Raw genomic sequence first — 111,881 nt, forward strand, 5'->3', positions numbered from 1 at the left:
AAACTCAAAGTTTGCGGCAATATACCCATCAGCCCCCTGTACTTCATTACCATACCTTTTGTCCTCAGGTACCGAAAGCATATAACCTTTTACCCTTAAACCGGCTGGTTTTCACCCGATCTTTTTCCCATGGATTTTTCAAAACTCCATGGACATGCAGAAGAGAAATGCTATCCACGCTCGGACCAAGACAGGTCAAAGTGTTAAAAAACACATTTTGGCTACCCGAGGGCTGAAAACGTATGCTATTAAACTTCAGGGTTTTACGAGTACACTGATGCAAACTTTGAGCCTGAAAAGGTCATTAAGCTTAAAATATGTGTAACTGAAAAGAATGTAAAACCTTTTGGAGCTGATTATAGCTAACATCATTAGACAAGAATTCAACCGACTCATTTCTCTGTGTTAACTCTGGCATGTTTTGATAAACTCTGAGTGTGATTTTTAGATGCAGAGAGGAGGGAGAAATACAAAGAGAAGAAAATTGTTTATGATTGATACTACATGTTACATAGTGTGTGTGAATGAAACAGACAGTTGACGGGAATACTACGTGTTGTGATTATGTTGACACTATGGTTTCATCAAATTTGAGGTACATGATATCATTCTGACAAATGTTGTTAGTTATCCAGGGTTTCCTAAAGCAGTCATTTGTTCCAACTTAAGTGTTGTGTTGTACACAGAATATTATAGTACGACTTGCATGTATTTCGGGAAAGGGTTTCTCCCTCCCTCCCTCACTCTAAATTGATGCTGTAAAAATTAACTGATTAATCGAAGTTCTAACAAGATCCGTCTTCATTAATTGAAAATGGTGATACGGTTTATTTTTTAGAAAGACTGATCAAAAATTGATTATTTCGGTCAAAAATTGCAGAGTTGGTCAAAAAATCGACCGATTCGATCGAGGGATGATAATTAATAAAAAAAAATAAGAAAATTTGAAATTCAAAATATTTAGTTAATATTTAATAATTAATACATTAACTTATGTTGACTGCCGTATGTACTTAAATTCCCATTTAATTAGGCAAATTCCTCCTAATAATTGTTCGTATGTACTTAAATTCCCATCTAATTAGGCAAATTCCTCCTAATAATTGTTAGTAGGGCCGCATAAGAGTGAAGCAAATTGATCAAACCGATCTAACCAACTCTTTTTTAACCGGAAAAACATAAACCCAACACAAATCGAATAATAGACGGATCATTATTTGGTTAACCTCACATAAATGGCTTGGTTACGAGTTACAAATTTTTTTACCCTAACCCAACCCAACACTAATATATCATTCATAATTTTTTATAATTTTTAAGTTTAACATGTATTTACACCTTTTTCATATATTTTTATGCAACTATTACAATATATTAAATGGATTGTGTATTATCTTTACACCATTTTTATATATTTCCATGCAACTATTACAATATCTTAAATGAATTGTGTATTAGCTTTTTTCTCACCTTAAAAATTTATATTGAAAAGGGCATAACCTTGTGCACAACATCAGGCCCGATTTTCTCTTTAATAAATAACGGGCAAAATATTATTAAATATTGTGTTGGCGAGTTAATATTTTTATGATCAATTCCAAAACTTGATATTGGTCTTTTGATATGAGTAGTGTTAGATGTATTAAATTGGCTATTAAAATTTGATATCAACTGATGGGCATTGATGATTTGATCATTTAAGATATTTTAATTAGTCAAATTCCCGTGAATACAAAGTATTCATTATTATTAATTAATTTATAACTAATTAAATCGCAACACATCATGATATTTAAGATTTATTTTGAATACAAATTTGGGACATGTAGAATTATTGATATTTATTTTAAATTTATTGATATTTCCCGCCGATAAATATAATATAATTTTAAATTTTAGTGGACATTCCAAACTGTATTCCCAACCGATTTGCTTGACGTGCTAGAGAAACCTTTTTAGTTTCTAAGAATTAAAAAATCACAATTAAACTGTCAAATCAGGTTAATAATTAATAAAAACTAGATTTACAGCCAGCATCCAGTCTTACAGATTTCGGAAATCGGAATTATTCGGTTGAGGTACCGATTTACGATTTATCGGACGATTTTTTAAAAATCGGATGATTTATCGGCGATTTATCGGAAATCGGTCAAATCGGACAAATATTTTTGACCGATTTTCGAGCGATTTATCGACGATTTTTGAAAAATCGGCCGATTTTTATAACAGAGCCAGCATCACGCCATTATTCCCAAAATCCGAATAAACCTATATATAAAACATACGATACAATAATAATATTTGTCATAAGAATGTGAACATCGTAACATATTGACTTTTTTGGACACTTGTTTAGTCCTTCAAGTGCTGCAAGAGGTACTTCTCTTAACTGTATTATTAATTTTCAGACGGACTAAAAATCAACTTTTCCAGTTTTGGGCCCTACAAACCCAGCCCAAACTTCTACCCAAGCCCAACAACCATAATTTATTTAATCCAAATTAAAAACTCCAATCTCAAACCATCATTGATTTATGACTTCGATAAAACAAAACCAATTGTAATCAGGTTAATTATTAAAATGGCAACTATTGCGTTCAAATATATAAAACGAGTCACTTATTACAAAATTGACTGAAATGAGTTTTTTATTTAAAAATTTGTATCAAAAATATCACTATATCGTTAGTCGAAATTATATTGAGTTTCACACATTTTTTATGAATGATACTACATCCAAATGAAAGATTTTGAGCTCGAGTATTTTAAATAATATTTTTAGATTTTTAAAAATTTATCTACTATATTTTTTTATTTAAATCAAATAAAACAATCAAAAAATTTAAAAATAAATAGTTGATAAAATTTTAAAAATCCAACAATATTATCTAAAATAGTAGAACTCGGAACCTTTAATTTGGATATAATATCATTCATAAAAAATGTGTAAAATATAATATATAATATTTTTAAGAATCTCGACTAATGATTAAGTAATATTTTTTATATAAATATTAAGATAAATGGTATATTTGAGTTAATTTTGTAATCAGTGACTTATTTGAACGTTCAATTTGATAATTTACCGATTGTTAATCATATCTCTATCATCACCCACACACAGCGATCGAGACTGAGAGAGTGGGAGAGATCGAGAGAGATTGGGGGAGAGAGAGAGATCGAGAGAGAGTGGGAGAGAGAGAGAGAGAGGAGAGAGATCGAGAGAGAGAGAGGAGAGAGATGGCTTCAAACATATTCACACAATTCAAATACTCAGACAGCTTAACAGTAGTAGGCATCTCAATCTGCACAGCAATCGTCTGCGAAGCCATCTCCTGGCTCTTAATCTACCGAACCACCTCTTACAAATCACTCAAATCCTCAATCGACAAAGCCTCCAAAAAACTCGAAACCATGAAAACCGACCCGACCGCCCCCAAAATCTCGACCAAAAAATCAAAAACCAAAAAAATCGACCGAGTCGAAACGAGTCTCAAAGAGTCGAGTCGCGATTTATCGTTATTCAAGTTCAAATCAGGCGCGGTTGTGGCGCTTGTTTTGTTCGTTGTTTTCGGGTTTCTAAATAATTTGTTTGAAGGCAAAGCGGTTGCGAAATTGCCGTTTGTGCCGATTAAATTAGTGCAGAAAATGAGTCATAGAGGATTGCAGGGAGAGGATTATACGGATTGTTCGATGGCGTTTTTGTATTTCTTGTGTTCGATTAGTATTCGGACGAATTTGCAGAAGTTTTTGGGGTTTTCGCCTCCTCGTGGAGCTGCGGGAGCTGGACTGTTTCCGATGCCTGATGCAAAGACTAATTGAGGTGGATGATGTGAGTGTGTGTTGAATTTGTCTGTTTTTGTTGTCGAGAAGTTGTGGTAGTTTGGTTTGTAGTTTGTGTTGATCGGATTGTAGTTTTGGAATAATTGAATAATGTAGTTAAATTGTTGATGTTATTAGGCTTTAAATGAGCTTCCTGTTGTTAAATTCGAGTAGTTTTGGATTTATCAGTTTCCTTTGCGTTTTTCTGTTGTAATGTTCTTGCTTGCTTCTGACTGACTTGAACTGAAATGTTGTCGATGAGTATAGGTGAAGTATCCATTGTGGTTGTTGATTATTGCAATGTACCTAGTCGATAAGTATAGGTAAAGTATCCATTGTTGTTATGTTTTTGTTGTTGAGAAACTTGCAGCAGTTTGATTCGTAGTATTATAGACTGTGATTGTAGAATTTGTAGTTTTGGATGAATGCAATAGAATTTCTAATGTAGTTGTCGTATTATTGATATTTTCGGGCTTCAAATGAGGTTCGGGTTTAATTGAGTATTTTGCGTTTATCGTTTCCTTTCTCTTTTGTTGGTATTTTTCTTACTTGGTTTTCTGATTGACTTGAATTCAAATGTACTGGGATGATATACCAAAGTTTTTGTGGTCGATTTGTGAAATGTACACCTTGGGTGATATAGCAAGTCAGAGGTTCTTTTGTTAGACGAGGAGGTTTCACAGTAACAGTTTATCTTGCAATCTTATCACTGTAGTTGAAGTGTTGATGGAGAGAAGAAGTCTTCGATTTGCTCAATTTATTTCAGCTGCACAGAGGAATATGTACAGGGTTGGTTCTTGAAAAACTTTGTTCAACGTTTGTATCTCCTATGCTCAGATTAGTTCCCTACTTCTCTTCTTTCTCTATGAATTTCTTATTTCTTAATTAGCAAAAAAAAATCTCTTACTACTTTCGTATCTGGGCAGAGTTATGTTACATATGTGAATATGCAGTTTTAGGATGATTGTCACACCGTTAAATATAGTGTTGTCTTGATATATTAACCTGCATTTCAAGAAATGGTTATTATGCGGCCCTGCAAAGTATGCGAGCATGCTATGTTTTGCAGAGGGAGTGAAAGAGGGTTCTTCTCGACTAGGGTTGTTTGAGAAAGTTAGAGTACATACGCATTATGGCCATTTACAAATCCCCTGTACTTGTACGATGATTATGTAAAATTAGCAAATGTGTTCAATCATTTGAACTTTGAAGGGTCATGGCACATTTAAAAAATATATTTTATACATTTTACAATCGAAGAATAATGAAACTTGTTCTACTTGGTCTCCCTATGCGATTGATGATTTACTGAAGGCGTTTGTTATGCCAGTGAGTTAGACTCTTTAGCTTAAACTTGGTTTTAATAAGAACACTTTATACTGTTACAGAATACTTAATTCATATATGAATATTATTGATAGTACTTAGCTTCCCTAAAATTTTCACAACTTTAAAATTTATACTAGAATATGACCCGTATCTTGCACAAGTTTTTATGTTAATAAATTATAAAATATTATTACTCTAAATTTATAAAAGTAAAATCCAACCATAGATCTATTCAGTAATCAGATTTTATAAAAGAATAAAATCTGATAAAGATTTTTGAACGAGCATGCACTCTCCAAGACTTTTTATTGGTACTCGGTTAAAGATTTCTGATAAGATATCGGTAGAGTTCGGAAAACAGCTTCTGGTTGATTTTTGAACGCGCATACACTGTCCAAAACATTTTATGGGTAGTCGGTTAAAGATTTTTGATAAAATATCGGTGAATTTCTCAATAGAGTTCTTGGTTGATTTATTTTTCCTCATCGCCTCTATAAAGGACTGTGACAACGAAATTGAATGGTTTTCTGGTGTCAATGAATCTGCATGGGTTATATTTATAGGATGACAAACCTGAATTTTTTTATCCTGGATAGGATATAGATTCTGTTTGTAATTATAATCAATATGGGTTAATATTTTAGGCGTATCAACTCCAAAATTCAAAATCAATCCAAATTACAAACAATGTGAAGAATACTACAAGCTGCAATTTCCATCTAGTTGTGGAACATGGTACGGGATGTCGAATGGTGTACTATGTTTGTCAAGGTTAGCGTTGCAACCTGATAGCAAGATATATCTTTGGAATCCTATCATTCAAAAAACTAAAACTCTTCCAGATTCCCCGTTGCACTTTGTTAAGAGATCCAACCTTATCATAAATGGTACGGTAAACATGGCTTTTGAATACATTGCCAGTTATTGCAGGGTAAATTTGGGTTTTGGATATTCCAAGGAGTTGGATGATTTTCAAGTTGTTAAAATTTTGATGTGTCATGAGAGGTTGATAGAGTGGTCAATCATTGTTGATGTTTATAGTCTTGGCTCTAATTCATGGGAGACTGTCCGATTTAACGATGATGATCTCTCTCGCTATGAGTTGAGAAATAATTCCGTGTTTGTAAATAGTTCTGCATATTGGCTAGGGAAGAAACAAAGTGACAGGGAAGCAGTTTTCCGTTTTAATTTGAAGAGCAAAAATATTTCAGAGATCAAGTTACCCGAAGAGTGTTCCTCGGGGAATATTTATATTCAAGCATACGGTAAATCACTTTCTCTTTTTGATTTTAACTGCAAGTCGGATATGCTTGAGCTGTGGATACTTACAAAAACGGGGAACGAGTATGTGGTTTGGAATAGGAAAATGAGTATTAATCTTCAAGGAGTATACGATTGGTTGCCGATGGGTTTTAGGAACAACGGTGAGATAATACTAAGAAAAAAGAATGCGAATAGGAAAATGAATTAGCTGTACATTCTGATCAACTGTATCAAGCTTCAGATTAACAGTACATGAGCATAATCCACAAGTACATCTAGGCTTAGTGGACAGACAATCAAGTTCATCATTAATTGTCCGAAACTTGGTAAAATAAGACGATATAGACAAAGAGCCTTGAGTGAGATGAGCTAATTCTTTCTTCAGATGAAAAAGTTTGGGTACATTGCTCTGAGAATATCGCACTTCAAGATCAAGCCAGATCTCACGAGCAGATTGAATATAGATTATACTGTTTCGTATTTCCGTTGAGACTGAATTTAAGATCCATGAAGTTATCATATTATTACATCTCATCCAATGAATCATTAATGGAGAATCTATAGCAGGCTTAAGATATGATCCATCAATAAATCCTGATTTTAGTTTTGAGGATAATGCAATTTCCATGGATCTACGCCATTGATTATAGTTACCTTCATTCAGCACAACAGTTGTAACAAGCATACCAGGATTATCAGATGGATGCAAATAATATGGATGATTAGCATCTAAGGTGTTCGATAAAACACCTGAACCAAGCGTTGATGTTGAAGATGATGCAATCGTTGCCATGAACAAACAGTTTTGAAGATAAGAAGATTTCAATCAGCTAAAATTATACTCTGCTATAAGAGAGAACACTAAAGACTTACAGATCTGTAGAGCTCAAGAAAACAACAATGATGATCAATCGTTAACAGTTCTCGTAACTTTAAGATCAACCCGTACACTGTAGAATCGCTGATTAGGCTCTGATACCATGTTACAAACTGAGCTCATTTCATCAAGTATGCAACTGCTTGATTATGATTAATTCAATAAGCAGAACAAAGATAAACATACACAGAAAGTGAGAGAGAGAGAGTGAAGGAGAGAGAGAGAGAAATAAAGCAAATAGTTTTTCTAACAATTAATTTGAAGAATACACTCTGATGGTAATTTGTACAAAGTTTGTTACAAAAGTCAAAGTCACTGTTGTCTAGCTGGCTGAGCTGAGTTGGCAGTCAACCCTTCTTTAACAGTCTCGTATAATAATGAGAACAGGGTGGTGAGGGAATTTGCTGATTTGGAAAAGTTACGGCCTTTTAAACGTATCGACATCTATAAGAAGTTACATGTGCCGACGTTTTCTACTTTTGTGGAGAGGTTGCTTTTACTTGATGATGCGAGTTTGGGTTTACTTGGTGATGCTGATGCAAGTGACATGCCGGAAAAATCAAGAAGAGAGGCGAAAGTAATCTTTAAAGAGTCATGTTTTGCTTGTTATAGTTGACCCTTTGGATGTATGATTGGTCTGTGTTTGAAAATCACTATCTATGTTTGAACTTGTTTAATCATATGACAGACAAGTTTATTAATCTTTAAATCGTTTTGTTTTGCTTGTTTTAGTTAAGTCTTTGGATGTGTATTGATCTTTGTGTTCTGTTTTGCTCGTTTTAGTTGAATCTTTCGATGTACGAAACGAAGAAATAACATGCAGATAATACTGAGAAGAAGATGAAAAAATGTTGTCTTGGTCTCGTATAATTACGAGCTTAGGGTCATGGCGACGAGGTTGTTATGGTCCTTTTGTAATTCACAGGGGATAGAATTCGAAAATCTGTGGGGAATGGGACAGGAATATGCAAAGTGTTATCTCGTTATCCTGACCAGAAGGATGTAGCACAAGTTCCTTTATGTTTTTTAGTTATATAGTTATTCCTGTGTCTGCGTGGGAGTATAACTTTTGAGAGCAGTAATGTGGGGATATAAACAATCCACGCGGCTACGAGCAATCTCTGGCTTGAAATTATAACGGGTTGGGGATGCGTTTTAACGACCTAAAATTAAACAAAACAAAGAACGAACTTACTGCAACTGAAAAACTTTGAAGAGGACAAAAATAACTATCCGCAATTCGAGACCAACAATAAAATATTACATAAACGAAAGAAACAAATAAGAATGACTTAGTACCTCAATAACATGGCCCGCCGAGTATCTCTAGAAACTCATCTTCTTATGCGCACATCAGCTTTTATGTTACAAAATGAGCATTTGCTCATAGAATCTGTCTCATACATATATATTTATATAATTTCAATACTAATTTTCTACATTTTGTATTCGAGTCTCATGATCTAGGGTTTTGTGAGATATTTTTAGATACACACCTATATATATATATGTTAAGTATTTATTTATCATATTTAATGGCATCAAAAAATTTCTCCATTTATATTTAATGAGGTATCAAGAAAAAAGTCTACATGAGAGAGAAGCTTGGGAAGAAGAAAGAGAAACATGATAAAAAAAATTAAGGAGAAACTTGAGCAGTGAGAATAATGAGAGAAATATCATGGCACAAGTGGTTGTAAAAGAAATTTTGTTTTATAAGTGTGAGTGATTATGTGCACCAGGAGAGAAGTGCTCCAGCAAACAAAAATGACGTTGATAAGAAATGCATCAACAAAAATTGTTTTTGATGAGAAGTGCATCAAACTTGATAGTGGTGAGAAGTGCATCACAAAATGAAGAGATAGTGGTGAGAAGTGCATCACAAAAAATGAAGAGAAGTGATTTATAAATTTAAGATTAAGGGGGTGATTGTTGGAATAATCTTAAATTTAGTTATTAATTATTTGGGTTATTTATTTAAGTTATGTTTTAAATAAGATGTGTTTTGTTTTATCTGTATCAAGACTAGGTCAGCTGTCACGCAGTATTAGGAGTATTTGAATAAGTCTGGAGTGATGGAGATAATGTTCAGCTCTGTTAGTTAGTTTTATCACTTCTATATATTTTGTAAGGCGTAGCATGAAAAAACTATCAGTTTCAATATATTGACAAAATGAGCATTTGCTCACAGAAACTGTCTCATACTTATATATTTATATAGTTTCAGAATTAATTTTCTACAGTTATTACTCTTTTCAAACACTTAACAGTAGTTGTTTGACTGAGAAAGACAAGGATGATATCTTAAACTGGGGAGTTCCTAACAAGATTGACATAATTGCTTTGTCATTTGTACGCAAAGGTTCTGACCTTAAAGAGGTTAGGAAATTGCTCGGTGAACATGGCAAGACTATTGTGCTGATGTCAAAGGTATGACCCAAGCTACGATTATGTCTTTTTTTATATTTATGATTTTTTACCAAGTACTAATTGGCATTTGGCATCTGTTTTGGTGACTCTTGTAGGTTGAGAATCAAGAAGCCTGTGGTGACAGCAACTCAGATGTCAGAGTCAATGACCAAATCCCCACGACCTACTCGAGCTGAAGCAACCGATGTTGCCAATGCAGTTATTGATGGAACTGATTGTGTGATGCTTAGTGGTGAAACAGCTGCTGGATATTACCCAGAACTTGCTGTTCAAACAATGGCTAATATTTGCTTAGAGGCCGAGAACTCCCTGGATTACAGTGACATTTTAAAAAGGGTCATGGAAACTGCAGCAAAGCCCATGACTCCTTTAGGGAGTTTGGCTAGTTCTGCTGTGCACACTGCGACTTCCTCACAGGCAGTTCTGCAGAAGTTTTGAGGCTGATATTTGACTTGAATTGCTGTCATGTATGTTAAATTACTTGTTTTGATCTGTTGCATATGTTCCTGATACGCAAAATGTATTTGCTTTTATCTATTGAATCTGTTCCTGATATGCAGAATGTATTTGCTTGTGAATGTTTAGGCCTGAATTTCTTCTAAAAAGTAATTTCAAACTTTACAGTTAATTAAAAGATATCATCACAATGTGCTGCAAAATGCAAATGATCTTTACCAGTTATTAACAGAGATTCAACCATCACCATACAAAACTCGAAATTTTATAGATAAACCATGAAGAAAATAACTGCAGAAATTTGTACAAATAAGTATATTTTTTAAGAAAATTTCAGAATTATCAAGATTCGAACTCAGAATTTGAGACTAAAAAAAAAATCTTTTCTTTTTGTGATATCTAGTCACATGTGAACAATGTAAATAAACCATGTGTGCTTATTCAAATGAGGAATGCTATATTCTTTTGAAATTTATTTTCAAACAATACATGACAAATTTCAATTTCAGTGCATAATGCATACACCAACTCTATTTATCTATCAAGGAGACTCTTTGAAAATTCTTTTTACTAATTTTTCTGCTGGAGAATGATGCAGAGGCAGTCCAATTGGGGACCCACAAGTTTACAATTCCCTCCCAGAGAAGATTTCATGCTTTGGCAATGGTGAAGACAACCCTGGGGTCCACCGTACTTTGAACATGGTCCCACATCCATCACCCAAGGAGACAGTTGAGCATTTACAAGTCCTGCGTCACCTAAAAATCGAACAAAAATTAAAACCGAAATCAAAATCGTTTTAAAAAAATCATACATTACATCAACATATAATGAGTACAATCGAACAAAAATCAAATCGAAATTGAAATCGTAAAAAAAGTTATAAAATAGATTACAAATGAAAATTATGAATTATGATCAGTGATCCTGATAAATTATGATTTCCGATTTCTGATAATCGACGACACTAATCAAAATTGACGTGAAATTTTTCACAGCATATAATTTGTCAACTATCGTATCTTAAAAATGAGTTGTCAAGAAATATATACGAGATTACAATTTTAACCTGGAGATAAAAGAGTTCCCGAATTGAAGATCAAAACAATACAAAAGAAAATTAAGAACGAGTTATTTGAAGATACAGAGATGCTCTTTCCGGCCATTATATCAACTTTCCGGTATGATATATATTATACTTATAGTCAAAAGTTAGCAGTAAATTTGTTTACGTTGTATATATTGCAATTTGCATTATATCTTTTATTTCCCTTTTGGATTATTCTGAATTTTCAAAAAAAGAAGTTTACTTACTTTTTAGTAATAGAAATAATCTTTTTTTATGAGAAGTTTTCTTTCCTAATATATGAATATGTGAGTTTTTATCCCAAAATTACTTTTTCTGAAAATTATATTATATTTAGAGAAATTATCAAAAATATCACTTATTATAAGTTTATTTGTGATTTTACTGTTTTTTGAAAATTATTGGAAAAACGATTCGCAAGCACACATGCAACTTCTTTTACGTTTTTTTTAAAAATGCCTGAATTTTTTTTCGTTGCATTTGAGATTGCATCAGGTTACATTTGAGGTTGTAACTATTTGCAAAATCGTAATTCTGCAAAAAAAAAATTAAAATCTTATTTTTACAATTTAAAATTCAAAAAAATCGTATTTTTTAAAAAAAACTTAAAAAACTTAAACCCTGATAAATACTGCGACTATCACAGGGACAAGGGGCATAACACCGATGAGTGCTATCACCTCAAAAAGCTCATTGAGCGTATGATCAAAGACGGCGAACTTAATCAATTTGTCCGAGATCTGAGAGATAGGCTGGGGCCGAAGGAGAATCAGGAGGAGGAGATGGAGGCCGAGGAGCCAGAGCGAAGGGATAGAATAAGGAGCGAAGTAAAAACTATATTCAGGGGCAGCATCCTGGACAAGGATAGTAAGACAGCCAAGAAGAAATATGTCCGACCAGTGTATAATCAATATCAGTTTGATTAGGTGAAGCCCCATATGCCCATGACCTTTAGCACAGAGGACTATGATGATGTCATTCGCCCACACGAGGACCCTCTTATCATCAATCCTATCATCGGTCAGAATAAAATATGGAAGGTGATGGTAGATACAGGAAGTTCGGCCAACACATTGTTCCACAAAACCTACTGCAAGATGAACTTGGACGGAGAACAGTTAGAGCCCTGCAATGAGGCTCCCCTTTACGCCATTGGAGGACATCCATTCAGTTTGAAGGAACAATCACTCTCCCAGTCCTCCTGGGCAAACTTCCATATACTGTTGAGAAGCCAGTGAAGTTCTACGTAGTTCGGATCGAAAGCCCGCACAATGCAATATTTGGGAGGCCCTTCTTGTCAACATTTGAAGCGGTGGAGTCTATACCCCATCTTAAGCTCAAGTTCCTAACTGAGAAAGGGGTAGGGGAAATGAGAGGAGATCGGATAACCGCCCGAATCATAATGCTGGAGGATCTCGAGAAGGATCAGGAGTACGACGGGTCGGACGGAACTGGAAAGAGAAAGCGGGCTGTATCCGAGCACAGTGGAAGTCGAGAGACATTAAATATTGAGTTGGAGAAATTTGGGGCGGATCTCTCGAGCCCGATAGCCGAACCCGCAGTGGAAACCGAAGAAGTGGAGTTGTATGCAGGCCATTCGGGAAAGATAGTTTGGATTGGGAAAAATATGGGCGCTAAGGAGAAATTGGGGGTTTTTCAAAAAAAATACACGTGGCACTCTGTGTTTGGATTTGCATGTTGAACTTTTATTAAGTTGTTCTTTAAAAATGAAAAGTAAATGATCAATTTCTCTAAAAAAATGTGTAAATGATCATTTTATTCTAGGCATTTTTTTATTGGACGTTATGAAAACAAGAGTAAAATGCATGTATAAATATTTTCATCTTCTTTTTTAAAAAAAAGTGTAAAATTTATATATTTTTCCGAGATATATTTTGTAACTTATTATTGTCAAAATTATGTAAATACCATATCCAAATTTCAAAATAAGATGTAATTAGAGATTTCTCTTGTTTGTTCTTGAAGAAATTTTTTACCCTTTGTTCTTGAAGAATTGTAATAGAGAGATGTTGGCTTATTAAATAAAGGCACATTATTTTGCATCATTTACTACTTATTTATGTCTATAGTGGATATTCAAGCATGTAGCCGAATAACATAAGCATCATCACAAACTGGAGTACAATTATGAACAAATGGGATGAATCCTTTTATTACTATAGTATTTAAGTTCTTTGTTCATCTGAACAAAGAAACAAAGCACCGGTAGACACAAAACGAGTCACTCTGTGCAGAGATGATGGAGATGTATATACAAAAATACAAATTTCAATTGCAGAGAGGCTAGACTTGTACCGAACTTGTAAAACCACATCTACAGAGTCAGCACAAGGTAAGACTATGTTTAAATAAGTTTAAGCATCACAGGCATTTGTTATTGAACCTAAGAACTACAGGTCAGAAACCTTCATCTTCAGAATTCAACCTTCTGCGTAAGGTTGTTAGGTCAACCAAGTGCCGCATTGTTGGTCTGCCATGTGGACAGTTCCACGGAGACTTTAGGTCAGCCAAATGTTTAGTTATCTGAAAAGTGCATGGATTTACAAACATATAAATGCATATAACAACTAATTGCTGCTTGCTGTGTAAGGATTGCCTTTTGTAATTGAAACAAATTTAAAAAACGAATTAAATGTAGTACAATTACAATCATCACCTTTTGCATCTCAATTCTAGAAAGTGAAACTCCAACCATAATTTATGATATACAGGCACGTGAAGCTAGCATTGAACGAACTCTTGGTGGACATACTGAATCAGCAGTCTCCGTCCTGTAACTACCAGTCATCGAACATTCACCTTGACTATCGGCAAGAAAAGAGATCAGCTCCAGAATGACAAATAATTTTTAAATGCACATAAAAATTATTTTAAACAAATATCACAAAGCCTGTGTGTGCCTATACATACACTGTTTGCATATGTTTATAGAGGAGGGGAACAAATGGAAGGAAGAGAAACCCTAGCTGTGATTGTTTCTAAATAGCTTAGCAAAAAAATAAATCAAATGCCGGTCCAGTCTTGTCTGTGTTGACTGGTGTCTGCAAGTGTGGTGACTGGTGACTCGACCCTAAGGAGAAATAAATCAAGGTCTAGTCAGGCACATCTTAGGATGTGCTCTTATCACAAATATATTTTTGGTAATTAATGTGCTCTAATTAATGGTTATAAAGACAACAATGACCCGAAAAAAAGTTATAACAAGGGAAGGCTGAAAGAAAATAACAACACTCTTGCAGGGCAATAGGTGGACTGTGGACATATTGTTATAATAGTTTCACATCCATTTGCTTTAATAGTTTCTAATTCTAAAGAATCAGGTCAGGTTAGATTATCAAGGCAATTATCTGGAAATTTACCCCTTGCGCTAGGAAGTATTAAGCAAACATGACGCCCTACTGATAATTTCTAACAATGGAAAGTAGACCTAAAACTCCCTGGAACCATGCAAAGGATTACTATTGGTTCACCAAACACATTATGTCAACATACTAAAAGGAACAGCTCTTAGTTTATAATTGTTTCCCTAAAGGAGCATGCAAGTCCTCTTCCAAAGCATATCAATTTTTCCTAAAAAGTGTTAAAGATAGTTCATACCAGAACCTGTTAAAAACCACCTCGATATTTAAACCAAAAAAATATCATCACGGTCGAAGAGAAAAACCAAAAGAAAGAAAAAGATACACTTATGTTTGGACCAGATATTTAAACGACAATCAAATTATGTGTTAACAGGTTCTATTAATTAATAAGACAAATATGCCCTTGAAAGACATAATCAGTAACATACATACTTAATTATCCCGTGTCTGCCCTCAAGTAACTTTAAATGGCAAAATATACGTTAATGAGTCGCCACCAGTATGCAAACCTGTAGTGAGTTGAATGCATGCAGTTATTCAGCAGAGAGCAGAGATGGACATCAACCAATATGAAAAAGGTAGTACAGAATGAAGTCTTAATATGCCTAGTACATAAGAAACAAGGAGTATAAACATGACGCCCTACTATTCCCTAAAAGAACAGAGTGACCTGAGGGCCTCCCCTAAAGCCAAATGTCGTCAACAATTGAAGATCATGAAACTCTGCTAATATTGAAGTATGATGCCTAAGTGCCAAAACCTACAAGATAATACCACCATCAATCATATACATTCAAAAAAAATACATCAAATAGGTTCTAAAACACATGTGTATACAGTTAACCTGTATTGATTAATACAGTTAACCTTCATGGTCCCTCAATCAAAATAGTTTTACTAATTGATAGAGGTTATCAATTTGCCTAATTATAGTTCAACCAACAAAATGTATTATACAGCATAATCAAGGTTATTATTAAATATATCATAACTGGATCGACAAATTGATGTTTTTTTCATAATCGGAGTTGTTAAGTAATCAAATACTAAATCTCCTCATTCTACTATATTTAGTTCAGAGCAAGGAGTAATACATTAAAATAAAACATCCTTAAGCCACAACAGAACTCGTAAATTTTCAATAATTCAGAAAACCATAAAAACATTACAAAAACATATAAAATCAATTAGAAATGCTAATAAGAGGAACAAATGGCATCGAGTAACAGGGTTACGGGCCCCAAAATTTGTTCCCAGATACGGCAGTCTGCCATTATGTTTACATGAATCCAGATAGGTTCATCTTATTTGAATGTGCTATAACCAATCAAGAAACTCCACAAGGTTCGTATTATTCAATCAAGTCTATTAATGAGTCCAGTGAGACAGGTATCAACTTATTGATACTATAAAAACAAACATAACATTATATTAATATTACGTAAACTAACATTGCTAATAGGAACTAAAAGTATTTTGTAAACTAGCAATGCTAATACAACTAAAAATATTACATAAACTAACAATGCTAATATGATTAGATATATTACATGAACTGACATAAATTGAGGTAGACTAACAATGCCAATAAGACAAAAAATGCTAATACGACTAAAAATATTACGTTAACTAACCATGCTTACAAGACTAAGACATGCCTTGAAGTTCTTTGGTAAATGCCGCAACCTTTATCGAAAACTTGAAACGACTCTTCGCAGTAATCTTTCAAGGAAGCATGTTGTCTGTACTAAGGTTCCTAACAATGGCAACAAGTGTTGGCATGGCCAGCTCCAATGAGTATAAACACAATGATATTAGAAATTGTATTTTCAACTACTGTCTAGTTCAGTGCGCAAGCACACACACATACATGATAGCAAATTTGTAGCATATAGAAGCTGAAAAAAAATTGCAGCAACCTAAATCTAAAGTCAGCATCTTAATTTTTTTCTCAAAGAATAGATTGTAGTAAATTTGGTTCATAACTATCGGTGCATGACATAAAAATAATAATAAGGACCAAGTCGCAGACTTAGCTTCAGGCCGGTAAGACCAATTTATCACATGCTGTTAAAGAGTCAACCAATACTTTTAGACATAAAAGCTTACATTCGATTAAGAGACAAGCTTTCCATATTCTTTGCAGATGTGACGGAATTATTTGCCTTGCACCGTGACAGTAGGCCGTCTTTTCTTCTTTTATCAACAAACCTGACCGATTAAAAGGTCAAGAGAGTAGCCACTGCTTCATTTTTCGTCCTAGTTTCAACTGTCAAATTCCCTAAAAAACAAAATGAACTGAGTGCCTCCATCCTAAAGCCAAACGTCATCAACGACTGAATATCGTAAAAGTCGGCTAATTTTGACGTATGATGCCTATGCGCGAAAACCTAAGAAATAGTAAAACACAAAACACTGTATCAACTATACATAACCGAGAAGCACCTTCAATCAGATTATAAAAAAAACAAGACATCAAATAAACTATGAATTTAAAGGCAGGCAGCTGAATCTCTACAAATAATAGGCTCGCGCACAAAATTCTTTACTACGTAACTAATAGTGATTATTAATTTGCCTCATATAATCAAATTACACAAAATGGCTAAAAGTCATCAATAAATACAATATAATTGGATTGACAAAATGTAATACTAAATCGAGGATATCAAAGAATCAAGTTATCGAGAATCTACTACATTTAGTTCTAAATCAATCAATTTACTAACAAGATCACGCAAAAAACTGAAAAAAGCAGTCATAAACCCCAATAAAACTCGTCAATTTTCAATAATAAAGACAAACATGATAATATTACATAAAACACGTACAAACTACTAGAGCTAACAAGACTAACTAATTACACATACACATATGCGTATGTATAGATGGGTCAACTAAATGTGTCACTCAATCGAGGGCATTGACGTATCGAGTAATGCTAGTAATGCTAATAACACCACCAACACATCACATATGACTTAAATCGAGGCTAACAATTCGAGTATCAAATTATGGATAACAAAGACAAACTAAACAAAATCACATAAACATGTAAAACTAGTAATGCTAATAACACCACCAACACATCACATATGACTTAAATCGAAGCTAACAATTCGAGTATCAAATTATGGATAACAAAGACAAACTAAACAAAATCACATAAACACGCAAAACTAGTAATGCTAATAACACCACCAACACATCACATATGACTTAAATCGAGGCTAAAAATATGAGTATCAAATTATGGATAACAAAGACAAACTAAACAAAATCACATAAACACGCAAAACTAGTAATGCTAATAACACCACCAACACATCACATATGACTTAAATCGAGGCTAAAAATATGAGTATCAAATTATGGATAACAAAGACAAACTAAACAAAATCACATAAACACGCAAAACTAGTAATGCTAGTAACTAGGGCTGAGCAGAAAACCGAAAAAATCTGAATCCGAAACCGAAACCGTTAAAAACCGTTAAAAACCGAACCGTAAAAATCCGATCCGAAACCGAAACCGCAAAAATAAAAACCGAAACCGATTATTCGGGTTCGGTTATAGGTGAAAACCGAACCATAAAAATCCGATCCGAACCGATAATTAAAAATAAATAAATAAATTATATTTAATATATATGTTTTAAAAATTAATAAATACATATAATTTTTAACAGAAATTAATAATTTTTAACAGAACACGGGTTGGTCTACTTGTGTTGAAAATAGCATGGATTGGGCTCTGATTTCTAAACACGGGCTTCATCCTTACTTAGGCCTTCAACTAGGGTCTCTCAAACATATATGATGATACTTGTAGATTACAGCGTAAGACAACTGAAAATGTGTCTGATAATTGAACTAAGTGGCGTATCTTGTAAAAATTAATTGTGTGGAAGTTTTCTTTTGTAGAGTTTAAGTCTAACACACCTGAAACGATTTTGAGTTTTTATTTTAACTCTCAGTTTTATAAACTATGTTGATCTTTAACTGTTTTCCTCATGGCATGTGTAAGAATAATTAGTTTATCATGGGTCATATAAGGTCATGGTCTGAAACCAAGTTTCTATAACCAGAAATTGATTTACGAAAGAAACCATCTGATAGTGAGAACTGAGAACTCACTACAAGAAAAACGGCTAAATACAACCGGTAAAAAAACGGTTGTATTTAGCTAAATATAACTGAATCCGGTTGTATTTAGCTAAATACAACCGGTTTTTGGACCGGTTGTAAATGCTCGAGTAATATTTAGTAAGGCGGTTGTATTTATACTAAATACGACCGCTTAAATACAACCGCATAAATACAACCGCTTAAATACAACCGTATTCAGTCAAATTTAATTTTTCAATTCAAATTTGAAAATCCCCCAAAAATTTGAATTTTTGTAAAAATTCAAAACGCCCGCCTAAAATATAAACTCGACCGTATATGGTAGAAGATATGGTTCTAAATTCGACCGTATATGATTAAAAATAATGTTCTAAATTTGACCGAATGCGGTAGAATTAAGAAGCATCAGTTTTTTTTAAAAAAAAGCTCGCCGGAAAATTCTCAGATTCCGGTGAGCTTCAAAAATTCCGGCAACCAAAAATTTATAAAATGTAAATGTTCCCAGGATTAAACCCCACCACCACGGTGAGCCTAATATGTTAGTCAGAATGCAAAACGAAGATGCAGGGATTTTATAAAACTAATCAAACATCGACCATGAAACTTGCAAACCCCCATTTCTCGATACTTATTCGATAACGGATTTCTTCCGAGAAAGCTGAGGGTACTACCATTGTACTTGCCAGTAGTAAACACAAAAGTGAGGGACATGATTAGAGAGGCCTCCTCCATGGAGGAAGAACCCGTCAATCCTTGGGCTCGACCCACAATCTGAGAATCAGGTGCGTTATATTAGTTTAGGTTCCAAGAATTAAGTTCTATTCTGGAGCCCGGAAGACCGCCCAAAATGGACAAGTGCGTTATATTGAGGGATGCTGTAAGAATGGTAAATCAGTTGAGGGATGAAGCTAAGAAACTGAAGGAGTCACATGAAGATTTACAGGATAAGATAAATGAACTAAAGGTATGCTAGTTTACATCCTTCTTCACCTCTATATGATAATAAAAGTCCTCCCTCTTGTAGAAATAATCTGGATGTGTTGATTTTTTTTTGAAAATAACAATTGCGAGTACATCATATTTGTACCCTGACTGTAACTGACCTCACTTGTGTAGGCTGAGAAGAAGGAACTTAGAGACGAGAAGTAGAAACTGAAGGTAGAGAAAGAGAAACTTGAACAGCAACTAAAAGGCTTGCACCCTCAGCCAGGCTTCTTACCTTCTCCAGTCCCTTCTCCATATCCAGGCCCTGGCCAATTTTTTGGAGGCAAGATGGTGCCCTTTATGGGTTATCCTGGAGTTCCCATATGGCAATTCACACCCCCTGCTGCAGTGGACACAACACAGGATCATGTACTCCATTCTCCAGTTGCCTAAGTTTTCAGGGAGAGAGGGGGAGGGGGGAGGTGGACGGCGGTAGCAGGGAGGACAGGGGGTGGGGGTTGGGTGGTTTTAAGTTAAAATAATATTGTTTTTTAGTTTGTTTATAAAATATAAGATCAACCGTTGGATTACTTTTTAGCACTTAAATTTGGCACGTTGTATCTGAATGACACGGATCACTGACGTGGCGAGACTAAATACGACCGCAGTCAGTTGAGTTTAGGAATGTCGATTTATAAATTCACTTCACATATTACATATTTTATGTTATGAAAATTAAGATCCGGATAATTTCTATGAAAAAATATTGTAATTTGTTAAACTGTTTCTTAATATATTTTAATTTTATAATTTATTTTAATAACTCATTATTTTAATAAAAAATTTGAAATTGTGAATTTGATCAATTTGATCGGTATTAGACTAACACTAAGTAAGAAGTAATGGTCAAAATACTAGTTGACCGTTAAAATAGCAAACCAAATAGATTTATATTTTACTAAATTTTTTTCATATCACAAAAATATATAGATATTGACATTTGTAAGATTGGATCATTCATAATTTTTTTTAAAAAAAATCGAAACATCGGTATAGAACTAAACACTAGTAAGAAATACTGATCAAACTACTAGTTGAATGTTAAAATAGCAAACTAAATACATTTATATTTTTCCAAACTTTTTACCATATCACTAAAATATATAGATAATGACATCTATATGTTGGATCATTCATAAATATTTTTTCAAAAATCGAAACATCGGTATGGGATTAAACACTAGTAAGAAGTACTAGTCAAACTACTAGTTGACTGTTAAAATAGCAAATCAAATACATTTATTTTTTTCAAATTTTTTTATCATATCACAAAATATATAGATCTTGACATCTGTAAGGTTAGATCATTCATAAACATTTTTTAAAAAATTGAAACATTAGTAGGGGACTAGACACTAGTAAGTAGTACTGGTCAAAGTACTAGTTGACTGTTAAAATATCAAACCAAATACATTTATTTTTTTCTAATTTTTTATCATATCACTAAAATATATAGATCTTGACATCTGTAAGGTTTGATCATTCATAAACGTTTTAAAAAAAATCGAAACATTAGTATGAGACGAGACACTAGTAAGTAGTACTGGTCAAAGTACTAGTTGACTGTTAAAATAGGAAACCAAATGCATTATTTTTTTTTAAAATTTTTTAACATATCACTAAAATATATAGATATTGACATCCTTATGGTTGGATCATTCATAAATATTTTTTAAAAAATCGAAACATCGGTATGGGACTGAACACTATTAAGAAGTACTGGTCAAACTACTAGTTGACTATTAAAATAGCAAAACAAATACATTTATTTTTTTCTAATTTTTTTATCATATCACTAAAATATATAGATATTGACATCCTTACGGTTGAATCATTCATAAATATTTTTTAAAAAATCGAAACATCACTATGGAACTAAACACTATTAAGAAATACCGGTCAAACTACTAGTTGATTGTTAAAAAAGGAAACCAAATACATTTATTTTTTTCTAAATTTTTTATCATATCACTAAAATATATAGATTTTGACATATGTAAGATTGGATCATTATTAAATATTTTTAAAAAAATTGAAACATCAGTATGAAACTAAACACTAGTAAGAAGTACTGGTCAAAGTACTAGTTCACTTTTAAAATAGCAAACCAAATGCATTTACTTTTTTCTAAAATTTTTATCATATCACTAAAATATATAGATATTGACATCCTTACGGTTGGATCATTCATAAATATTTTTTCAAAAATCGAAACATCGGTATGGGATTAAACACTAGTAAGAAGTACTAGTCAAACTACTAGTTGACTGTTAAAATAGCAAATCAAATACATTTATTTTTTTCAAATTTTTTTATCATATCACAAAATATATAGATCTTGACATCTGTAAGATAGATCATTCATAAACATTTTTTAAAAAATTGAAACATTAATAGGGGACTAGACACTAGTAAGTAGTACTGGTCAAAGTACTAGTTGACTGTTAAAATACCATACCAAATACATTTATTTTTTTCTAATTTTTTATCATATCACTAAAATATATAGATCTTGACATCTGTAAGGTTTGATCATTCATAAATATTTTAAAAAAAATCGAAACATTAGTATGAGACGAGACACTAGTAAATAGTACTGGTCAAAGTACTAGTTGACTGTTAAAATAGGAAACCAAATGCATTATTTTTTTTAAAATTTTTTAACATATCACTAAAATATATAGATATTGACATCCTTATGGTTGGATCATTCATAAATATTTTTTAAAAAATCGAAACATCGGTATGGGACTGAACACTATTAAGAAGTACTAGTCAAACTACTAGTTGACTATTAAAATAGCAAAACAAATACATTTATTTTTTTCTAATTTTTTTATCATATCACTAAAATATATAGATATTGACATCCTTACGGTTGAATCATTCATAAATATTTTTTAAAAAATCGAAACATCACTATGGGACTAAACACTATTAAGAAGTACTGGTCAAACTACTAGTTGATTGTTAAAAAAGGAAACCAAATACATTTATTTTTTTCTAAATTTTTTATCATATCACTAAAATATATAGATTTTGACATATGTAAGATTGGATCATTATTAAATATTTTTAAAAAAATTGAAACATCAGTATGAAACTAAACACTAGTAAGAAGTACTGGTCAAAGTACTAGTTCACTTTTAAAATAGCAAACCAAATGCATTTACTTTTTTCTAAAATTTTTATCATATCACTAAAATATATAGATATTGACATCCTTACGGTTGGATCATTCATAAATATTTTTTCAAAAATCGAAACATCGGTATGGGATTAAACACTAGTAAGAAGTACTGGTCAAACTGCTAGTTGACTGTTAAAATAGCAAACAAAATACATTTATTTTTTTCTAAATTTTTTATCATATCACTAAAATATATAGATCTTGACATCTGTAAAGTTGGATCATTCATAAACATTTTTTAAAAAATTGAAACATTAATAGGGGACTAGACACTAGTAAGTAGTACTGGTCAAAGTACTAGTTGACTGTTAAAATACCAAACCAAATACATTTATTTTTTTCTAATTTTTTATCATATCACTAAAATATATAGATCTTGACATCTGTAAGGTTTGATCATTCATAAACATTTTAAAAAAAATCGAAACATTAGTATGAGACGAGACACTAGTAAGTAGTACTGGTCAAAGTACTAGTTGACTGTTAAAATAGGAAACCAAATGCATTATTTTTTTTTAAAATTTTTTAACATATCACTAAAATATATAGATATTGACATCCTTATGGTTGGATCATTCATAAATATTTTTTAAAAAATCGAAACATCGGTATGGGACTGAACACTATTAAGAAGTACTGGTCAAACTACTAGTTGACTATTAAAATAGCAAAATAAATACATTTATTTTTTTCTAATTTTTTTATCATATCACTAAAATATATAGATATTGACATCCTTACGGTTGAATCATTCATAAATATTTTTTAAAAAATCGAAACATCACTATGGGACTAAACACTATTAAGAAGTACCGGTCAAACTACTAGTTGATTGTTAAAAAAGGAAACCAAATACATTTATTTTTTTCTAAATTTTTTATCATATCACTAAAATATATAGATTTTGACATATGTAAGATTGGATCATTATTAAATATTTTTAAAAAAATTGAAACATCAGTATGAAACTAAACACTAGTAAGAAGTACTGGTCAAAGTACTAGTTCACTTTTAAAATAGCAAACCAAATGCATTTACTTTTTTCTAAAATTTTTATCATATCACTAAAATATATATATATTGACATCCTTACGGTTGGATCATTCATAAATATTTTTTTAAAAATTGAAACATCAGTATGAGACTAAACACTATTAAGAAGTACTGGTCAAACTGCTAATTGACTATTAAAATAGCAAACAAAATACATTTATTTTTTTCTAAATTTTTTATCATATCACTAAAATATATAGATCTTGACATCTGTAAAGTTGGATCATTCATAAACATTTTTTACAAACCCGAAACATCAGTATGAGACTTAACACTATTAAGAATTAAAGGTTAAACTACTAGTCGACTGTTAAAATAACAAACCAAATAAATTTATTTTTTTCTAAATTTTTTATCATATCACTAATATATATAGATATTCATATCACTAAAATTTAAATATTCAAATTACTTACAATTTTCCGTAAACTTTTTGTTTTGACAATTTTCATATCCGTATGGTTGGATTATAATTTAAAACAAATACTAAAAAAATTGAAACTCAACCTATAATTATTAATTGAACCATAAATATCTAACTACCATAATAATCTTTTTTGCAAGAACTAAAATATAAATTTCGTGTAAGTTTCATTCTATATATTTTTTTAGAAATTTTCCGCCATTTTTAAACATTGAATTTGACCGAAATCGGTTGAATTTAGTACAAAATTCGTTGGCGGGAAAATTCCCTCCATTTTTTGGCAAGGCTAAATTCGACCGAATAAGGTTGAATTTAGGAGCACGGCTAAACTCAACCGTATATGGTTGCATATAAATACGGTTGTATTTATTCGGTTGTAATTAGTAAGGCTAAATTCGACCGAATACGGTTGAATTTAGGAGCACGACTAAACTCAACCGTATATGGTTGCATATAAATACGATTCATTGACATAATAAAATCATTCAGTTTCGTTGACACGATTGGTGATGGGGAAAAATAAATCAACCAAGAACTCTTTTGAGAAATCCACCGATATTTTATCAAAAATCTTTAACCGACTGCCAATAAAATGTTTTGGACAGTGTATGCTCGTTCAAAAATCAACCGGAAGCTATTTTCCAGATTCCACCGATATCTTATCAGAAATCTTTAACCGAGTACCAATAAAAAGTCTTGGAGAGTGCATGCTCGTTTAAAAATCATGGTATTCTTATATAAAATCTCCTGACTTCATTAAACTCCACTTAAAGGATCAAAAGAGTTCTAGTAATTTATATCTATGTTTTAGAGCACAATGTGAAGAATACTACAAGCTGCAATTTCCATCTGGTTGTGGAACATGGTACGGGATGTCGAATGGTGTAGTATGTTTGTCTAGGTTTGCGTTAGAACCTGATAGCAAGATATATCTTTGGAATCCTATCATTCAAAAAACTAAAACTCTTCCAGATTCCCCGTTGCACTTTGGTAAGAGGTCCAACTCTATCATTAATGGTACGGTTACATGGCTTTATTGTAGGGTATATTTGGGTTTTGGATATTTCAAGGAGTTGGATGATTTTCAAGTTGTTAAAATTTTGATGTGTCCTGAGAGGTTGATAGACGGGTCAATCATTGTTGATGTTTATAGTCTTGGCTCTAATTCATGGGAGACTGTCCGATTTAACGATGATGATCTCTCTCTATGAGTTGAGAAATAATTCCGTGTTTGTAAATAGTTCTGCATATTGGATAGGGAAGAAACAAAGTGACAGGGAAGCAGTTTTCCGTTTTAATTTGAAGAACAAAAATATTTCAGAGATCAAGTTACCCGAAGAGTGTTCCTCGGGGAAAATTTATATTCAAGCATACGGTGAATCACTTTCTCTTTTTGATTTTAACTGCAAGTCCGATATGCTTGAGTTGTGGATACTTACAAAAACGGGGAACGAGTATATGGTTTGGAATAGAAAGATGAGTATTAATCTTCAAGGAGTATACGATTGGTTGCCGTTGGGTTTTAGGAACAACGGTGAGATAATACTAAGAAAAAAGAATGCGTCTAGATTGGTCTCGTATAACAATGAGAACAGGAAGGTGAGGAAATTTGCTGATTTGAAAAAGTTACGGCCTTGTAAACGTATCGACATCTATGAGAAGTTACATGTGCCGCCGTTTTCTGTTTCTGTGGAGAGGTTGCTTTTACTTGGTGATGCGAGTTTAGGTTTACTTGGTGATGTGATGCAAGTGACATGCCGAAAAAATCAAGAAGAGAGGCTAAAGTAATCTTTAAAGAGTCATGTTTTGCTTGTTATATTTGAGCCTTTGAATGTATGATTGGTCTTTGTGTTTAAAAATCACTATCTTCTATGTTTGAATTTGTTTAATTAGATAACAGACAAGTTTATTAATCTTTAAAGTGTTTTGTTTTGCTTGTTTTAGTTGAGTCTTTGGATGTGTATTGATCTTTGTGTTCTGTTTTGCTCGTTTTAGTTGAATCTTTCGATTATGAAACGAAGATATATCCCATGCAGATAATACTGAGAAGAAAAAAATGTTGTCTTGGTCTCGTATAATAACGAGCTTAGGGTCATGGAGACGAGGTTGATATGGTCCTTTTGTAATTCACAGGGGACACGTCTACAAGATATTTTTCGTCGAATAAAATTGATTCGTAACATGCTCTGTTACAAAGTTCAGCTTGAGCTTCCATAGGACTACAGCTTTCAGTTATGATGAATCAGATTTAGTACTTCAGTCCATTGAATCACCTTGTGTTTAGTTCATTTCTCCCTGTTTCTTAAGTAAATGGACCATTCTGTACTCCCTCTCATTTTCATGAGCTATTCCATTTTTTTTATATTTATTGATAGTTGAAAACACGAACATGTGTCGAACTCTTAACCTCTCAACGACTAATGTCAAGAGTCGAACTTTTGACTTCACTACCACCGCATAAATCCTTTACTGTCAACTACTGCTTATTTGCTCTGTTTGGTATTGTTGTTAACAATTGCTGTGTTGTTAGAAAAAGTGCTGCTGAAAAAATTGCTGTTGTAAAAATTAGATGACTGTTTGGTAATTTTTTTGATATGTATATGTTTTGATACGAAAAATTAAAATAATGATGATTTTGATAAGGTTTAATGGTGAAATCAGCATCTGCTTCCCGCAACAGCTAAAAGCAGCTTTTTCTAAAAGCATAGGGGGCCTATTTTTCCTAACAGCAGCTTTTAAATTTTACCAAACAATTTTTTAACTGTATTTCAGCAAAAAGGGTTGTTGTCTCCCACAGCAATACCAAACACACCTCTCGACTTAAACAAATACAAAGCATGAATAATATTCACAAAAAATAAATAATAACAAACACAAGTAATTAAGCATGCATGCTGTAAACTGAACTAAACACGAGATAAATATTTGATCATTTTATAAACAAACATACACATGCAGGCCGGAAACTTAGCACAACAAGCATATACATATAACATCTCTTCTAAAAATTATCGATTTTACCGACCGATTAATTACCCAATTAATCGTTTTAACATACTCAGTCGATTCAATTTCATAATCCGATTATTCACTCCACTTTTTTCTTAAATTAGTATATTTTAGTTTAATAAATTAATTATTTTTATATCTTAAACACACCCGATTATGGCCGGATCTGTTGTACATTGACTGCAGTCCCCGAACTAGGGTTTAACGATGCCACGGAGAATTGGTGCAAAGAGGAAAAAGCTGACCATGGAGGAGCTGCTTCGTGTTGGTGGAGAAAAAAGAAGAAGATTGACTAGGGATCATCATCAGCTGCCTGAAGAAATAATAATCGATGAGATACTCACACTACTGCCCATCAAATCGGTTGTACGTTTTAAATCTGTATCTAAATCATGGCTATCTCTAATCTCCTCTTCACGCTTTATTAAGAAACACAACATCTGCAGTTCCCTGCAAAACCCTAATGACTATGACTGTTTTGTAGCTGATAAAGAGGCTAGTAGAGAAAGTCATATCGCCATTGTTTCCCGCTACAAAGAGATTTTTAAACTCCCTAGAGATTGTTACTTTTTGATTGGTTCCGTTAATGGCTTAGTTTGTCTCCTTCGTCTCCCTAAAAGAGTGTCGCTATGGAACCCCGCAATTCATCAATCTATAGAATTTAATCTTCCACAAGACAAACAAGGCGCTTATAGTCGTCCTACTCTAATTGGACTCGGTTTTGATCCTGTAAGTAATGATTACAAGGTCGTAGTCTGCAATCCGTCCTCAGACTCATGTGATGTTTACTCCTCTAATTCCAATTCATGGATTCAACTATCTGTTCCTCATCATGAGTTTATTATTAATAAATTTAAGGAATCATCATCCGTTCCAACTACTTATGTGAAGGATTGTCCTTATTGGACATATTCTACATATTCAGCTGATGAGATCAAGTATTTTACATTTTTGAGTTATAATTCTTCTTATGGGACATATCGATCGGTTAAGAATAACTTTGTTATATCTTTGACTGCACTCAAGTTCGACGCTACAAGTAACAAGTTCAAGTTGCTGCCCGAGTTTTTCCCTGATGCAAGAAGTTGCGAAAGTGAAAAGATATTTAAGTTCATGAATATGAGAGATCTCCTTACTTTGTTGGCATTTGAACTGTCTCCAACCGGTAAGCTCGATGTATATTCTTTGGACGAGGAAAAGGGATGTGGTGTTTGGATAAAGATGCTTCAAGTCGGCCCATTCCAACAATTTGAAAATTTTCAGAACCTTCAACAGGGTTTCAGGTACGGTGATGAAATTGTATTCTTTGAATCAGATAAGATCTGCTACTATGATCACAAAAGAGATATAGTCAAGTGTCTTCCCGGAAAAGAAGCTTTCACCTTAAAGAATTGTTTTACATATACGCCAAGTATGGTTTTCCTTCATGGAATGAAGTCCATATATGCAGACGACCAAACTCGTCCACTTGGTCACCCTATTCGATTGATGAATTCGTTGAAGGGGTAAGCATTTTCTTTTCGGTGTCGTCTGGGATTTGACTCAACTCAACTATTCAAATGTTTTGGTGTTAGAGCAAGCCCAATGCAAGATGCAAAATAGCTATAGCTATTGCTATAATTTGGCACCAAAAAGTGTCTTTTGATGCTTAAATAAAATTTTAACTCCAATGCTAGAGGTATTTTGAAACCAAATATTTCTTAATTTACCTAAATTTTGTCACTTTCCCCTAAGTTTTATTTAAAACACAACAACATTCATCTCATTTATAGTAGTTTGATGATGTGGTTAGATGCATAAATGCATCCTTGACAAGTATAGAACTCTTTTGGAGTTGAAATTTTTGACATTGGGTTTCAAATTATAGAACTTGCTCTTAAGGTTTGAATTGCTGATATATAGACAGGCAGTCTTGGTTTTCTACAATCATTTTATTGTATCTGCACGGAGGAATATTTACAGGGCTAGGAATATTTTGCCTCCCAAGTCTCAGCTTCTAGGAAACTTGTTTTTGTTAAACGTACCGTCATTTAACTTGTGATGATTTTTGAGATGATCTGTGTGCATGACAATAGTATCATTACTGCTAAAACTTTTGTTTCAATGGAATGTTGTAATCTGCTATGCGTATCAATAAACAAAGTGGTTTGCTTCACTTTTAACCTCTCGTCGTGCTGCTGGTGCTGGATTGTTTCTGATGCTTGATGCAAGGACTAGTTGACGAGGATGATGTGATTGCATTGTGAATTTGGTTGTCTTTTGTTGTTAATTGTATTCCGATGTTAGGTTTTTGTTGTCGAGAAGTTAAGGTAGTTTGGTTTGTAATTTTAATCGACTGGATTGTAGTTTTGGAAGATGAATGCAAGTCTGAATTTGTTGAATTATTGATCTTGGATGATATAGGAAGTCCAAGGTTCTGGTGTTAGATGAAGAGAGAGGTTCATCTTCTACATAAATCGTATTCCCTCGGTCTCATTTTTCAAAGAGTGTTCGGCACGCATTTTAAGATGAATATAAAGAATAGTTCTATAATTTTTTTTAAAATTTTTATTTTTCTGAATATAAATAGAATGTTTAAACTTTTATTTAGAAAAAGAAATTTTTTTAAAAAAATTATAGAAAATGTTTTTAATATTTATACACCAGGGGTACATCTATAATTATATAACTTTATTAAAAAAAATTAATTTCATTTTGCAACCCCTACTTTTTATTGAATAACAATATTATATATTTACTTTCAAAAATACAGTTTGCAACCCCTAACTTTCGACATCAAATATAATATGCATCATTTTAACCATTTTGTCAAATATTTTTATATGTTGGAGGGTAAAATTGAAATCCATCAAAATATTGAAATATTAAACATAACATGCATCCTTTGACAATTTTCAATTATAAAATTTGATATGAGATGTTTAATATTAATAACTAAAATTTTAAATCAATAAAAATATTGATTATAATGTATTTTTTACATTTAAAAAAATATAGCTATTTTTTATTAGTAATGCTCTAAATTAATCATAGTGCTAAATACTTAAAATATATTTATCAAGCAAAATATATGTTTATGTATATAATAATAAAGTTTCTAAATATATTTATATTTTAAATTTTTAAAAATTATATTGAGTAAAATATAAAATAATTGATATTAATATCATTTTTATAATTTGAAATTCTAACTTTTAGTATTATTTAAAAATATTTAAAATTATTATTTCAATATTTTGATGGATTTCAATTTTACCCTCCAAAATATAAATATATTTAACAAAAATGGTTAAATGGATGTATATTGTATTTGATGTCGAAAGTTAGGGATTACAAACTGTATTTTTCAAAATAAATATATAATTTTATTATTTAATTAAAGAGAGGGATTATAAAATATAATTAACTCTAAAAAAAACTAGTAACACTGTCACTAGAAATACACTAGGTACTCGTCTACCTCTTATATACCCAAAGCTATAAAAAAGGGCGTGTCTTCCCTTTAGAGATAAGATACCCATGAAGCTCAGTCATAAAAATTAAAAAAAAAAAAACCCTTGTTGTACTATATATAAGTCCTCTTCAAATTGGTTCCACCCATGTTTTAACGATGCCACGGAGAATTGGTGCAAAGAGAAAAAAACTGAGCATGGAGGAGCTGCTTCGTGTTGGTTGAGAAAAAAGAAGAAGAAGATTGAGTCGGGATCATCAGCTGCCTGAAGAAGCAATAATCGACGAGATACTCACACTACTACCCATCAAATCGGTTGTGCGTTTTAAATCTGTATCTAAATCATGGCTATCTCTAATCTCCTCTTCACGCTTTATCAAGAAACACAACATCTGCAGTTCCATGCAAAACCCTATTGACTATGACTGTTTTGTAGCTAATAAAAATGCCGGTAACAAAAGCAATATCACCATTGTTTCTCGAGACCAAGAGACTTTTGTACTCCCTAGACATGGTTACTCTTTGATTGGTTCCGTTAATGGCTTAGTCTGTCTACTTGTTTGCCCTAAAAGAGTGTCTCTATGGAACCCCGCAATTCGCCAGTCTATGGAATTTAATCTTCCACCAGAACGTGGTTATAGTCGTTATCCAACTCTAATTGGAGCCGGTTTTGATCCTGTCAGTAACGATTACAAGGTCGTAGTCTGCTATTCGTTGTTAGACTTTTGTGCTGTTTACTCCTCTAATTCCACTTCATGGATTCAACTATCCGTTCCTCATCATGAGCTTCTTATGGAGAAAAATGAGAAATCAATATTTGTTCCGGCTACTTATGTGAAGGATTGTCCTTATTGGACATATTCTACATACTCAGACGATGAGATCAAGCTTTTGACATTTGGGACGACTTGTTTCTTTGGGACGTATCCATCCGTTAAGAAAAACTTTGTTAAATCTTTGATTGCGCTCAAGTTTGATGCTACAAGTAACAAGTTCAAGTGGTTGCCCGAGTTTATCCCTGATGCACAAAGTCGTGAACATAGAATGTATTTCAAATTCGTGAATATGAGAGATCTTCTTGCTTTGTTGGCATACCGACCATCTGCAACCGGTAAGCTCGATGTGTATTGTTTGGACGAGGAAACGGGATGTGATGCTTGGATTAAGATGCATCAGGTTGGCCCCTTTGAACAATTTGAACGGTTTCAGTACCTGCAACAAGGTTTCAAGTACGGTGAGGAGATTGTATTCTTTGAAAATCATAAGATCCGCTACTACGATCACAAAACAAAAACGTTCAAGTGTCTTCTCGGTGAAGATGCCTTTCAATTGTCAAATCTTTTTACATACACACCACCATATGGTTTGGCTTCGAGGAATGAAGTCCGTTTATACAGACAACCAAACCCGTCCACTTGGTAAGCCTATGCGATTGATCACTTCATTAAAGGAGTAAACATATGTTTTTGTATCATTTGGGATGTGAATTTTCTACTGTCACAAACATCATTCCAACACGCCTCACCAGATGCAACAACTAGTGCAGAGAACTGAAGGACTAAACCTAAAATACGAACCCTGGAAGAAAATGGACAACAAAGTGACCTGTACACTATTTGATATTCTTGCCAGCATCTGGAAAGCACACACCCTAAAAACAGAACAAGCACAGTCTCTCTGTATTATATTTACACATCATAGAAAGTTCTTTGTTTATTTTGTACCGTTCCAAATTTTATAATCATCATCAACTATCGGGCTTTCTCTAGTTGACTCGGAAGCATTTAGTCCAGATCCTTGTGATTTTTTCAGTTTCGCTACAAGGACCCACATGTTTGCAAGCTCGTTCTCAAGATAAGCCTCTTTTTGTTTTGATTCCTCGACTCTTCTTTGAAGCTCAGCCTCTCTTTGATCCTTTTCTGCTAAAGCAGCTTCATATGAATGCTCTCTTTCCCGTAATAAAGCCAGTTCTCTCTTGATTTCTGGATTTACCGTGCCTTGGTCATGTCGTTTGGTGTTGACATCCCTTCTGCCGTTTCTATTGCCGACAAAAGTTTTTCGTTGCGTCTGGGAACTCTTTTGTGCTGCCAGCTCTGCAGTTAGTCTCTCATTATGGTTCATCAGCTTTGCAACTTCTTCCGATAGTGCCTTCAGCTCCACTGCTGCAGCAGAGGCTAACCCTTTTGCATATGAACTTTCTTCTGCAAGTTGCTGATTCTCTATCTCCAGCTTCTCTCTTGATACAGTTAGCTCAGTCACTTTCTCATTGAGTTCCCTAATCTCCATCTAATCAAGGTAATAGTACGAAATCAGTCAGAACATTGTACAAACAATTAAATGGCATGCCAAGCTCAATATATGCATAGACACTGCAAGCATAGGAAACATAATTTTCTCTGGTCTAATTTCTTCTCTCTTGTTTTTTCTCAAGTAATCTCACACACACACACATGAGTCAAACCCTTTACCTCCTCAGGAGAAGGCATAATTTCTTCTATTTTATTGTTTGAGGTTTCATCTTTCTAAATACACTCCCACACCTAAAATCTACTGAGCAGTAACAACACTAATCTATCTACCATCTTGGTTGAGGAAAAGACTACCTGACATGAAGAGTTCCTCTTGCTCTTGTTTTATAGCACAATATCTGAGAATTACTAAATCTCAACCCTCTATTTACTTTTTTTACTGTAATAGGAAAGTGTTTTTCATTCAAATACATAGATGACCGCCTCATCGATGATTTGAATTTCACATAATCATATTCCAAAAAAAAGTTACATTCCAGATTGGTGATAGTAATACTGGAAAGTAGAAGAAAAAGTTACAACAGAACACTACATTTATCATCTAAGATTAGTGGAAACAAGGAGGTAAACTTTAATTTGTAATCGGAGTGGCAAGTTAGAAGTTTGGTTTAATCTCAAGCTATTGTCTGGCTTTACATGCATGCTAAATAATTAATACATCCAGTCCTGAAATTTCACTTAAATGTCTTAAAATAATTTTTCTAGCTACCATCATTTAGTTACGTTATAAAATGAGGAAATATGTATGAGGTAACATACTCTTACAAAAGTAAAAGTATAGTGATAAAAATGTAAACCTTAGCTTTCAGAAATGACCCTTCGCACATATCTTTCGACACTGTAGGCTCATTCTCCGAGGAAATTTCCATCTTAAAGCTTTCTGTTTCACTGTACCGTTTTGAATTACCATTCATTTGGCTGAGATTTTTATACTCTTGTGCCTCAGAGAGCTGTCCTTTCAATGATAAAACTGTTTGTTGCAAATTTTCACATTCATCAATCTGACAGAAAGTTGACCACTTGTCAGTTGGCCTTGAACAAGGATCAATAACAAATTTATAAAAAATATTAGAAGGATATGATACCTTTTGGTTGAGCTGCTCTTGAATTATTCTGTTGTCCGCAACTTTAACCTGGAAAAGAATGAAACATTATTAGTTTCTCAATAAAATCCTAATTTCACATGACATGGACTAAAAAACAGAACTTATCAACACATGAATAATAGTAATGAAATTTAAACAATGCCTCAACTGTCCTGAAAGATTCATTATTCAACTTCAACTTTTTATAATTTTTATTGCAGTGAGGCAGCATCTATTTTTTTGTAAATACATTTACAAAACAAATCCACACAAAACAGAATTATTAATTTAGTGACCACAAAACTCTTTCACATGTGCAGAGCTATATGAATATAATAAGTTTAAATATACATCACCTCCAGTTCAAAAGATTTCTCGTTTAAGCGTGTCTCTAGATCAGCCACAGACTGCACCATTAAACGACATTTAGAATAAAAAGCAAGTCAAGAAAATTAACAGAATTAACAATGAAACAGAAGACGTTGTTCATACTTCTGAAAGTTCCAACTTATCCAGATTGTCATGCGAAGAAATAACAAAACAAGCAATTCGCTTTTCTAGGAGGGCTATTTGTTCATTTTTCCTTTTGATTTCGCCATTCAACTTTGCCATCTCATCCTGCATTTAGTAGAGAGTTTCATAAGATTGAATTCAGATATGATACTAGCAATTAAACAAGCGGGTAAAGCAAGCTTTTACTTGAATATATTTTTTTTCAGGATATCTAATGGCCTCATCTGACAACCTCTTCAGCACACTTGAATGAAAAGCTACCTCTCCAGACAAGATCTTTTGCTGCTCCCTCAGAAGATCTATTTGGTCCAATGTATGCATGCTAGTCTAGCATCAAAAAGGAGATAACACTTCAAAACCACATCTTGTCATGAATAGACATTTCTGATTTCAAAGCAGTTTAATATTCAATTCACCCATGATCCACAAGAACTAGAATACACTAAAAATATGTGAATATTTTGGTGCTTCTGAGAAGTCCAAATCATATTAGTAAGAAACAAGTGATGTAACCCACTTAAATTGCAAAAAAGAGTAGAACTTCATATTAGTAAAAGACACCTCACGATACGGAATGTTCAATTGGTTAATATGTGGATGCATTTGCTGTCTTCTATTGAGAAAAAAATCAAAAAGGTTGGATAAAAGCGCACCCACACCCTGCATTTGTTGTTTTCTACTGAAAATAAAGTTCACAAGGTTTTGCTGTAGTACTACAACAAGAACTGAAACATAATTGCCAACCCCATCTACACAAGATAGTTACAATTTTAGATAATTAATTTCATTTTGATCCACAAATTTGGACATTGTTTATTTTGCCTTGTGTGGGTGTGCGAACAGCAATTTAAAAGCTGGCATGCGAAGAAGCCAGCCTAATTCATCGTCCTCGATTATTAAAACCATGACAAGTTAAACTAATACATACTGAATACACACACTAAGAATTGGAATTGAAAAAGTAGCAGTCTGACATATAACCAGCCTCTATATAACACTAACAAGTACTATAAACAAAAATATAACAACCTCTATTCACCTTCCGAATACAGACTTAAAGTCTTTGTTAGCATTAAATCCATTATATTGGTTAATTAGAAGAAGAGCAAATTAGCAACAAAAAAAAAAGACTAGTAGTCTGGGAACAATTTAATTTACGATGCACACATATAAGTATAACTGAATTTTCTTGAAGTTCCCAACAGCAAATGTTGAAAGAGAAATAAAACCATTACACTGAATCAAAAGGTGATAAGAATCAGTGCTCAAACAACTGGTAGAAACAAAAAATTCAGATTCCATACCAGAGGGGTCTCATGTTGCAAAGATTCTTCGAGAGTTTCACTGTCATGCCTGACCTCTAAAAGAAGATCAGCAGATGGAGCATTTTCTGTAGGTATGGCATGTGAAAGCCTAGATTCGACAAGAAGATTACTACTTTCTGCTTTAGGGGTTGAGGGTGTGCTCAAAGACTTTGTCCCACTTGATTTATCAATAGTGCTTGTAAAAGTTCTTGAGCCATTTTCTCGTTTCTGCAAAACATTACCATCATGAGAAGTCTTACATAGTAATACATGTATTACAAACTATGCAACAATACTACTGCAGCATCGCTTACTATAACTTCTAAAATTTTCTTGAAATTCATCATATCATGATTAGGTGGAGTAAGAAGTAGCAGGAACTCTATATTAAATCCAAACAAAAGATAAAACATATTAAAACAAGGGATGTATTGTAACACGTATATGAAAGGGAGTATGAGTAGGTTACAAAAACTCATGTACAAAACAATACATACACACACAAACAACATATATGAGTACACTGTAACACAAATATTGTGAATGTTTATGACGCTGATTCTTTCAAAGTGGAACTAGACATGCCGAAGCCTTTAGAGAACTTAGAAGACAAAGAAAAATTCTATGGGCAATTATATTAAATATATTACTAAAGCATAGGGTGGCAGGTGTATTGAAAAGCAAGAAATAGGAAAAAGACAAAGCAGATGAATTAACTTCAGTAGTGCATTACGGTTCATAGTAACCTGGTGGAAGGAGAAAAAGATTTTGCCACATAAGCCTTATCAAGTTCCCCAAATTTCAATTATAAGGATGAAAGGAACTATTTAAACAAATCATTATCGGATTCGAGTATCTACTAAGTGGAACCTGCCTGACTCCGGTACTTGTTACATTTGTCTTATCCATGTTAAAAAAAAAAAGGAAACATAATATACCAAACAGAATTAACTAACTTAAGATAAATTCTAGGGAGACTTCGGACATCCCCCTATCTAAGGATGAAGTTCCTCCAAACCAAAAACTGTACACATGTTCCGTATAGTAATTGAATAGACCCAAAAAACCAATTAGAACGAGCCAAAGAAAATTCTGAGCCATTTAAAAATGTAAAGCAATTTTTCAACTAAATAAAGAACAGGATGGAATTATTTTTAGTAACCTGTAACCAAACCCATTGCAATATGGGTCGATTTTCATCACGACACATCAAGCCAAACTAATAAAATAATTTAATCAAGCATGAAATTTATATTCCATGAGCAGGAGTAAATATAGTAAAGATATAGGTACTAGGTTGGCTAGCCAATTAATCATCAAGTGCAGCAAGGGGAAATAGTCACAATGACAATATACAAGTATAAAGCAAAGTGCAAAGGATTCTATGTAACTTGCCCGTGGCTTTAACCAGTTTAACAATCCATTCTTTCGAGTCTTCTTCTCCTCCTTCAGTGTCTCATCTTCAGCTTCAAAAGTTCCATCAACAGAAGTATATGTATCAATGTTTTGGTCATCCAAATTCAAATCCCGCCTTCTTAGTGGAAGATATGCAAGCTGCAGATTGTTTGGTTAAGAAAAAAAATAGTCAGGCTGTGCACTTTAATTACTATAACTACAATTAATAAGTATATGAAGAATACTTCGTTCTGTTGAAAACAAACTACCTCTTCTTCTCCAAAAGAATGTCGTCTTCTTGGACCAGGCCGATGAGAAAATCTAGACGCCTGTGAGGTTTTTGTGGAGACCAAAATCAACTTTGTCAATCTCTGTATTCTGCTTAATAAAGCAGCTTTGGCATCTTCTTCTTGCTCCAGCCTCGATTGCAACTTGACTTGATCATCTTCTAACTATATAAATAAGAGGAAGAAGCCGGGTTCTAAGGTCGCAGTAAAACACTTCGTGGATGTACAATATATGTATATGGAATATCATAAAAACACTAATGCATGATAATTGTCAATGAAAGAGACATCCAAAGCATTTAAACTTGTATGACTGCCTTTAATTGGTCTCAATGATTGTACTCCTGAAGAGAAAAGGAAAAGTAACCAACATGTGAATGACTTTATAAGCAGCAATACAGAATGATGACTTAGCTACAAGTAAGGCTTAGATGCACTTGGCAAAAATATATAATTAAGTGATATAGTATGCAGGTCGTGCAATATTACATACAGATACATGTATCGACACACGTAAATTATATACAATTTCATATAGAAATCCAAATTGGGCTCGATCGAAAAATTGGGAAAAGATCTGCATCTAAAGAAGCAATGATGCAGCGGGACTTTATAGCCTGATATATGAAAATGGGACATTCAAAGCGGAAAATACGCATGAAGACAAAAAGTTGGTCCAGATTGCATTCATGAATCATGATTCATGATTCATTTTAAGATTCATAATATAGCCTGATATATGATTCATTATTCATGTTCGACCAAATAAGTTAGTGTTATAAATATAACTGATGAAAAACGGAGGAAAATTTAAGAAATTATTTTAGGACCTGAAAGGAACCGGCAACACCTACATGCATCCCAACTATTTGTTTGTTGACTAGACTACTGATTATCTACTGGAAAGAAGAACAGGAGCTATAACATCATTTTCTGCAATGCAAATAAGCTCAGAGTCTAGGCGTACACACTAAACCTCGGAAAAAAATAATTCCAGGACCATTCATCGTTCCTGACCAAAGCTTCGTATACATACTTTTTTTTGACTAATTTTATCCAAGTCGAATTTGTCGGCAGGCATTATATTGTAGAGAAACATAATTGTTGTTTTGTAATTTGCAGGGGGTTGGGATCAGTGCCCCTTTTAAGAGTCAAAACAACAAAAGTTAAGAGAGGACGAGTGAAGAGAGTGGGGGGAGGATGAATCAGGATTAGCACTTCATCCTTATCATAATGTAGTTGTCTGTCGGTTAATAGGATTTCTAAATATTTATTGATGTTGTCAATATATAATTTGAGAAAGTTCATGTTTTTTCCAACCATTTAACTGATAGAGATAGAATTGTAATCCAGACATATTTACAACTTGCTTATGTATGTATTTTATTCGTAGGCAAGATACTAAAGTTAAGTTACATTACTACCCTCACACAATGCCTTCAAGTCTACAACTTTCCACAAAAAAATGAAAATTAAATTTTTAAACATACATTGACATCATGCCTACAACAAGTGGCAAAGAAGCGAAGTAGAAAAGCTTCCATTGTTACAAAGACACAAAAAACAATGATGCAAATCTTGAGGAGAAAAACGGGACAATCAATATTATACCCCAAAGCAGGGTGAGACGGGTGACAAAGGGTACCTTTTGTTTGAGGATTACAATGTCATCTCCTTCTGTGTGCTTCAGCTTAGGGATTGTAACTATACCTCTCTTTATTTGTTCCAGTTCTTCCTTTAGGGTACGAATCTCATGTTGATACTTCTTAATTAGTGATTTTTCATCGATTATCTGCAGGTTGACAAGCTTAAAGTTTTACAGAAATGTAAACAAAGGCAATATGCAAGATGCGGATAACCTAAACAAAAAAGTATACCTTGTTTTGTGCTGCTTGAATTTCAATATGTTTTGCACGGTGGGCAAATTTCAATGTGTTGTGTGTCTCTTCCGAATTGCTTGAAGAGGGGGTAACAGTGCAAATGAGCTGAGAATTACAAAACATACGTAAAATTTATAAAAATTGCCAGACAATAGCAGTAATTATCTGCATGCTCTAGTAGCTTCGTAGAGTGCATCATAAATCAAATACTGATGGATTGTAAAAAATTTAGATATTTTAAAACTTACTGATACTCTGCCGTGACCACTTAATGAAGACTGGAGAAGCCTAGTTAACTTTGAGTCTCTGTACGGTACATGTGAAGTCTTCCCATCTCCTAATTTTGCAATAACCTGTAAACAACGTCGAATTAACATTCTACAAACCCAAATACCTACACCCGCACACATACAAGCAACCCATTTCAATGGAAAGGAAAACAATATGTTTAATGCAAAAACATGGCCTGCCAAATCAATCATAAAACATTTAAAGGGGAAGGAACCTAATCATCCCCTTAACATTTTTAACAAAACAAATCAAAATCATCGAATACATAATAATTCCTTACACCTTGAGTACTTCAATTAAGTGTACTCGGAATCACCTAAAGTTCCGATAGAAGAATAGAACAATGAGGCATTCCAGTATTTTCAACAGATATCTTTGTGCATGTAAGTATGCAACCAGAACTTAAAACTTGCTAATTGTTTTAGTAAATCTGAATATAGAAAGAAAAAAAAAAGGACTACAAAGTTTTGGGGATTTTATTGGAATAACAATAATAGAGTAAAAATTTCGGGATTTGTACTTTGTATTTAATCAATTAGTAGCTTACATTTCCTCTTATGAGTTTGCCTAATCCCGAGCAATGAATAAAATATAAGAAGCTTTACATAGAATAAACTGTTACACTAATAAAATAACAGCAATAGAAGAGGCCTCACAGTTCCAAGAGTCAGAAGGCTTTTATTAATATAAGATCCTTCTTTTCGACGAACACCAGTTGTTTCAGCCTTAGAACTCTCTGAACCTGCCAGGTCAATAAGGTTCTGCAAGGATAGAACGTTACAAGCAAAACAAATTGAGCAATTAAAGGAATAATAAATATGATCACAGCTGAATAAAGTGAAATTTCAATTAAAGCATAACAAAAAAATTGATTAAAGAAACAACCAAATATAAATAGAACCTATAAAACACTAGTGGAAAGAAAGATGCTTAAGCATTGAGAAATCTATAAAATATACCAGCTGCGACAAATTGACCGCTTCACCTTCACAGTGTTCACCACATGGACTACTCTCTATTGTCTGTAAAGAAGGTAAGATAAAAAGGTATAATTAGAACACCAATACTAAAACAAAAAGGTCGAGACTAACTTAATAAAGATAATGTTGGTAGCTGTATCAGGGAAGCAGCCGCCAAGAAAATGACTAACAAGTAGCAAACAAACACTCGAGGGTATAGTAATAGCTTCTTTTCAGTGTCATCTAGCAAGCATATAATACTATAGTTGCACCATATGCAGAATTCCCGCACATGACATCTCTATGTTTCATTTTGTTAAACTGTTACAACCTTCCTTTTAATTTGAGTTGTTGTCATGAAACTCAACAAAAACATGCTGAAGATCCTCCAGAAGATATATTCATAGTCATATTGTTAGCAACCTTTATGAACTTAGCTTCACTCAGATCAGCGGAAACTCAAGCTACCAACACCATGCATACCAAAAATCAAATCAATTGGTTTAGAGAAAGGGAGCAAGTATAAAAAGACATTTATAATGGAAACCCAAATGTGAGATAGAGTAAATTACACATGCTGCATTTAAGAGTTTAATACATGCATCGCAGCATAGGTAATTGTTATAGGGAGAATTTCGTATAACAGTGTTTTGGAGGTTGGAAATCGGAATAAGGATCTAAGATGGTGGTTTCGGGCGGAGGAAAGGTTTTGTATGGTGGTGGCTGAACTTGTATGATGACTCCTCAAGAAAGAATAGGGTTTTCTTTATTCTTTATCAAGTGTCGACTCATATCTCATACAAGTGTCTACGTACCCTATTTATAGGGATCAAGCCTCACATAGTTTTTGGGGAACAAGTCATCTAGGCTAGGGTTAGGGTTTCTCTACCCTTGCAGCCCAAGCCCAGACTTAAATCAGGCCTTCAGCCAATTAGTCACGTAAACCTCGACCGGCCTCACACGTTTCTTACAATCTCGCGGCATCTCCACATTTCTTCCCGTGATTGTAGGAATGTCCCATGTCGGCCCCGAAATTTACGAACAACTTAATCATCTATGAGTCATTTTCCATTATTTCAAATAAATCCTCTAAGTGCGATCCGGCCTGATCACCTCGGCCCACACCTACTCTTCTTTAATCCACAAGTGGGCCTTCGGCCTTCCTCCTTGTTATTCCATTAGATGCTAGCACACGAGCCCAACTCGCATTTTGTAAGCCCAGCTCACACATCAACTCATGAGCCCAACTCACACATCAGCTCATGAGGCCAACACGCATGTGCTAGCCCGAAATATCCAATTTTCTCCAGTCGACAAGTCCAGTCGACTTCTCAATCTCGACTGCTCGACTAGTGTCGACTATTCGAGCGCCGTGACAACCATGTTCCAAGTTCCAACCTCTGTCACCCCGACTCTTCTCTTTGCCTCGAGTACCTGCATCGGACACTCAACACTGGGAATGCCTAGAGGAGGATTTATTTAAACAGTGGAACACTTGGACACTTACTTTATGCCAAAAACATGTAAAACTCAAAATATTGCTCAGTTCGACTCTTGTACACGTATCTATGTTGGACACTTTCAGCTGAGTCCGGGTGATATAGCTTCCGATCAGAGACTATTACATAAGACATAGCAGTAAAACCAACTGACAATAACATAGAAGATATATTAATCAAATTAACGGGTGCCAAATAGTAAATAACGATAATTCTTGACAAAGTTTGTGTCATGTAAGAAGCATCCACAATACTGTCACACAAAGTTAGATGATTTCATCTTGAAATGAAAGAGAATGCCAGCTGATTACGCAAAATTCAAACATCGTGATTAACTGTAAGAAAACTAAAAAAGAAGTCCAGCAATATGGTGATATATAACTATTTTAGTTGTATAGCATTACTACCAGTGTGAATATTGTATGACTCCTGCTGCTGAGTAAATTAAAATTTGTGGAACCAACATGTCTGTGCTCTGCTATCATAAAGAGAGAAAGTATTAGGCACAAAAATGATACAGGCATCTTGAATGATAGAATCAAGAAGTTTACGAGAACAAAATCTAAAGTAAAAACCTATTATTGGTGTATAAGTGCATGTGAGTTGCCATGTAAGAGCATAAAGTTCAGCGTGCAGGGTCGGTTTTATAACAGGAAATTCTATATTCAATTTTACTTTGGTTTATATTATAACTTATGAGCCTCCAACAAATAGTATAATTAACAGAGGATATTAATGTCAATGTCTGCAAATGTACTACGAAGGATGCAACTGAGAACAATATGCATGATACAAATTATGCTGATTATTAAAAAAAAAAACTCTGCCTAATATCTGAGCATTTAATCTATGCTGCACCTTATTCTAGTCTTGGTGAACTAGTGAAACAATATGGAGTGATTGATCAAAAATGAATTAATGAACAAGGCAGCAGGTATGTAATACGAACTATAGTTTTCCTCGAACAGTTAGATTTTGACACATTCAACAAGAGGACTGTGGACAGTGTGGTGCCTTTATTTAGAGCTCTCAAAGACCCAAACACAGTAGAAGAACAGAGTAAAAGAGAGGAGATCCAATGGCCAACGTGCTACTTAAATAAAACACAGGATGACATATATACATTTTACAGTAACACAAGAGTTTTTTTTAGCACAGAATTTCACTACGAATGAAAAAACGGCAATCTTAACAGGATATCACAACATTACCTTCTCCCGCAGCAATAAGAGAAAGGGCATGAGCTGGAGATAATACAACTTCCTCCTTTACTCCTTCAACAAACGTTCCCTGCAACATGAAGGTGCTGTATTAATTTGACTGCTAAATAAATACTGGATTTTATTATATCAGTCAATTATTTAAAATTCAACTAAAAATCATGGATAAGTTTCTAACATTTCGGACTATCTTAATATTGGGGGGGGGGGGGGCAACGCATTATAACTATAAATAGTGAGTAGTCCACAAAATTTTCCAATATAATGACCCCGCTAAATATATAAATAGTGAGTAGTATTAAGCTATGAGGGCTCCTAAAACTTTAAGGTGTTAATAAGAGGCCTTAAGCGTATAATATTCAACACTCCCTCTCTCTGGTACAAGTGGACAAACTGAACATAAAACAGACAAAAAATATATAAACAATAGGGAGGGGGCGCTCAAGAGGACTTTATTGGATCATTATACTGTATTAGAATTCAACAATAAGCAATCCCCCACGCACTCGAATTGTTGGGTAAATGAAGGAGTATAGGGATTATCACAAAATAGACTACTCTTCAATTCAGTCCACACACTCTACAAGGACCAGAGTTACTGATGGCAGCCATCAGAAAAATGTAGGGAATTAGTAAATGCGTATGTAAAAAGAAGACATATATGGTGTACCTGTGCATCTTCTCTAATTCTTAAATTCTGTCCTGCAGGATTCAGCAAGTCATTAACAACCTGAAGTGAATAAAGTGCATGAGATATCAATTATACAAAAAACGGGACCTAGTTAATCATGAACAGGAGCACTAGAGTTCTGAAAAGTTGATGGTTGTGCCTTCATTAATGTAACACTATTTGCCTAAGAGAAGTATGTACAAACAGAATACCAATGTCCCAACAATACGCAAAAGATAGATATATGATGGAACAGTCTACACAGAGACCAGGGCCTAATAACTTATGTTTGGAAATTACCATGCCAAAATAAAGAATTTTTTAGCTTATCAGTGCAGTCAAAGCATCTTATTAGAAGTTAAAAAAAACAGAATTAAAACTAAATTTATGACTTGATCACTTTCCACCAAGGAGATCACTGTCATCTTATTGGTGCTCTTTTGAGAAACTTTGCCCATATAGAATTTGCACCATACACAAAATAAGAATGACATCCTTATAGCGGTGGTCTGAAGATAACACATATGGAAAAAAAAAAGTAAAAGTTATAGCAGGGATCATACACAATAAAATCTGATAAACTCGATTCTAGATTTTTATAAAATAAGTAATATTGGAGTAACTTTTGCTTATTACAGAAGTTGAAAAAACAAATACATAATGATAGTAACACGTGACAGAAAGAAATGGCAAGATTTGACGAAGCAAGCTCCTGTTCAGTGCCAAAGTGTTTCATTTTATAAAATTGAGACTGTCAGCAATACTACCACTGAAAAGTCAATGGAGTGCATGCACAGACATTATCAAGAATCACTTCCGGAAAAATGAAGAACTGACAGAACCTCACCTCATTATAGATTTCCAGATATGAGACGCGAAGCAGATATTCACGACTTGGTGTCTGCAGCATAACGAACGTAATTTATAATTGAATAAAATACCTAATTAAACTGAAAAAACTGGTCAAATCATGTATAGCACCTCCTGGATAATACTGAAAGTGTCCTTGACAGCCAAAGGTATAATTCCTGGTGACCTCTGATCACCCTGTTCATATGGACAATTAGCATACACAAGCTAAAGAAAACTCGGCACCTAAGAGTAGCCACTGCCCTAGTCAAATGTATTTACACATTCAATTATGAATATGAATGTATTCAATGATATACTACCTTGGACTCATGCTAATGATGATCAATGTAGCTTTAGAGTAAATAAATAGGTTATAGGTGTGACCCAAGAAAGACACTACAAACTAAAATTAATGAAATCTCAAAACACTGAAATGCTACTTACATGCATAGTGTGTGTCTTCCCACTACTTGTTACACCATATGCAAAGATAGTGCCTGAAAACAAAATTGTGATTATATCGAGACATTTTTAAATCCTAGCATAGTAACATATCATATATATGGTATCAACGACATGGAAAATTAGGAATTTATACCTACATACATAATAGAAAGCTCTCAGCAAATTGATTAGGCAAATGACATTGAAATGTATTTTTCTAGAACTCTGTGTAATCTTTCATAAGGTGGGGCCTACCACATAGATACACACAATGTTTAAATTTAGATAACTCATGCTCATGTACAAAAGTGCTACTACTATCCTAAATACCAAGAATAATGGAAATGGTATTTTGGGTAAATAAGTATGTACTGCAAGAGAAATAATAGGATTATTATTCTGACAATCAAATATATCTGAATTGAAGAGATTGTCTAAACACGATTTCATTAAATGCACTGGAAAGTCAACATCTGCAATCATTTAAGTCAAGCTACGCAAGCCAAATATACTTCATAGTAAATTTCTAGACCACAAGCTACACAATCTCTTATTCACCTTATAAAATTTTACAGCATTGTGTTTTTTTACCTCTTCATGTCATTGTCACTCTAATGCAAATAGCATACTATGATGAGTTGCTAGTGATAAAACAGATTCAGCAGGAAATAAGATCCTGGCACTCGTGTTTTTAGCATAATAAGATATCTAAATTAAGTGATCACAACCGTGACTTATTAATCACCATGTTATATACTCTATATATAATTATATACTGATAAGGTCATAAGGCCCTCACAGTCTGCAGGTTGGTTTCACTTCTTATATTTTGCTTTTCTGCTAGTTAATTCTCTGCCACTGCCGGAGGAAATGAGGAGTGAGCAATTTTTTTGGTACGACAAAAAATTGAAAAACTCAGTTTTTTCTCTCGAACAAATATTGGTTTTGTGCTAGGCGATTTCAGTGTACTACAAGATCCAGAAAGATCAAGAGAACATTTTACAGATTGACAAAAATATATATAGTTACAAAATAAAATAATATTTGACGTTTACCGTTAATGCCTTCCATAGCACCACTAATGACATGTTGAGCAGCAACATCATACACTTGACGAGTGGTAGTAGTTGGACCAAACACCTTGTCTGAGGCATTTGTAAATATTTAAAAAATGAATCATAATGTGCTAATAAAATTTTGGCAATGCAATATCAGATTTGTAATTAACAGTATAATAAAGGAAAGCATTGACGGCAAGCAAGAAAAAAACAGTTAACAGATCAACTACGCCGAAGGAATTCAAACTTTATACCACAGTAGTTTAGATTTTAAAATATAGAATGTACAGTACTAGCTTTTACCCCGTTTTTTGCGGTTCTTCTATGTATACTCATTAACTTGATCAATTCAAAAACTAAACCATAACAAAATCTAATATTGTAAACTCTTCGATTAGAAAAGCAAATATTTTATTTTACTATGTTATTGATATGATTCGAACGTTGAACCTTTGGTAGTATGTTAGATATTAGATCAATAACTGAATTTAAAGTGTTTTCTTGCTAAATATTGAATTTAAATTGGTCTTAATGAGTATATTTTAAATTTTAAATTCAAGCTTAAATCTAATACTTTAACATACTACCAACACACAATTTGTTTAAGTATATCCATTAACTTATAGTCTTATACGATTCAAATATAAACATATATTAATTTTTAAAGTTGATAATATAAACATTATATTTTAATATGTTATTGACATTCGAACCTTAAAATTCTTTGGTATTTTATAGTCATAAATATTAGATTTACAATTTTTGTTAATGAGTATCGAAACCTTGACTTTTGGTACTCTTATATTATCCCATTTAATCCTATTATCTTATTATATATATATACATATAATATCATTAAATCTAACGGTTTTCATCAATTTTCGTTAATGAGTACCGAAACCTTGACTTTTGGTACTCTTATAGTATCCTTGTTAATCCTATTATCTTATTATTATATATGGGATATAATTAAATTTAACGTTATTCATCAATTTTCTTTAACAAACCAAAAATACTTTTCTTAGCTTATAAATTATAATAAATATAGTACAATGCAGTATTAAAGCACACAATTATCGTTTAAGGATTGTTTCATATCTCATTGACCTCTACAAAAGACGAAAAACTGATCCTTGTGTGAGCATGGAAGATAAGCGCGTCATTAGCATACAGATTTAAAGAAGGCAAGATTTTGTTATATTTCTACTTTGTTTTCACTAAATAAAAAAATTGCATTACATTATATAATCACAAATCACTATAGACAAACAAGCATATTCAATGAGTTTGGCTAAAATCATATAAAATTATACTTAGCTAAAATTTGTTGAACTTGTGGGTGTTCTACTCCAATGGGATTGGCTATAATGGTCGCCTATATTTTAAAATTGTTAATTTTACAATTATTTCTGCGTGGAAGATGACGTAAAATTTGTTACAAGTCTAACGGGGTTTAACATATATAGTCAATATTAGGAGATTGACTACAATCATACTTAAGGAGAATGTCTCTTTAGAGTGATGGAAAATTTTATAGGTTCTTCATAATTTTTACTTTTGGTATGCCATGTAGATTTTTTTAGTTAAGAGCTTTCAGCAACATAGATACTTTAACATCTCCAATGCTAAAACGAAAACTGGTTGGCTATAATAGTTGGCTATCATCTTTATGTAAATATTTTAGCTAAGGGATTGATATGTAATCCAATGGTAATGTCTATCTTTTGATTATGTAAAATTATACCTAAGGGCTTTCTTGGTTGAACAAATATAGTCAATTAAAAATCATTATCTATATATTTTTGCTAAGGGGATACATGACTGGAGTGCGAATTTTTTAAATATTCTCTAAAAATGCCACACACATGACATATAGATGTCATATAGGGTATGTTTGGGCACACGTTATAAGTCAGCTTATGACTTATAAGCCCGCAACAGCTTATTAACGAGTGTTTGTCGACCCAACTTATAAGTTGAATTTATAACTTATAAGCTGATAAGTTGAATATTCGTATCGATGTACTTTTGCTCAACTTATTTTAATTTTTCACTTTTTTTATTAACTTAAGTTTTAAATTTTATATTTCTAAATATTAATCTAATCTAAATTTCATGAATTAATATAATTATATTTAAAAATTATTTATTTTTATTTACGTAAAAAAAATTCTGACTTATAAGTGAAATTATCCAAACACTTATATAACTTATAAGTATTTATTTACTTATCACTTGTAAGTCACTTATTCGGTTTAGGTCGTAAGTTACTTACTTTAAGATTTCCCAAACGGGCACATAGATTATTTAGTTAAGGGTTTTCTAGCATATAGCATCTCCAATGGTCCAACCCCTTAGCTAAAAAATCCACATGGCATACCATAATTTTAATCGCTAAGATAATCTAAAAATAGTATGTCTTCCGATAATCCGATGGTGCAAAACCATTAGCTAAAATTTAAGATAACCATATTGGTCATATTTGTTAAACCTCTCAAGACATAGACATGTAGCAATATGTCAAATCATTTGTTTACCATGTTAATATAACACATTCTATTTATAACAAACAAAAATAATGATTACATACTATTTTTAAAATATAACCAACTATCATAGCCAACTCCGCTGAAGTACAGTCTCACGTTCACTAAAATTTTAGATATTCAGTATTTTAATTATTTAGCCAACCATATATGCTCTAAATAAATGATTTCAAATATTAAATTTACGGAACTACAATATCACCTAGTTAACAATAGGGAGATAAACGATAAACCGTACCGTATGCATACGCAATAGACGAATTGTTCTCGCTTCGCACAATAGTTTCGCCATCCGCATACCACGCAATCTCCTCTCCTAACTTAATTTCTCTCTGGCTAAATTAAATTAAACACAATAAAACAAATTAAAAACACCAAATTAAACACCGAAACTATCACATACACCAGCATTACATCAATAAAAATTATCCACACATTTTAACTACCTGAGAGGCCGAAATCGAACAGTTACAGTCACATTTTCCTTAGATCTCTGTACATCAACAGGCAATGATTCAGAGTAATAGTAGTGTGGCTTACTCTGCGCCGTCGACGAGGCAGGAGAGCTCAATCCTTCCGCAGAAGTCTCCGGAAACAGTTTCGAAGACGACGTCGTTGAAGAAGACTGCGAGTTCGCAGCTCTGGAGCTCAATTTCTTCGGTTTTACTGCCTGTCTATACGCCATTGTGCTTCGCAACAACCTGAAACACAAATAATTAATTTATTCTCGAATGATGCGGATATTATATTTCGATACAATTCACGAAATATTTACCTGATCAGGTGAATACATTCGACATTTGAGAAATAAATAAATACAGGAATATAATTAATTGATGTTTTGTGAGAAAGTACAAGAGTGATGGATAGATATGGATGAGTGTGATGGAGAGAACACGAGAGAGATTTTCGATTAAATTAAATTAAATTAAATAATTAGGTGAGTGTTTTGTTTTTATGCTTGACTTGGAAGGGATGCTGTTTTTAATAACCTAACTTTCCTAGGCCCCCTTTTGATGAGTGAGAGTGACAAAGTTGCAGAGAGTCAATGTGAAGTCAAATCGGATTTTGACTTCTTCCCTTTTTACTAAAGAAATTTCATTAAAATTTCATAAAAATTATATTACGAGTGTACATCTCCCGCATTCCAATTATTCTCCGCTAACAAATTACTATATTTTGCTATGTAGTTAGTTGTATTATTTAGAGAACGTTTTACGAGACTTAAAAGATAATTTTCGAATTTTCAAGTGAGTATTCCTGCGTGTTATTATAATATTTCCAAAATATGATAGCATGGCTATCGTGCTACAAATTGCTTGAACAGTAGCAAGATAATCAAATCAGTTTCTAACTATTATATTCCTCCAATTTTTTTGTTTAATCGAGTTTAATGCTTCCATTATCCCTATTATCTTTGCAATTTCTGGTTTTATGCTGGCTTTTTCTCCTTTTGAGAAAGATTTTATCAGATTATCATCGTAACTTCTTGCAATAATAGAGTAGCTAAAAGTTTGAGAAGATTCAAAAATAGTTGCATCAGTATTTACCTTGATCGTGTTTAACTTTGGGATGCTACGACGCTCCGGTACTCTAATTCATTGGCTTGTTGTGACATGTATCCAACAGATGTATGAAACTGATTATCTCGAGCATATAACCATTGATCAAAAATCAAGATTATAATTTGCCAACTTAACTATTTCTGCAACTTCAATACTTCTTTGATTTCAGACAATTTCGTTCCTGCACTTCCATAAAGACCAACAAAACATCGCCAAAATTTGAATATTCATACTTGTGTATCAATTAAAAGCATATTGCAACCACTCCGATAAGTTATGTACTTCAGTCACATTTATCATCATATTAGTTATGCTTCAGCATTGCATTGCAGCATGGTAGCTGTTAAAATGTGCATTGTGGTTTCTGGTGTTGCATTACAGATGAGACATAACTCATTCAGGTGAATATTTTTTTATCCTCATCGGTCCTTCGTAGGTAGACACCCTAATAAACGCTTCACGAGAAATTTTTTATTTTTACAGGAATTTTCATATTTCATAACCTTCGCCAAAATCCTGAATTATCATTATTATACACTCATCCTTCGAATTCTTGAATGAGTGCATATGTTGTTTTGACCGTGTAGTTTTTCAGTTTTTCTTTTTTTCAAAACCAAGTATCAGCATACTCATTATGTACTGGAACAATCATTATCAAATTGATAAACCTACCACAAAAGATATCTTGGAGCAAATCAATTTCCCACTAAGTTTGTTAAAGATTTAATAAAAAACTTCTCGTATGTATATATGGATCACTTGCACATGAAAGCCAAGGATCGGTCAGTATGTTGATACTGTGACCATTACCAACTTTTCAAGTAAAATCACTCTTGATCAACTCATGTGAGCCATAATGCTCCTCCAAATATAACTAGAATTGTTACCCATAGAAGTAGTGAGAAATGTTCCTTGTGGATAGTACCGAGCCTTGTACACTCAACTCACTAAACTCCCTGGTTGACTTGTTAATCTCCAACTCTGCTTCCCGAGTAAGGCTATGTTAAACGTGCACTTGTTGGAATTCCAACCCTCCTTCACTCCTTCATTTGTCGATTTTTGACTTTGATTTAACGGATATATCAAAAAATATACTTTTTCTTCTTTTTTTGTATAAACATACTTTTTGGTGCAATAGTCCGTTCTAAAATGGGTGTTCAACAAATTGCCTAATTCACAAAAACGTGTCGTATATACTCATTAAAGAAAAACATACATCAGCTTTTAAGAAAAATAAATTGAGTTGTTATGTAACCAGTCGCTCTAAAACCTTAAGGTGTAACGAAAAGTCTGAACAGGATCTTATACTCTTTAACATCCCCCTCAATCGTACGATATTTTTCGCTACAATTGACAACGATAAATATGACAAATACAACAAATACCAATATAAATACCAACAACAAATATTAAGTTAAACAAATGGGGGTCGAAGGACTCGAACACGAGTTCTTCCCTAAACCGAGCTCCGATACCATGTTAAGTAACTAGTCGCTCTAAAATCTTAAGATGGCAGAAGAAGGTCCGAACGGGATCTTATACTCTTTAACATATCTGGTAATAAAAACGTTATTTGGCGTACCTTATTAATATCTTTGATCGCAAATACTCAAGTATCATTTCGAGAATATTTAAAGACTTGCAACAATAATAACAGAATCGTATTTTGGGTTTGTTCTGGTTGCGCTAGACTACCATAGTATTCCGTCTTCCCAAACAAACAAATCAACCAAAATTACTTATGAGATAATTTTTTTCACGGTACTCTTTAAGGGTATGTATTCGGTTCAGTTATCCGATAACCATACTGAATAATCGAAATAATTTCGGTTCGGTAAACCAAATTTCATATTTCGATTGAATTTTTGGTAAAAGATTATATAAAATTCGATTATTAATCGCGATTAACCGAAAAACTGGATTAATAACTGAATAGTATATAAAATATAATTACTTATTATTAATAATAGTATAAATCATAGACTCTCTTCTCTATGGTCTTTTTTCTCTAAATGAAAAAAACCCAATGCTTGTACTAAAAGTATATATTATTAATACCTATTATATATAATATAACTTTTTATATTATTTGTTTAGAGACCATCTAGACATCTCACATGAGGTGCCAACTATTGGAGTTGAAGGATGCTATTAAGTAATTATTTATGATGGGGTGAACATGTTTGACATCCCAAAAGGATACCTTTATCGGAGATACTCTTATTATCCAAGCGCTAATAGAGCACATATTTGTGTAAGTTAGAGGGGGTCAGAGTTGTAAAGGCAGGGGTGAGCAAAGTGCAATAGTATTAAATAAGCACATACAGCGCGTGATTTTAAGGTTATTGCGTGAGCCCGTAGGGTTTACCCAGTGCGCACCCGAAAGGTAGCGACTGTGACGTCCCGCAAATTCGGGGGTCTGGATTTGACGTCACTAACACAAAACCCTTTTTAAAACATTTTCGGAAACCTGTATTTTTGAAAAGATAATAAAAATCAAAGAATTTAAAACTTGAAAATTTAAAAAGAATTTAAAAAGGAAAAACAATTTAAACCCCCTAAAAACAGGATCGCATACAGGTTACAACATTGAAATTAGAATCAACCACTATTATTAATAAACAACATTTTTTTTTACAACTTCAAGTCATCTTCGATAAGAAGAATCACGATTACTCTATTTACAATCCTGATTTATAACTAAATCTCAATAAACAACTATAACTCGAACCTTCTTCAACAATCCCCTGGATACCTTCTTTGGCCATTGAATAACTTAACCATTCTTACTCTTCATCTAGCCTTAGCTATCGAACTTGAACAACTTATCTTTAAGCCTTTATGAAATGGTTATAAGAAAAGCAAGGGTGAGCAACAATGCTCAGCAAGTACCAATATAGCAACAACACTTCGAAATAGTTTAACAAGAGTTCACAATCTCAGAGTAGTAAATAAAAAAGATTCACCAATCTTTGATTCAATTGAAACTGGGAAATCCAATCATTCAAAGGAATTGTTGAATTGGACTTACATCATTTTACTAAAAACCGAAGGTTAGGCTGCTGATCAGTCGCGCACTAACCCCGAACATGGCATATAGTCTTGTTCTTTATATTGGATCCAAGGCACACATTGGCCTACATTTGACCACGAATCTGATCTGACCACGAATCTGGTCCACATATTTTATAAAAGTAATCCAATTCTAATAATTCAATTCAATAAAACAATATTCATAAACTGAATCATAATCCACGGTTGTAAAAACATTTAAAAGCAGCATTGCATTTGATAATCAAATCTTTGCAACATATGTAAGAAAGGATTTCGGAACTTGCATAATAGGGTTCAAAATAAACATCACTTGAATGATAAATGAAGATAATGATACTTGTCTTAAATTCAATTCTCAACTCACAGCTCAGTCTCGTTCATTATACTTCACAATCTATGCATATCAACTCCCCGATGACCTCTGACTATTGTTTATTCACAACGCATCGTTGCTTTCTTGACTTGTTCCTTATTCGCTTTGCGACACCATTCGACCTTCTGCACGTTTTCGATATTGCGCGTCTCGTTCAGATCCTTTACGAGAATAACACAATACTATAATCACTAAATAGTCTATCGACTTTAACTTATAATCGACAAACCCAGCATCTATAACCCTTCGCATACATATACATGCCACGTACATGAATAAACCCTTAACACATAATCATTCTTTGACTCTATCACAACTATTCTATAAATCAATACGAGTTCAGAGCATATCGAAAATCTGACATTATCTCCTCTATTTATTAGACTATCCCCATGTTATTCCATTTCAATCAACAACCAATCATGATATCAATACTTATTTTGATGTCACATCAAATTAGATATCAATACGAACTTTGATGCTCACAACATCCCATGCTGAAGTCAACATCAATCATCTATATTAATACCCCCTTTGATATTAACAGCAAAATAAATATCCACATCAATCTTTTCACATTATCAAAATCACGCATAAACTCAAGAACCATTAAAAAATTCGAATTAAAATTTGGAAAAAACCCAAAACTCGCTTTTAACCGAATCTTAACCAAAATAATGATGTCTATATACCAAAATGATCCTCAGGACCTCTATAATCATATTCTAACACCAAATCATTCAAACAATTGCTTAAAATTCAAAACCGAATTTAAAAGAATAATATGAAAATATAAAATTGAAAAATAATTAACCTTATTCGAAGATTTTTATACAGATACGATCGCCTCGTTGAGAGCTTCAATTTGACTATTCATACGCCTCCATCGGATTCCAATAACGTCCTCAAATCCTCGTTTGATTGCGAAGAACACGAAGGACACTATTTGTTTCTCTAATAGTTATAAGATTTTACTGTATAATAATGTTTGTCTGTATAAAATAAGGCCCGGTGAAGGTTATTTATATATACGAGAAATTAGGACCTCGTTGGATCATGTCGGATATAAAATTCAATACTTAATAGCTAAGAATAAATACAACTGATCCAAACGGTCCCCGTTTTAGAATAAACATCAAAATCGGGCTTCTAAATACAGTTTTGAGGCTCATCACTTTTGGGTGCACGAATTACGAAAAGATAAGATAGTATTGCACGTACTACGAGAAGATAATATACTCCCTCCGTCCCGCTGGATAGTTTACGTACACTGTTTGCACGTATTTCGAGGATTTAATAAAGTATAGTTTCATAATATTTTTTCTTAATTTTTTTTAATAAAAGTTTAAACATGAAACTTGTTTTCAGATCTTTTTTAAAAAAAATATTATGGTAGTATACTTTAAACGAGTATTGAAAAACGTGTTGAAAAGTAACGTAAACAATTAGTGGGACGGAGGGAGTAATACTTTAATCAAAATATATTGGATAACTGTCCATATTGCACGTATATCGAGATAATAAACTAATATTTTAATACACGTAAAACCGACCCGAAATCTTTACCGATAAAACCGTACTTCGAATCGAAAAACTCAAAACACGAAAATTGTTTGAAATAATCAAATTAGGTTAGAATTCATTTATCGGAAATATTTTGGTTTGTAGATTCCCCGCACCGTTGAAGTTGCGGGTTTCCGAATAATCACAAATAATTTATATTTAATTAGAAAAATTATCAAATAATTTCGCAAATCATTTATAAAATCATATAACAATCAATATTTCACTTGTAAAATATCTAAAAAATATCTGGCTCATTCCAAGAATATTAATAATCCAAATTCACAATTATGGCACATATAAACCGCAATTACGGAAAATTATTCACTTATAACTTTACAGAAAATCCATATATAATATTCATAATTTTTTTTTACTGCTGATACGATCACAACCACATGTATCACTTAATCACATAACAATTATACTCACATAAATAATAAATCTGTATTTTAGAAACAATATATAAACTTTTGTTTAGAAAGAAATTTACACATCGATAACACAATAACCCGGTTAACATTTTGAAACTTATACAAGTTGGAATAAAATATTAAATTTTATTCTTTTATTTTTAGGAAAATTACTTTTATAATAATAAATAAATTTTGAAAAGTCCGGGTCATTATAATATACCCTCCTTAAACATATTCCGTCCTCAAAATCACAGAAAGAGAGGGTGCAATATGAGTTAATCCATATTATTCCACTCATCAATTACATACCAACTATTCACATTGTCATAATAATAATCACTTAAGGTCGATCACAAGATTTATAGACTCACACAATTTAGAAATCCAATTTAGAAATCCAGGATATTACAGCTACTGCGGGTGACCTACCATAAAAAGAAAAGAAAAGAAACATATAACTCCGAGTGAAGAAACTAATTGTCATTCCAGCAAAGGCATTTTTTCTGAAACTCGGGTTTTAAATTTCGATTTCCGGTCATAAATATATTTCATTTCGATTTTCGGTAGGAATTTTTTCATTATTTCGATTTTCGGTAGGAATTTTTTCATTATTTCGATTTTCGGTAGGAATTTTTTCATTATTTCGATTTCGGTTAATCGATAAAAAAATCGATTTCGGCCAATTGAATACATACCCCTCTTGTACTCTTCCCTATCAATAATATTGGCTTTATTAAAAAAATTCATTAAGTGGTCGTATAGAATTTTTCTGAGGGGCTAACATCGATTTATATCGATGCAAAGCTCCAATTCTTTTTTCTTATTTATGTTTCTTGATTAAAATTTTATTTTCTTCGAGAATCTTTCAATTTTATTTGAGTTTTGTTTTAGTCTGTGCATAATTGTGAGAGTTTGGTTTATTTTAGTATATTTTAGTGTTGTCTTTGCAATAAAGAAGGATTTAACAACTATATATTTAAACATTTATTTAATTTAAATTGTATACATAGATGTCGTATGTTCATTGCCGAACTGATTTCCCTGTTCTTAAAAATTAATATTGATTTTGATATTTCTAATTATTTTTTAGGGAACCGTATCTAATATTTTTAATAACTATCGTCACAAAAAAGCACAGATGCACAAAAAATAAACAAAAAAAACCCAACTTTGGAGGGTTATAAGGCCCAAGCATATCAAATGCTTGTTCGCTTAAAATTCAATAGGAAGAAGCCCAAAAGGTTTTGAGTGTGTGTGACCAGTGTTATTTTAAATTTTATGCATGCGCGATCTGTTACATAAATCGGCCAATTTTTCAAAAATTGCCAATAAATCGCTCAGAAATTAAAAAAAATATTTGTTCATTTTGACCGATTTCAGATAAATTATCGATAAATCATTCAATTTTTTAAAAAATCGTTCGATAAATCATAAATCAGTAACTCAACTGAATAATTCCGATTTCTAAAATATGTAGCCCTGATGCGCATTAAAAAATATTTCCGAATATTATTCTTTTCAACATTTTAATAAATAAAAATTTAAATATTCTACTTCTATTTTCATTAAAAAAATTAAAGATAATAACTAAAAATATAATTTTAACACATCAATATAATACGTAAACATACCGTCTAAAAAATAATTCAAATATGTATTTTACGACCACATTAATCTAAATTTGAGGTCGAATCACACAAGTATATATCTTTTTTGTCAAATTTAAAACAAATTTCATTAATAATTTGAAAAACACTCGCCCAACTGATCTTGCAATTGAAAAAAAAATAAACGAGTCAAATAATTATTAAATACGAATATATGTACACTAACTAGGGAGAGAGAGGTAGAGAGAGATCGAGAGAGGGAGGGAGGGAGCGGGAGGGAGAGAGCGAGAGAGAGAGAGAGGGAGAGAGGGAGGGAGAGAGAGAGGGAGGGAGAGAGAGAGAGAGTGAGGGAGAGAGAGAGACCATTATTTGGATTTGCAGTTCAAAAATTAAATCTGGGAAGTGTATTAGGACCACATTGTTGCAGGAAGTTGTCTGCAGCAGATTAAAACAGCCAACTACTATTAATACGGACTACTTGCACCTCTCTCTTTCTCTCTATGTAGACTGTAGAGCATCAGGTATACATCTATCTACACACGTACACACAACTAATCGCAATCTATACATATAAGCTGATTATATTCCATCCAACACATTAGTACTTTAGTTTATCGTAAATGACAATCGCAATAATTAACAAGTACTCCTTCTGTCCTTTGCCAAGATGTTTACATTTGGGTTGGGCACGCAGTTTAAAAAAAATGATAAAGTAGTGGATGAAGTTAAAAAAATGAGTAAAATAGTGAGACCGATTAATATTATATGTATAAAGTGGGTATAGTGGAGAGAAGTAGTGGATGTAGTTATTTTAAAAAATAAAAAAAAAATTTCTATTTATAAAAAAATTTGAAATTTAAACAATTGGATGAGAAATCCCAAAAAGAAAAATGTAAAGAAATGGGAGGGACAGACGGAGTAATTAAGTTGAGTTTAAACTCTGGTTTTTAAGAAGATTTTCTCCCAAATGCACAAGATTAATGCATGACTTAATTTGTGTTTAAACCCCTAATATATACTCCGTCCGTCCCACTGAGATGTTTACGTTACTATTCGGCACACATTTTGAAACTTCTATAAAATATATTTTCATAATATTTTTTCAATTTTTTTTAATAAAAGTTTAAACATAAAACTTTGATTAAAAAAAAAATTAAAAAAAATATTATGAAACTTTACTTTAAACGGACATTAAAAAGCGTGCCGAAAAATAACGTAAATAATCCGGTGAGACCGGACGAATAACAAACTTAAGTAATAATCAGGGGCGGATTTAAGATATAAGGAAAAAATGTCAAAATTTTATTAAGGGAGATCAGGTGTGACGTGTCTCGCATACCCCGATCTTACTAGATCCGCCATGGTAAACATATTACTCATAGATTGTTTTCTCGATCCTCAATGCACTATATCATGTTTAAATGTTCTGAGTATTAAGAATACTAGCCTAGTGACAAAAACTAAATTCACAAGCTTTTAAAATTTTTATAATATTAACATTGCGATGTGACCGAAATACAATTTTTTTGTTATAAACTGAAAAAATGTACGAGAACTGAAGGTAAAATAACCATGTATGGTCCAATGCAAATTTAGAAAAATATCCGTTTTTCTTGTAGTGCATGCACGTGATTAACGTCCATGGATCCGACCATTCTAGTCCTTACCGCAAAGTACAAAACTCTCTACCCTTCCCCACATCTTACAAAAATCATAATTCACTAGCTTCACCTCTCAGCTCATGCTCACTTTTTTCTTCTTTAGCGTTCTTCAAGGTAGTTTACTGCACAACTAACCCTCCTAGCTCCCACTTCTATATATCTAAACCAGTCTTTATCTCGATCTTGTTCGTTCATGGACAAGAACGAGAAAGAGACTCGTGACTTCATGAGCGTAGAATCTTTCTCTCAGCTACCATTCATCCGCCCCACACTACTTAAAGAAAAGAGTATCAGGCTCTTCGGTAAAGAGTTTGGTGGCGATCCAGATTTGGACTCTGTCGAAACAAATGCTGAGAAAGCTGTGAAAGAGGCTGAAAATGGTGAAAGTAGCCGGAAATTTGAGTGTCACTATTGTTTTAGAAACTTCCCAACTTCTCAGGCCTTAGGTGGTCATCAAAACGCTCACAAAAGAGAGCGCCAACACGCCAAGAGGGCTGCAATGGGCTATGACATGTATCCACAGGCGCATGTTTATGGCATGAATTATCATCGGTTTGGTTCTGCTTCAGTTAACTCACAAATCACTGCTTACAACCAGTATCCTTGGAACAGTAACAGCACAGGTTATAACAGGTTTTATGGCGGTTATGGCTCCTATAATCAAGCACAAACACCGCCAATTCATGGCAGCCCTTTGTCAATGTGGAGAATCCCATCCGTAGACGATGTCCCTAGACCGAATCATGATCAATATTTGACGCCAAGTTCATTGCCACTGCATTCAAGTATTGATAGCCTGCAGCCATCAAGAAATGGAAGTTCAAGTTCACAAAATCGGTATGTTTATCAATCTAATAATTTGAAGGATCATGTGAGTTTAGACCTTCATCTGTAATTTTTTGATATTATCAATTTTTCTCGGATTAAAGAAGATAAGTTTGATCATATCTCTAAATTACGTGCCCAGATAAACCTGAAATGTTAGCTCTGCAATTGCATGCAGAAGCATTTGGCAGACTTGTACTTTAACAGGCAAATTGCATATAATGCTAGCTGTTGGGAGAATTTAACATGCACAATCAGAATAGCCCCAATAATGTATTATCTGTAACCTACAACATCAAAAAAAAGATCTAAAGCGGAAAAATCCTGCATCATCAAAAGGTATTATCCTGCGAGGGCTGTGAAAAGCTTTTTCATCATTAATAGATGTACTTTAGGGTGGAACAAAAGGTTTTATGCTAAGAATAAATTTAAAATTTTAGTTCTTTTACAAGAAAATCCCAGGGTTCACCTAAAAGACATGCAAAGTTGGGGTCACCTGGCTATGCATAATCAACATGTTAGTTTATTTCAGATGGAAACTTCATCAGGAGCCTAAGGTGTAGGAAAGTTGCGAAGTGATATAGTACCATCCGATATGAATGGACTAGGAATGAACAAGTCTCTAATGCGATATTTTACATTATTGGAAAGATATTCAATGGTTAACTCCATGGCTTCAATTGTCAAAACAAGCCATCAGAAAGGGATGTGTCGGTTTATCTACCAGGACCTGAAAGTAACTCATGAAGATGCAAATGGTAGTTGTGTGGTTACAGTTTTACCTGATTTACTTCTCTACTTTGTACCATAGAATTATATATGCATGTGGAAAACTCTTTACTTTCAAAGAGTATCCATTATGCATGAGGGCCACCCTCTCTTCTGGTAATCTCCATTTGGACTGATTAATAATTCCAACTTAAATGTCAGAAAATTTCTGTGACCAAATCTTGAAGGAGCTTAGCTAGCAATGTTAGACCAACAGAATTGAGTGTTTGCTTAGTTTAACTTAAGCGACTGAATATCAGTACAAACATGTCTATCCTTGTCTAAGACACTAAAGAACCGATGCTGATATCCCAGTCGAGGCAAAATTTGGACTTCTTTCATAAAGCTAGTGCTGCTGCTGCTGCATATGAATCTACGGAAACTGATAGTATGAGAGAATTTGAAGAACCACCAAACTAAGGGGATTTTTATTTTTCTTTTTCCCGAGTAAGCTCATAACATATCTATCCTTAATTATTCTCGGGTGAGAGACAATGGAATCCAAAACCAGGTACCACTAGGAATGAGTCCTTTCCGCTAGGCTATCCCATACATTGCTAATATGATCAAATATAATCTATAGGCTAATTATGTATAAATTCAGATAGCATATAATATAGTCATATAATTACACAAAAATATATATTAATGAAACAATCACTATAGCAACAACATGGCCAAGAAGATATTTCTTTCTAGAATTTTTTGGCCAGAAAATGGAAATACATCATATTAAAAACAATGAAGTTCATTCTTCATTTTCTTCCTTTAGTTTCATACTTGCACAATTACGCTACATCTTCACCTGCCTCGTTTCATATTATTCATCGTTCCCTACCACCTCTTGTATTGTTCAATGTTCATATGGTACGATCTATATTCATTTCATATTAACAAACCAACCAACCAACAAGTGTACTGACTACTGATCACATTTGGTGTTCTTCTGCGAATATTTATCCACTTTCAAACCTAAGATTAATTGCAAAGAGATTTATTTGTTTTAACAAAAAAAGAAAACTAATGCATCCCTGGGGTAGACTATATAATCCGTATCAACCATCAGGGATGATTTATTGAAACTGTTACCTAACTAAAATTATGCAGAAGTAAATAGTTAAGAAATTTACATCTAACTTATGATATAAAAAAAATGGATACTTACTTGTCTGAAATCACCTGGTTTAAACCGAAAAACCAGCCCAGCTTACTCCCATAATCAACCATTCTCAATCCTCAATCCAAGATCTTCTGCTCTCTTGTAGACTTGGATTCAGCTTAAAAAATCAGATAACAGTGGCTAATTATCCGAACCAGCCAAAATCAATCGAATGCTCATCAAAATCAGATATCCCTATCGAATTAAAACCCGAATCAACTTTGTTATATGGTGCATAAACTTATAGCATACTCTCATCTTTATCGTATCTTAACTTCTGAATGGGAAATAAATGGTTTTCACACAATTTCTATAAAGCAATAAAAGGAAACTACATGCTTGATTAAATTACCTGCCTATATCAGGTTATTATCAGCATACTGTACTGAAAAACTTTATATTCTAATCTCCATCACTGAAATATCTAATAAATCTCAAGAGCTACTATTCATATTTATATGCCAAGAAAACCCAAACAAGTCTTTGTCCCCACCTTTCCTACTTTTGAAGTACCCAGTTCTGAACTATAACATAAAAACAATGTAAAGAACTGAATTTGAATAAACTACCATATATATTAGAACTTCATCCAAGTTTCTGCAGTAGAACATTTTACCAGATTACATGTATATAATTTTGCATTAAAAAAATAAAAAGAACAGAAATTTGTGAAACTACACTGCCAATTGCACAAGCTACCGGTACAAATAGATAATCAACCTCCTAAGTTGTATTCACTGGGTCATGCTCAAACTAAACACTGCAAAAATTCAAGGTTTCACCGTAGTAATTTAAGTAGATCTAATCCAGAGATTAAGTAGCATTAGAAAACACAAAGCTGAGGTATGAAACTCATGTTTTACCATTCAATTATTAAATGACAGTGTTATGAAGAGTGAATCTTTGAGGTAATATTTCAGGCCACCAGTAGGACATAGACTCTGAAATAAATTATCAGTTTATAAAATTATAGCTTGGGCAATCTAGTCCAATTATATGATACACATAAATCGGGAACAGCTTCTCTAAAGAAAAGAGAGAAGTGAACTGACTATCGTTTTTCTTATTTTATGCACCGGATAACCTGTCAGCAACAATAATGTTTCAGGTTTTGAGAATTTTGCATTTCAGGGAACATCATTTATATATGTCAATTATTAACTACCAATAAAATAAATCGACCGCTAGATTTTAGACAATCATGTAATGAGGATATGAATGCAACTACCCCCCATAAGTAGCAAGTTTAAAAAGTTGGTACACTCTATAACTGATCTGATACTAGCTTAGTTCATTTACAACTACCCTATCAAATAGGTAGGCAATTTGTTATTAAGGAACTCTTCCTGGATGGTCAGCTGGGCATTCATTACATTAAATATCTTTCGCAAAGTAGCTGGCATAATTAGTTACAACCTAAACGTTATATTTAGTTCAATATAGCAAATACCCCTATATTTAAGATTATTCTTCACATGAATTAAAAGGCCTCAAAACGATACCAAACAAGCCTAGTGACATACAAAGCCTGGCCGGCTACATGAAAACTACTAAGGTGAAACCTGATATGTTTTACAGTTTTTGTCATGTAAACTATTCTGAAGTACCGCCTAGGTCATCTAAGATGGTCACACCTTGCTTTTAACTCTCTTTCAAACAACTGTTATTGCAGGCTTGTGATTAACATCGTTCTTTTTCATAATTATAAGGATATTTCTATTATGTCATAAAACAATGCAAGATACTAATGTGTCAGCACTCAGATCACTTTCAAGTAAACTGAATACTTTCATATTATCACTATCAAATGTAATTTCAGTGGGGAAAATATATGTCTAAACTAGACTTTCCTTCTAAAAACTCATATCCAATTCGCCTTTAGTGGTATAGATTTGTAATCTAGTATTTGTATTCTGTTGGGAATATTCTACAGTGTAAATATCTGATAAAAGTTATCTAGTAGGAATCTGAATATAATTAGGACGGGTATTCTATTATTTGTATCATAAGATTTTGAGTATTAAAAATTGATGAATATTTGAATTCCTACATGAGATAGGTTTATATTCACAGTCTTAAACCCTTTCTTAAATCTTAACCTTGCCCTGCACCAACTTCGTGAACTCCAGATGCTAAACTATAATGTTGGGTAAACCTTTATGTGGATAGGCAACATCCTACTAGGTAAGGACATCTCAAGAGTCAAGAGAGATTACCTGTTTGCATATTGTTAGCTACATTCAACAAATTTAAGTTTTTATAAAAGGTTGTAAGGGAACAACGTCCGCACCCTTTACAATGAACTATCATGGAAATGGGATGAGATGCGGTGCCTAATTCTAATACCAAAAAACATATGAGATGTAGATACATTTAGTGAACTTCCTGATTGCTGCACACCTGGCATCTTCATATAAATTCTGGTAATACAATTTGTTCCGACATTTATATATATATATAAAAAAACATCCCATACATACATGAGCCAACAAGACTCACACACACACACACAAAGGAGTACTTATGCTTGATTACAAAGTTTTGAGAAGTAGAAACATAAATCCAATTTGTGCACCTGCAAATCTGCAGCTTGTTTATCTATTCCTTTTCGGTTGTGAATGGGACGTAGTGGCCTCTTTCAATGCGTCTGGTTAACAATGATATACCATAATGTGATGCACTTGATGCAGCATAATACGACGTCACAGTGAGTTGGGTGAATTTGGGAAGTGCATAACCTACAATTTTAGGTAATGCAAGTAATATTCAGTTTCCTACTCAAGGTTATCTATTTATTAATGTAGCATATAAATGGCCGAGATTCCATTTCCATATATTGATTCATGAGTTGATTCTAGCAAATAAACAAATTTAACAACCGGATTCAAGTAGAATACATATTTAACCTAGACTACTGACTCGTAACTTGGTGAACTTTCCTTGCTATCAACCTTTAGTTGCAACCTGATGCACAGTGTTGTAAAGTAGCATTCCCATGTTTTGTCTTTGGATGTATCACTCATCTCATTTATAGACTAAAGCCTTGTTCTTAGTTCAACCAAGGAGTCGTTCTGTAACGGATTCAGTTCAACACTTCAATTTTTGTTTTCAGTGTCACAACATTAAGATATGACATCCACCTATTATGTTTATCAAATTTTCACAGCCACTGACAGTGAAAAAAAATACATATCTTGTCAATTCTATAGCACCTGTATAATTTATATAGCATGTACAGACCAAACTGCAGAAGACATTTACCGGATCCCCTCATACTTTCATTTTATTTATATTTCTAATATTCATGATTAAATAATGGCTTAATGACCTTTTAAACCTCAAACTTTGCACCAATATATCCATCATCCCTGTAGTTTATTACCGTACCTTTTTGCCCCTCAGGTACTGAAAACGTAACCTTTTACCCTTAGACCAGCCGGTTTTCACCCGGTTTTTTTCCCGGTCCAAGGGTAAAAAAACACATTTTGGATACCCGGGGCTGAAAAGGTACGCTTTCAAACTTCAGGGTTATATAAGTACACCGGTGCAAACTTTCAGGCCGAAAAGGTCATTAAGCCTAAAATAATATATTGTTACATGACAAGCTAAAATAAATAAGTTGTCACTGAAAACATCTCTGTAACATATGTTAAGAAGCACAATTCTACCTCCAAAGGCAGCACTAGCAGCAGAAAAAATTAGGAGTGGCGGAACCTGTTAAAAAAACATCAGACACGAACTATGGTAAGCATTGAAAGTGCGAAATGGCATCTATTGTTCACAGAAATGAAAAAATGATAGGTAATTTATCTAAACAGCAAAAAGGATTGGTGGATAGCAATGTAAGTGTGATACTTATAGGTTATATACCCCTATGATAAAAGGAAGCCACTTTGGTCCCTTGATATGTCTCTGAACAAATGGAATCCCTGAAACATCCATGTTACACATAACAGAGGTAAATAATCAAGAAGTTCCTAATGGGGAGAGGAAACATAAACATGCCTGTGTTAAAACCATGAATTGCACTAAGCATTCCACCCGTTCCACAGCCAGCCTGTTCAATTGAGTGAATACAATGAAGTTAACAGCATTTACTGGCATTTACCCGAAATATCTATCCTTGCAAAATTGTGAACGACAAGGTTTGAAAGTCGATATCATATGCAGATCATGTAACATTTCTAGAATTTCGAATTTTTTAGAGATGATATTTCGGATAATCTAGCAAATATAACATTTTCAAATAATTGATTATCGAATTTTGCATTATGTAGTGATTTAAAGATGAAACTAGAAATCTCCCTCCCTTCGTAACAAATATATCTTTCCCACCAAAAATATACCTATCAAAAAATATCAAGAATAGCATCTAATGAGAGAGGGTACGGAGTTGAACCCAACATCTCAATCGGGAATGAAAATGAGATGGCAAATTTAGCAAAAAATAATTAAATGAGATTGCATTACATTAAGGGGTTAATATAAGAGAAATTGCAACCTTTGATTTACAGATTCACAAAAAACTAGATCGAAGTTTCCATTATATGGTTGCACTTAGATCCCAAAAACTAACAATACAGATTGAAAAGATAAAAATCAATTTTATATCAAACAAAATTCACTTAAAAAAAAGGTATGAGCGTTTATGATTTACAACTTGTAGGGTTTGTAGTCTAACATCAAGGGCATGAAACTAATACCATATGCTAAGCTTGAAATCTTTTCAGTTCAACAAAAACTAATAATTTCTTATACTTTGATTTTTGTAAGTAAAACATAATAGCAGTAGCAATTAATAGCTATCAAGGTGTTTTACTACAATTATGAATTACGATACAAGTAGTTCAAAAGTACAGAGCATCCATGAAACTAAAAACTAAGTTTTTCGGGCATACCACAGCAGTGGCATCATGAAGAACAGAAGTAAGAGTCCACTCCTCGTTTCCCTGTTTCAAAAGATGTATCGAGTTTATTAAGTAATATAACAAACACCTACAGATATAAAAAGTTATAGGGAGGGGAGAGAGAGAGAGGGAGAGAGAGAGAGAGAGAGAGAGAGAGGAGAGGGAGAGAGGGAGAGAGGGAGAGAGAGAGAGAGAGAGAGAGAGAGAGAGAGAGAGAGAGAGAGAGAGAGAGGAAGGGGGAGAGAGAGACTAAATGAGGATTCAGGAGAGAGAGGCAACGGGGACATCGGGGATTGCCAAGACCAGGATTGATGGTGGGATCATGCTCTAGTTTTCTTCTTCTCAGTTTCTCCTCGTACACTTCTCGAGTTCCCATCCTTGGTTTCTGACACCCCTCCAAAGTACTCTGTTCTGGTTGAAAATAGGAACATGTGTACGTGCATAACTAGTACTCCATTTTTTAATTAGCAAAAAAAAAAAGAAGGATAGTTCATTTAAGAAAATTCATTAACCACTTTTTAATTTAACTTCGTAAGGTATTTTATTTGTCGAACTGGGACGTATTAATTCGTTGAGTTGCGTTGTGATAAGAATGCATGTATGATCAGTGGCGGAACCAGAAAGTTTTTTTAGGGGGTCCGAAAAAATTTTAGTACCAAATTTTCAAATTTAAATTTTTAATTTAGTTAAATTTTGGATAAGTTAAAAGAAATGTTAACAAAAATTATTAAAATATAAGAATAATTTGTATGCATCACCTATTCACCATAATTTACATGTTAGAACCTAAATAGTAAAAAAGAAGTGACATGTAAAACACAAAATTTGTAAGCAAAAATAGAAGAAAACACACATTTAGAAAGTAAAAACAAAAATTTGTAAGCAAAAGTAGAAGAAAGCAGAAGACAGGGTTAGAACACCGGTTAATGGGGAAAATTACATCATCATAAACCAGCTCTGATGTGACTTGGGATACAATCATATACTTGATGACTTATCAGATTTCCAAAGACATATACTCCCTCCGTCCCTAAAAACGTTTCCTATTTATGTTGAACACGTTTGTCAATGTATACTTTTTGATTGTTAATATATTTAATTTCGTATTAGTATTAAATAAAAAACATCATTGTATTAAAGTACTCATAAGTACGAATTCAACAAGAATGACTACATTTGATTTTATAGATTAGACGTAAATTAATAGTCAATCGCTTACTATAAATAGTGTCAGAAGTTAAAATAGGAAACGTATAACCGGACGATGGGAGTATTATTTATCATACATTTCGTACATAACTTAATAGTGAAACACATAAACATTGTACTCAACAACAGCATCTCCAGATTTTAGATCAAATGTATGAGTTCTGGCTTGAGCATAGCCACGAGCAAACCGGAATACTCCGCTCCCTCCAACAATCGGCATTTCTCTGATGGCCGAAAGTATCGCGTTTCGGCCTAGTACACTAATAGTACTTCCATTGAACTTGCCTTGAGTAAATACATAGCTTACAACCATCAAAAGACCTATTTCATTTCTAGAAGCAGCTGAGTAAATTCCTTGTGCTCTTCCAACTTGTTTCGACGTTGGGTTGGGTCCTACTGTCAACGGATCATCCATCACCGCCACTGAACCGAAGTAAGTTGCTGATTTGTTTGTCACAGAGGCTGAAGCCACTTGGAATGAAGTGGGATTTTTGCCTGTTATTCTGTCGTGATAGTAAAAGTGCAGGTGGCTCAGTTTTTGTCGTTGTGAATTATATTTAGGATGCTTCTTTGGCGATTTTCTTGAAACCTTCCTGGAGTTTGCGGTGATTATGAGAAGGGAGTATATGAAAATAACGATGAAAGTGGAGGATTTAGGCATATCGATTTTGCAGGCAGTGTGTTGTGTTCTCTGTATGAGATGGTGATGAGCTGAAGTTGGTTTTTTATAAACTTCAAATATGACAGTAATTTACACTGACAACAGTTCAATATCACTTATAGATTGAATAGGACAAGCACCCAATAAAACTAAGTTATTTTTATTGAATACCTAAATTAACATTAGTTTAGACATGAAGTGGTAACACAAACATGTTTTGCAAGACCCCTACACAATTAAGATGCTGTTCAGAATAAAAATGCAGAACTCGTGAGAACGATTTTATTGTCTCGTTTACTTCCAGAAGGTAACCAAGCAGGCATTTACAGTCATTTCTGTCTTCTTGGTGGTGGATATAACTTCCTGGGATAGAAGATTTGACCTAAAGATCTCTCCCTAAATTCGACACATATGAAAAAGGTAAACCGCCAACACTGTGTACAAAAAGAACTTACAGTGAGACCGCGAAAGATGCATATAAAGTAGTTAATGAACTCTAACAGATGAAAAAATGCCACCAGAAATCACATAGGAGTAAGGAGATGAGTTTGATAACAAACAGAATACGTAATTTGGAATCCAGAAGTCCTGTTATTCTCGTGTTCAACAAAGTTAATTAGTAACACATCGACAAAAATTACAGGGAAAAAAGATTACTAAAACCTGAAGTCTTTTAGATGGATGTAATATTAATAACCCTTGTCAAAAAAACAAAAAATAACAGTCTTTCAGGAAAAACAGTTGCACAACCTTTTTGTTACTGTCACGGGCAGATCAGATTAGTACTGTCAGTCGGTACTTGCTTCTCAAACACGAATCACAGTTCTTCTGATCATTTATCACATTTACTTATTTCTGAACTAGAGTCACTGAGTTGTTTCTGAGCTAAATGTATATATGTTAGACCAACAAGAAGCTCACTGAGCACTGCATCAGCTTTTTCCTTATCTGCAAAGAGAAGTGTTTCTACTTGCAGCAACAATTCTTCTCCGCAGTCATTTATATTCCGATGAGCATATCTTTGCTCAGACATCCATCTGGCCAGAGTGTTATGAGCAAGCAGAGTCAACCAATCCAGCATCTCTGAAACCTTTTCTAAAGTAACAGAAAGATTTTCTTCATTTTGGACCAGTTTTAGTCTTTCCTTGACTACAAAACTTATATTTCTTGGCAGCATTTTCTTCAATTTCTGTATCTTATCTTCAGTAATCATACTAGGCAACATCACGAGTGTGTCAATTTCAAGTATAGCTTTTGCGTAAGTTTGTTCTAATATAGCATCACCAAGAGTACCAACAGAAGGACATCGCAATTTAGTCTTGAATACAGATAAACGAATTCTGTTTTCCTGAGTGACAGGATGATCAGCAACGCGTTGCCCAAAACTTTCAATTGGACTAGTCTTTCTATTGCCTTTAGAAAATGACCATAATCTGGCAAGTAGCTTTGTTGGAAAATTCTCAGTAGTCTGGCGCCTGACTATGTGCATACTCTTAACATCACCACCGTACACATGAACAACATTAAAAAGTGATTCAATTCGAACAAATGTAGTGAATAAAAACTTGCACAAAAGAAGAACAATGTCATCATAAGTAGCATTCCACAAAGGCTTCTTTAATTGACTCGCCTTAAGCTGCTTCGTCTCCATCTTTGTTTCTAACTCAATTAGGCGTTGCACGCTACTTCTCCCCTGTAATTTTCTTTCAAGCTTCGCGATGTTCTGCATTTCCTCATACAACTTCCCATTATCAGTAATAAGATTTTCCATTTTCTCGATATTTTCATCCATCTTCTTCCACGAAAATGGTACTATCCAGCTATTCTTCATATTCACCAGCAGACCTTCAATTTCATGCTCCAAATTCTTTAACCTCAAATCGCTACATTGCTTTCCAAGCCTGACTATAATCTTAGCCACTCCGCAGAAAATAAAAATGACCTCACCATATATTAAGCCCAACGCGCCATTTTCATCGTCCTTTAAAAGAGTCTCAATGCCTACTGAATCTATGAAATCTTGAGATATATTTAGATCATCATTCACATATTTCCAGAGCTGAATCATCTTAGACATCAAACTTGCGACTTCAAAAGAACATATCCCAATCACTTTCTTATCGGAAACTCGATCATTAGGGGAACGCTTTTGTTTCTTAGCAGGTTTCCACCAGGAAGTAAACGGTGAAAAATTCGCCACTGGTATCATGTCAAAATTGAATATATAAACATAAGAAAAATAAAAAATCCCAGTATGAAATCAAAACTAGTAGCAATTGTCTAACTATCATAAACATGAGAGTTAGCTTGGAATTTAATAAGGATTGTAGAAGAACAGCAATAGCTAAAGAGCAAGAAATTGATATACAGCTTATCCAGTTTAATAATATAAAGTGCATATATCATAATTATAAATTGCAGCTCGTGAGCAAACTCGTGTTCGGCTCGGCTCGTTTTTTAAAAAAATATGTTCGGTTCGGATAGAACTCGGCTCGGTGCTGTTCGTTTGCAGCTCTATGGAGGATCAATAAAGATTATGAAAGCGAACATGTGTGCATGTATGATCAAAGATGCATGACTCAAATAACAATACAAACAAACCTAATTCTCTGTACCGTAACGCGACGAGAGTTTAAGTTTCAGCGAATTTTTATGTATGCAAACTAAACCGGAACAATGATTAAATAACAATAAGTATAATTCAGTAAAGGGAACAGATTGAGAACTTACTGAGGAAGAGGTTCTTATCGGAGATGTTATGGAGAAAAAATAATCGAAGTCTATTTAACAAAATGTATTATGGCAAGTTTTGTCAAAAAAATATATATATGGCAAGTAATTTTATATTCCAACTTTCTTTCCGTTGTTATACATTACCTTTCTAAAAATAAATTTAAGATATTTTTGGATAGACTCGAAAATTACTAGTTATTTAATAAAATTTTAAATACAAAAATATTATAGAACCTTATTGATCACGTTATCATTAGACTGGGTGTCATTCCATTATCTAAGCTACCTTACAATAAATAATTTTAATTAATTAATTTCAACCGATAAAATCTTGTATAATTATAGGTGACAGACAATAAAAATATTAAAAATCCTGCAAAACACAAGGTGACATTTTATAAAAAATAGTGTCATAAATAAATCTATACTAACCGGAGTGCGATATAGTTTGACCATTTGGGAAGCCATTTTAGATTGGTTTACTTATTTCCGGTCATGGTCGCTGAATCTTCTTAGTCAAGTCAAATGATCACGATCGTTATATTCAAATACAAAAATAAATAAACACAACTCAAATTCTGATGTTTGAATTCTCCAACAACAAATATTTATATTATTATTTATTATTTATATTATACACTACTCAAGTAATCAAGTTCGAATCCAGCCAACAACAAACACATATATTATTATTTATAAACACACTAATAAGATTAAAATTTTATTATAATTACAAATAATTTAAAACATAAAATTAAGATATTAATGAGCGGGGTTGTAAAACTAGGAAATGGGCTGTTAGGTAACCCATCAACAATCAGCCCAAGCCCAACAAAAAAAAGAGGCCCAAAACATACCTATAAAAGTCACAAAAAGGATAAGATTAGGGTTTCTTGGCGCCTCCACACACACACAAAAAGCATTTACTGTGTGAAAGTGAGCGAGATTTAAGAAAATGCCAGCAGGACATGGATTGCGATCGCGAACGAGAGATTCATTCTCGCGAGCGTTTAGAAAGAAAGGTACAATTCATCTGTCTACGTATCTGAGAACTTATCATATCGGCGATTATGTGGATATCAAAGTTAATGGCGCTATTCACAAAGGTATGCCTCACAAGTTTTATCACGGCCGTACCGGTCAGGTCTGGAATGTAACTAAACGTGCTATCGGCGTTGAAATCAACAAGCAGGTGTGTTTCATTTCCTTTTTTCTTTTTATTTTGTTATAATTGTGTATTGTGTGTTTATATATTGTTGTTGTGGATCTGTTTAATTTTGCGTTGAATAAAATGTTTATAGTTGGATTATGTTTGTGCTAGAGAGAGAGAGAGAGAAAGGGAGGGAGGGAGGGAGGGAGGGAGAGGGAGAGGATCTAAATTTGATTATGTTATGTTATTTGAAATGTTACGATTAAGTGTTTCTATTGATTAGATTGTTGTAGTGGATTTGTTTAAAAAATGTTTATAGTTAGATTATGTTTTAGAGAGAGATAGAGAGAGAGAGGAGCTAAATTTGATTATAGAGTATGTACCGAAATTGATAGTTATGAGATGTTTCCGCGTGAAGTAGTAGCTTATTTGTTTCTAATTTGATAATGTTTGTTTGTGTGTGTGGGAGAGAGAGAGAGAGGAAGTGGATATGATTTTGATTATGCTATTGAAATGTTATGATTAAGTGTTGCTATTAATTATATTGATTTTGGAGTATATGTTAAAATTGATAGTTATGACTTACGAGATGTTTCCTAGTGAAATAGTAGCATATTTGGTTATAATTAGACTATGTTTGTGTTTGAGAGAGAGAGAGACGTGGGGGAGTGGATCCGATTTTGATTATGCAATTGAAATGTTACGATTAAGTGTTTCTATTAATTATATTGATTTTGGAGTATACATTAAAGTTGACAGTTACGAGATGTTTCCTAGTGAAATAGTAGCTTATTTGTTTATAATTAGACTATGTTTGTGTTTTTGAGAGAGAGGGAGGAAGTGGATCTGATTTTGATTATGCTATTGAAAGTTACGATTAAGTGTTTCTATTAACTATATTGATTTTGGAGTATACGTTAAAATTGACAGTTACGACTTACGAGATGTTTCCTGGTGACATAGTAGCTTATTTGTTTATAATTAGACTATGTTTGTGTTTGAGAGAGGGGGGGGGAGGAAGTGGATAGTGGATCTGATTTTGATTATGTTATGTTGTTTGAAATGTCTGTTAAGTGTTTCTAATGATATTATAGTATGTATTGAAATTGAGAGTTACGAGATGTTTCCAAGTGAAATAGAAGCTTTTGTTTATGAAGGAAAATTAACGTATAAGCGGCTTGTGTGTATGTATTGCTAAAATGATTTTGGCAGTTACTTGATTTGATTGTTTTAAATGTTCAATGTTACTTGAATTTGATAATACATAGTTCACTCTGTATTTTGGTTGATATGTTCTGTTTCGTATAATTTCTTGTTGGAGTTAGTCATGGAGCTATGTTTGTTTATGATGCTAACTTATGAGCAAATGTTGTAATGGAAGTTCCTTGTATACTACATGTTTTGGTGTATTTTGTTATGTTATTTAAATGTTACGATTAAGTGTTTGTATTGATTATATTGGTTGTGGACTATGTATTGTAATTGATAGTTACGAGATGTTTTGGAGTGAAATAGTAGCATATTTGTTTTTAAGGAAATGTCTGAGGAGCTTGTCTATATATAGCTAAAATGATTTTGGAGTTGCTTGATGTTAATGTGTGTAAATGGTTAAATGTTATTTAAAATTTGGTGATTATATAGTTTTCTCTGAATTTTAGTTGAAAAGATCTGTTTTGGACAGCTGAACCGTATAATTTGTTATTTGTGATACTCACTTACGAGCAATTTTGTTAGTCGTTCTTGAAATGGACTTTTTGTTATAGTGCTTGTTATGTTTGGCTAAATTGTGGAAAATAGTATTTTGTTCAACATAACAGTAATGAGTGAGTTTAGTGCTATTTATAATTTTATTTTAGTATATAGATGTGCTACTCTTATATCGGCTGTCACACACAAATGAAATGACTTAATATCTGGTATTTCATTTCTTTGTAGTTGTTGGAAAGTAGTGTACATTTCGCTTGATCAAAGCTCGTCTGCTGTTTTAATTTATGTTGTGTTAAATAAATTAAATTTATTTTGAACTGTTGGAAATTCCCTTTTGTTGCGGGTAGATTTTATTGCATATACGAAATTACAAGTACTTCCTCCCCTTTACTTCAAATTTAGAGTCTTTTGGTACATTACATAACATGATTCCTAACTTGCCTGTTTAAGTGATGTACTTCAGTATATCAAGACTTTGTGGTTTTTGAATGACTTCATTATCTGTTAAGAATTTGTTTTGCTTCAGATTTTTTTCTGGGCTGATTGCTTAATAACAAGTTTAAAACTATATGCTGATTAAAAAATTGCAGGTAGGTAATAGGATCATTAGAAAGAGGATCCATGTGCGAATTGAGCATGTCATGCCATCCCGCTGCACAGAAGAAGTGAAACTACGGAAAAAGAAGAACGATCAGTTGAAGGCTGAGGCTAAGGCTAGAGGTGAAGTCATCAGTACCAAGAGGCAGCCTGAAGGGCCTAAACCTGGTTTCATGGTGGAAGGCGCAACATTGGAGACTGTTACCCCCATTCCATATGATGTGGTTAATGATCTCAAGGGAGGATATTAAGATAACTTGTTTTTTTGTAGTGGCAACAATTTATTTGCTTAAAATGTCTGATACTAAAAACTGGATATTCCTTTCTGTAAGCTGAGTAGTTTTGTTTGAGAATGTCATTGGAGGCATGTTAAGACGTTTTTGTTGAAGTGACAATGTTTGATCTATGCAACTTCTGTTATAGTAGTCGTTTACTATCTTCTATCATTCAGACCGCCTTTTGCACGATAAGAACAGATGATACCTGCCTACCTTTTTTTCTGGTCTAGTTTACATCAGAAGTTAGATCATCCAGAAAACTGCAGTTTTAGGTGGAGTGTTACTGTGTTAGTATATCCGTGTTTCATGTATTTGGCACATTGCTAAAGTTTGCTAGATATACATTGGTAGAGTTTGAAAGCATTCAAATTTGTGCAAAAAGAAGTGGCTCATTCATCCCGTGACGGAGGGTCTGTCGGGCTGGCTGGATGTTTTGCACTTGTCAATTAAGAATGTGAGACGTTAAATATTGTCGTCAAGTGTGTTAACTACTACTCCTTCCGTCCCAAAATATTCTTCCCGTTTTGACTTTTTGTACGCTTCATGATGAGCGAATGATAAGAGATTGACTACTAATTTACGTCTAATCTATAAGATCAAACATATTCATGAGTGATTTTGTTGAATTCGTATTTATGTGTAATTTAATACAATGAAATTTTTATATTTAATACTAATATGAAATTAAAGATATTAACAATTAAAATTATGTATTGGGCTATTGGTAAACGTGTCAACACAAATAGGAAAAGTTTTCAGAGACGGAGGGAGTATTGTAATGCAAGAGGTATTTTTTTATTTCTATCCCTGTAAGATTACTCAAAACACTTAATTTTGTAATTTTATGCTAGACATGGAGTATACAAACTCAAAGTACTACTATTCACTGCGTTATGCTATGTGAAAAGATAGAAAGCAGCTGTGAATTGTCTGAAACAAAAGTTTGAACGAACCAAATTAATGAAAACACATAAAACAGACTGCGATATCAACTCAGATATAAAATATCCTCTGTTAAATTAATTTCATCCTCGACATAAAATAAAAATCATGTAATTCATAAGTATGAAGATTATGATCCGCAATTGTAAACGCACTCGCACTGGTAAGATTGACCCCCGGTTTTGGCGATGCAAATTCCATTTCCGTTGAAATTAGCAAGACATGATTGTCTACAAGCTGCGAGCACACAGTTGTTCGGATCGGATCCAACACATGCATGCATCTCTTCTGCGCATCAACCTGCGGCATGTTCACTGCATTTTGATCGTTAATATCTTTAATTCCGTACCTAAAAACGTTTTCGATTTGTATTTGACACGTTTGTCAATGCACACTTTTGATTATTAATATCTTTAATTTCGTATTAGTATTAAATATAAAAACTTTATTGTATTAAAGTACTCATAAATACGAATCCAACAAAATCACTCATGATTATATTTGGTCTTGTAGATTAGACGTAAATTAGTAGTCAATCGCTTAATATGAACAGTACGAAAAGTCAAAATGAGAAGTATATTATGGGACGTAGGGAGTAATACATATCATCTTAGATGCGGAGCTGACCCGGAGGCTAAACTCTTTACGTTAAAAGTGAAGTATCGGAAAAATTGAATTTTCAAAAAAAATTAAAAAATATAGCCATAAAACATATTTAATGAGCACATTTTTTATTTTTAGTTTAAAGGACTATTAAAAAAAATGAGATATTTTTTGCGTTTCGATATAAACACTATTCATACCTTATTTCTTGTGGCATAACAATAATATTTCGTTTGAGATTTTATATATATTACGGCACCTTCAAAATATTTGTGCATATATAAATTTAATGGAACGTGATAAGATTTTTTGAAAAGAAATTACCTGCTATGGCAATAACAACAGCAATTACAAAGAAATATTGAAATTTAGCCATGAGGGAGGAATGACTGGACACAAACTTGAAAAATTGTTATGTTGTGTGGTTCATTTATATACGAAAAATTGTCTGTAAATATTATTGTTTTTTGCGATTTACAAGAGACTAATAATCATAAATGATATCGAAGATTTTATTTCAATCAATAGCTATAAATTAATGTAGTTGTCCAATTTATGGTGGATTCAATCCGGATTTTATAGAATTAAAATTTAGATCCTTGAATATATAATTTGGATTTTGAATTTTTTTTAAAATATGATGGTATTCGATAAGAATTGTAAAAAATTATATGAATTTATTCAATTTAGATTTTTGAGGATTCATAACAATCCATTGATTTTGAATGATTGTCGTTGATTTTGGCCAATTTTAATTGTACGCGGAATTTAGAAGAGTTGTTGAATAAATCTCAAAAATTCTTGCTAATTTGAGTACTGATTCTAATAAATCCATCAAAATCTCTTGGATTTTGCTAAAATTTACGAAAACATAAAATACACTAACAAATTCATCAAAATATACAATTTTATAAAATACGAAACAAATCATTGACTTTATAATGGATTTTTAAAATCCAAATTAAATAACACTAGATTTTAAGACTTTAAAATCTAAGTTGAATATCCCTAAATTTTAAAGATTTTTTTCAATCTCTATTAAAAGATTTTATATTTTAAAAGATTTTTAGGATCCACATTGAATACAAAGGATTTTCAAAAGCCAAAAAAAATCTTTTATAATCCCAATAAAAAACACGCCTCTAAAGTTCGGGTCTATTCAATCAAATTGTTTTTAAAGGAAATTAAAATCATAAACTACTAAGTTTGGAGTTTAAGAAAATCATTAAAATTTAATAGTATTCAAAAATAGACAAACCTTTTTATATGAGAAGTTGGTTAATTTTGAAAAAAATTATAGTTTATTTTTAATATTTTGAAATCTCCCGAAATTGTATGAGATTTTGAATAATTTATAAAAAAATCTATTAAATCATCATGGTTCTCTGCGAGATTTTTAATCATTTTTTAGTGAAATATGCATAAAATGTTTTTTTTTTGAAATGAAAGAAATTTTATTAATGCATAATAGAATCCAACTCAATAGTCTCCAATAAAGTGCTAGAAGAAGACAAAAAAACATTGAAGCAATCTAGAGAACAAGGCACACGAGCCATCAGATGGGCCGCCTTGTTCGCTTGTCTCCTAATAAAACGAAGAGAGATGTTCCTATTGTCCTCAAGCATAGCCCGACAACGATCCATATTGTGTCCAACCTCCAGATGATACATCACTTTCCTACATATGGCAGTAACATCTAACATTGAGTCAATCTCAATGGTGACTTTCTTCCAAGGTATATTCATAGCCCAGTCCAAAGCTTCAACCAGTCCTCGAGTTTCAGCCTCAATTACAGTTGCATGACCAGCACATCTGAAGTTCTTACCTTCCACAAATTGGCCGTTGTGAATTCTGAGAACCATCCCGATAGAGAAAGATGTAGAGCCCACCACAACCGATGCGTCTACGTTGAGCTTTAACTCACCCTCAGCTGGAGCAACCCATTTCAGATCAGCGGTCACATCCCGTATATGAGCTAATGTCTGAGAGCCACATCTCTTCCTTTGCGCTTCTCTCCACTCACTAACCTGCTTCTTACTCCAATTCATCGCTAAAGTCGGTGTGACACAGCTGTTCTCCCACACTTTTTATTACGCATATTCCATATCCCCCACAGAGTTGTAGCAACAAGAACTGGCTCTTCACGTGACGAGGAATTGAGAATCTACAGTAGCCAACTAGGAGCAAAGAAAATCTCCCCCATATCTAGCACACATCCCATGTATTGCCAGCACCTACTAGCAAACTCACAATCGAAAAAAACATGAAGCAGATGTTCCACGTTTGAGTCACACATAGGGCATATAATAGGAACATTTACACTGCGACCTCTCAACATATTTCTTACTAGATTGTTATTACGACAGAAGCGCCACAAGAAAATCTTGATTTTATGAAGCACATCAAGGTTCCAGAGTTTCTTCCACCCTCCTGACTGATCAATAGCAACGATAGTCGTAGCTTGAGCCTACCAAAATTGGTATCCACTTTTAACACTATACTTCCCATCAGTAGAATGTGTCCAAGCTATACGATCCCTCACCTGATTTTGCGGAATATGTGTTGAAAGTATAAAGTTGAGGTCAACTTCATGAAATGAGTTTCCCACCTTAAGTTCATCCCACCTTTTAGGATTAATAAGAAAGTACTCACTTACTTTGGTGTGAATGGGACCATTGGTTGGGGTATCTTCTACATAGAATACATCCTTGTAGCGAAGTCGCGGATTATAATGAGCATCAATATCAGACCCATCTCCCAAGACCCACCGGAAGCCTTTAGCAAGAGCTTACTTGGCTTGCCAAATCCCAGACCAAATGAAACTCAACTCACCACCTCTACTGGCTCTAAGAAGATTAGAATGGGGAAAATACAAAGCTTTAAACACTCTCGCCATCAGAGAATTTGGATTGTTCATTAAATTCCAAACATGTTTACCCAAAAGCGCCAAGTTAAAGTCGTGAAAGTCCCGAAAGCCCATTCCTCCTTTACTCCTAGCCATGCTCATATTCTCCCATGACAACCAACGCAAACCTCTATTGTTGTTCGAGTTCGATTTCCACCAGTATACATTCATCATTACTTCTATCTCCCTACACAAGCTCTTGGGAATTAAGAAACAACTCATACAGTAAGAAGGTATAGCATGTGCCACATTCCTTATAAGGACAACTTTACTCGCTTTAGAGAGTAACCTCGAACTCCGGCTTTGGATCCTTTTCCAGACACGATCCTTCACAAAGTTAAACACAGATTTTTTTGACCTCCCAACAAGAGAAGGTAGGCCCAAGTAATTATTGTTTCTAATGTCATTAGTTACACCCAACATCTCTGTGAGCTCCTGTTGTTTATCTCTTCGCACATTTGCACTAAAAAAATTCCTGAATTTTGAAAATTGATCGCATGTCCTGATAGTTGTTCATACGAATTCAACAAAGATTTGATTACTTGAACTTCCTCTTTCTCTGCCCGAAAGAACAGGAAACTATCGTGAGCAAATAATAAGTGGGTCACTGAAGGAGCCCCATAACTGATTCTGCAGCCATTTATATGACCATTTTCTGCTGCTTATCTCAACGAACTAGACAATCCCTCAACACACAAAAGGAAGAGATAGGGTGACAGCGGATCACCTTGTCTCAGGCCGCGCTTAGGAGATATTAGTCCTACAGAAGAGCCATTGAAGCAAACATTATACGTGACAGTAGTTACACATAGCATAATCTAATTCACACATCAAACACTGAAACCCATTTGCTCCATACGATCTCTCAAATAGCACCAACTAACTCTGTCATACGCTTTACTGACATCTAATTTTAATGTTACTTCTCCTTCCGCACCATAAATATTTCTTTTCATGAAATGAATAACCTCAAAAACCACGAGGACATTGTTAGAAATATTTCTACCTGGCACAAAATGTTGTAAATATCACTAACAAATATAGCAACATAGAGGCAAGTATATAAAAAATTTAGCAAGTCCAGGCCAATACCACAGTTAACAAAATAAAACATGCATGTAAACAAAATGTTAGATATATTTGATAATGTTATGACTAATATGTTTTATGTTTAGATTTCAGATCTTACTTGAACAGGATAAATCAGTACTTATACTGAAGGTCGGGACTTAAGGGATATCAGTACTTATGTTATCAGGAGATAATCATCAGAAGATAGATATAAGAACTTAAGTGCTGAAGGATGATCAGATAAGGACAGTAGCTGATTAAAGTAAAGAAGATCAAGATAAACATAGAAAGAGATATGCATGAAGAAGGAATTCTGTGAAGAATGGAATACTTGGAAGAAAAGATATCTGATTGATATATTTTAGGAAGCAGAATTATATTCCATATCAATTAGCGATTATCTTGTAACCGTGTAGTATATAAACACAGACATAGGGTTTACACTATAAGTGTTATCATTATCGAGAATATTATTCATTGTAACCCTAGCAGCTCTCGTGATATTTTGTTCATCACTGAGAGGTAACAGTTCTACATTGTAACAGAGTTTATTGTTTCAATAAAGTTTGTTTTCTGTTACTTAATATACTAAAGTTAGATTTGATTGTATTATACACTGTATTCAACCCCCTTCTACAGTGTGTGTGACCTAACAAGTGGTATCAGAGCTTATCTGTTAACACACATACAGTTAAAGATCCAAACACAATCATGTCTGACACAGAAACTCCAACTAAGCCTACCAAAACTGAGGAACCATCGAAGACACAAATTCAGAGTCGGTATGAGACCATCAGAGTACCCATATTGAGACCATCTGAATATCCCATATGGAAGGTGAGGATGACCATGTTCCTGGAAGCAACAGATCCAGAATACCTTGATAGAATCAAGGAAGGGCCTCACAAGCCAACCAAGCTCGCTGTTGCAGTTGCAGGTGAAGCAGCAAAGACCGTACCAAAGGAGAAGAGTGATTATACTGCCGAGGATATAGCATCAATTGCTAAGGATGCTAAGGTACGACATTTACTGCATAGTGCCATTGATAATGTAATGTCAAACAGGGTAATCAACTGCAAGACTGCTAAAGAGATATGGGATGCTCTGGAAACAAGGTGTCAAGGAACTGACACAATCAAGAAGAACAGGAAGACAATACTCACTCAAGAGTATGAACACTTTGACTCTAGGACTAATGAGTCATTGACTGATGTATATAATAGATTTGTCAAACTCTTGAATGACTTGTCATTGGTTAATAAGGAGTATGATCTTGAAGATACAAACCTTAAATTCCTGTTAGCTCTTCCTGAATGTTGGGATTTGAAGGCAACAACAATAAGAGACAACTACAACCTTGATGAAACAACTCTTGATGAAATCTATGGAATGCTCAAGACTCATGAACTTGAGATGGAACAAAGAAGCAAGAGGAAAGGAGGAAAGTCAAGAACGGTTGCTCTTAAGGCTGAAGAAGAATCCTCCAAAGCAGCAACCTCGAGGAAAGACAAGGGTAAAGCTCTTTTTACAAAGTCTGATACTGAGTCATCAAGTTCTGAAACTGATGATGACTCAGATTCTGAAAGCTTGCCTCAGACTGATGCTGATGAGGAGATGATGAAGCTGTGTGCTCTTATGGTGAAAGGAATCACAAAGATTGCATACAGGAAGTTCAAGAAGGGAAAGAAGTTTTCCAGGAAAGGCATAAGTTCTGATAAGAAGAATGTCAGAAGATCTGAAGGAAGAGGAGGAAAGTCTAACAGAGGAGATTACAACAATGTTAAATGCTATAACTGTGGTGAGAAAGGCCACATATCTCCTGATTGCAAGAAAGTAAAGGGTGACAAAGGCAAGGCTCTTGTCACAAAGCAAGAAAGCTGGACAGACACCTCAGACTCTGAAAGTGAAGAAAATTATGCATTGATGGCAACTGCTGATAAAGAAAGTGGTGACAGCAGTTCTGAAGCTGCTGAAATAAAGGTACCTCAGACTACTTATGCTTTTCATACTGATGATATTAATGAGTTGAGAAGATATCTTAAAACCATGTTTGTTAGTTATAGAGATCAAACGTTAACATGTGAGAGATTAACTTCTGAAAACCTTGCTTTTAAGAAAAGAAATGATTTCTTAGAAAAAGAGTTAGTCTTGTTCCATCAAACTCAGAAGGATAGAGATGATGCTTTATATGTTAGGGATGAAGTGCTAAAAATAAATGAATCTCTAAAAGCTGAGTTAGAGAAGGAAAAAGAGATTATCAGGACCTGGACCAACTCTGGCAAAACAACTCAAAATTTGCTAAGTAGTGAAAACTGGAAAGAGGGCTTTGGTTATGGAGAAGATAAAAATGATGAAGGAACTGTAGAAATTAAGCCTGTTAATAAGAAAAAGCCAAAGTTTAAACCTGTTAAGTTTGTAACTATAAAGTCTGGAAATGAGAAATCAGAAGTTAAAAAGGAATTAACCTCTGACAAACTAAAACAGGAAAAGACAACTGAAGTAAACATAGGCTTAATGACAAAGAAGCAGCTTAAGCATAAGCTGAAAGATGTCAAGAATGCAAACAAGGTAAAAACACATAGGAAAAATAGGAATGGAAAGGAAGGTGTGAATAAAAGCAATGATTATAAACCTGTTCCTGATGCTCCTAGAAAGACATGTAATAACTGTGGAAGTTCTAACCATCTGGCTTCTTTTTGCAGGAAGAATAAAAATATTAACTCCTTACCTTCAAAATCAGGAGTTAAGAGTCAGTCTGTTAGATACAAACCACAAAATCCTTGTTTTCATTGTGGTAGTTTATGGCATTCCATTTATACTTGTAAGAAATATCATAGTTTGTACTATGATTACTATCTAATAAAACCTTCTTTGAAGAAAGTTTCCATTGTTCCTTCTAGTGTAAATTCTAATTCAAAGTCTGATAGTGTAAATTCTGATGCTAAATCCGCTGCAAATGTTAACAAACTTAAAAAGGCCAAAGGATCCAAGCAAGTCTGGGTCCTTAAAACTAATAATTAGTGGTCTTTGTGATTGCAGGGCAACAGGAAAAATATTCTAGTTCTGGACAGTGGATGTTCAGGACATATGATTGGAAATAAGGCCCTGCTGTCAGACTTTGTAGAGAAAGCTGGCCCAAGTGTTTCTTATGGAGATGGCAACATTGGAAAAACTTTGGGATATGGCAACATCAATCTTGGGAATGTCATCATTAAAGAAGTAGCTCTGGTCTCAGGACTTAAACACAACCTACTGAGTATAAGTCAAATTTATGACAGAGGTTATCATGTTGATTTCTTTGCAGAACATTGTGAAATAGTTAGTAAATCTAAAGGAAAAGTTGTTCTGAAGGGATTCAGGCGTGGTAACATTTATGAAGCTAAGCTTTCAACAAGTTCTGATGGTTATGCAATCTGTTTAATGAGTAGAGCATCAATTGAAGAAAGCTGGAATTGGCACAAGAAACTCTCTCATTTAAATTTCAACAATATAAATGAACTGATCAAGAAAGATCTTGTGAGAGGACTGCCAAAGTCAGTATTTGCTCCTGATGGTCTTTGTGATTCATGTCAGAAGGCCAAACAAAGAAAATCTTCATTCAAGAGCAAGACTGAATCATCAATTCTTGAGCCTTATCATCTACTACATGTTGATCTATTTGGTCCAGTGAATGTCATGTCTATTGCAAAGAAGAAATATGCATTGGTCATAGTGGATGAGTTCACCAGATACACATGGGTGTATTTCTTGCACACAAAAAGTGAAACTGCATCTATCTTGATTGATCATGTCAAATATCTGGATAAATTGGTCAAAGATTCTGTGAAAGTTTTACGGAGTGATAATGGCACTGAGTTCAAGAATTTGATATTGGGAGAGTTCTGCAAAAATTATGGAATAAAGCAGGAATTTTCTGCTCCTGGAACTCCACAGCAAAATGGAGTTGTTGAAAGGAAGAATAGAACTCTCATTGAAGCTGCACGTACAATGCTTGAAGAAGCAAAGCTTCCAACCTATTTCTGGGCTGAAGCTGTGCAGACTGCTTGTTTTACTCAAAATGCAACACTCATTAACAAGCATGGAAAAACACCATATGAGATGGTGAAGAAAAAGAAGCCGAATCTGAAATACTTTCATGTATTTGGATGCAAATGCTTTGTCCTCAAGACTCATCCTGAACAGTTATCAAAGTTTGATCTAAAAGCTGATGAGGGAATCTTTGTTGGATATCCACTTTCCACAAAAGCCTTCAGAGTCTATAATTTGAGAACAAAAGTAGTCATGGAATCTATCAATGTCTCTTTTGATGACAAGAAGATTGTTGGTCTTCAAGATTTCATTGAACATAATCAGCTGAGATTTGAAAATGAAGACTCAAATTCTGATACTGAAAATCCTGACAGTCTAAGTCCTGATACTGTAAACTCTGATGGATTAAACTCTGATGTTATTGAAACGGTGGTAACTACGTCAAAGGAAGATGCACCAATGCAGGGGGAGCATACTCCAGATCTTACCACATCTCAAGAAACATCAGAACATACATCTGGCTCTTCAAGTTCTGATTCGTCAAGTTCTGATAAGCCAAGTTCTGATAGTGCTGAAAATCCAAACATTGAAGAATCCAACTCAGAGAGCATAGTTTCAGGGGGAGCATCAGAAAATGAAAATGAAGACAGCATGGATCATGGGGGAGCATCCAGTTCTAGAGGAAATCTTCCATCTGCAAGGAAGTGGACAAAATCACATACACCTGACTTGATAATTGGAAATCCTGATGCAGGTGTCAGAACTAGAACAGGTACTTCAAATGAATGTCTTTACAATTCTTTTCTCTCTCAAACTGAGCCAAAGAAAGTGGAAGAAGCTCTTCAAGATGCTGATTGGGTGCAAGCAATGCAGGAAGAGTTGAATGAATTTGAAAGAAACAAAGTCTGGACCCTAGTGCCAAGACCAAAGAATAGATCTGTTGTTGGTACAAAGTGGGTATTCAGAAACAAAACTGACAGTGATGGCATAATTACAAGGAACAAGGCAAGGCTGGTTGCAAAAGGATATTCTCAACAGGAGGGAATTGACTATGATGAAACATTTGCACCAGTTGCTAGGTTAGAAGCCATAAGGATATTCATGGCTTATGCTGCTCATAAAAAGTTTACTGTCTTTCAAATGGATGTGAAAAGTGTTTTTCTCAATGGAGAATTGGAGGAGGAAGTATATGTTGAACAACCTCCAGGCTTTGTAAATTCCAAACATTCAGATTATGTCTACAGGCTTGATAAAGCACTTTATGGACTTAAGCAAGCTCCTAGAGCATGGTATGAGACTTTAGCTCAGTTTCTTCTGGAAAGTGGATTCAACAGAGGAACTATAGACAAAACATTGTTCTACCTCAACCATGGAAAGGACTTACTTCTTGTTCAGATTTATGTTGATGATATCATTTTTGGATCTCCAAATGACAAACTTTGCAAAAAGTTTTCCAAACTAATGCAGTCAAGATATCAGATGAGTATGATGGGGGAACTTAGCTATTTTCTGGGCCTTCAAGTTAAGCAAAATGAAGAAGGCACTTTTATTTGTCAAACCAACTACACTAGAAACTTGCTGAAGAAATTTGGAATGCAAGATTGTTCGAATGCATCCACTCCCATGGCCACTGCAACAAAACTGGATAAGGATACTGGTAAATCAGTAGATATTACTGACTACAGAGGTATGATTGGCTCACTCCTCTATCTAACTGCTAGTAGACCTGATATCATGTATGCTACCTGTCTTTGTGCAAGATTTCAAGCGGATCCAAGAGAACCTCACTTAACAGCTGTAAAAAGAATCTTTAAGTATCTTAAAGGAACAGCTGATCTAGGATTATGGTATCCTAGAGAATCAGATTTTAAATTAATAGGTTACTCAGATGCAGATTTTGCAGGTTGCAAAATTGACAGGAAAAGCACAAGTGGAAGCTGCCAATTTCTTGGAGGCAGATTGGTTTCTTGGTACAGCAAGAAACAAAAGTCAATTTTCACCTCAACTGCAGAAGCAGAGTATATTACTGCAGGAAGCTGTTGTGCACAGATTCTTTGGATGAAGAATCAGTTACTGGATTATGGGTTAACATATTCCAAAATCCCTATTTACTGTGATAATCAAAGTGCTATTGCTATGACAGGTAATCCAGTTCAACACTCTATGACAAAGCACATCAGCATCAGGTACCATTTCATCAGGGAACATGTAGATGAAGGTAAAGTGGAATTGCGTTTTGTTCCCACAGACCAACAAATAGCAGATATCTTCACAAAACCACTGTGTGAAGCTAATTTTACAAGATTGGTAAATGAACTTGGAATGGTTTCAGGTTCTTTCTCTAAATCTGCTTAGACTTGTTCTGTGTTATCAGACTTTATGCTCAGTATTTACAGAATTAATCTCATTGTGTATTCTGTGCTTAATTGATAAATGTCTTTAAGTACTGACTGTTGTCTGATATATGTTTCTAAACTGTGATAAGTAATATGTCTGTTTAAGTACCTATTCAATCCTATGAGGATAACAGTGCTAGATACTGACCTAGGAGTCTTTAATAAACAAATGATCCCACGTAAGAAGTAATTATTTCTATGGAAATCTTTTGACACAAGCAAATTCTGATAATTGAGCTTAGTTGAGTTTACTTTGTTTATCTTATTTCTAAGTCACAAATTAGAATAATGCTACTCATCTGTTAAGTTCTGATTCTATTAAAACTGCTGAATGTACTAAGTGCTAATAAACCTCACTTATTAAAGAAAAAGCAAAAAGATTAAAGAATAAAATCAGGTACTCCTTTGAGATCTAGAGTAAAAATATGGAAGGGACGACCCAAGTGCATTACTGGTATTAAGTAAATATGCATTAGAAAAGCAAAAATATTTTCTTGGTGACTTTTCACACTCTATGATTACTGGAGAAATACTCTGATAATAGCATAAATTCTGATAAGCAGTCGTGACTCACTTACACTGAGAAGCCACTGTAAAAGAGAATTTCAAAAGATGCATAAAATTAGCACACAATAGTTGAGGTGGACTCTAGCATGAACTCATTCATCAGTAGGATTCAGACTAATGACAGCTCCTTAGCAAAATTTTAATTATGCCTTAATTCTAAGATGTACTGAAGTGAATCAGACTTTACTCTTTGTCTGTTATTTAGCTTAACACACACTTATCACTCCATCTGAATGATGAAAATTACTGTGGAGGTCTATGTTATTTTAGATAAACAGTCAATGTGTCAAATTGCACAAATTCTGAGGACAAGTTCTGGCTGCATATTCTGATGATTAAGTTCTGAAGAGTATAACTCAGAACTTGTATGACGACTTACTAAAATAGACATTTCTTTTTCGAGTTAAGAAATTATGTTCTGATGACTGTTAAGTTCTGATATAAGTCTAAGTTCTGATATTAAATTCTAATATTTCACTTGACTTATCTGTGAATAAAATCTGAGAACAGTCTCAGTTCATAATTGAATATGTTGAAGTGGAAGATTAATGGTCATTTAGGTTAGGGTTCATGGTGTTGGTACCTGAAAAGTCCAATGTTAAGTGTGCAGTTTAAATCATGTCTCCTATTTCCTATGAATGTTATTCTTTTTCAAAGTCTAGGGAGACGAGGTAGAATTACTTCTACCTGTCAGCATTAAATATCTTTGTGTCTCTTGGCATTCTTTTGCCTATATAAACAACCACTTCACATCAGTCTTTCCATCACATCCTTCTCCCACACTAATCCTCCTTCTGTCGAGAACACAATGGTTCGATACAACATGTTTTTGAACACACAAACCTTCACAATGGAGCTTAGTTGTGCCGACTGGCAGCAGGAATGGCACGTTACTGCCATTCCTGAAGAGATATGGGGCTCTGTCCCACAGGAGGTGCTGACCCATCTCCTGTTCTTTTATATGGATTACCATCGCCATTTGGAGCGATTGGAGGAGGAAAGGCTGGCAGCTCTCCGCCAGCAGGAGCGAATCATACGACTCGCCATTCTGTTTGTCGAGAGTAGGAAGAAGAAGATGACTTAATCTCGTCTTCTTCCTGTTTTTCTTCATCGTCAGCTTTGTCAGGCTTCTTAGCTAGGACTAAGGCTGTTGATGTTAGATTTAGAAGCTTAGGGACAAATCTTGTATAATTATTGATGTAATTTTTATTTCATAAATGTATTGTCTTGATATATTAATGAAAGTTGTTTTTACTTCAAGACTTTGTCTCTGAGTCACTTTATCGTGTTGATAAATCCTGATTGATATTCTGATGACCATATAAATTTGTTTAATATTACGTTCTGATTCGTTTTCAGCACTTACTTATCTTGGTCATTTTCATGTAATTTCTTTTCAGAATATTGATGATGCAGTGAAAATAAAAAAAAATAATTTCAATCAGTGATAATGGTTTAAAGTTTGAGTTAAAACTGTTCTCTTGATAAATGGAACGGTTTTTCCTTGAAACTAGGCAACTGGGTAAGTAATGATTTCTGTTTTCTCGAGCCCAGTAACTATCCATAATTACTGCATGTCTGACAGGTGTCCAACGGTAATATTTTTTTTGTATAAGTACAACAGAGAGAAGATTTCTTTAATCTTTTATTGCTTTCATATTTTATCTCTCTTCTTACTTTTACTCTCTATCTCTCTATTTCTCACGTCCTTTTGTTTTTTGTTTTTCTTTGAGACATTTTCTCAAACACATTACAGGAAACAAATTTCTTTCAAACCTTAATGGCACCCAAGGACATTATCTTCGATGGAGCAAAGTTTGTTCCTAATAACTTCTCTGCAATACTTAACACGTCAGAGGCACCCTCTGAACTTCATTTCATTCAGGATTTTCTCACTAGTTCTGATATTGGGTTCGCTCTAACTGAGCCAGAATCCGTCTCTGGAGTTCAAGTACTGGAATTCTGGAGGAGTGGCGTATATGACGATGGTGGTGCTCAAGGGTCCCCAAGTATTATCTTTTCATCAGGGGGAAATGAGTATGTTGTGACTCTGTCTACGGTTCGACAGGCACTACAGCTACCTGAGGACTGTGTTTATTCCACCATTGACGAACCAGTTCTTCGGAATATGATGGTCAGCTTGGGATATGAAGGAACGTTGACAAAGCTTGGTCAGTTGAAGAAATCCTTCATAAGGAGAGAATGGAGTTTCTTCTTTGATTGCATAACCAAGGCTTTTGCCAACAAATGCAAATTTTGATGCACTTCCCATATTCAGCCAACAAATCGGGTATGCTCTTTTAAATCAAACTGATTTTGATTATGCACGTGCAGTCTTGGGTTTTATTGGGGATAGGATGACAGAAGATCGAAATACTGTATATTTTGCTCAATTTTGTCAGCTTATTCATAGGTTCTGTTGTAATCAGCCCCAAGGTTTTGGTGATTTAATTCCATCTTTCAGAATAGCTAAAAGGGCTTTCACTGATTTATTATCTACTGATAATAAGAAGGCTGTGTTAAGACCCCTCTTAATACCCTTATCTGTTAAACAAGCCTTAATCACCTATGACCCTGTAAAGTACACTGCACTTTATCCTGATGTTCAATCATCAGAACCTGGTCCATCAGCACCTACCACTTCTACTCCGCCACCTCAAACCTCTAAACCTCAATCTTCAGAACATTCTTCCCAACCAAAGAGGACACAGAATGTTCCTCAAACATCTCAAAAGAAAAGGAGAATGGCATTGCGAGATGAATCTGATTCTGAGGAACCGGTTTCTGCTAGAGAAACTGTGACAGCTGAAGCTGAGAAAAAAATTTCTCAGAAGGATTCTGAACTTGGGGGATCTAGGCTACTCAAGAGGCTTAGAAGAATGACAGTTCCTGAAACTCCCAAGGAATCTAAATTAAAAAGGAAGTACAAGAAACAGAGGGCAAAAAGGCCAGTTTCAGATGATGAAGAGGAAGCTGCTAAGGAAGGGGATCAGGAATCTCTGATCTCCCACAACAAAGAATTTGCTCCAGTTACTTCTTCTCCATCAACTCCATCTAAGGAAGCTGTTTCTGAAAAGGCTATAACACCATCTGTGTCTCCAGTTGCACCAGGCACAAGTGCTGATATTGTTATTCCAAACTTGGTAGTGCCCGGAGTAATTCACTTAGAAGCTCCAACAACAACTACTCCTTCAACCACACCTGTTGCTGATACTGTACAGACTCCAGAGTTATCTACAACACCTTCTCTGCGTCATGATGTTGATGATCAGACTTTAGGTGAGCATCAGGATATGGCTGTTGATCAGAACTTAGAACCATATCAAAAATTAGAGGATGCTGAAGTCTCCATTGCTACTCACACTGTTGTTTTAGCAGAAGATACTGATTCTTCAAGTTCTGATGCTGCACATGTTGGAGATACTGGTACTGCTGCTCCAACTGTAGATGCTGATGCAGCAGGTGCTTCAGGACATACTTCTCATCAGACTCTTCCTAAGTCTGAACTAGTAAAGAAGTTTGTTATCATGGATGCACCAGTGCCTTGGAGTGAAACTCCTGCAGGTCAGGAGTGGACTAAGGAATGGAACTCAGTTTCATGTGTTCCAAATGCTTTACATCTTGCTGAGCACTTGACTAAAGCTGATGAAATGTTAACTTCTGATGATTTCAAAACCCAGCTTAGAGTCACTGCATTGAGTACTAAACATTTACAAGGTCTTCATTCAACTACTCATGCAGAGCTAAACAAGATCAAGGAGGAATTTATCAAGCAAGAACAAATTTGGAAAATTGATAAGAAAAAGTTCTTCCAACCTTCTATTGACAGGATTGCTTACATTGAGAAGACTCAAGATCGTCAACAAGCACAAATTAATGACATCCTGAAAAATCAAGCTTCTCAGCAATCACAACTAACTGAAATCCAATCCTCAGTGGAATTGCTTATCTCTCTTCTACTTCCTGCTGATGCCAAAAAGGGGGAGAAAGTAATTAAGTCCAAATGCAAGACTGACAAGACACTGCAAGGAAAGGATGATGAAAGAGATGACCAAGGAAACTTTGGAATGGGTAGAGGTCATAGTCAAGGTGAAGGATTCTCATCAAAAGAAGCTGAAATTGCAAGTTACAGGATAAGTTCTGATACTGGTAAAAGAATAAGTTCTGATACTGGTAAAAGAATAAGTTCTGATGAACTTTTAGATCTTGATGAAGAAATGTCAAGACGGTTATTTCTTCAAGAAAATCCAGGAATAGACTTGGAAAGATTAAAGGAAGAAGAAGCCAGACTTAAATCAGAGAAAGTCACATCTAAATCTGAAGCTTCTGGTAAAAAGTCACTTCCAAAACTTAAAGGCATTGTGATCAAAGAAAGGACATATACTGAAGCAACATTGGCTAGATCACAACCACAGATAGATCCAAGATCCAAGGGCAAAGAGAAAGTTGGTGAACCTATCAAGGTTTATATGCCTCCTGAGGATGAAGAAATTACTAATGAAAAGGATAATCTTGCTCTGACTTCAAGAAAAGTTCTTAAAACAACCTCTGACATGGCTCAAGTTGTTCAGAGTCAAGAAATTGTAAGTTCTGATATTCAGAAGAAGCAAGTAACCTCTGACATAGCTCAAGTTAACTTGATATCAGAAAATAGATCAAAGACACTCCTACCAGGATTCACTAAAGCAAAACAGACTCAACCTTTGAAGACTGCTACAAGTGGTTTTGAAGCAAGAGTAATCACAGGAAAGGAAGCAAGAGATAAAACTGGATTGGGAAGTGTTAATGAAAGAAGAGTAAGTAATACTACCAAAGATCCGACTTCCTTGAGTGAACCAGGTATTGGAGGAACTCCTGAGAGATTGAATCAATTGGAATCTGTACAGATGGTTTACCATACCTACTTGAAAGAACACATTATGTTGTATTTCATGACAGACGGTAGGGTTTATCATATAAGGCAAAATGCCATTCCGTTGAAGTATTTTGAAGAATTGGAGCATGTACTTTTCTTACTTCAAGTGGGTGACAGAATAACAGAAAGTGCTGCAAACTACTTAAAAGAACAGATTCAGAGACAGAAAAGACTTTATTCTGTTAAGTCTGACAGCATATATGTTCCAAAGTACAGAAATCACAATGGTGATATTGTTGATATGAAGCCTAATACTGCACAGATCAGAACATATCTTGGTATTAAGGGACTTGAATTCAATCTAGAGTCTGACAAAGCTTATGTCATAAGACTAGATCAGGAGTTGAGAAAAGTAAAGATTAATTATCTCAGAGCTGCAATCTTTCAAACTGGTGAAGATACTGCAGAGCTTAAAGATGTTAAAAGGAGAATGATTGATGAACTCAGATATGCTGAGAAATGTTTGTTGAAGAACTATCTTAGAACAACTCCTGACATCAGAGAGATAAGAAAATGATGAAGCCAAGTCGAAGATCTACAACTGCTTAAATTCTGATATTTATACAGACTGAAGTTATTATCAGAAGTTGAAATTGGTAAAAGCTTCAAGGACTGTAAGTTGTAGTTATCTAGTCTAATTCTCATGCATTTGTACTTAATGTTTTTGACATCATCAAATATCTGTTAAACTTGTATATTATGTTAATTTACAAGTTGGGGGAGATTGTTAGATATATTTGATAATGTTATGACTAATATGTTTTATGTTTAGATTTCAGATCTTACTTGAACAGGATAAATCAGTACTTATACTGAAGGTCAGGACTTAAGGGATATCAGTACTTATGTTATCAGGAGATAATCATCAGAAGATAGATATCAGAACTTAAGTGCTGAAGGATGATCAGATAAGGACAGTAGCTGATTAAAGTAAAGAAGATCAAGATAAACATAGAAAGAGATATGCATGAAGAAGGAATTCTGTGAAGAATGGAATACTTGGAAGAAAAGATATCTGATTGATATATTTTAGGAAGCAGAATTATATTCCATATCAATTAGCGATTATCTTGTAACTGTGTAGTATATAAACACAGACATAGGGTTTACACTATAAGTGTTATCATTATCGAGAATATTATTCATTGTAACCCTAGCAGCTCTCGTGATATTTTGTTCATCACTGAGAGGTAACAGTTCTACATTGTAACAGAGTTTATTGTTTCAATAAAGTTTGTTTTCTGTTACTTAATATACTAAAGTTAGATTTGATTGTATTATACACTGTATTCAACCCCCTTCTACAGTGTGTGTGACCTAACACAAAATCAGTAACTGAAATAACGAAGAGAAAAACGAAGATGTACCCGATACCATAGCTTTCAACAGTGACTGAAAATAATGGTTGTGCACAGATACAGAACGCCAAGAAAAGAAGATCATATCTGAGTCACCAGGCCTTACTAGAAGTTCCGGATGCTCTTGAAGAGAATATTGCCCCATATCTGCTGTGTGTGGGATGCGTGCAATATCTCCACCAGGATAAAACAACTCGGAGTTTGTGTTAACAGCAGCAACAAAACCCCCACCCCAACCTTGACTTCAGGACCACTGCAGGTTCCAGTCCTTTAGTAAGAGGATCAACTATATTATTCTGAGTTCCTATGAACTCTATAGCTATGATCCTATCAGTCACTAAACCCCTTATAGACTTGAGTCTAACTTGGATGTGTCTCTTAGTTTTAGCATTATGTTTTTTAATGCTAATCTTGTCGATAATTGTTCGACTATCACAGTGAATAGCAATAGCAAGAAGCGGTCTGCTTACCATAGGTATCGCAGACATAAGTCTGTGTAACCATTCAGCCTCCGTCCCTGTGACATCAAGTGCACGCAACTCAGCCTCAAAAGTAGACCGAGTAACTATAGTCTGTCTGCTTGACTTCCAGGATATTGCTCCACCAGCCAAGGTGAACACGTATCCAGTCACTCCATTAGAACCAGACTTCTTAGCTATCCAACTTGCATCACTGTACCCTTCAAGCACACCAGGGAATCTCCTGTAGTGTAAACTAAGGTACATTGTGCATTTTAGATATCTAAGTACTCTATCAAGAGCATCCCAATGAGTTCTGTTTGGACAGCTTGTATATCTAGCCAACTTAGACACAGAATATGAAATATCTGGTCTAGTACAGTTAGCAAGATACTGCAAGCTCCCAATAATTTGAGAATACCTTAACTGAGACACATGCACTCCTCAAGTATTCTTGATAAGGGCAACTTTTGAATCATAGGGTGTACTAGCGATTCTACACTGTGAATAACCATATTTCTCAAGTATATATTTCTCTATATAATGTGATTGAGTCAAGGTTATTCCTTCAGTGGACTGAATCAGTTTGATTCCAAGAATCACACTTGCCTCACCCATATCCTTCATTTCAAAATGTTTTTTCAAGAATTCTTTAGTCTCGTTAATAATCTCAATATTGGTTCCATACAGTAAAATGTCATCCACATATAGGCATAAAATAACACACTCATTACCTTTAACTTTAGTGTAGACACACTTATCACTTTCATTAATCTTATAACTGAAAGGCAATACAGTTTCATCAAACTTTTTATGCCAATCTCTGGGAGCTTGTTTCAAGCCATAGATGGACTTGATCAACTTACATACTTTCCTTTCATTGCCAGATGCAACAAATTCTTCAGGCTGATCAATATAAATCTCTTCTTCAAGTTCACCATGAAGAACAGTCGTCTTTACATCCATCTGATGGATGATAAGACCATGGACTCTCCACCTCTTGAGCTCATCAAAACGTCAGACTGTATAAAGCCAACTTATCAGTCTGTTCTAGCAAAAACAAAGGACAGAAATACAATCCTAGGTCACATTCCAGTTCAACAAACTCTTGAAGGAGAAGAAAACTTGGTATATGAACCTGAGTTTACCTCCTTTGACTACATTTATAAGCTGGGAAAAAGAGCCACAGAGCAGACCTTCGTTGAAGAAAAGTTTTTCACCACTGATAAGAAAAACATTAGTTACTTCAACTGCTACCCTAATTCTCACCCACAATTAGTGTAGGAAGCTTTCAATTACGGATTATTATCCGTAGTTTATCCATCTAGTAATCTTCTGGAAATTTCAAAATTCTCAGAAAATTTCAGAAAGGCCATAAAAACATACAGGACCAGGTATGCAAATGAAAAAGAAATTTTCCTAAAATTCCAGAGTAGCATCATCTCCTGGAACGAGAAAGACGAGCCTATATACCCGATTACCTTAATCCAGCTCGGAATTATTAAGGAAAAAGATTATAGTCCAAGTCAGGCTAGTCCATGTTCAGTCGAAAAGCAAGATTTGCAAGAATTGGTTGTTCAGAAATTGATCATAATAGCAGAAAAACTATTTGCAATCAATGAAGAGGCACACATCAAAGTTAATTACTGCTCCAGTAATTGCTTAATGACCTCCCACTTTTATCAAAAAATTAGTACTAAAGATCTCAACAAGATTCTTATTTTCAGAAAACCTTTTCTTTATGGAAAGATTGACGACATTCACTCAGACAGATTATGCAATCGATTAAAGAAAATTGTACCAAAGTCAGGGTATATGTTCAATTGTCTTATCTGCTCTCACAAGCCAAAAGATAATGACAAAGCCACTCCAGACAAAGAATCTGGAAAAAGAATAATGGAGGACCCCTCCACTTCAGCAGAAGATAAAAGACTTTTGCCTAAAGCAGGAATACTGCTCAAAGCAAAACCGGGACAGCGTTTCTAATGGAGCATCTTATCTTTTTGAAAAAGGTAAGGAATCTACTTTATGAAAAGCAGAAGACATCTACTTTATGAAAAGCAGAAGGCATCTACTTTATGGAAAGCATAAGGCATCTACTTTATGAAAAGCAGAAGGCATCTACTTTATGGAAAGTAGAAAGCATCTACTTTATGGAAAGCAGATAACATCTATTTTATGAATTATTAGAAGACGGCGAGTCTTGTAATAGATCTCTTCCTTACTCTATAAAAGGAGAGCTAAGTTTTAGGAAAGGGCATCTTGTAATTTATAACGGAGACTCTTTCTTAATTCCAGAGAGAACCTGTAATGTATAGTGAGTAAAAACCCCAACGGGGTTTTAAGCTATATATTATGTAAATGTTTGAGAAATAAATAATATTTGCCTATTTTGACAATACTTATATGGTGTTCCGCGTTTTGGTATCAGAGCCATGTTGTTTATTTAATTCTTCAGTATCAAGGTTTGATTATATCCTTGAGGGAGTAAGTCATAGCAAAGTACCGTTTAGGCAGGTGGTCGTTGAGGGAAGAAGCAGGTGCATCCTTGGAGTAATCAACACCAGGTTAACTACAAAATTGAATGAATGCTCGGATCATATCTTACAAAGACTCGGGTATGTCAAAATTATGTATTATATTATTAAACCTTACTGCAAATACAAATGCTTAGAACTCTGTATTTTTAATAAGTGTTAAATCTTTTTAAATCTTCTCATTTCATGAGTAGCAATAATCATCTGTGGTTAGTAAATATATCTTGAAATACTATGATTTCCATGAATAACCATCAATACTTAGAACACCTTTTACAGGTTTATAGAAAGATTGTCATTAACAAAGACAATAGAAAGATTAGATTTCTTATTTGGGATCTAGAAGAATTCAAAACTGAACAAATTCGATTTTATAATAGATATTCTATGCAAATAGAAACAGAGATATCTTCTCTTAAAAGAATTCTCAGTTATGATCTTATTAAGAATCCATAAATGAGTTTTTTAACAGAAAAACTTCCCGAGGAAACTCAAGATGAAAATAATTTGGAAATCGAGTTTTCTGAAAATGAAAAAGGTTTTCAAGCAAGCTTTTTGATAAAGCAAGAAATTCTTTCTAAAATCAAAAGTAGCAGACTCGATTTAAGAAAAGAAAAAATATTTAACATTCCTATGTTAAATTATTTTAAAAGGAAAAACAATATCTTTTATTATATCTCTACCAAAGAAATGCATGTAGATATAAAAGATACTACATGTTTAGTTTATCTGCCTTTCATCACTAAGGATGAGATAAACAAAAATTTGTTGAAAATAGACTCTAAGATAAGATCTACTATCGGTGTAGTTCACTTAGGTGCTATAAAATTTTTGCTTAAAGCAGAATTTCAAGAAGGAATAGATTCTCCTATTAAAATGGCTTTAATAGATAATAGAATCAATGACCGAAGAGATTGTATTTTAGGTGCTGCTAGAGGTAATTTAACATACCAAAAATTCATGTTTACTGTCTATCCTAAATTTGGTTTTAGTTTAGAAACTAAAAATATTGATCAGATATTATCTTTTGTGCATGACTTTAAAAGCCATAATCTGATGAATGCAAGTGATAAAGTATTTAGCTTAACTTATGTTATTGCTTATGCTTTAACCAATAGTCACCATAGCATCGACTATAAGAAAAATGAATATATCGAATTGGACGATGTATTCTCAGAAATAGGATATGTGGAAGAACAACAATTTTCAGATATCAGTCATTTAGATAATTCTTGGGCAATTGATATTGCAAAGAATAAGCCAATTATAGGACAAAAACTTAGAATGAGTTTTAGAGGAAGAACCTTAGAGATTGGTGAATCTTCTAATACCTCTAATAAAGAACTACTTCATAGCATGTCCAGAAGAGTTGATGATTTATGTCAGAAACCGGATCATCTGTAGTCATTTTAAATACTAATATGCACCCGCATATTTATAAAAAAGGAAGAATTGTAGAGTTTATGAAATTAAATGAAGGAATAGACCTTGAACCAAGAAAGTACGTCTTCAGTGGTGTTGTAGGAAGTAATAGCCTTAACACTATTATTTCTTCAACGAATAATCTTAACCAGATTACAGGAAGATGTTTACTAGGAATCTACAACTTACTGTCTTACTTCGGACTAAGTAAAGATCCCAGTGAAAAAATTTCAAATTCACCTAGTATCTTCAACATATATTCTACTTCTTTTAGAGGGGGAGTAATGTGGAAATAGAAATTCTAAGAGACATAAAAAAGCTCTTAGTAAAACAGAACGCTAATATTGAAAAATTAGAAGTTCAGTTGTCACATCCTAGAAACACTAAGTATGATAATGAAATTATTGACTGCAAGTTCAATGAAATCATAGAATACCTTAAAAAAATCTTAGGATGAGCATTAAGGAATTACTAGAGGATTTCGATAAAAATATTAAGCCGCAAATAGGAGAAATCCTTAGGTTGCTTAAAAATCAGTATGCTAACCATGTTACAGATAACATTGAGGCAGCAGCAGCAAAGATTATTACTGAATTGAAAGCAACAATTCAAGAATTTCCTCAAAGAAAGGCAACAAAAAGGAAAATAAATCATCACAACAGATGAAGATCCATAGCACAAATCAAGGATCTGGAAATATAGTTACCCCAAATATAGTGTCGGTAACGAAGAGCTAGGAACTGGAAAAAATCATGGCAGTCTGACATGGTCATTCGGTGTTGATAAGAAATCAACATGAATTACATAAAAATAGTAGAAAAAATCTTCTGGGATAACATAGAAGAAGAAGAATTGCAGGTTAACGATGACAACTATAAAGTCCTCGAACAAGCAATCAGGCTAATGGAGTTAGATGATGAATCTAAAGCCAACCAAGAAATAGAAGACAATAATGAATTAAAATCTTTATTTGGTTTTAATGATTACAACATTCTTAACACAATTGAAAGTTTCAGTTCTGAAGAACAGGAAGACCTTCAAGAAACAGAAGTTGATAGTTCTGAAGATGAGGAAATAGAAAACCTCAGGATGAACACCCATCAAACTTCAACACCTCCTTCACCAAAAAGAGAATCATGAGAAACATCAGGTACAAAGAAACCTGAAGAAAACAGAAAAAGAAAAGGTAATTTCTATCCTTCTAATAATTCTAAGGCTAAAGGAAATTCTAATATTTTTGGTAATAATATCTTAAATATTGATGGAAATCCAAACGGGAAAGAGCTCATAGACACTTGGGCAAAAGAAATTAGTCTTATTATTCAGACTAACAAAGACGCTTATGATGATCAAAACACAGTTTTATTATTGATCGAACATAAGACTTTAGGTGTTGTTAATACCTTCATTAAAAACACCACTTGGGAGCCAGTCATGAGCCCCGTTACAGCCTTTGAAAATGTATTAGATGGCATCTATATAATGTTCTTAGGAATTAATCAAGTTTCTGATAAACTGCAGGAGTTATTAAGAATAAAAGAAAAGGCAAGAACTAGGATCACTAATATGCAGCTTTGCGATATATGTTTCCTAGATCAATTTTTCTGTGATTATGAAAAATATCTATACCAATTAGATGACAAAGTGGAATATGTGAAGTATGTAAAATACTATCTCCTCAAAATTCCACTGGTAGGATTAAAAGCTCTAGAAAGATTTAACCTAGAAGCTACTGGTCCAGCAGAGTATAGTTTAGCCTATGCTCAAAGAATTTTTAAAGAGGAAATCTCAAAAATTTGCGATTTAACAAAGAAACAAAAGCAGTTGAAATCTTTTAGCAAACAGTGTTGTGAAAAAATTATTGAAAAACCATTTGAGTATGGATGTAGGAAAACTTCTTACAAGAAGCCCTACTGGAAGAAGTCTTATAAACATAAGACTACCTACAAGTTTATCAAGAAGAAAAAGCCTTATAAAACAGGTAAATATTTCAAGAAAAAAACGTCCAAGAAATTTTCTAATGATAAGAAAAAGTTTTGCCCAAAAGGCAAGAAAAGGTGTTGGATCTGTAATGAAGAAGGACATTATGCAAACGAATGCCCTAATAGAAAGAAGCATGACGACAAGGTCCAAATGCTAGAACAAGTTTATTCTTTAGGATATAATCCTATTGAAGACCCTTATGAAGATACTCAAGAAGTATATTCAATCGAAGAATTGGACTCTGGACCAATAAAGTCAGATTCTAATGAATCAACTTCCTCAGAATCCGACTGAAGAAGAAGAAGTGATGACCAACATCACTAATCCAAACTCTATTTATATCTCAGGTAAATTAAAATTTACAGGATATAAACAGATTGAATTACATTGTTATGTTGATACAGGCTCCAACCTTTGCATAGCAAGTAAGCATGTTATTCCACCAAAACATTGGATTAACGCAGAAAGACCTATACAAGCTAAAATTGCTAATGGGAGCACCATTACAATCAGCAAGGTATGTAAAGACTTTAATATACTGATAGCAGGTGAAATATTTCATATTCCTACCATTTACCAACAGGAAGCTGGAATAGATTTTTTAATTGGTAATAATTTTTGCCAATTATATGAACCATTCACTCAGTATACAAAAATGATTATACTAACCCTTTCAGGTCAAGAAGTATATATCAGAAAAATAACAACAGCTCGTAAAGTTGGAGTTCCAGGTTTTCTAGAATCAATAAAAAAGAATTCTAAAACCAAAAAACCTGATGCTATTAATATCAACACTAATAAAAAATTTCTTTTACAGAGGGGGAATGATGTTATTAGAAGATTCAAAGAATTAAATGATTGTAAAAATTTAATTCTTGATATAGAAAAGAAGACTATAATCGAAGGATTATTAGACTCTGTCTGCTCAGAAAATCCACTGGATCCTACAAAGACCAAGAAATGGATGAAAGTAGCAATCAAGCTCAGAGATCCTAAAATTGTAATCAAGGTTCGACCTATGAAGTACATCCCACAAGATCGTAAAGAATTTGGCATACAAATTCAAGAGCTTCTGGATATGAAAATCATCATACCCATTAAATCACCTCATATGTCTCCAGCATTTCTTGTAGAGAATGAAGTTGAGAAGAGAAGAGGGAAGAAAAGAATGGTAGTCAACTATAAAGCAATCAACGAGGCTACAATATGAGACAACCATAACCTACCAAATAAGGATGAACTTCTCACCCTTATCCGAGGTAAGAAAATGTTCAGTTCATTAGACTGTAAATCTGGTTTTTGGCAGGTATTGCTAGATGAAGAATCACAGTTACTGACAACATTTACGTGTCCCCAAGGACATTATCAATGGATCGTGGTGCCATTTGGTCTTAAACAGGCTCCTTCCATTTTTCAAAGACACATATGCATTCAGGTCATTTGAATCATTTTGTTGCGTTTATGTTGATGATATCCTAATCTTTAGTGATGATGAACAGGATCATTTAAGGCATTTAGCAGCAGTTCTAAAGAGATGTCAATATCCTGGCATAATTTTATCCAAGAAGAAAGCACAACTTTTTAAAACAAAGATTAATTTCTTAGGTTTAGATTTTGATCAAGGAACGCACTGTCCTCAAGCTCATATTCTGGAACATATTAATAAATTTCCGAACAAACTTGAAGACAAAAAACAGTTGCAAAGGTTTTTAGGTATATTAACTGATGCATCTGATTATATTCCAAAACTTGCAGCCATTTGTGCACCTTTGCAGGTTAAGCTCAAGAAAGATATTCCTTGGAAATGGAAAGATTCAGATACTGATTACATTTGTAAGGTAAAAAAGAATCTGAAGGGATGACAAGCTTATCATTAAGACAGGCGCTTCAGGTGAATACTGGGGAGGAGTTCTCAAAGCAGTTAATTCTGATAAAGAATTAATATGTAGATATGCTTCAGGAAGCTTTAAAGATGCCGAGAAAATGATCATTCAAATGAAAAAGAATATATGGCAGTCATTAGAGTCATTAACAAATTTTCTATTTATCTAACTCCAGGTCAAATTTTTGGTTAGGACTGATAATATAAACTTCACTTATTTTCTTCATATTAAGTTACAGGGAGATAATAAGTAAGGAAGATTAGTAAGATGGCAGCAATGGTTATCTCGCTACAGTTTTGATGTAGAACACATCGAAGGAGTTAATAACTGCTTAACAGATTTTTTAACAAGAGAATTCCAGAAAGAACGGGTATGAAAAGCTAATACTGTTCATACAGGAATCCAAGGTCGTTTTTTGGCTATAAATACAGAAGGAACTGAAAAACAAATCATAAAACACTTGCAAACACCTTCCTTCTTCACAAGTTTCTCTCAAAAGAAACAAATACCATTACAGGTATAAAAACAATCTTCTTTCTTTGAAGATCCCATAAGCTAGTAGCTATGGAGAAGTTGCTTCTGGAAGAAACAATTCTTTTAAAAAAATGGTCAATTATCCAGGAAAGACTACACTTGGTGAGAGCCAAGATAGAGTTCGACCCAGGAGGGAGATCAACCAACTCCCATGTTCCATTAGAAACAATAGAGTCAATTTCACTCTTCACAGCGCACTTCCAGTGCCTTGACTCAGAAGAATCCATAGCTTGTCGGAAAGTTAAAGATTCGTCCTCGATATTGTAAGTGATGAAATCACCTCCAAAATCCTTGACTACCTTTGCACGCTTACTTCTCCTTGGTTCCTATACTTCCTTAGGAATAGAGCTACTGCTAGGTTCCGCCCCCATATTTGTCATCTTTTCCATATGATCATGAATAGAACTTGATGTGTGAGTAGGATCTTCCTCAGAAGTCGTTTCAGGTATTCCAGTCTTCATAGGGTAGACATCCTCAAAGAATGTCGCATCTCGAAATTCAACTATTGTGTTTGCCATTATACCATCTAAGTCAGATTTTAACACTAAAAATCTCATAGTTGTAGTGGTTTCAAGATAGCCCAGAAAGATACAGTCAACAGTCTTTGGACCTAGTTTCTTTCTCTTGTGTTCAGGAACAAGCACCTTAGCAAGGCACCCCCACACACGAAGATACTTAAGACTAGTCATCCTGCCTTTCCATAACTCCAAGGGTGTAATTATCCATGTGTTTCAAAGGGACTCTATTCAAAATATGGCAAGCCGTATATAGAGCCTCTCCCCACATGTATTTAGGCAACCCATAGTTAATAAGCATACTATTAATCATATCTTTAAATGTTCTGTTCTTTCGTTCAGCAACCTAATTAGACTCATGTGTGTATGGTGGAGTAACTTCATGAACTATACCATTGTTTGCACAAAATTCATTAAAATCATTACTCGTATACTCACCACCTCTATCAGATCTCAACCTTTTAAGTAACTTACTACTTTGTTTTTCTACTTCAGTTTTATATATAATGAATTTACTAAGTGCTTCATCCTTATGTCTAAGTAAATAAACATAACAGTATCTACTACTATCATCTATAAAAGTAATGAAGTATCTAAACTGGTCCTTGGTCAACACACCACCAAATTCACAAATATCAGTGTGTACTAAATCTAACAAGTCTGAATCCCTAACAATGTTATGAGAAGGTTTCCTTATTTGTTTAGCAGACACACATAATTGACATTAAGAATTATTTTCTATGCACTACACCATATTTGACCTATAGCACCAAAAAAAGTGTTAAAATGGCCAAAAAGTGTTACCTAAAGCAAAAAAACGGGCTATGGTTACATTTTTTGAAAATTTGGGGGTGTTGGATTTGCCCCTGCTACAATAGGTGTCTACGGTTACACTTTTTGAAATTCTGGTAACACCTCTCAATGTGTTACAATAGAGTACCTATAGTTACATTTTCTATTTCTGTGGTAACAGGTTGAAGGTGTAACCATGGTTCTATTGCAACACACCTTACCCTTCAGTAACACCAAAAATATGTTGGAATAAACTCTTTTGTTACACCATATTTGCTATTGTAACACTCAATTCAATCTTTTGGTAACACTTTTATATCTTATTGTAACATTCTTTTTTAACACTCTGGTATTTATTGTAACACTTTTTCCATTTTTTACTAACATAAATATATCAATTATATATCAATCAGTCACACTTGGAACACTAAAAACTTAAATACATTTAACTTAAAAACTCAAATTAAAGTTCAAATTCAACACAATACAAAATTCCAAGTCACATATATTTAAATATATTTAGAATATATTTGTTTGCAAATCTTGTAGCCCCAGGATTGGCCTCTTCATCTTTTGTTTCTGCTTCTATTAGCTCGAAAAGAGAAGAATCAAACGAGTATCAACATAGATATAGAACTATGATCACCTCGCGCCAATCGAAACAATTAAGAGTAATCACATATATAGGCTGGGACTTCATCTCTTGGATTGCTCGTGACATGACCTCTGGTTCCCAGCTTAGATCAGATGTAGTGTCAAACACATTACTCACAATCACTGGTTCACCTTTTGACCAGTGGGCCTGAAAATGTTTCAAGTCTCCTGCTTGAATGTCCACGGCACTTGGAGAGTACAAGTAATTGTCATCTGAGTTATGTCGAGAGGCAGCTTTTATAGTATTATCTTTGGAAACATTGTCACAAGACAAACTGGAGCAGGAGCACCATTGTTCAATATTAGGCATGTCCTTCAGCTTATAGAATTCATATAACTCTTCAGCTTTTGCTAACATGCTTAGGATCCAATTGTCTGGTAAGACTTGCTTTAATACTAAAACTCCTTGACCACGACCACCCATACTCTCTGGGGGACAATTTTTTTTGCCATGCTCATCTATTTTCCAATCAGATTCAGACTTCGCATGACATATATCTTCTATTTTAGCAGGCATGCATGAAGTCTCTCTATTATTAGAAAATGGAGAAGTTTTTTTACCATGCATATAAGCCATCCTAGGGTTTATATGTTGCATAATGACTTTCTCCTGACTTCCATGCAGAGAGCAGCCACGCAACTCCCGACAACAAACGAGGCAAAGATCATACAAGCAATTTGCACAGCTCCTATAGACATGTAAGGTGATGGAATTAATTATGATACTGAGCAGATGAATGCTCTCAAAAAGTTAGTAAATAATCTAGAAACCTACCAATACAATCGGTCATCAACATCACAGTTTGCCACTTGCAGTTTAACCTCCAAAAGTGATGATCCTTAACATTACTAACATAGATCAGCGACCAATTATATTTGCATCAGTGGCTGAACATACACTGGACCAGCTTTAATAAAACATCAACACTAAAGTTATCCATTAATATCAGCGAGTAATATATTCTGGTATCAGTAAGCAAGTAAAAGCAGTAATGTAGCAATGGAAACAACATAACTAACTTGGGTGCTTTAACAATTTACTGTTATTCTCACCGTAAGTTATTTGTTCATGATACAGGAGAGCTACTAAAAGAGAAAACTTTATTCTAAAGTAACCATTAGGCATTTCCTGGATCAAACAGCCCGATGGCCTTCTTCTACATCGAGAAATGGAGGCAGAACGCAAATTGTCCAAGGAAACATCAGCAACTGCCCATGTCCCGCTGTCATGCTGTTTGCAATACTTCACAAAATAGTTCTCTCTAGTTGGAACCAACGGTGATGGAACCTGAAACTCAGATGTCATATGGAGAAGCTTATCATGTTAGTATATCCACTGTTATACCTTTTAAAGTAAACATATTAGTATAATCAATGCACTGGTATTGATGTTGCCTATATCTTATAATTAATTTACAGACCACTGTTTTAAGGTACAAAAAGTATTCATACCACTTGTAAGGCTGAAATTATATCAAAAATTCTTATATATACATATGCTACATCAATAAGAACAAAGTACTAAGTTATCGAAAAATTGAAACATAAAGCAGGGATACTTACATCAATAAGAACAAGATGCAGAATAAACGCAGCAACAACAAACGCATCAAGCTTCAACCTAAATTCAGTTCTTGCAATTTAGTACAACACAATACAATAATAATAAGAGCAATAATAAGAAAGAAAAGGGTACTGACTAAATCGATTAATTGAGAGTAGATGTCCTTCATTGCCCAATTGATCTTATTGTTGTTCCCAGTACCAAGATCAATCATAATGTGTTTGTTCCTGAAAAAGAACATAACAGTAGACGGATCGTACAATTCATACATGGTGTTGAAATCAGGCACCTCAGTAATATCCATGAGATAAATCACAGCGAAGTTCTTAATTGTCTCAGCAAACCGAAGAAAGTACTTCATCCATCTATAATATAAATTAAATCAACTCAGATACAAAAACAAGTCATATTAATCCTTTACATGAACTCAATATAACGTAATTTACGCAATTAAACCAAGTTCATACCATAATAGCATAGCAAACACGCCATAACGAAACAGTTCTCGTAATAATCAAACAACCGAGTAAATTCAGATAATAAGACCCTCGTCCCCTCTTCGATAAATTCAATAATTAAAAAAAACAATAATATACATATCGTGGTGGCTCGATTGAGAAGAATATCCAGTAAGCTATAACTACATGTATATGCCTTAAAACAATTGAAGTGGTGAAATTAGGGTTGTTTAATGTGAATTGAATATCATAAACAACCTTACTAGCAATCAACTGAATAAATAATCAAAAAACAAGAATATAGAGATAAAAAAGTTGAAAGTAAAATTAGGGTTTAAATAGAAGCACCTGCATACAAGTTTCAACCCAATCGTGACCAACGAATGACAACGAGGCGCTCTTCTTCGGAAATAAACATCAAAACAAGAAGATGAATTAGAGAAATAGTTAAGAGCATAGCCAAATAAGAAGAAGCCCCAAATTACTGCAACCACCCTAAATTTCTACATATCCTAAGAACTAGAACGATAATCTTTAAGCTCTGACCCGACTGAGAAGCCTAATTACTAGAACACTAATTTCAAAGCTTTGAACTCGATTGAGAAGCCTAATTACTAGAACCCTATTTATCGGTGAGTGTATGTATGTTTGAGATTGTATATTTGGGAGTGTAAAACTGAGCGGATTAAAATATAGTATATTATTTAGTTTAGTAAAAATTAGCGGGACAAATTTTGTCTTTGGGCTGTCCAAAATTTGGTTAAAATTGGGCCCGAGATTATAATCCCGCCTAAATATTCAGTCATATGCTAACACTAATTGTAATATCAATGCTAACACTATAATTCGTGTTACAATAGTAATTTTATCATGTCTATGGTGACATCTAGTATCCTCTACTGTAACACAAATAAAAACTGTTATCTCAGACTAAATTTTAGTGATTTATGGTAACAATTTTGCTTGTAACACCAAAAAAAGTGTTGCTACAGGCCAGATATGGTGTAGTGATGGTATATTTTGGAATCAACTCTAAGTTTATCATGTTCTTAAGAGCACCAAAGTTTAAATGACCTAGTCTAGCATGCCATATATTTGAGGATTCAATACAGTTAACAGAAGGAATAACATTATTATTCAAATTTCCCAAAATGGGATCCGCATTAATAACAAATAAGCCATTTGACAAGTAACCCTTGCCAAAGAATGTACCAGTGTGAATAAGAACTACTTTATTACATTTGAACGAAATTTTAAAACAACTAGAAACTAAACATCTTCCACTTATTATATTTCTACGCATGTCGAGAACATGATGCACTCTCGTCAGAAATAGAATACGTCATGAAGGGAACTTCAGATCCACGTTTCCAACTCCATGTACTTGGGCAGCACTAGCATTCCCCATCTTCACAGTCAGGCTATGACTCTGTTGATAAAATATATATAAACTAATATCAGCACAAATATGTACATTAGCTCCAATATTTATCAACCATTCATTTGACAGATAAGTAGAAAATATTACAGGGTTGTAGGATACATACCGGTCAACGTCGGTTTCAGAAGCCGTAGCCTCACCAACGACCATGTTCACTACAGGCCCACTTGCGGTTCCAAGCACAACATTCGCTTGCGCTACCTCGGTTTCTTCGCTTACTTCGTAAGGCAGTCCTTACTCCAGTGCCCAACTTGCCCACAAGACCAGCATGGTTTGTTTGCCTTGGGTTTCTTGGCCTTGTCCTTGTCATTGTTAGGTTTATTACTATTAGCTTTCTTAGCAAAAGCCTTCATCTTCTGTCCTACAGTTGCTATGTTTACCTTCCAGGTACCGTATTCAGTTGGCATCACATGTCCCTGTTTGGACTTGTGTTGTTCTTGCACCGAGATGTCCAACATAAGGTTGGTCCAGGTGATCTCTCCTTTCTGTCTTTTCAGGGAGAGAGAGAACTCTTCCCAAGACTTCGGGAGCTTTTCAATCACACTCATCACCTTGAACTTCTCCGGGAGTTCCATTCCAGACTCCTTCAAAGCATGCACTATCATCTCGAACTCATGCACCTGCTTAGTCATGGACTTATTGTCCACCAACTTGAACTTGAGGAACCTCGCCACAAAATACTTTTCTAAACCTTGTGAGTCAGTATTATGTATCTGGTCCAGCTTCTCCCATAAGAGTTTTGCGGAGTAGGAATCAGAAGAATGGATATCAAACAAAGTGTTTGTTAGTGCCACCAGAATGGCCGCCCTAGCCACCCCATCCTTCTCAGGCCACTTCGCAAAAGCCTTAATTGTGTCAGCCTTCTATTGATCCACTACCGGTTTCTCATATTCCACAACCGACCACAGACCCTTTATAGTCAGCCACAACTTCATCCTTTTCTGCCAACGAGAAAAACCAATGCCATCGTTGAATTTCTCCGGTAAACCAGTTAGTTCAACAACTTATGGGAAACTATAGGTGGTCCAATCAATGGCCCCAACAGTTACACCCGAACCGCTACCACCACCAACGATAACCTCACTTTCGTTAACCATTATGCTAAATTCTAAATAATTACTATTCTCTTTAAGAATGTTGTAAACCTCACTAACAAATATAGCAACATAGAGGCAAGTATATAAAAAATTTAGTAAGTCCAGGCCAAGACCACAGTTAACAAAACAAAACATGTATGTAAACAAAATCAGTAACTGATATAACGAAGAGAAAAATGAAGATGTACCCGAAACCATAACTTTCAACAGTGACTGAAAATAATGGTTGTACACAAATACAGAACGCCAAGAAAAGAAGATCATAGCTGAGTCACCAGGCCTTGCTCGAAGGCCTGGCTGCTCTTGAAGAGAATATTGCCCCCTACCTGCTGCGTTTGGGATGCGTACAATATCTCCACCAGGATAAAACAGCTCGGAGTTTGTGTTAACAACAACAACAAAAACAAAACCTCCATCTCGACTAGAACCTCAATCGCCGGAAAACTAACTAACAACACTTCAAACTTGTGTTTTTTTTCAGGAGAGAAATGCAGAGAGTGAGAAGAGAAGAGAATGTTGCGCGGTGTGTCAAATACATTCACTTTAGCCTCTATTTATAGGAGAGGAAAAGTGAAACTGCCCACACATTAATATATGAATTAAACTGCTCCATTAATAAATAAAATCAAAACTGATCAGATTTTGAATTTAAAATATTTGTAACAGCTTTTCACTTAACACACACATTATTACCAAATTAAATTTAATCGAATATATATATCAGTTACAGATCAGACTATATTCATGTCCAGGTTCAATAATTTAGACTAAACCCACTAACAAAGTGACTTAGCCCAAATCGAACCAAGCCCAACAATTGTAATAATTGTAATCCAGTCACTAATAAATAAATTTGAATTAAAATTAATTCTCAAATAAATAAAATCCTTGCCCAGGTCGCCTCGCGTACGCGAGACACCGAGACATTCGTCCAAGTCGCCCCGACCCGGGGCTGCGGCGCGCTTGTGTGTGCGCGTGTGAAGCACACAACAGCACAATGGACCATCACACACCTTAGTAGTTGTATACTACTCATGTGTGTGATAACATATAAAGCACACAACCCCCTTTATTTATTTCAATGTGGGACAAAATATTCTAAAAAATTCCAAGCTTTTTCTAGCTACTTTCAACTCTCATTTCATATGGATTTCATTAAGAAAATTCTTAAAACCATACATGAAAATTTAAGTTCAAATATCATTGAACAATTTTCAATCATTAGATTTTAGGATTAATATCAAGAACATAATTAAAATTAAGCTCTAAAATCCTATTTTTCTAACAAAAAAGCATCTTGGTTCTCAGATATGACAGATGGAAGTAGAACTTTAAGCCGATTAGCTAGCACTTTCGCAAGAATTTTATAAAGGACGTTGCATAACGTAATTGGACGAAGATCTTTCATCATATTTGCATTTTCTTTTTCTCGGAATAAGAACAATATCAGGGTCATTCAAATCTGCTGGGAACGAGCCCTCATTAAGCCAGTCTTTACAACTTAAAAATACTTCATTGCCAAGAATCCACCATAAATGCTGAAAAAACACCGTATTTAGCCCATCTGGCCCCGATGCTTTATCTGGGTGCATTTGCTTAATAGCAACAGTAAATTCCTCAAAAGAAAGCTTTGTGGTCAGCTTGTCATTCTGTTCATTCGTGATTAAATCTCCAGCCACCTGAATATTTGAATGCCTGTCATGACATTGACACATAAAATGTTATTCAATTTATTAATAAATTATGTCTATAATCTGGATCGTAAAAACATGGAAGAGTATTTCTTTTTTTCAAATTTTATAATCCTAATTCTAGGTGAAAAAATCTTTGTAAATTATGTGTTTAATCCTTGTTATGCTTGGGTAATTTATTGTAAAAATACTATTTTCTCAATGCATTATTTTTTTTATATTTAGTATTTGTTTCATATTTCTATTAAAAATTGTTATTTGTTAAAAAAATATATTAATGGAAAAAATTATAAAAAAAATCATGTAACTGTTTGATAATATATGTTTTGATATAATAATTTATAAAAATATTTGAGGGTGAAAACAATATTTACTTGTCACAAAAGTTGAAAATCAGTTTTTTCAAAAAATAAGGATATTTTTTTTATTCAACAACGATTTTTCCGCAAAAATAACTTTACTTTGAAGGGTCTTTTAAATCTTTTAATTGTTCCAGTACCAAATAAATTTTTCCTATTTTACATCAAAAAATTGCAACATAAGTTCAAAAACTTTAAAAGCATAAACAATTGAATTCTATTTATTTCCTTTTTAGATTAAACATTTTATTCCCATTTTAGAAAAAAAGAGGGTGAA

The 111,881-nt window shown here is 33.9% G+C and overlaps 12 protein-coding genes and 1 pseudogene across 14 annotated transcripts in view; 7 read left to right on the forward strand and 6 right to left on the reverse strand.

Moving 5' to 3' along the window:
* LOC141689174 (uncharacterized) overlaps positions 1 to 460 on the reverse strand; it is a 5,086-nt gene extending 4,626 nt beyond the window's left edge. Inside the window, exon 1 of one of the 2 annotated variants that reach the window (XM_074493363.1) lies at positions 344 to 460. In XM_074493363.1, coding sequence (XP_074349464.1) covers positions 344 to 418 — 75 coding nt within the window. In that variant the 5' untranslated portion in view covers positions 419 to 460. Of the gene's footprint in view, positions 1 to 55; positions 313 to 343 lie in introns of those variants that run through there. The other variant, XM_074493364.1, reaches the window with a different exon arrangement.
* Positions 461 to 3,091: 2,631 nt separating this feature from the next.
* LOC141689399 (uncharacterized) lies at positions 3,092 to 4,094 on the forward strand. The gene has a single exon (XM_074493674.1). The coding sequence runs from the start codon at positions 3,241 to 3,243 to the stop codon at positions 3,820 to 3,822; it is 582 nt and encodes a 193-aa protein (XP_074349775.1). The 5' UTR covers positions 3,092 to 3,240; the 3' UTR covers positions 3,823 to 4,094.
* A 15,064-nt stretch (positions 4,095 to 19,158) lies between these two features.
* LOC141692177 (transcription factor ILR3-like) lies at positions 19,159 to 20,207 on the forward strand (annotated as a pseudogene).
* A 7,434-nt stretch (positions 20,208 to 27,641) lies between these two features.
* On the forward strand, positions 27,642 to 29,009 carry LOC141692178 (F-box/kelch-repeat protein At3g23880-like). Its single transcript, XM_074496912.1, has one exon. It carries the CDS (start codon positions 27,642 to 27,644, stop codon positions 28,941 to 28,943), a length of 1,302 nt encoding a protein of 433 aa, XP_074353013.1. The 3' UTR covers positions 28,944 to 29,009.
* Positions 29,010 to 31,287: 2,278 nt separating this feature from the next.
* LOC141692179 (uncharacterized) lies at positions 31,288 to 32,307 on the forward strand. The gene has a single exon (XM_074496913.1). The coding sequence runs from the start codon at positions 31,288 to 31,290 to the stop codon at positions 32,305 to 32,307; it is 1,020 nt and encodes a 339-aa protein (XP_074353014.1).
* Positions 32,308 to 32,474: 167 nt separating this feature from the next.
* Positions 32,475 to 50,129, reverse strand: LOC141689875 (kinesin-like protein KIN-7K, chloroplastic). Its single transcript, XM_074494380.1, has 24 exons — positions 49,973 to 50,129; positions 49,644 to 49,898; positions 49,436 to 49,533; positions 46,649 to 46,738; positions 45,594 to 45,646; positions 45,279 to 45,344; positions 45,145 to 45,198; positions 44,298 to 44,357; positions 43,619 to 43,697; positions 42,815 to 42,882; positions 40,909 to 40,971; positions 40,606 to 40,710; positions 39,907 to 40,011; positions 39,656 to 39,763; positions 39,424 to 39,570; positions 37,761 to 37,943; positions 37,492 to 37,650; positions 36,097 to 36,324; positions 34,979 to 35,119; positions 34,772 to 34,897; positions 34,636 to 34,686; positions 34,280 to 34,327; positions 33,992 to 34,195; positions 32,475 to 33,171 (listed from the first exon to the last, which is right to left on the reverse strand). Exons 2-24 carry the CDS (start codon positions 49,880 to 49,882, stop codon positions 32,599 to 32,601), a joined length of 3,048 nt encoding a protein of 1,015 aa, XP_074350481.1. The 5' UTR covers positions 49,883 to 49,898; positions 49,973 to 50,129; the 3' UTR covers positions 32,475 to 32,598.
* A 9,153-nt stretch (positions 50,130 to 59,282) lies between these two features.
* Positions 59,283 to 67,566, reverse strand: LOC141693243 (uncharacterized). Of its 2 annotated transcripts, none has more exons than XM_074498259.1 (8): positions 67,346 to 67,566; positions 67,087 to 67,137; positions 66,194 to 66,245; positions 66,059 to 66,117; positions 65,857 to 65,902; positions 64,764 to 64,926; positions 62,195 to 62,383; positions 59,283 to 60,232 (listed from the first exon to the last, which is right to left on the reverse strand). In XM_074498259.1, the coding sequence occupies exons 1-6, from the start codon at positions 67,469 to 67,471 to the stop codon at positions 64,787 to 64,789; spliced, it is 474 nt and encodes a 157-aa protein (XP_074354360.1). In that variant the 5' UTR covers positions 67,472 to 67,566; the 3' UTR covers positions 59,283 to 60,232; positions 62,195 to 62,383; positions 64,764 to 64,786. The 2 variants fall into 2 exon arrangements, with proteins under 2 accessions (XP_074354360.1, XP_074354361.1); XM_074498260.1 differs by lacking the exon at positions 59,283 to 60,232 and adding an exon at positions 61,819 to 62,001.
* LOC141693241 (zinc finger protein GIS-like) lies at positions 59,630 to 60,523 on the forward strand. Its single transcript, XM_074498258.1, has one exon. It carries the CDS (start codon positions 59,630 to 59,632, stop codon positions 60,329 to 60,331), a length of 702 nt encoding a protein of 233 aa, XP_074354359.1. The 3' UTR covers positions 60,332 to 60,523.
* Positions 67,567 to 68,340: 774 nt separating the features above from the next.
* Positions 68,341 to 69,067, reverse strand: LOC141692769 (dirigent protein 22-like). The gene has a single exon (XM_074497708.1). It carries the CDS (start codon positions 68,963 to 68,965, stop codon positions 68,396 to 68,398), a length of 570 nt encoding a protein of 189 aa, XP_074353809.1. The 5' UTR covers positions 68,966 to 69,067; the 3' UTR covers positions 68,341 to 68,395.
* Positions 69,068 to 69,797: 730 nt separating this feature from the next.
* Positions 69,798 to 71,174, reverse strand: LOC141692180 (protein PSK SIMULATOR 1-like). Its single transcript, XM_074496914.1, has one exon. It carries the CDS (start codon positions 71,172 to 71,174, stop codon positions 69,798 to 69,800), a length of 1,377 nt encoding a protein of 458 aa, XP_074353015.1.
* Positions 71,175 to 72,580: 1,406 nt separating this feature from the next.
* On the forward strand, positions 72,581 to 75,577 carry LOC141692542 (large ribosomal subunit protein eL21z/eL21y). Its single transcript, XM_074497413.1, has 2 exons — positions 72,581 to 72,890; positions 75,146 to 75,577. The coding sequence occupies exons 1-2, from the start codon at positions 72,654 to 72,656 to the stop codon at positions 75,401 to 75,403; spliced, it is 495 nt and encodes a 164-aa protein (XP_074353514.1). The 5' UTR covers positions 72,581 to 72,653; the 3' UTR covers positions 75,404 to 75,577.
* A 2,855-nt stretch (positions 75,578 to 78,432) lies between these two features.
* On the reverse strand, positions 78,433 to 79,023 carry LOC141692181 (uncharacterized). Its single transcript, XM_074496915.1, has one exon. The coding sequence runs from the start codon at positions 79,021 to 79,023 to the stop codon at positions 78,433 to 78,435; it is 591 nt and encodes a 196-aa protein (XP_074353016.1).
* A 19,064-nt stretch (positions 79,024 to 98,087) lies between these two features.
* Positions 98,088 to 98,615, forward strand: LOC141692182 (uncharacterized). Its single transcript, XM_074496916.1, has one exon. The coding sequence runs from the start codon at positions 98,088 to 98,090 to the stop codon at positions 98,613 to 98,615; it is 528 nt and encodes a 175-aa protein (XP_074353017.1).
* The last annotated feature ends 13,266 nt before the right edge of the window (positions 98,616 to 111,881 follow it).

Source organism: Apium graveolens, chromosome 10, assembly GCF_009905375.1.
Source record: "Apium graveolens cultivar Ventura chromosome 10, ASM990537v1, whole genome shotgun sequence".
Classification (NCBI taxonomy): Eukaryota; Viridiplantae; Streptophyta; class Magnoliopsida; order Apiales; family Apiaceae; genus Apium; species Apium graveolens.

Coding starts and splice junctions, on each gene's coding strand:
- LOC141689875 (XM_074494380.1), bottom strand. CDS start 49,882: ATGGCGTATAGACAGGCAGTAAAACCGAAGAAATTGAGCTCCAGAGCT. Junction 37,651..37,760: donor ATTCTTTTGGAGAAGAAGAG/GTAGTTTGTTTT, acceptor AACAATCTGCAG/CTTGCATATCTTCCACTAAG. Junction 34,328..34,635: donor AGAAATCTTTTGAACTGGAG/GTGATGTATATT, acceptor ATTCTTTTCCAG/GTTAAAGTTGCGGACAACAG.
- LOC141692180 (XM_074496914.1), bottom strand. CDS start 71,174: ATGATACCAGTGGCGAATTTTTCACCGTTTACTTCCTGGTGGAAACCT.
- LOC141693241 (XM_074498258.1), top strand. CDS start 59,630: ATGGACAAGAACGAGAAAGAGACTCGTGACTTCATGAGCGTAGAATCT.
- LOC141692178 (XM_074496912.1), top strand. CDS start 27,642: ATGCCACGGAGAATTGGTGCAAAGAGGAAAAAGCTGACCATGGAGGAG.
- LOC141692769 (XM_074497708.1), bottom strand. CDS start 68,965: ATGCCTAAATCCTCCACTTTCATCGTTATTTTCATATACTCCCTTCTC.
- LOC141689399 (XM_074493674.1), top strand. CDS start 3,241: ATGGCTTCAAACATATTCACACAATTCAAATACTCAGACAGCTTAACA.
- LOC141693243 (XM_074498259.1), bottom strand. CDS start 67,471: ATGGGAACTCGAGAAGTGTACGAGGAGAAACTGAGAAGAAGAAAACTA. Junction 65,903..66,058: donor GGCTTCCTTTTATCATAGGG/GTATATAACCTA, acceptor TTTTTTTAACAG/GTTCCGCCACTCCTAATTTT. Junction 64,927..65,856: donor TGCTAGTGCTGCCTTTGGAG/GTAGAATTGTGC, acceptor CTAAAATTGTAG/GTTATGCACTTCCCAAATTC.
- LOC141692182 (XM_074496916.1), top strand. CDS start 98,088: ATGGCTTTAATAGATAATAGAATCAATGACCGAAGAGATTGTATTTTA.
- LOC141692179 (XM_074496913.1), top strand. CDS start 31,288: ATGCAAAACCCTATTGACTATGACTGTTTTGTAGCTAATAAAAATGCC.
- LOC141692181 (XM_074496915.1), bottom strand. CDS start 79,023: ATGAATTGGAGTAAGAAGCAGGTTAGTGAGTGGAGAGAAGCGCAAAGG.
- LOC141692542 (XM_074497413.1), top strand. CDS start 72,654: ATGCCAGCAGGACATGGATTGCGATCGCGAACGAGAGATTCATTCTCG. Junction 72,891..75,145: donor GCGTTGAAATCAACAAGCAG/GTGTGTTTCATT, acceptor AAAAAATTGCAG/GTAGGTAATAGGATCATTAG.